The following is a 144,179-nucleotide window of genomic DNA, read 5'->3' on the forward strand; positions in this document are numbered from 1 at the left end:
TTGCTTTATTTTAAAAACCCAGCAGGCCTGCACACACAAAGGACTGAATTTCCACTTTTATTAAAACCCTCTTACCAAGAAATACAAAGAAGCACTGACAATGCACCTTTGTCCAGTTATTATTTTTGTAAATTAACAACATTTGGGGTGTTTACTTGTATGCCACTAAAGTAAACCGATCACTCATAACATAACAAATGTTAGCATTCGTTTTGATTGTTTGTGGGTGATATTGACACTTTTATGAAACAGTATTAAACCATTTAGTTGTTTAAGGACTATTTATTATTCTTTCAAAACGCTAGAACAAAAATCTATTTAGATAGATTTTTGTTCTAGCGTTAGATTTTTGTTACGTTACTTTTGAATTTTGACAATTATCAAAATTGTTTCATTTTTTTTTACATTCCTTTAAACTGCATCCATTCTAGCATTCTGCTATTAAAAACCTGTAGATTCGGATTAGTAGTTACATTGAGAACAAAAATGTGCTTAACGTAGCTTTATCTTGGTGTGACCTATTACATTTTCATATACAGAGGAGTAGTTTTGCTGTAATAAAAACTGAAGCCGTTATTTTATTTTAGCATCTGTAGGGTAGCTTTTCCTGGCTCGTGGTAGCTTTTACGGTGTAGCAACATCTTTGTTGTAATTGCTGATTCATCAGCTCTTTCCGCCACTGTTTCAGAAACTATTTTACTGAAAATATTTTTTTGAATATTATTGAAATATTATTTTAAATTGAACATTAGCTGCAAGTCTGGGAAAACAAGCCTTGTTAACATAACAAAAAAATTATTACATTTAGCTAAGAAGCTATTTAGCGTGTATTAGCTTTCGCTCACTCATTCCAACTGTTTTAGGCAGCGACATCTTTGATGCTGTCACAGGCTGTGCTAAATATAAATCCAGTGTTGTGCTTTCCTCGTTAAGCTCTTGTAATTGTTTTATCAGTGTGTTTTTTTTTTGTAAATAAGCCATGTTAGCAAATAAAACGACATTGCCACTGAAGTTAGCTGCATGGGCTAAAAAGCCGCTCAGAGAGTCAGAAGCATAACCCAACCGTAACATATGAGGGGGGGCACCATTGTTTCAATTTCATTAAAAAAATACTTTTTTAATCCAAAGGGTGAATTTAATGTTGCAACTCATATTATATAAGTGTCTTCAAATGTTGTAGATGGTGATGGTTGCGGACAGGAAGGCTCTCCTGTAGTGATCATCATTACAGCAGATCTGACAAAAGTCTGTCAAAAAAAAAAATATTGTATGGAGGTGTATCAGCCACGTGAAAATTGGTTGCCGATAATGTTAGTAAAAGCCATTTATCCATAGACAAAATGATGAATTTACAAATCTGAGGTGATAAAGATAACTAGATAGATTATTGGCCTTAAAAACATGGGTTGGGATGTAAAACAGGGAGAGTAGAAATGGAAAAAGCAGGGAGGCGGAGAAAGGGACTGTACCTGTATGAGTGGGAATGTAATGCAGACATTTACATTCCCTCCCTGCAGCTGTTTGCAAGTCGTCAGCCGCTGCCAGAAGCTTCTCTCAGATCAGCCATCAGACAGCTCAGGGTCTCCGGTAGCAACATTTCCCCCCCGAGCAAATTTCTCAATCCTGGAATAAACGGCTTCAGCTAGAACAAAAGAAAAGAAAAAAAAATCAAATGTCTTTTTTTTGACCTGTCGGCTTGTAATTTATGAGAAATAGAGAATGAAATTTGAAAATAATTTATGTTGTGAGCTAAAAAGCTCCAACTGCTTTAATAGTGAATTATCTTAGAGTCCTCCATCAGTGTGAGGATTTTATTTCCCTAAACGCTTAAGGTGGCAATGCGTTTTACTCTCACCTGACCCAGGGACACTTAAACAACATTATCATTTTAGTTCTGTCAAAGCAAACTACAGGGGGCAGATGTTTTGTAATGAGAGATGTCTGAAGTTTCAGCTCTTGAACATTGGTTGACAGTTACAAGTTGAGGCTTGAATTAACTTCCAGTAACACCGTACTTCCCCTTTCTGTCTCCTCTAAATACCTCTGTACCTCTACTCTTTACTCCCACTTTTTTTTTTTTTTAACCTCCTCCCTCCGCTATCTGTCTACCTTCGTTATCCGTCCGGATTTTTTTTTATAGGGAAGAGTCGGGTCAGAAGCCCAGCTCCTCAGGAACGGCTAAAGGACACACAGATCTGGATGGACCTCTTTTCCACAGAAATGGCACCAAGGGAGACGGTGAGCGGATTTTTTGTGCTCGGAGATGATATCACAACAATTTTTCCCTCTGGTTTTTACCGGTAAGAGATTCATGGTTTTAACCCCTCCTCCCTTCCTTCTTCCAAGCAGACTCTGACTCAGACAGTGAGTTGTCCGCCGATGAACACAGCTCCTCCTACGCCTCTTCCCACTCCTCTGACAGCGAGGACGATGATTTGGACGTCAAGCCGAAATGGAACAACGAGAGACCCCTTCACAGCACCCCGAAAGGTACTCGTCAGTCCAGTTGAACTTCCGTGCAACCGGTGAAACTGAAGGGTATTTAAAGTACCACACGAGGCCAAGTGAAAATGGATTTTCGAAGCAGAAGCTTTATGGACGTATTAAGAGTGCCAGGCACATTGACGGAAAGTTGAGTGGAAGGACGAGCTGCGGTAGAAAATAGGAGGAAAACCAACCAGGATTATTTCAATAGAAATGTTCTGTTTCTCGTGTTGGGAGAAATTGAATTTTGGAGTTCCGTTAGCTGTAAACCATATCCGTCAAAATAAAATAGAATGAAATCAGGAATTTTATCAATGTGTTTGTAATGAATCTAAATGCATTGCGTTTTTAAATTTTTTAGTTTTATTTGGATTGGCGCAATAATTGTCTTCATGACGATAGAAGAGATTTGCCTACATTTTAATTATTTGGACATAAAAAAGTAATATGCAAAATGCTAAAGCGTCTTTAAGTTTTTTTATTTTACTTTTTTATGTATTTTGCTTCCACTCAGACTTTCTGAAATATATATTTTTTAACGATTAGTTGCTTTTCACCTCTACTCAGTATGATCATCTAACTTTTTTTTTTCCAACATTTATTTATGCTTTAACTTGCGGTACAATGTAAAGACAAAGCAACAGTTATACAGCTAACAATGTACCTTTAGTATATCAACATAATTGGGCTAGAAAAGACCCAAATAAACCCACATATATACACCTACACAAAATAATAAATAAATAAATAAATAAATAAAAATAAATAGATAAATAAAAAAATATATATAAAAAGTAAATTAAAAATAAATTATAAATTATAACGTAATCATCTAACGTTTGACTGTTTAGCCCATGCGATTTAACATTGCTTCCTTGTCTGTTTACTGTTATGCCTCGACACAAGGCCGGCTTATCCGCTGCGTTTAAGGGGTATGCTGTTCTCCACCGATACACACAGTCCCCTCCAAAAATGTCAGCACCCCTGGTAAAGAGACATGAAAAGCCCAATAATTCCCATAAATCTGCTCTGGGTCTCTATCAAACAAAAAAAAAACTCAAAGAAAGGGTAAAACTCAATAGCCTCGTGAGACCATCCTGATCTCGCGAGCTTTCAAGGTTTCACTCGCAGATCAGTCTGGCTACCCTCCGTTAAAGAAAATTTGGAGCCGTTCACCAAACGAACGTCCAATCAGCGTTGGCTTTGAGGCGGGTTGAGGTGTGACGCAACGGGAAGCGCGACAGTTCAGTCTAAAGAACATGGCGGCTTCAGCCGATGAAACTAGCGTTAGCGCGGCTATCGAGCAAGTTTTATCGGAATTACAGAGTATTTCTTTGCTGAGCTAACGAGCCTTTACCTGCAGCAGCAAGAGTAGCTTGGCTTGTGGTTGTGTTTTTGTCGTCGCTCGTAACAGAGTGACGACGAATCTGATTGGTTTATTTGGCCCGTCTATCACCAACATAGGCCAATCAGCTAACCAGTATTTTCGCCCCTTCCCAAAATTACTTCAACGGAAGGTTTCCAGATGGATATGCGGAGCAAATCTATCTGGCGGAGTCAGGTAAAAAACTCAAGGCTTAACTCACTTTTTGTTGGTGTTGTAATACTTGTATACACCCAGAAAGACTTTTTTTTAACAGTGACTGCCTATTTTCCATCGGATTGGTGTTTTTCCTACTTTCCAAGGATGTTCACATTTAAGGAGAGACTCTTTATTGCTTGCTTCGCCCCCGATCTATGCCAAAAAGCAGCTGAAACACTAGCCATTCAAGTACAAATGCTTCATTTATTAGGCTAAAGAGCAACTTTTTCAATAAGTTTTGTCCACACACGAATATGTATGACGACATCAAAGTGTCCTATGAGCTGAACCGTCAAAACGTCATGTCGGTACAGAGAGGAAACGACACTTATGCAAAACTGTAGGTAGATTTTTATTCCCGTTAAACTTCAACTTGGCCTTTTCCTGCACGTCTGCTTTCTCCTAGGCGACTCTGTCCCCAACCATGCGAGACCTTACTGGCCAACAGAGGGCACCACAGCTAGTGACAGCGAGGACCCGGGCGGGACAGACAGGCTGAGGGTGGAGACCAAGGTGAACGTGGAGCTCCACCCAGAACATAAACTGAACCACGTCGGGGAAAGAGAGAGGGAAGCTCTCTCGGAGGGGGACAAGCAGACGGCGGGTAACGCCAAAGATGTTGCGCCGCCTAGCCAACCCAACAGCAACCACCAACCGGAGCAGAGAAAAGGTGAGGTGACGGAAAAAGGAAAAAATGTAGACGACTTAACCTGAAACGCTCTAACGCGATCATTCATCCTGCTCAGGTATATTAAAGAACAAGATCAGCTACCCTCCCCCGCTGACCGACAAGAACATGACGAACCGTCTGAGGGAGAAGCTGAGAGACTGCTCCCCCACCATCACTTCCCCTCCGCCCATCAACAACAACAACACCTCCCCCCTGCCTCCCTCCACCGTCAACATCATGGCCCCTTCGTCCCGGCCGCCGTCCCAGACCTCCACCGACGGGGGGGTCCGCCTCGGCAACCACGACCGCGGCTCCCTGGTGAAGCCGCCCGTCGCTCCCCGCCCTCAGCTCTCCAACGGGCCGCCGCCGGGGGGCATCTACCGGGAGACCAACGGGGGCGTGGCCATGCACTTAAAGTCGGGGACGGTGAACGGAGGGAACGATTCCGACTCAGAGTAAGCGAAGAACGCCAGCATGTGGTGCGAGATGAGCCTCTTGTGCATGACGTAGAAAGCATCGGTAGTAGTGACCGTTCGGTCGACTCATGCGTTAAGGCGGGGAATGAATGATGCCGTACAAGGCTCGTAATGCAAGGGCCCGTTATAGGCGTGAAAGTCATTTGCCGTTTTTTTTTTTTTTTTATCAAAAGAGGAAACTATACTTTGCATTGCTAGAGTTTTAAGAGCCCTGGAACTTTTTCATGTTTGATTACATGACGACCACAAACTTGGATGTATTTCACTAGAATTTTATGGGATAGACCAACACCAAGTAGCACGAAAACCACGACGAGGAAGGAAAAACGACAGCTGGTTTTAATTGTTAAGAAAGAATTAAAGTCATACTATGCAACATTTTTCAGTTAATTAATGTGTTCCATACCGTTTTGGATGATTAAATGAGTCATTTCAGGTCGAACAAAGGTTTTCTCGGCCGTCCTGGTGGTCTGTGGGGGAAATACCGTACTTGCAATTGCAAGAGCTCTCGGCCTGCACCCACTGGCTCACTCAGTCTGTGCAAGACCGCGAGAGTCGGTCTTGCTTTACGGCGAGAACTCCATGTGTTTTTGCCCTGCCATTCACTATATGCACGCGCGAAAGCAACAACAAAAAAACGCGTGTTAACGTCAAATAAACATGCAAGCATATCGAGTTTTATTTTTATTATTATTATTTATTTATTTTTTTTTTTTATGTTGGCGAGGCGGTAGCATGAGTTTGGCGCTGCGAGAAACCCTGATGTTCATACTTTCACTGTGTTAGTCATTGTTTGTACTGCCGTTTTTTTTACTTTTCGTTGCGTTCGCCTGTCTGCTAAGCTCAAAACAACCGCGCCTGGCTTGACGGAGGAACCAGAACAGCTGAGCATCTTTACGACAGTGCACTTTTACTTTCGGCCTCTGGGGGGAGCCTCGCTGGAAAATCAACCCTGGTTGCATAGTATACCTTTAAATGTAGTTTGAACAAATGGCATCATGAAAACGAAGAAAACTGTCGACAAAACAACCTTCTGGTGGCTGAATGGAGTCGAGAAGAGAGCCTGCCGCTTAGGGGACACGGCAAACGTGGATAGAGTAGAGAGCGACACTGAACTTACTGGTGCATAAAGCTGAGTCCAATCTGACTCAGCTTTTTGAGATTTTAAATCCATCTTATATGTGCCTTCCACTTCACAATCACGCGTTAACCTACCGGTCTATCAACATGAAATCCCAGTAGAATACATTGAAGCCTGTGGTCGTGCCCTGACAAAAGGTAAAAGGGTTTGAGCACATTTGCCAGGCAGCGTTTAGCATGAACAGATGCACCCATCCTGCTCAGCCGCTGCACCTGCTGCATCCCTGCACCCGTTTTCACCTCGCATGTTCTCTCCCCTCCTCTCTCCCTGCGTACTTCCTCCCTGCACCCCCCACCCCCCCTCCTCCTCCTCCTCCTCTCCTGTCCCCCGGCAACCTTTTTCCTCCTTTACCAGTGGCAGTAACGAGACTTCAATCTGACCCCGTCAGGCAATTCCAGACCAGCCCGCCGTTGTGAGGGGAGGAGCCTGCTGACAGGAAGTGAGCCGAGAAGAGAAGAGAAGAGCAGATAAAAGAAAAAAAAAACTGAGAGATGAAGGTGGAAGGAGGCGGAACTTTGGGTAAACCTCTGAACCAACCCATGCCCCCCCTCCCACTTTCATGTTTTAGCGAGCAGTATTAATGGCGGACTTTAGGATGACCGGGACAGCAAGGATGCGAGAGAATAAAGGGAATTCCTTAACGGGGCATAAGTCTGGAGACGCGTGTGCCAAAACCACTAAAAAGAGCGCCTCCTTCTGACGAGCTGAAGATTCTCGAGGACAGCTTCTATCTGCCAGAGAAAGTCGAAAAAATGATCTCCAGCTGGTACACGTGTAGTCCAAGAGGATGTCAGGGGCTACAGTCTCTCCTGGCGTCACACACACACACGCCGTCATCAGCAAACGCTTCTGAGTCCAGCGGCGGGAGGACACGTGCACCGACTTTTTTTTGTTTTTTTTTTGTTTTTTTCAGCTCCGATGTTTCCACGAGCCGCTCAGTGCTTTGTATTTAGCCTGTAATTATTGTGTAGATATTTTTTTTTTTCAAGTGAAGAAGAAATAATCTATTTTGTATTTCAGCTGAATCCGAGGTCAAGTTTGTAAACTTTGGAGAAAAAAAACAAATATGACGCGCCTGAAAAGATGTTGGAAAGACAACAAGATTGTGCCTTTATTTATAACTGCGGCCTTGTTCAGTCACACCTCACGGGCTCTCGTGGTGCAGAAATAAATATCCAGCCTGGGTACACGAGCGGAAACTGCCTTATCTATGTTACACACGCCCAGGTACCGCTGTTACGAGGAAAAATCACAGAGGCTGCCGTGACTTCGGTTTTTGTCCCTTTCATTCCAAACGTGAAAAATCAAATTTATGTATTCGTCACTTCTAAATAGGCCTTTTTTTTGTTTTTTTTGTTTATCATTGTCAAAATAAAGTGACTCAAATTTCAACCCGATTTGCAGCTAAGGACGGGAATGTGTACCGCCGTTTTTTTTACCGCTCGCCTTTTTTGCCGCGCACACTCCCACTGTTTTACACTGTTGTTGATAAATGTCTTTTTTTTGCTTTTGTATGATCTTTAAACACTGGAAAATGTTTTGTAAAATTATGTATATTTATTTTTTCATGTTTTTAAACACTGGGGGGGGGGGAGGGGACACGATTGTGATTGTAAAATTAAAAACGTCCTTATGAATTTGTAACTTTCTTGTTTCTAATTGGTTCTTGCTGGGTAAAATGAAGCACAACTGCTGGGAAGAAAAACAAAAAAACAATCAAACTGGTGAGCATGACCGAAGTTTGGTGTGGAATAAATGGACGGCCCTGAACCAATCAGAGCAGAGACGCTGATCTAGGCCAACATCAGTGTCTGACCTCACTGATGTACGTCGGTAAAAGGTTCTAATAAACATGCTCCTAAATCTTGTGGAAACCCATCGCAGAACAGTTGAAGCTTCAATGGCTGCATTGGGTGTGTTAAGCCCAATGGATTAACAATGTGATGTCACTCATTTTTCTATGAAAGTGTGAAAGCAGACTAATTTTATGCAGCATGGGCATCCCTCGTTTTGCGTTGGCATGCTCAAGCTGGTCACTTTAGCTTTTATGTTCCAATTGGTTTGCTGACTGTATTTGTTGCGACTTCTAGATTGGAGTTGTTTTCGAGATTGAAATAGGGATTTATAAAAGGTATGCAAGAAAGTGTGCGCGTTTTATTCCAAAATGGATTCAGTTAATCTCCCCCCCAAAAAATCTATACACAATAAACCATAATAACGAAGTCAAATTTTAGCAATTTATAAAAATTTGTAACAACATAAGCATACATAAATAACCCATACGTACAGACTGTATGTGAAGCTGCTAGCTTTGCACACATTTTTTGTTTTTGTTTGTTGGAATTTACTCCCTTCTTTGCAGAATATCTGAAGCTCTCAGGTTGCATAGGCAGTGTCAGTGCACAGCCACTTTCAGATCTCTCCGGAGATCCAGTTTGAGTTGCCGAACGACGTACCGCACATCATGATGCCGCCGCCACCAAGAGCATTGAGGCCAAGGAGTTCAAGCTCTTTTTCATCAGACCAGAAAATGTGATTTTTGTTTTCTCTTGGAAACAAGATGCTGCTGAGCTCAACTTTTAGAAAACAATTGTCAGAATACTCATTTGTTTAGATGTTTTTTTAAATACAAAATCCAAATAAGGCATGAAACGTGAATTCTATCGAGATACACCATTTAAGAAAATGTACACTTTTTTTGCTTATAATCCTTGGGAGCCTAGCTTTTTGATCGGCTGCAAGAAATGACTCATGTAATTACTCAAGTAAGAAAGGATTCAGTGAGAAGACTACTAATGTACTGTGTAACTAATCATAACAGCTAACGATTTAATATTTTTAATAAAATTTGTAATCAGATAGAAAAAAATAAGGTTATGTGCAAATTCTGGTATTTTACAGAAGAAAATAAAAAAAAATCAAAGAATAACATGATTGCAAAAATAACAAGCACCATAATTCAAGCAAAAGAAACTTTTCTAAGTAATTTTTTTCAACATTAAATTTGAAAGCAATACATATATACAGTATGTTGGAATAGTGCAAAGCACTTTAATGGCAATGTCTACTGTATGCTGTACGTTTTTACCTCCAATTGACTCAATGATCTCAGCAGATAGAAAAGAACATTAAAATAAGAAAGCTTGTGTACAAATAAGAATTATTGTTTTAAAATAAGCTGTAGCTCTCTCTGGTGCATTTTTGGTTAAAACTACTATGTGCTTTATTCATTAAATCACTCGCAGCAGGTAGAGTATCCATCCAGAAGGTTTACTCAAGTAAAAGTAGCTGTAATTGAGTAATGATATGACTCAAGTAAAGGTCAAAAGTACAGTGGAGTAAAACTACTCCTAAAAGTACATTTTGATCAAAAAGTTACTCAAGTAAATGTAACTGAGTAAATGTAAAAAGTAGTTACTACCCAACTCTGCCCACATCATAAAAAGTCTCATTTTCCTAAAGAAGATTAATTAGGAGGAGCTCATTAAAACCAAGAACGCTCAAAGTCTGCAGAACTTGTCCACAGTATTTTTAGATGAGCAGGCTGTAACACTGCTGTTCAGAGAAAATCATTTTTAAATATGGACAAATGTAGCAGGCGGGATCAATTCTCCTGTCTTTGTTGCTTTTGCACTCATCTTTGTTCATGTTTTTCAGTTGTTCAAAGACATTTACTGCAGCTTCAGTTAGTGAATAGCTGCCTGTGAAATGATGCTTTGCCATGTGTTTTGTCATCCAACAGTAAAAAAAAAAACAAAAAACAACTCAATTTATCATATCTGTATCCCTCCCTGTCCCTGCTCTGAGTGCAGAGACAGGAGACGGGACAGAGTTGTTTCAGTAGTGACTAACTGCGTATGTAATGATCATTAATCCTTTTCTTGTGTCTACAACAGTGAAAACCTCCAAACGTTTTTTCCATTTTGCTCCCTGTCAGGCGTACAACAGCCATCTAGAGTTTCAATCCTCCACAACAGGTGCTATTGCTTAAAAGCCTGTATTTGAAATCCTGACATATTATGTATATATTTGAATCCGTCCCAACATTTATTGAAAGTAGGTTTGCAGATTAAGTGTTTTTTTTTTTTAAAGCTTCTCAGTTCAAGGAAATAAGCGAAACATGTAGGCAACCCATTCTTTGCTCTAGCTCTGTACTAAACTTCCATCAGAATGTGGATTTGCTGGTGTGTTTTGGATCTCTGTCCTGCTCCATAGCCAAAGGGGGCTCAAGCTTCCAGTCGGGAACCGATGGCCGAGCATTTTCCGTCAGGATTTTCTGCGTCAGAGCAAGACGAACGGTTCCATCCACCACAGCCAGTCATCCTCGTCCAGAAATACCAAATCATCACACCACCACCGTGTTTGACTGTTGATACAGATGCCGGTTTAGTCCAGTCTCTTTCCTATAGTTGAATCATGAACACTGAACTGACGATAGGTCAGGGACTTGGAGTTTTTTTTTCTGTTTTGTGATGAGTCGACTGATGCACTCTTGGAGTGATTTTGGTGCGGCGGCCACTCCTGGGATGGTTCAGTGTTTTTCTCCATTTATGGATAGTTGCTCTCACTGGTTCTCTGGAGCCCTAAACCCTTAGCAATGGCTTTGTAACCCTTTCTGGATGTGAAGAAGTTTGTCTCTCACCTGTTCTTGAATTTGTTCAAATTGGAGCACGATGTGTTGCCTTTTTGAGATCTTTTAGCATACTTCTCGTGATCCTTTTTTTGAAAACAAGATCCTCTTTCAGACGATACATACAGAAACCCTGACCAGTTGCACCAAGAAACTTGGCCATCTTATTTATGCTAAGCTAAGAAACCTCGCAAAATACCCTGATCTAACCTCTTGTTCTCTCGATATCACCATCAAGGGGCCTATTCGACGGGAAACTGTTAAACATGATCATAAAATATCAGGTTGGGCCTCTCGAAACTAAGGGCGCACGCTTCCCACGTCCCAGCAAGAATTAAACAGATGTAGAAAACTGATGGATAGATTTGCTTTCAACAGTTTGTAATATATAAACCAGAAACATCTCATTGGTGGTCGATACACAAGAGTAGAACCCAAAGAATCTGTACGTTATTACCATAAGCTGTCTAATATAGAGTCATAATAGTTTCTTTCATGGCCTGGGACGGCAAAGTTTGCCACATGAACTCCTTGAGGGCTCACCCATCATGGGTACTGCTTGCTAAATAATTGTGAGCAACTTGAGGGAAACATGAGATGGCGGCATCAAATTTCCCCGGCCGGTTAGGAGGTTATGGTTGTGCCAGCTGAAGTCCGTCCTCATCAGCGGCGTCAAAGGCAGCAACAAGTCTGAGCAGAGGTACCTCGTAAAAATATGTGGTTGGATTAGTTGTCACAGTCTCCAAACCTGTTGGTGGTTTGCAGATTGTTGGGTATGGATGTCGTTCTGTGTCCCCTATTATATTTCTTAAACTTCCCTGATACCTGAGACACTGCTCTCAGAGGGCTGTCCGGCTGACGTTGTGGCTTTCTTTATCTCTGTCCCATCACCGTCAGACAAACTGAATTATTCACCTGCACCAGAGCCACGGTTGGCAACCTGGGTGGAGTACTGTGCAGAGCAGGGTTGCACATGTGGCTGACAGGTGCAAACCTGCCATCTACTGGCAAATCTCACAACTGCAATAGGAAGGACTCTTGTTACAAGACCAGGGGTGTCTCTTCTAGGATTTATGGGGTACCAGTGGTCTTTATGGCGGGCCTCTTTTATCCACACTCCACACTGAAAGAAGATCCAATAATTTACTATTCTATTCTTTTATTAATCATCCTTTTGACTGTTGGTGACGTACGGGATGCTATGTGTTCGGGGAAGAACAGATCAATGGACTGGGGCTTCCTCGCAGTTCTGTAAGACAACGCTGCAAAAACACGAAGAGTGGTTCGAAACGTCAACTTCAGGCCCGGGTTGGTGTTACAGGCTAACAGTGACGCAAAGTCTGTTACAGACCAGCGGCTGGGACGCTTCGCAGATCTTAATCAGTTCTCAAATGGAAGTCCGTGAAAAGGGGCTTACAAACTTTTAAGTGTTGAACAGGCAAGAATGAGTGGCGTGATGGAGTTGTCTTCCCCAAGCCGTTGGCCGTTTTCCAGATGTCTTCCTCTTCTCTCTCCACCCTCTTTCCTGTCCAAGTGCTGATCATGAAGGCCACTAGAACCAGAAAAAAAACATAGCTGTACAGGATTTGCCCAGATACTTGCACTGCAAAAAGGGAACTAAAAGTAAGTGAAATTTTCTTGAAATCAATGTAGTTTTCCTTAATTATAGCAGGTAAATAAGACTATTTGCCAATGGAATGAGATTTTTGCACTTAAAACAGGAACAATTCATCTCCATCATCTTATTTCAGGTGTAGGATATCTAATTATCTTATTTTAGGGGTAAAAATACTCATTCCATTGGCAAATAGTTTTATTTAGCTCCTCGCATTAAGGAAAAATACACTAATTTCAAGAAACTTTTACTTACTTTTAGTTCCCTTTTTGCAGTGTGTATCCAGTATGTTGGAGATAGCAGTCAGAAGTTCTGCAACTAATTGTGATCTTACATCATCTGGGAGGCTTTTAATTGTTCTTCAGAATACCATATAGAGACATTAAAGAAGTCTAAAAAAAAGTTAAAGCCACTAACACAACCTTTGGGTCACTGGCGAAACTTCGCGCCATGCCAGGAGAAGGTTCGTCTGAGCAAAATCCGCAATCCATCCCAGACAGGGTTAGAGAAACTGACTATAACTCTGAACCAGGCTTAAACATGTGGCTTCTTCAGTTACCGTCAACTTAAAAGCATCCTTTCTGGATGGGGTTTTGTTTTGAAGCACCTCACAGAGGGTTGAAGCAATTCCTCGCTTGTTGTATTTCCACTGGGCGATCTTTTCAAAGCAGTCCCCTGGACTGGAGATCATGGCTGTCCAGCTGAGGTTTGGACCTCAGTAGATATCTTCAACCAAAATATGAGCTAATTAACTGTAAACCAAGAACTGACTGGGATGGCTACTTTCAATTAGTTCTGAATTCAGAATTAGGTCACAAGAATAAAACCTAACTTGGTCAACGCTCTTCAAAAAGTAGTTTATTCAAGTGCACTACTATTATATTTTTTCACACTTAAAATGAGGCGGTGTAGTTGAAGTTTACTTTTTATTAACTATATTTCTTGTACTTAATAGTATAGTGAAGTATACTTGACTTATACTGAAAAGTATAGACAGAAGCCTAGTACTAAGTACATTAATGAGCCGACTCATTAATGTAATGATGTAATATAAGCTGGTGAAGATTCTCAGTCATCCAGGTCATGATCATTCCAAAAAAAGTTAAAAAAACAAAACAACTGGACTTTTTTCCGAAGTTTGAACACGTTTTCACTTCACATCAAGAAAGCTTTCTCAATTCAAATGTCTGGAGTAGTGTGAAGTTTCAAGCTTTATATTATTGCCCAGAAAGGTTTTGTTATGGCTTAGATAACTCAGGTTTAAACTTTCAGAAACGTACAACACAGCAATGGGTTTGATTCCTTCCAATTTGGTGATCACAACATCTCCCCTGTAAGCCAGGCCAACAATGACCCTAACGACTCCCCATTGCAAAGGGGTGGACCAGTGTAGGTTTAATTTGCATGTTATCTAAGCCATAACAAGGCCTTTGGAACTCCACACCACTCCAGACATTTAGAATTGAGAAAGCTTTCTGGATGGGAAGCGAAACATCTTCAAACTTCAGAAAAAAGTCCATTTTTTTTTTTACTTTTTTTGGAATATAATATAAGCTTACTTAATAAAATTAACTTAAATTATACTACTTTTTACCAAGGGAATGATTACTAGCTGACACTGTTACTTAATCCTAAGTAACAGTGTCTCTGCATTTTTGCATTTGCATTTTTTGCACATTTTGCATCATTGCAGCTCATATAGCATTACAAATGCTATCGGACTCCTAGTCTTAAATTGCACAAATAAATGCAAATGCAAATGCCCTTGCACAATCCAATTCTGTAAATAAAAATGTCTCTTTTTTGTTACATTTCAATTGTTTGTATACTGTATATTTAAAATCTACTGTTCACGTCTAAATCTCTGCCGCACCTAAAACTGTAATTTAACTTCTACTGCAATTTACAAAAGCTGTATGAAACGAAATTTCATTCTGTACGCACTCTGTGCATACCGAATGACAAATAAAGTTGTCTAAGTCTAAGTCTAAGTCTCTGATCCTTCTATAGATGCGAGCATTGTAGCAACATTTTCAATAAAAGGTGTTTGTATAGCTCTAGACCAGAGTTGTCAGGGAGCAAACAAACGTTGGATTCTGAGGTAAGATCCTGGTGAGGAACGTCTGACGGTCCTTTGGGAAATTGCGACTTTCGTTCGTCTTCTTGTTTGTTTTTCGAACTTCAAACAGAAATTTTTCAACTTTTCAGCAAATGCAACCAACTGTGGGAGTGCTGCTGGTTAAAACAGGTTACTTTTGAGGGGAGATTGTATAGAATAACCGCCCAGAAGAACTGAGAGAAATTCAAATGTGATTTTTTTTTTTTTCAAAATGAATATCAACCTGACATTCTTTTTAAAACTTTGCATTTAATGAGATAATGCTTGTTATAAAAAGCATAAGAACCACGGCTCGAGAACATCTGTTATTGCTCCTTTAAAGAGTCACTGTTTTTAACCAAACGGCGAACGCCAAATCCTGATTACCTTCTCCATTTGAATATTTTAATAAAACCAGTTTTTACCCTGTTCCAAGACAAGACAAGATCGCCTTCATCCAAAATGTTTATTGGAGTGTCTCGCAGCTCTGCAATCCAGGAATGGCTGTACATCAACAAGTTGGCGAGACAAGACATGATTATTTTGGACGCATCCCAACTCAAAGTCAATGCGGAAATCACTTTCTGTCCCGCTGCTGCAGATCATCTGACACACTGCTTCATGGTAAACCAGATTTGTTTTGTTTTTTCACGCTCAGCTAATCGTGTGTTTCCTGTTGCCTTTAAAGCAACAGCTCAGATTTGCGTATGTCCAGACTTATGCGTGTGCTGTTGCCAAGGCCTTCACACGTTATAAAGGCTCCAAAGCTGAATTTATTGCATATCACTGTGTGTCTTGTGTTTATGGAAGAAGGATTTCTGCCCCATTCTTGCACTTTATTACATGTTTGGCTATGCAGTGTATGAACACTACAAACAGAATTGTGTTGTTATATTTATTATGACAGTGACAATCAAAGATTGAATTGAATTAAAGAGAAATTAAGCCCTACAGTGTTACTCTCTGCAACATACCTTGGATTGCTCTTGCAGTATAGCCGTTTTATACCTTATTTATGCTTTTGAAGCTTTTTAACCCAAAGCTAAAACACGACATGTTCACATTCTGCCAACCATCATATCAATGCGGGATTCGCATCAGCAGCCTCGTCATCCATCCTCCCCTTCCTCTTCCTCCCAACTGTTCTATAATTGACTCTGGAGGCTCGGGCAGGCAGTTGCATAAGACATGCGTGGTTGTGCAACCTGCCAGAAAATGCTGGTTTGGGATTAAGAGGTTTATTACGGAGATTGTAAATGAGCACGGAGGGAGGATTTGGGGAAACCTCAACAGCGGCAGTAGTTTCTGTGTGTGGGTTCTTGTACTTGAAGCTGAGCAAGAACATTTTTTTTATCATTTTACTGGTAAAGTGAGGACCTTTTTTTTGGTCCTCACTACTCAAGTCCTCAGGTTTTTTTTTCTGGGCTACAGATTAGGTTTAGGCTAGGGTTAGGTATATACTGAAAAAGGTTAGGGTCAGGGTAAGGCCATAGAAAGGGGTTGAAAATTAATGGAAGTCAATAGAAGTCAAGGTACGGTCCTCCCTATGTACATTAAGGGTGTGTGTGTGTGTTAATCCAATCTAAAAGCATTAGCCCCCCTTGTTTGGTGTCCAGTCTTGTTGGGTGTATTTACAGAGCATGTTTTGGATCATGACTGTTAATGAGCTCCTGAAAAGCACATAGACCAGGCAACGGACGGTCAGATTGGCTTATGTTTAGAGAACACACACACACACGTCGAAGCGTGGGAATTAGCATGTTCGCTGAAAAACAAGGGTGGTTTGGATGCTCATTTTGGCTTTTAACAAGATTGCATGGCAATAATTCATAAGGGATTTAATATGACAGCTTGCACAGGGAGGGAAATAATTAGGAGATGCTGGGTTATATATGAAAACTGAATCCCAAATAATCTCAGCTGTGCATGGGGATTATATTAGTGTTTACCGTGAAGGCCAACTAGATTGCATTCTACATTATTTTCCAAACAAAGTTAGCAGAGTTAATAGATGTAATGAAAGAAAAAAACCTAAGGTTGTGGTCAGCTGTTCTTTAGAATGTGGCTAATGGGATTTTTTTTTCTGTGTCCAAGTCTCTGTAATGGTCCCATCCCAGCATTTTGTGCAGCTTCAGCTCTGGCCTTTTTACAACACCTAGATTCTTTACCTGTTCAGATATCTTGTAGATTTGCTGCTGTATTCGGGACCATTGTCCTTTAGCATTGCCAGTGTTAATTAACCTCTAGTTGTGGAATAGACCCATTTGACTCTGGTAAACCTTGGTGCAATGAGACGTTTATGTTCAGTTCAACAAGTGGAAGGGTTCCCACGGACGATGGCTGCAAAACAAGCCCAAACCGTTACTCCTCTCCCTACTGGTTTGGCAGTAGGAACGAGCTTTTTGTTCTGTTATGGTGGGTTTTTGTTTATGAAAACACAGTATAGTGCATTTCTTTCAACCAGGCCTTTTAATTATTGTGGTTTAAGAACATCGAAACAAAGAACCGCGCAATGCACAGATCCCAGATGCCAGGGTATGTGGAGTTTGAACCCGAATTCAGCCGCACAGAGAGCTTCGTTTTAAAGAGTTTGTTGAAGGTTGGATGAGTAGTGGAAGATGAAAAGCAACAGTCTGTACCGGACAGGAGCAGGTGGATGGTGATGGTTGGAGCAGGTGGACGGGACAGGGCTGGAGGATGGCGGGTGCTGCGTTGTGGAGCCAGGAGGCCTTCAGAGAGCGCTGAGGTTGAGGAAGAGCTGGCAGCACAGCAGAGAGCATTACCGGCAGGCAAGCAGGCAGGCAGATGTAAGAAGCACAGGCAGGCAGACGTAGCGAACACAGGCAGGGAGACATAAGAAGCACAGGCAGGCAGACGTAGTGAACACAGGCAGGCAGGCAGATGTAAAGCCGGGCGTACACTGTACGAGTTTTCCCCCTTTTCGGGCCGATTCTTCAGTCGTGCGAGCATTTTTTGAATCGGCCGAATTTCAGCTTGATCGTAGAGGGGGGGAGGAGGGGGGACTGGCTTCTCACGACTACCTCCAGATCAGGAATCGGACGATCGGTGAAAATCAAACATGTTTGAAATTCAGTCGGCTGTCGTGAGGTTTTCGTGAGCGCATCCTGCTGTTCAAGCAGAGCTACGAGGGGGCGCCCTCCCCTCCTCTCCGTCCCCGCCAGCGGAGGGAGGGAAGCGGGCGTCCCTGAAGCAACCTCCGGCCGGTGTTGGGGAGGGCGAGCCGTCCGGTCCGCGCAACGCGCTGGCCGCCTGTTTCGGCACTCCTCCGCGGTCCGCAACGCGCTTGCTGCCTGTTTCGGCATTCCTCCGCGGTCCGCAACGCGCTGGCCGCCTGTTTCGGCACTCCTCCGCGGTCCGCAACGCGCTTGCTGCCTGTTTCGGCACTCCTCCGCGGTCCGCAACGCGCTTGCTGCCTGTTTCGGCACTCCTCCGCTTGTTGGGGGGGCGGGCCGGGCGACCTGCCGTGCCGCGCGGCCGCCGGTGCGTCTCATCCCTCCTCTCTCCCCTCCGTTCCCCTGACGCCCGGTGCCTCCTGCGGGCTTCGCCAGAGCTGGGCTCGAACCCCTGCTCTGGGTCCCTGTCACCTACCGTCGCTCGCCTGCCTCTGTCCCTACAGTGAGCGGTCCCAGAGGGGACACGACGTACAGTGTGAGCAGTCCGGTCTCGTCCGAGCGTCGCGCCACACAGATCGTGAGCGGTGAACTTTTAAACCCCGCGGTTCCCTCGCACAGTTTGAGATGTATATAAGTACCACGACTGAAAAACTCGTACAGTGTACGCCCGGCTTAAGAAGCACAGGCAGGCAGACGTAGCGAACACAGGCAGGCAGACGTAAGAAGCACAGGCAGGCAGACGTAGCGAACACAGGCAGGCAGACGTAAGAAGCACAGGCAGGCAGACGTAGCGAACACAGGCAGGCAGACGTAGCGAACACAGGCAGGCAGACGTAAGAAGCACAGGCAGGCAGACGTAGCGAACACAGGCAGGTCAAGGTATGAATGAAGACGATCCGGCGGGGAAGAGCTGACTAAGGAGAGCTTTTATAGTAGTGTTGGCAGGTGGATTGAGTCTTCCCAAATTAATGACGGCAGGTGGCAGGAATAAGCAGTGATGGAGATGAGGCTGTATGGGGGAGATGGAAAGCGCTGGAACTGTCCAGGGTGAGACGGGTAAAAACTGAACCCTGATACCGGACATAAAGGGATCATTTGATAGCTTGAAACCCTCTTCCCACCCAGGATACCAGATATCAAATAAAATACCTTCTCTCAAAAGCACACAAAATAGATAAGAACAAGAAATAACAAGAATTGTGAGTATTAAAGCAGTCTGGACAACCACACAGTAATGCCGGTGGTTTGGGTTGGTAGCAAAACATACCATGGTTGCCAAGTGGAGAATAATTTCACCACACCGTGGAATATGAGCAGACAACTCTTCTGTGGTCCTATCGTTCAAAACATATTGCTTGTTATGGACTGTAGATTCTGAGACGGAGCTCTTGGGCTTTTTTCAGTTCATAGAAAGTTGCCTGGGTTGGCCTTGGAGTGAATTTATTGGCGCGTCCACTCTTGGGAAGACTAGCAAGCACCTTAAATGTTTTCCATGAGGGTAAATAATGTTTGCAACTGCAAAATATGGGCTTTACTTTAATTACAAATGGCTGTTTAACCCTTCCGAAGTAGATCGGTTTGCGATAATGGCCTCTCTTGGCGCATTGCTGACGTCTCTACTAGCAATTGTGTTAACTTAACACACACCCACAAGTGTTAGTATAGAGATGTGAGTGTGTTGTGTCCTTTGGAGTCAGGCTTGACTACTTTTAGAACCTGATGACCACCAGATCATTTATTTATATCCTGACGCACTAAACCCAAGCATTTCAACGAGGGGTTCACTTTCTTTTTTACTACAACTGTCCTAAAACACCAGGCCCGCTCAAAGTCAGTGTATGTAAAAGCCTCTATCGGGTTGCCTCTAAAAGTTGTCTATACACAAATGTGGAGCTAATGTCGGCGTACAAAAGGCCAAGGTATTTAATTGGATTTTTAGCTCTTTATGTGTTATTTAAAGGTTGAGTAGGAAGGAAGCAGCACTGCAGGGCAGCCAGGCGAAACTCTCGATAGCTCAGGACTCTGATGATCCTTTTCAGAGCTCATTGGTAGTCTTACAGCACGCGCAGAAAGTTCTTGCGCTTACCTTCTCCTAATCTATGGTCTCATCTCAGGGGTCAGGAGTCAGCTGACTCCCGTTTCTCCTTCTCGGACTCTTCCCTCTTTCAAACCGCCACATCACGCCTGCTCCACTTGCCTCAAAACACCAGCTAAAGCCCGGTTCAAGCGTCTTCTTTTTTTTTTTATGAACCGTGTAATGACTTAGCATTGCAGGGCAGGTCATCTAACCTGGATTCTGTTGCTTGAAGAAAACCCAGAAGATCAACACGCAAAGGTTTGTGAACACGTGCTGAAAAGTTAACAATCTGGCTTTCTACGCTTTGGGTATTTATAACCTGTATGTTGATCTGGTTTGGATTTGGTTGTATAAAATGAGGTAAATGTCAGTGAAAATAAGTAGTGAAGTAAAAGGCCGGCTACGGTCACCGCTGTGAGTGAATATAATTAATCTCGGGCGATTTAATAAGAAGTTCTAAGAGAATAACTGGTTAGGATATAATGTCGTAAAAAAAGCCATTGTTTTAATATTTCAGGTTACGTTTTTTTTCATGTGCTGATTTGAATTTTGGACCAATACGAGAGAATAATACGGTTATATAATTGGAAAAACTGCTATAACACTGTGTTCTCCCAGCACATGTAACGGCCAATTTGCAAACAAAAGGGGTCGAGGTTCTTGCGGATGCTACACACACCTTGATAAATACAGTCAGCAAACATCTGCAGCAGCCATGGGACTCATGCCGGGGTGTTATTTGTTGATTTTAGTTCAGTTCGGCTTTTAAGTGTATGCAAATGGTCAGTTTGTTCAAAAGGCTCTGCAGTATTAACATTAAAAGCAGCGTCATTTCCTGGATAAAGGAAGTGTTGACCGATTGACCACGGAGAGTACAATGCGCTGACACCACCTCTGTTTTTGGTCGTTTTAAATACAGGAGCACCTCAGGGAAGTGTGATTTCTCCACTTTTGTTCTCCCTTAACACAAATAAGATGCAATTACTAATTCAAATTGCAGTCTGTATAGGTATCCCGAAGACATGGTGCTCATTGGTTATTATGCAGTCAAATGACTGTGGAGCATTCTGCTTATTTTAATAATTTTGACAAACTTAGTGAATAGTGTGAGACCAGTGATTTGTTTATTAATGAAAGCAAGACTAACAGGAATGGTAAGTCAACACAATGTATGTTAGCTTTTCTCATCTGTTTTTATTGACGATCACCCTATTAAAATTGTGAATAAAGTCAAATATCTCAGAACCTTTATTGATAGCACTTTATCACTTTCAGTCGATGCAGATCACATATTTAGAAAAGCGATGTGTACACTTTTTTTTTTTAGAAATTTAAATATGAACAATCTAAGCAAAATGATTTAAGACAGGGTTTATAATAATCTTGGCGAAAGTGTTTAAACTTTTAACACGTGGACCTGATGAAGACAAAAAAAAAAAAACAGACTGTCCTGAACTGATTTGTTAAAATAATCATTTGGTGTAATGTATCTATGATCAGTGCAGGGCAACACAAGGCAAGTTTATTGATAGAGCACTTTTCAGTAACAAGACGATTCAAAGTGCTGAATGTGTAGAATAATCCAATTCGGATTTGACCAGCCTGGGGAACGTTGTAGTATATTTGTGTAATTGTAACAAAAACAACAATAACGTGAAAGGATTTTCAACACTGGTTTCTGATAAAAAAACATCCAATTACCAATAGATGCATAGCCCCCTATGCTGGGTTAACTTTGGGTGGGGAGGGGTCATTTTTGGTGGTGACCCGCATTTTCTGGATAGTTGAGGCCCCACTTGTACCCTTAAATCAGAATCAGAATCAAGTTTAATCGCCAAGTAGGTTTGTACTTACAAGGAATATGACTTGGTGTTGATGGTGCAGACAAAAAATAAGAATACAGTAAAATAAGACGTAAAAAGATATATACACAGAAGCTGTATACACTCAGTAGACTGTGCGTCAATGTAACGCAGAATGATGACACACTGAACACACTTTAAGTGGATTCCAGGAAGGTTTAAAGGGACCTTTCCCCAATTAATTACCCTGGGATAATGATGGTAATAAATCAGTTTTTAGTCTGTTAGAGAGTGTTTCAACGCTATTTGTAAAGCCCTTTGCTTATACACCTGTTTTATAATTAATCGCAAACCCGGTAGCGGCCACCAGGGGACGGCAAGGAGCGCTGACGACGCTCACATCCTGCCGTCTCCGGCGCGCCAGTAAAACCGGCCGCGGTCCCTTTAAGAAAACGGCACTGACGATATTTCCTCGGCCCATCATCGTCTCCCCCGCTTGTTTCTGCGATATCAACCAGAAAGCGTTAGAGAGCAGGGCACGGCTCCTGTCTGTACGTAGCGGCTCTCAGCGGTGCTCTCCGATTGGAGGAGAAAGACGCAACTGGTATTTTTTTTTTTTTTTTTTTTAAAAAACAATTAGCATTTCGTCCGTCTTAATGCTCATTCTGCCCGTCTAACCGCAAACAACCTCAGGGGGAAACAGTCGCTTGGACGGCGCCGAGCGGAGAGAGCGGCGGACATTGCAGGGATGGAGGGACCGAGAGCAGCAGTCGTCGTCGTGAGGCAGACGGTCGGGCGCTAATTTGGACCTCCTGAGCAGCAGCAGGTGTACGGAAGGATAAAAGGCAGCACCGGAGGGGACCTCAGTGTTCATGAAACTTTGCTACGATTTACGTGCTGGGTAAGAATATATATATTTTACATCTCTGCGACACTACAGCACCGCCCGTTTGCTTTAAAAAAAAAAAAAAAAAAAAAAGTACAAAGGGTATTTTACGATTATATCCGCCTCTTCGGCCTGTTGCCTCCTCTTCTTCCACATTTGTGATTTTTATTTCATTTATTTATTTATTTAACCCGGGGCCTTAGTTCAAACTGGCGTTTAGCTTATTTGCCGCCCGAAAGGCTAAAAATAACAACGAGGCACTGAATGCCCAACAGCGCAGGTGAACCGGACTAGCTAAGCGCCGTTAGCCGGAGCCCTTCAGGGACGGCTTAACGGTTCCACCAGGCTCCGGTCCAGGCGGCTATGGCGCCTCCATTCGACAATAACATTGCCTTAGAGGGAAAAAAAAGAAAAAAGTATTCATACTCATTGACCTGAATATTTGTCACCTTACAGCCGCAGCATTTCAGTATAACGTGAGGCTCTTCTGTGAAAGCCACAAAGGTCCAGGGGCAGGTGGTAGGTGACACAACGACTCACCCTGAACGCACCACCGCCCACTGTTAAGCATGGCGGTGGCAGCGTCATGCCCAGGAGGTCAGAGGGATTAAAATCATTTAAATCTTTTTGGCGGAGACTCGAAACTCGCTGTTGAGATAACGTATCCGATCTGCTTTAGTTCAAGCGTTTTTTTTTTGTTTTGTTTTTTTTTTTTTGGAGGAGGAAACAAAAGGCAGATACTTTTGATCAAGACCCGCAAAAGCCGCCAGAGACTTTACCCTAAGTAGAAGTTGGAGCCTTTGCCGTCTCAAAAACGAGGTTGGCGAAGAGACGTTGCAAAATGGGAACTGGGCCCAAAGCGTCTGCACCCTTCTGCAAACTGTGGTTCCATATAGAGAGGGTTTCTTCCAGACTCTGAAGGCTGACCTGTGAAACGCAGCAAGGTGCTAAAACCTTATGTTTTTGTTGTTGTTGTTGTCGTTCACTTGTGTTCTTGCTTTTACGTAACGCCTACCCTTTTCTTGTAAACCGGATCCAGTCTAGCGTTACGTTCGGGCCCGACCCGCACGATTATCCTCGCGATCAGACACCGCCTGCCACCTAATCTGGGGCGGACCTTTCAGGAAACGCATGCGAACGGGGCCTGTCAGTTTACACAGCCAAAAGTGGGTTACATTTAGAAAAAGATGGATGAGAATCAACAGGTTCCTAATAAGTGTGATATTTTCTCGTAATAGCAAAGCAGCAATTTAGCGACGCAGTTTCTTATTGTCGGCAGGCGCGAAGGTGTTGGGACTTTACAGCAAACTTGTTCTTTTTATATGAAGAGAGAATGGGAGTGAAACTGACGTCCACATGAATGTTAATTGACCAAAATTATGTTCTTTTATATGAACTGCAGTGCTGCTTCGATTTCGTTTGTCACATCTCGTTTAAAGATGCGTAAAAAATCCTTAAAATAAATTAGGCTTTCATTACAGTAGGATAATTTGACTCAAGGTGGGGAAAAAAATAGATTATTAACCTTTTTTTTTTATTTGAGTGGATTTATTGAGTGGGAGGGAAAAAGTCATGTTAAGAAATGAATGGTTTTAGCAAATTTACTGGTTTCACAATTCTTGGCACCTCAAATAATCCCTTTAGATGTAATTGAAACACAGTTTGTAAGAACTTTTATTTGGTATTACATCACTTCCTGTTGCTAGGGAACCAGGAAGTGATGTATCAGTTCCGGCATCAATGGCTACATTTACATACCCAAAAGTAATCGGAATGAAGGGCCGATCGGAGTAAAAATGCGTCTTGTAAACAGGCCAGTCGGAATATTGTGATCGGATCAAGATCAATAGGAATGAAATTGTAATCCGAATAAAAGGGGTGGTTTATACCGATTGATAATCTGATCAACATGCATGTGAACGCTTGTCAGGATCAAGTTACTCCAAATGTGGCAAACTGACCCCAGTGAGCATGTGCGCCCGACGTAAACATGACGTATTTCCATGTTGGTGAGTGGTAGAAATATGTCTGGACTCACAAGTCCATTCTGGGTGCTCAAAAGACAAACTAACTCATATAATACTGCTTTGTTTGCTATTTATTTATTTTTTGTTGCTATGCAAAGACGGAAGTACTCCATCTGTTTTTTATTTTTTTGTTATTTATATTTTTTGGATGGAAATTTGATAACTGTGCATGTCAGAGAGGCTCTATTCTGAATAAAGCCAGGTGCGTATGCACATTTTGATCGTGTGCCCACGATAGACGTAGCTATCAAATAATTTTTTTTCGCGTCTAATCCGAATTTCAATCCGATCGAGAACTTTTGTGCATGTAAACATAGCTACTGTGACGCGACACGGAATCTCATTGTTTTAGCCGCTGTGCACCAGGCTGGATAGGGACCCGTATTTATCCTGCCATCAGTCACAGTGAAGCAGAATGGTGAGGGAGGACATCTCCACAGCTGCAAAGATGGGGGCGTCTTTTGGGTTCGCCAGTTTCAATGACCATAAAATACCATCTACATGCTCACCGGGTGTTTGGAAATGTTTCTCTGCCATCGTTACAGGCAAAACACAGCAAACCCAGCGGCTTTTTGTTGACTTTAACTGAGTATACTGCCTCCTATTGGGGTGGCAGGGAAAACGCACCATTGTTAATGTTTCTACTAGGGTCAGAGATCATCATTAAGACGTTCTCATGTAGATGTGTCAAAAAAACAATCCCGTTTTCAGTGGATCGCTGTTGTGTGCTCAGGGCCTAAGAAGATCTGAGGGACTGCATACATATACAAAACCTATGCAAAACTGGAGCGAGTACACCAGAGCGTGCAATCATATTTATGTGCTTACCTCTGCTTAACACGGTTTAAGGCCGTGTTACATTACTATTTATTTCCTGGGTTATGAGCTATATCGGCCAAACCAAAAATCATAGTTTACGTTTCCATGCAGCAAAAACAAGCAGAAAAAACCCAACAAAACATGAGAACTTGATCTGAACTCTCCCTGCTGTGGAGTGTTGTCCTTTGACGAGTTCACTCCAGTGTCAAAAACACAAAGCTACGTTTCTCATCAGTAAGGTCAAAAGAAAACGACATCCCCATTACTTTATTTAGCCTTTTGTGCCGGAGTCGCCTGGCAAAACAGTTCAAATCTGATTACTTTTTGATTTAAGTCAATCAGCGATTTTATGAGGCGGCAGACGGGCGGATCGGTGGGGATCTATTGATTGTTTATGTAACAGCACAGTGAGATAATAGCAGCAGAGTGAAGCTATCGGGGCAGAGCAAGGACGGGGCCGGACGGTAACAATCGGAGCTCTGTTGTCCTTCCGTCTCCACAAAACAGAAAATATCACGTTCCGCTGAGGCGATAATCGTGACCATGTGGGAGTCGCTCCCGCTCCAGCAGCTCTGGTCTGACTGTCTGCGCACCAAGGCAGCGATCTACTGAAGCCATGTCACTCTTACTGCGTGAGCTTTCACAGAACGGATGCACAGCAACCTGTAACACTGGGAAAAAAACACCCTAAGAAGATAAAGACAAGCCCCGATATGCGTTTAGCTTCGACTGAATTTGCTGTTTGAGCAGCCATCCGCACACGTTCCCCGGAGGTTAACGTCAGTGGGAGTATTCATTCGTGCTCGTGCCATTAATAGTAATTTGTTTTTTCTATGTCTCGGTTAACCTCTAACTGCAAATGGAGTTGTCTAAAAAAAATGCTTTTTTGCTGCTCCAGGTCTACAGTTTCATACATAAATGTAGAAAAGTGAAATGGATGAACAGTATTTTGTAGTTCCAGACTATTCATCCATCCATCGTCACTTATCCACTCAGGGTACGCAGCCATTGGCTGAGAGGCAGGGGACACCCTGGACCTGTCGTCGGTTCAGACCTGATTCCCCAACCCGTTTTCAGAAAGTTCTCCGACTGTCCGTTCATCAATCTCATCGATCCACCAATCAATGCGTTCACCTCTCTGCCCAACCCGCCCTCAGTTAGTTTCTGCATCGTTTTGTCCACCTGGTCATCCTTTCTTCTGTCCATCCATCCTTTTACTAACTTGTCTGTTCATCATGCCTCCTCTCTGACAGTCTATTCATTAAGCCATCCAGTTGTGTGTTGATGAGCCACCTGTCCATCAGTGGATCAGTTTAGTCATTCATCTGTCCTAAAGTCACATGGAACGTGTTTTATTTAAAAAAAACAACAACTTAAGTTCAGAAAACTTGGTATAATATGGGCATTTACTGGGAAAATGTGTAGAAACCTTAAAGAATTGGGATGATTCTGGTTTAATGTGACACAATAACACGTGATCAGGACATGCAGTGCACTTTATCTCTGTTATTAATGCGGTGTGGCAGCAGCATCTTATTTATTACTCCCTCCAGCCATCTGTTACAGCTTTCTCTCTCTCTCCTTTTTTTTTTTTAAATAAGCGAAGTAAACATCGTCGCAGCTACCCGTCAGAATATTTTAGTCTGTGCTCTCAGCTGGTGTATTTAAAGGTCATGTTAATCCCTCTGTCTCTCTAAGTGTCTTATGAAACTGGGCAAAAGTTGAGGGCGTCTCGCCCGCCGCTACACTGCCTGCTCTGTTCAGGGAAGCCGGCACCATGGCTGAAGAATGCCTAAGTCGGTGCGGCGCGTTTTGAATAGAAGCACCTGTAAGTGGAAGCCGGCCTGTTTTCCAGCTAGCGGAGCAGAGACGCCGCTGCGTGGCATTTTCTTCAACAGGCGGTCGTTATATTCGAGTGCCCTAATGTCCCGCAAAACATCCGCTTTCACAGAAAGTCCGTAAATGCTGCTGGTTTAGTGGTTTCCATTGAACTTTCCCCCCCTAAGCACAGAGTCGACTGAGAAGAGAGAGACCAGAGATGGAGACCTGCAGGGTTTTAATGTCGGGGTCCGCAAATACCGATCTCAAGATTGTGAATCGGGTTTAGATCTAGATCAGGCATGTCCAAAGTGCCCCCCCTCAGCTGCATTTCAAGAAAGATTTGGTCCACCAGCACAGCTGGCTGATGCAGATGGAAGATTTTAGTTTTTATTTAGGGCAAAACTATTACACAAGAGTTAAAATCCTACAATTGAGAATGTTAAGTACAACACAAAGTATTCATCTTTTAATAAGCAAGCTTTTGACATTCTCTTTAATTTCATAGTAACTTCTATCCAGTGACATTAAATTACTCAAATGCAGACTTTGGTGCATTAAAATCTGCTTTGAATTAAATTTATTAAAAATGGCTAATTACAGCAAGTGTTTTCAAAGAACTGATCCAAAAACTGTTCTTATATTGCTAGAAGAAAGGTTATTGTCTGATAATAAAATAATTTTAAAATTTTTTTATCAGCCGTATTTTTGCTTTTTAATTTAAGTTAATAAGTAAATAAGACCACAAACGTTTTACCAAAAAGCAGAATTGGGTGCACACCCATTTGTTTCACTCTGTAAACTAACATTAGAGTGAATCTTAATTAATCCTGTTCATGTTGCTGAAAAGCCAAAAAAAAAAACACCCAGAAAAAGACGATCAACCCAAATAGTTGGACATTTTTTGCCGAGCGAACCTGCAGTAGTTTTTTTGTTTTAAATCTAAAATTATTTAGATTCCTTTTCTATAGAAATCTGATTAATTTGCTTTTTTCATGAAAGTATTTGTGTATTTAGTTTGTTGTTGAGCAGGTTAAAAAAAATAAATTTCTACGCGACGTTATTGGCTTCCATGGTAAAAAGTTTGGACACCCCTGGTCTAAGACAAAGCCTGCATAGAGTAGATTAAAGTTTGGGGTCGTAATGTGTTCCAAGTTTAAAAGAATTCAATATATGATGCAACGTAACCAGCTGTGGTCTGAGCAGAAGGCACATCTTTGTAGAACGACAGTAATTAGAAACTGTAAGCCAAACACAGAGTGCTTCAGTTCGCTTTTACCGCGACGCAGAATAAGGGGCTGAACATAATGGCTCATAAAAAATGTATCCGTGTGGTTACAGAGATGGATGTGAGGCTGAAAAGGTAATCTTGCCGTCAGGTTAGGAGCTGCACAACATGGCAGGATCATTTTGGATGAAAATTAAATTTTCTCCTCACTTGATAAATGCGGTTTCTTTCCACGGCGGAAGTGAGTTTATCGACTCTTCAGGAGCAACAATGTCTCCGTTTGGAGCGATCGCAGCAAACTGCAATCTTTTTAATGGTCCAGAACGACTATTTAGCATTTCTTCCTTTTTTTTTATCGCCTGCCAAAAAAAATGTTCTCTTGCACAAACATTATTCAGTGGGTGTGTTATTAGATAAAAAGTTTGCGGTTGTGCCTGAGAAACGTGTTTTCTTTGGATTTATCTTGATTTCCAATACAGAGAGCTTTCACAGTCGGAACATTTTTTCATCCAAGGGAGGAATGTTCCTACCCATGTTCTCTATCTGATGGTGATATTTAATATTTTGGACACGGACCAAATAGTTGTAGCCAGTCTCCAGTCTCTGGTTTTGTTAAAACTTTACCCGACCCTGATTGACGGGAATAACTTATCGATGCTTCTTGCTGTCTGCTGTCATCAGAACCAGACAGGTCTTCATATGAAACAAAAAAAAAAACAGTTTTCTTTATATGGAGCACCTTAAATCTCGGTGTCTTTCCTTTTAAATTTGATCACCTCAACTCAGCTGAAATGGCTAACTCTGCGTCTTCTTGTGTTGTTTTTGTGGTGCTGTCTGTTAAATTTTAGATAAGGTGTGGTTAATAACCAGAAAAGGGGCTGGACTTTTGAGTTTCTGACAGACTAAACTCTAGTAGAGCTAATCAAGCTAAAAAATATTGACCGATTCCTGTCGCCTGCTAAAATCTCAGTGCATATTAAGCAAATGTAGGGGGAAAAAGCTTTAAAATGTTTTAAAGCAACGTAGGGTTCATTTAAATTAAAGCTGTTGCTGTCGTCCATACTGTAGAAGTTATAGGCACACACAGTTCTTGGCAACTAATTTTGACGTTTTTAATCAGGCTCCTACTGCCTCGACTGTCAATACTGTGCCGTAACTGCAGTCGAAGCTTTATTTTAGGTCGCTGGGCCTGGGCTCAGCGACTGCCTGTGATTGGCCGTAGTAGTGAATGTGACCCAGAGTAACCTCCAGCTCCGGGGGTTTATTAGCAGCAGATTACTCAGAGACGGGGCCGAGTGGCCGCTCTGATAGGCGACATTAGGCCTGGTGCAGAGGGAGCCGGTATACAACCCGTTCAGCCCCGACTAACCGTCACAGACACAAACGAGCGCTTCCAGCTCACACGTGGGTCTACAGAGTCCCTATGTTTTTGTTTTTTAACGTGGCCGTTTGTCGGCACTTTGAATATTTCACCAGCCCGCCGTCGTTCCTGCAAACGTGTCGGCGCTGACTTACGACGAGGCGACGGCGTTCGGAGACGTCTTTGTTTGAACCCGGTGAGGGAAATGACTCATGAGGGCTGTTTATTGGCATTCAGAGTGATCAGGCCTTGAGCTGAAGCCCACTCCACCACCTCCTCCTCCTCCTCCTCCTCCTCCTCGCGTCTATTCACGCTGCTATTTGGGATCTGGTTAGAACCTGGCTCTGCAGCAGAGAACAAATGTCTAAAAAGTAAATAAATGAACAGGAGGCTGCCTCAAGAAGCCCGCGGTGAAAGGAGGCAAACGGAAACATGAGAACGTGTTATGTGCTCTAAAGCAAGAAAGAAAAGACGCTGTAGGGAGGTTTCTTAACGCGGATTTTGGCTTTATTTGACATTCTGGAAAGCCTTCGTTTAGGTGAGCTGATCAGTGACGGCGACAGACGCAAGCTATCGTGGGAGCAGATTGGATTTTGACAGGTGTCCTGACAACTGTGGGAAAGCGTTTCTTAACCCGACGCTCGCTCTTTCCACTCCTCTCCCCCCCCGTGAGGAAGGAAACACGAACCCGCCAGTCGCATCCGTGGGTTCAGGCACGCGTGGGCGGTGGACGGAAACGTAATATTTGTGAAGAAATCGTCGCATCTCCCCTACTCTTTACCTCCTTCACCGTCACACAGCGTCTCCGCCTCTCTCCACGAGCTTCAGCGTCAGTTGCCGTCTCTCTAAATAATGCTGCTTATACACAGACCTGGAACACCCAGCCCTTTAAAATATCACGTCCTGCTAAATGTTCCATGCAGGCATCCCTTTACCCCCCCTGGTATCACACGCTGATAAAAGACAGGAGCACTAACTCCCAGACTCTGGTCCCAGTATGAGAACACGGTGAAGTGAAACGTTGGACACATGGTCCCCAGAGTGATCCACCAATCTCACAGGTGTGGCGTCCTTCTATTATACTAATACACCAAAATAAAATGCTCCATCTGCGTTTAATTTACTGTAACTAATAGTGCGCATCACTGAGCATAATCCCCAGGGTGAAACATGGTGGCGCAGAGGAGGTTGCGCTGGTTTAAGGCCCTTATATGTTTGATCACTGCTATGCAAATAGTCAGAGGGATGATTCCGGTGTAGAAATGCACCATATCCTGTTTCATCTTTTTGTATTAATCGAATGAATTCTGTAGTTTAGACTTTAATGTTTTTAAAATGATCTAAATATCTGATTTGGCTAAATCCAGAATCCAAAACGGGGACGTCTCGGTGGATTAATCGTTGTAGTACTACTTTTGGTCAGAAGGGCTATAAGTGGCGCTGGACCAGGGTTGTAGAAGTGGGAGATTAATCAGAGTGGGAGTTAAAAAACGATGGAAAGAAGCAGTGATGGAGGCGATGGCCGTTGGCGCACATCCAGTTCCTGTTGATTCCTTTGGCACAGCTGCCTTAGCGTGTTCGTGGAAACGCGTGTACACGCAAAGAATGCTAAAAGTGCTGCAGTGTCATCACTTCCTGTTTTCCTTCTCGTCTTAACACTACGTGTTTCACTGCCATAGTTGGTAAAAATAAAAGCTTTATTCTAGGAATGCACCGATAGGAAAATTTGGGCCGATATCGATATTATCTACAGTCTAGACTTACTGTTTTTCTTTTTAAATCATCATCTTCATTTAAAAACTCCACAATCCTGGCTGTGAGGCATCACTGCCACATGACCCCCCCTCCTTCCTGAAACACAGCCACAAAGGGCAACGAGATGAAAATAGACACCGGCTTTATAACATCGGCCCAGTTCTACTTATCGGACTGATACCGATGTTAACGACGATATATCGTGCATCCCTACCTTATTCAAAAATTGCTCGTCTGAATGAGTCCTTGACTCCTTTTGAGCATCGTTTCAGTAGAAAAAGGTTTGTGTCTTTTTAACAGGATTATCCTCATTTGGCAACAAAAAAGCCAGGTTGTGATCCCGGGCCTCTGTTTTTGGAGGTAGTGCGTTCTCACTCTAGAACTTACGTTCTCACTGCAAAAACCGATCTAAAAATAAGTAAAGTGTTCTTAAAGTTAGTGTATTTGTGCTTGATTTGAGCAGGTAAAGATTATCTGCCAATGGAATGAGTATTTTTTTTTTACCCCTATTAGATATTTAGATAATGTTTAGATATCCTGCACCTGAAATAAGATGATAGAGATGAGTTGTTCCTATTTTAAGTGAAATGATCACATTCCATTGGCGTATCATCTTATTTTTCCTGTTCAAATGAAGGACAAATACACTAATTTTAAGAAAATATTACTTATTTTTAGTTCTGTTTTTGCAGCGCTGATTTTGCAGAGCCAGTCCTGACCCTTCACCAATTGACAGGTCCCAGCAGGAAGCTCAGGACGGCCCTGCTTATATCTGGGAAAGCGTCATATGTCGGCTAATTTGGGAACGACCTCCTCTAGAAGACACCTTGGGATGCTCTCTCTGAGCTCCGCGACGTTTTCCCCTACTTCTCTTTTCAGCTCGACTTTTAAATGAAGACGGTGAGGGAACAGCTGTGGATTCCGCTGTGCTTCTGTCGATTTTAATCAGACGTGCGTCATTACATTGCCCCATTTACCAAACCAAAGCACACTTGTGTTACGGACGGCGTCCCGCTCTGAACTGTCTTGGGGAAAAGTACGCTGCACCCAGTCCCGGTGTGACGACTGAAACAGGCCTCTGTCATCACCCGGAGGATTCACGGACACCGACGCAGCTTTAGTTTTGGTAACTAAATCAATACGAGGTCAGAAGAGAGCCGAGCCGTAATCGCCTTATCTTTCCGTCTGGGCTGAAGTGGGATGCCAGCCCCGCAGGGACGAGGTTAAAACCCAAAGGGCACGAAAGGCCGCAGCATTCACTACGTCACCCTGTTGGACCTTTGTAGGAAATGTGGAAGGCTTTAAAGGGCTTCTGGTGGTTGGCGAGTCACGCTGCGTGAACTGATGCCATCAGCAGGACTGCAAGCAATAATTGAAGTGCCCTGCAAGGGTGTTAATATCCAACTTTAAAATGTGTTTTATTTGTTTTATTTTGTTTTTCTCACTCTCTGAGCTGCGGCACACCCCTGGTTCAGAGTGCTGTGGCACCGTGGTTTTCCACCAGTTAAGATGACTTTTACTTATTACATGTTGATTTAGACATGCTGGATTTTATTTGGGCCCATCAGAGTGAGGGGTGTAGAGTACATGCGCATGTCAAACCATGTATCTTTACTTTCCACGTATGAATGATGCACTGCTGTTCCCATCCATCAGATAAAATCCCAATAAAACACAATTGTCTGTGTCCGTGATGTCAGGGGTGTCAAACTCATTTTGGTTTAGGGGCCGCATGCAGCTTAATCTGATCTCAAGAGGGCCACACGAGTTAACTCATTGCAAGATTAAATAGAACTAATAAATGTGGACTTGTTGATTTTTATATTAAGTTAATTTCACTTTTATACAATATATTGTGAATAACCTCAGCGTTTTTAAGAAAAGTATGTGCAGTTTCAACAATACCTTTACTCAGTTAAACATTTACTTGTGCATTATGCATAAGAACTGATCACGGTGAATATACAATGTTGAAAAACATTTATTCACATTTTTTGGAACTTAAAAACACTGTCCTGCATGACAAAATACATCAAACAAATAAAAATTAAGAAATTATATATATATATATATATATATATATATATATATATATATATATATATATATATATATATATATATATATATATATATATATATATATATATATATATATATATATATATATAATTTTTTTTTTTTTTTTATAATGATAATGCATTTAGCCACAGGGCCGGACTAAATTGTTCGGTGGGCCGGATCCGGCCCACGGGCCGTATGTTTGACACCCCTGGTGTAAATAAAAAGTTCGAAAGTTGCATTTTAGCCTATCATGTAAGGTCTAGGCCCCAGTCACCACATCCTCCCAGCCAATCACAGTCCGTCACCGAGCTCCGCCCCCTTCAGAGTTCAGGGAGTTTTTTTTTAAACCTTGCAGTTTGGTAAAAAGTTGGTTAAATAAAGGGTTGAGTTTAAATTCAATGCTTGTGTTCTTTATATAAAAATAGGTAATTAAGCAACAGCATAAAATGGCCAGGGCTGCGCTTTTTTTTCTTTTCTTTTTGTTTGGTAATTGATCAATATGCTGTTTTTTTTTTTTTTTTTTTTTTTTTTTTTTTTTTTGCTTCTATACCATTCAATGGTAATGCAGTAAATACATTTCAAATGGTGTTGCCTAAAAACGGAAGCACCAAAACTGTCACAGTAGAGTCAGAGAATTGCTGAATGAAATAATTCTAACACTGCATATAGACCCAGCAGTGCCTTATCAGCTGATTGACTCAGTCGCTCCTAGCTGTTCATGGGGGTAGAGTGTTGATCGGTTCGGTGTCCCCAGCAATAACAGATGTGATGTTTTTGTGTTTTTTTTTTGTGCGCGCTACAGGGTTGCCGTCCGCCATGTTAAGGTAAAGCCCAGGTGCGCGGTGTTGACCATGCTAAAGCGCCTGGACAAGATCCGCTTCCGAGGCCCCAGGACGAGAGACGACTTCCCGGATCTCGGCGAGTCGCCGCCGCCGTCCGACAACGAATGTAACGACGAGGTGCAGCCGAAGCCCCGGGCGGCCCCGCGAGACACCGAGGACGCCCCGCGGGACCCTGTGAGTGCTCGCCCCCGTTCTGAGCTGCGTGACTGCCGTGTTCCTGTCCTCCTTTATCCTCAGTCCCTTTTCCTCATCTGTACGCGACACACTGTTGGTCACGTTTCTGTGTTTAACTGGCAGCAGGGAAAGTAAACGCAGCTTTTATTTTTATTTGAACCCGTGGGAGAAAAGCTCTCATCCTGCATTATGAAGCATTTCCTCCCCGCTCAAATCAAAGGAACAAAATAAACGTGCTCTTTCGACCCCACTGATGTTGTTTTTGAGATAAAGGACCAACAGGGGAAGCAAACAAGGATGATAGAGAGGTCTTCTCATGGTTCAAGTGGAAAAAAAAAAGGGAGATGATTGCGGTCAGGACTGATGGTGGACATGACGCCGAGATGGCAATCTGCTGGTGATGGGCGCAGGAAATAGGAGCGGCAGAGAGATGAGGAGATATTAGAGAGCAGGAAAGCTGAAAAAGGATGGAGGAGGCAAGGAGAGTTGAATTTGACGTCAGCGGATTAAACTCCCGGGTGTCCTCTCTCCTGGCCTCTAGGTGGGAGGAAGAAATTGTCCCCGCCGGCGACTAAAATTACCACCGTTGTCGTCATTGTGCCCTTGCACAGATGGAAAGATGTCAAAATTGAAAGTCCTCCGTCGGCCACTTGCTTTTAATCACTTCCTGACTGGAGGCCAAGCTTTATCTGCATCATCCTTTCATTTTCCTTTTCAATCAGGCTTGGGAAGGCGCAGTGGCCAGGGAGTCTTCGTTAACCGAGGCTTTTTCTGCATCGCGTCTGGAGACAGCTTCAGGATTAACTGAAGGGGGTCCCCCCTAAATCTGAGACCCTGAGGCGCGTCTGTCCGCACTGCTTGTGCATACAGTGCCTTGCAAAAGTGTTCACACCCCGTTTTTTTTTTCTATTCGCCTAGCTCATAGCAGAAACTTCCGTTGATTCTTGTGTGATATGATGTAGTGCAACATTAATAAAAGCTACAAATATGCGAGTCTGACCTGAATTTAAATGAAGCCCCCCTGAGTCACTATGTTGTAGAACAGGGGTGTGTAAGTCCAGTCCTTCAGTGCATTTAGATTTGATTTTATTCCATTTCCCTTTTTGTTTAAGCACACCTGCAGTTATATAGATTTAAAAATATGTGCAAAATTCATTTTTTATTTTTTTATTTTGCATAGTTAAGATGAACTCTTAACTTTTATGACCCTTTGTGGTTCTGCCATCCCCGCAGCATGATGCTGCCATCACCATTCTTTCACGTTGGTAACGTGCTCAGGGGGCTGCGTGGTGTTACCTTTGATGAAGTTACAGACGGGTGTACTCGGTTTAATAATTAGGTGACCTTTTAAGGCAGTTGGCGTACTAAAGGAGGATAAATACAGACGAGTCACGGTTTTCAAATTGGTAATTTGTTAAAAACTTGGGAGAAATTGTCTCATTTTCCTTCCACTTTGCTCTATATTTCCATACTCCCTCCTGAGTGTGTCAGCCAGCGCTTGCATGTCTACATGTGCAGAAATATTTGCCTTTGTGAGCACCAGCCCACCAGGAAGACGTTGGCCACATCAGAGCGGCGATGAGTCACGCGCCAAACCCCCAAAATAGACGAGGCCAGCTCTCAACTCTGCTGGGAGACGCACACTTGCACACATGTGGCGTGCGTGGCGCTGTGTGAAAAGATGCTGCCTATGGTACGGCGAAGCAGCATCTAACAGGCAACTCCCGTAGGTTTCCTCTGGAGCCCATGGGGTTTCTCCAGCCTTGCAGGATCAAATCTTTGTCACCTCGTGTGGTGGAAAGAGCAAAGCTCGTAACTCCGGCTGCAGAATGCACCTCCTGATATTTTCTGACAAACTTGCTTGTGTCATCCATATTAAATAGGCAGATGTTCACTCAGGGCATGCAAGCTCACCTGCTTCTTCTGATGGATAAACTGCTGTGGCTTTAATCATCTTAAAACCAACACATTAGGCCTGATTAGAGGAATTATACTGGCTAATTAAGGAACAAAACAGTCAAACTTGTTGCTTTTTTGAGGTTACAGTGTGCTATATAGTTGGGAAGTGGAAGAAAAATGCTTTCAGATGTTACCTAAGCACTAAATAACCAACACAGACGATACCAGTAGCCTAAACTGACTGACAGGGTTAGGGCCACATTAGAGCGCTGACTCCGGAGGAGCTACAGAGATCCATAGCTCAGGTGGGAGAAATCTGTCACGACGCTTTACAGATGTAAACAGAAGTCAGAAATGTGTAGTAATTTAAGCAGCAAACATGTTTAGGTGCTCAGTTCAGATGGCACCTGCAGGCCATATGGTGGATTTTCTTTGGCAGATAACCCACCCTGGGAAGATGGATGGAGCTAATATGGAAGGGTGTGGAAAAAGCATGCAAGGTCCGAGAGGGCATTCTCCCGGGTAACAGAATATGGGTTCTTATTCTTTAAGGCTGCCACAGGATCAAGTAGCACGTTCCTCTATTTGGACGTTTTGGGGTATGTGATCATCTTGGTTGATATCTGTGAATGAGTGTGTGGAAGATCTGCTGGCCAACATGTGTAGCAGTCTGTGGATGCTGGGAGAGCTGTTCTCAGCGTAAACAGGACTCTCCCTGAAGACCCGGCTAGCTCGGCGATGACCTGAAGTGGATTAAACCTGGTTCTCGACGCATCTCACTCCCACTCTCATCCTGTCAGAGACGGGACCAAGAGGAAACGAGAGAAACCTCAGAATGTCCTGAATTCCTGGCTGCTTCTTCCGCTTCCACAGCAAATGTTTGTTAGAATGATCTGGACCGCTGAACATTTTTTAAAAGATTTTTCTGGCTTTAAAAGTAGCAACGGTGACTACATTTTGTTATCCCATGATTTAGAGCCCAGGCCTCCATTGGTGGTTATTTTAATGACTACATAGTCATGAGAAATGGATGAATGTTATTTAGCGTGCATGCACTTTAGTTTATGGATGCACATAGTGAACAAAATAATTAAGACGAATAATAAAAAATACACAATAAGACATGGCTAGATTTAGTTATTCCTACTATATAATAAAGTTGGAACTATTTCATATTTTAGTTACATTCTAAGCAGAAACTCTGATTTTCTGTAAGGAGCTTTCAAGCACCTTAAGGTCCGCCAGACTGGATGGACAGAATCTCCGAACGTCTTTTTGAGATTAAATCCAAAATTTGATTAAATGTTGGATTAAAGTGGGCTGGGAAAAAAAATACATGCTATCATTTTGGATTATTATTTGGGAAAAAGTTTTAAAACCATACATGCTACGCCTTGCAGTCTTTGAATGTACTTTCTGTATGCCAAAAAAACAGCACAAAGGACCTTCAGTTTTGTCCCAGTTAATTTTCATGTTTTTAAGTAGTAGTCCCAAGAGGACTAGAAGTCTTCATATTTATCTGTGAATAGATCCCGTCTGCATACATGTATAGATGTGCCGTAATGTCACAGCGTGGAGCAGATGACGGTCTTGTGTCGGGGCGCAGCCTCTGTAGCTAATTCCAGCCTCTCATTAAAGAGGAAGAGCAGATTGAGGTCAATTCAAGCCAGTAATGGTTGGGGGGGGGGGGGGCGTTAGCGTGCGCCCTGCTGTGCGACCCAGGGCGTGCTGATGGCATCTAACATCCTGCAGGTGTGTTGTTTACCACCTGTGGACGTCGTCGTCATGACACAGAGGCCGGCTACAACCCAGCCGCAGAAAGCCGTAGCTGAATACTGATAATGCAGCAAAGCATCACTCCCACTCCCCTCTGCTGCCTCCACCTCTTCCTCCTCCATGTTTCCCCCCTCATTCTCCCCCAGCCTCTTGCCAAAGACGTTACCGTTTGATTTCGCCCAAACGCTCCCTTATTCAAGGGCACCCCACCCCCCCCCTTAAGCTCACGTCCCACGAGCCGTCTTTCTTGTTGGCTTCCTGGCACGTTTTATTTTCAGGTCGCTGTCAGTTTTCCTTTGCTGCCTCTCGCCTTCTGTGTCTAATTTTATTTCTATTTTTTTTTGGAGAGGGCGCTTCAGCTTGAGACATTGCGGCGTGTCTAAGCGGGAAAAGGCACAAGCGGCACCGGCTGCAGTCGGCAGTAAGCTGCTGCTGCAGCACGAGCGTGCGTTTGTGTGCGCGCGCATGTGTGTGTGTGTTTGGCAGAAGTCTTAAAGGACCCTCGCTGTATTCGAGCAGCGATGCTGAACCTGCAGTGCTCATCCCGCACTAGCACAGTCATCCCTCTGCTCCCCGCATCACGTCGCCTCCCGTTTCTCTGCCGTCGGCCGCTTCCGCCTCGCTGCTAGTTTGCTCGTTAGCCCGGGTTGAGAGCGGTCTGTGGCGTTTGAGTCATCGGCGCCGTCGTCAGGGAAAGGGGGGGGGGGGTTTCTCCTCGTCCTCTCGGTCGCTCCTGCTGGTCCTGAACCTGGAGAGGAAACACTGGTGTGAGTCATGGCTCCTGCTGATCTGATCCCTGCGTGTGTGTGTGTGTGTGTGTGTGTCAGCTCATGTAGGCTTTCCCTGAATGGCTCATTTGGAACTTAGTGGACCTATTGGGAGGATTTAAACGTGTATTTTTTTAGGTTTTATTAACCCATTTGTGCTCTGTGTGTGTGTAGGCTGGTTCGGGGTCTCCCACGATGGCAGCCGTCGTTCAGGATTTCCAGAGGTCGGAGTCAGAGCGCCTCAGCGAAGTCAAAGGTCACTTGGAAATCGCCTTATTGGAAAAACATTTCCTACGTGAGTATACGCAACCGCGCGGCACGCTTCTCTGTGATTTTTGGCTTTGTGCGCGCGAACCTGTGGTTTCTGCTGCTCGAAACGCAGGACTGCACAGGTGCCTTATGCAAACCGTAGCAGGAAGCCAGCTCCATTTGCATGAGAATCTCTGCTCCAGAGGTCCGATTCCTCAATTTCTCAAAAGGCGAAGCCGTGTTGCAGCGTGACAGCGAACACGCGCTTAAGCCGTTTGTCAGCGTCAGCCAGACGAGCGTTTTCTGTCAGCTTTAAAGTGGAAACATCTTGTGAAATCATTGTTCGCTGCGGTTCGACAGTCACATTGTTCACACTTCTTGTTTGAAAAAGTTAAACAAGCAGGACTTGATGTCACAGCTTTCTGTAGCGGTTGCTATCAGTCCCAGCTTTCTAGTCAGACCTGCGATGTGCTAAATGAGCTCAAGATGTTAAATGAGCTTCCGTAGCGGTGTAATCTGATGTTGGACTCTGACATCCTGTTCTGGTGGGTATGTGGCAGCAACCTTGAAATGACAGCAACCTGGAGGCAGGCAGCCGCTGAGCTGATGCTAGCTCACCAGGCTACATCCCATTGTCCAAGCAGAAACGCACTGTGTGACTCCCACACGTTTAATTTGTACATTTTTCTGTCTTGTAACTAAAAGCATACAAAAAGGATGTTGATGAAGTGTCTACAGGGTTAGGTTTTGGTTTGTTTACCTGAACAAAATATTTGTTTTGTTTGAGATATGACTCCCATCGATGGGCCAAAAAAAATGCATCCCAGCTTAGAACTGCTACCGTTTTGGGTTCTTGGATGCAGATGTGCTCTTTTATTGACTTTAATAAACATCAGCTAATGTGTAGGGTGCTATGCTTTGTTGAATAAGTAGGGATACTTTTGTAATAGCATCTTTTACTGTTTGATTATGGTCCTCAGTGGGGCAGCACTTTATATTGCATATCTCCCATTATGAGTCAAAATTGAAATGGGCAAATCAGGACTGGAATGATTTCGAGGTTCACAGCTGCCTTAAAAATGTCCATGTTGACGGGTCCACAGTGTGACTTTCCTACGTGGATGAGCCGTCTCCCTTTCCAGGGAAAACCTTCAGTTTCTAGCCCAACATGTTGAAAGTCCTTGTTCCGCTCCAAAGTTTTATTTGTTAAAGAAATGGTCAGCTTTATGTGGCCTGAGATGCTGCCTGCCATGATGCCATTAACGATACATTTTAAAGGCTTCAAGTTCTCTGTGGTAGCTGTTCAGTTTTCTGTCTAGTCACACCCTAAAAACACCCTAAAAGCATTATGAATTATGGCATGATCAGATTTTCTGATGCGATTCAGAATTCAGCTTGTAGATTTTTGTATTGTCCTACATTTCAAACCATATTTAAGCGGTCCGATAATTTTTTATTTTTTTTTTCCATTCAGAATTTTTAGTTTGGGGTTGACTTTGCATAATTACTGTGTTGCTGCCAGGCTATTTTTAGTTTCACTTTGACTGCAGAAGATTTGCATCCAGGACAGCAGCTGACAACAGACCAGCTCTGTGACGTCGGCAAAAATGTCCTCCTGTTATAAAGCCAGTGAAACGGGACTGTTCTAAAGTCAAGTAATCAGAGCTAACGGTGCTTATTTCATCTTTGCAATTGAAATCAGATTTCCAGCTTGTGTAGCTAACATTCAGCGAGGACCTTTTGACCAGAATAACGAAGGGAATCGGCGTTACATCATTCCTCCGTTCAGAACAAGTCTGCACGATGCTTACTGTGTTACAGTTCTGTTGTCCAGTAAGGGGTACGGGTTGTTCTGTGGTGTGTAATGGACTGTGAACTGTCCCCGCCCACATACACACTCTTTCCCTTTGTATCTGTACATCTAATAGAGAGAGGGGGAGATGCAGAGGGAGTGTGTGTGTGTGTGTGTGTGACGGGGAGTACCTCAGGCCATGTCCTCTCTCATAAAGCCTCTTATGAAGCTAAAAGGTCCAACTTCATTGTTGCACTGTCAGGATGCTGGCTATATGAGCTCTCTTCACGCTTCCTGATTTTTAATTCTTTTTTTTTTTTCTCCCTTGAACTCTCTCTTCCATTAAATAAAACCTTCAACCTCCCCTTGCCTTTTATCTTCATTCATCCAGACGCTCTTTCAGTTCCACAATGCTTTCATTTCCGTCTCATCAGACATTTGAAAGAAACAGCATGACCGGAACCAAAACACTACTCTGCGATCTGTTTTTCACTCAGAAAATGATTCGAGCTGGATTAAAAGAAAGCTACATAAACTTGAGCAGAGGTGGGGTTGCCTATCTGGACTCCATCTTCTCCATCCCTCTCTTATTTTCTTGTTTCTCTCACGCCTCTCCTCCTCCTATTCTATCACTGGATGATGTAATCGGCCTTACCACCTAATGGAGTCCAATCCTTTCAGCCCTGTGGCCTTGTTCTCTATTTCATGTCTATTTCTACTTTTGTCTGCTCTGTTATGAAGTTGAAGTGAAAGAATAAACAGTGGCGTAGTGCTCGGTGCGTGTGGTTGCAACCACAGCTAAGCTTTGCTCCATAGACGACGTACGTCAGCAAATCAACACAGACCTATGTACTTCTATACGATTTGTCATTAGTGTCAGCTAAAGAGATTAAGTTGGTGGAACAAAACCTTCCTTTTAGCAAATACTAATGTTTGTTTATAGCTTTTGTGGAGCACGTGTAAAGGCTGATTCACATGGCAGCATTTTAAAATAGTCGGACGATTTCCAAAGCCTGAGAGACAGCACACGTAACGATAAGAAATCCCCAGGGAATCCCTCACCTTGCTTTTAATTGGCTTCATGCCACATTCATCAGGCTCTGTGCTCGTTTGTCTTTGGAAAACACCACACGGTAGGATATCGGGGCAAGACAATATTCAACATGTTGACTATCCCCAAAATATTCTCTTAAGATTATTTAAGATTATTTTAAGAGACGCAGCAATAATCTGCGCCTCTTGCAAAGGAGATGTCGGGGCTAAAATCGGGCTAAAAACGAGATGTTGTACTGTGTGGAGTCAAAATATAATTGTCACTTTATTGTGCTATTCAGTTTGGTAAGTTCCTCAGTTTTATTGAGTTCTGGATGTCCAGAAATGTTCTATAAACTCATAAAACAAGCCCTTTTACTTTTTGAAATGAATTTTCGATTTCAAATGATGCTCCTGATGTACCTGGTCGTTTGTGTCAGACTGAACCTAAATGCATGCTGTTGTATCTAACTTGGCAAAGGACAGCTCCACCACAACTGAAATTCATTGTTTTCTGACTCGTGACACCAACTTAAGGTTGCTAAATCCTTTTGTGATGCAGCACTGTGCAGCTCAAAGGGGGAGCTGAGACCAACAGTACCCGGTCACTTGGTTGTCAGTGTGTGCCAAGCTAATGACGGCTAGCTTAGCTTATGTTGTCCGTGAGGTTTGATATGACACTGTTGCAGATACAGGAGCTTTACTGACCGAGTAAAGCCTGGCAGCCTGTCAGGCCTATGATGCAGCGGGAAACCTGACATAAATACTTGTTGTCTGTCAGTAGTACTTGGGGCCCACCATCACGTCACAGAAAGCTTCCTGTAAGGAACACTTGATCTGGATGATTTTATGTTTGTACATATTTTCCCCCATTTTCCCCCATATTTACAAACCCCTTTAGAGTTCTGTTCATCAATATGTTGCTGGTTTATCTCCATAATGGCCCTTAACACTTGTAATTGGTTAATTTAATTTAATTTATGGCAATTTTGAAAAATCTTATTAGTGGATGTTTTTTTTTTTCATCTTTTGAATTCTTTTTCAGATTCTGTTGAAACAGAGGTTACCTTAGAATTGGTTGTTAGTTTGAAAACGAGTAATTATCGAAGTCCTCAGGGTTCTCACCAGCACATTTCAGCGTAATTGACCGTTGCGCTGAAAGTTGTCGAAGTGGTGATAAAATTGGACCCTCCACCGTTACGCTGAAAAAAATACTGGTGAGGACCCTGATCCTTGAGTACAGAAAAACATTTTTTCTTTTTTACCTGATCAGCAGCTCTAGTTCATATTGTTCCTTTTTGAAAAAGGAACAATATGGAAAATGTAGAAATTAATTTTTTTTAAGAAACATTTGCGCCATCCTTTAATTCTTAAGTCTTCCCATTTTAAGAGTGAGCTGAATGTGGGTGTATTCTTTTACACAGATGTTTGTGTTGCCTAAAATAAAAATGTAACTCTGTAGCAAAACAAATAATTATATTGTCTCTTGTCTTCACAAGAAGGACTTTCCTTCTCAGCCTGTGGAGCTGTACTTGAATGTCTGCTTTTAGTTCAATGACACTAAACTAGTTGATTTGTGAATATTATTTAAAGAAACGCTGCCTGAACACGTCACATGACTTCTGACAGCTTTCGTTGTTACAGTTGCTTCTTTTTTTTTTTTTTTTCAATCTTCCTCTCTTATGTTTCAGTTTCATATTTAATCTTCTTTTCACCAGTACTTTCTGATCTAAATGTTAAAAGCTGGTCCATTCAAACGCCCTCTGCTCGTTTGATGTATCTCAGCAAAGACAGCATCTAAACACTCACTCACTATTTATTCTGCCACATTTAAGTGACAATGTTTACCACAAATAATTTGCAAGTAGGTCTTTAATAAATTCTTATTTTATAGTGCAGTTCTTTCATTTAACAAAAATAGAATAGTTGATTAATATATTATTCGTCCCCTGATCCCTTTAACTGATGGAGGAAATGGTGCTAGCTATAGCCTGCATTTAGCTTCTACCGTAACGACTTGCCATCTGTTACAGTAATCCAGTTTCGTCATGTGATCAACATGAATTAATAAATTAATGGAAAGTCCATGGCTGTAGATATGAGTGCATGTAGAGGCTTTGGCCTCGATGCCTCTGCAGAGTACTGCAGGGTAACAAAGATCTGAACCAGTGTAGCTGCAGGAAGTCAGTTTGCTTTAGTTAAGATGGTGCTAAAGCATGTTTTCATCAGCTGGTATTCAAAACTGCTGTTAATGGCCAGCATTTAAAGGAATATAGCCACTTTATATGCTATACGCATACCAAAAACCGTTTGATCATCAGAAAATAAGGTTATATACACCAAGCGTCCATCCTGTTTTGATGGTTCTTTTTGAGGCCAAATAGAACCCAGGACCGGGTGCAATGAGTAGATATAAACAGACGTGGCTCCATCTAGCGGCAGTATCGCAGAACTATCATAATGCCGGTTTGCTTAATTAATAAATCAGTTGTAAATAATGTCGGACCGAGCCTGACCCTCTGCAATGCCTCCCAGCAAAGCGGCAGCTCAGCATGATCAAAAACCAACCCTTATTAATTGAATAAAACGATCTAACAGCAACTTCAACAGCCTCCTATCAGAACATTTCCTCACGTCAATCAAGTCTGCGGTCACATCTGAGCCTCAGCAGGTTTAGCGTCCGCTTCAGTGAACACCAGTGTTCATACTGTATTCCCAGTGAAATTCCAGTGTTTTCCCTCTTGGAATCAAATTTTTTTTTATGCATTCCCCCCCGAACAGGGTCTTGGACCATTCTGCATTGTTTCACTGGGAGATGCTAATAGCCGTTAGCCACTTCCTTGTTTTAACCCCTGCTGCGCATGTGCAATGTTGTACTTCCGTTTTTATTTTAAATAAACAGGCTTTATTTACTAACAAATTGAGCAAAAGCAAAGCATAAAATGGAAAAATAATAACTTATACACCACCAGGATGTAATAATCTTTCATAAAAACTTTGTGTGCAACCAGAGTGACTTACTGATGTATGGATAAAAAAAAAAAAAAGTCAACTAACATGGCTATGCACCTTTTTAAATGGTTTAAATGTTTTAGCACTCAATACCAACTTCAATTAAAGGGTGTTGTTAGGATGTAGAGCGTATTTTTCCAACAGTGTTTGGACATCATCCAGAAAACAAATCATTTGATTCTGACTCCAACTTTTAAGCCCTGTTACTAATTGTGAGTGTCTTCATTAAGAATAAAAGGTGTCAAGCTTGATCTCTGCTGATAATTAGTGAGTTGCCTCCACGTTAGTTGCAGAAAAAAACAAAAACCTATTGGATTACTGTTGCATTTTAGCGTTAAATTAATTCAGCAGGTTAGATATGGATTCCCTGTGAGCAAATGTCTCCATGTTATAGAGTAGAAATGAACTGATCCTCCTGCTGGTGGTGGGATGTCAGAGGGTGGTGCCAGTGGAGATCACCTTATGTCATTATATTAGCAGGCTTAATGTGCTCTGCTTTTATAGCTTCCCTCGGTGCCCTGTTTTAACAGCGGTTCCTCTCTTTCCTCTTCTTAGACGTCTCTTTGCCTGTGCATTTTAATCAAGGCTGGAACTGCTGTTTTCTAAATTTAATAAAGCTTAGCTGATGGATGCATAAATCTTGCATGCATTTAGTCATATTTGACTTTACAGTAGACGGGTCCTCTCCGTTAGTTAGTTTTTTGTACCTTTTTTTTGATGTCTGAAAACGATGCACGCGTTTCCCGGGTTTGGTCATGTATTGAAGGTCAGCGCGAGGCAGCAGGCGAGGCTTTAAACTCGGCAGCGTCTAGCTGATCGATACGGTGTCCTAGCCGCTGCCCTACTTGAAACTGGCCAGGGGAACACACTCCGACATGATGCACACCAAACAGGAGCTGCTCTGCAGCAGCACAAGCGGGGGCTAATGGAAGCGGAGATGAATTAGCTCTGTAATGCAGTGCTTTCTCTCTGGTGCTATTTAGTACTAAACCACACCAGCTGTAAGGATGTATCGTGTCCGTACATCAAGTAGCGTTATTCTAGATTAACTTCCAACCGTGGTGGGGGATTTCTAGACCTTTACTACAGAAGGAGGCCTCTAAAGAGTGGTTGATCTGCATAAGCAACATTTTGTAAAGGGCCTCTGTGTTATCTCAGATTTCATAGTTCTGTTTATACAGCTAAGTCACAGTAGAGGAATATATGCCATTTTTATGTAGACACGATGTTAAAAGTACAGTAGCTCTTACCGCTCCTTTCTTTGGCTTGTATTTCAAAAGGATGCTTGTTTAAAATCCGGTAAGCATGTAAACACGACACACTGAATATCGGCCAGCTACTGTGGGACCAGGGAGCCTTCCACATTACAAATTTATAGAAGTGTTGCGGAAGAAATCGATACCGCTCCGAGTAAATTATGTGTTTGAAGTTGAGTGAAGGCCTGGCAACTAATGAGGAAAATGCACTGTTCTTCAATACTGCTTGTTATTTTTCTGCTGTGGTCTGGAGCCTTACAAAGAAATGCTCAGGAATATGTAGACCCTTGTTGATGCAACAGTGCCCGCCTATATTTATCTACAATAAGCCTTCTGAGTCAGAAGGTGGTTTACGATAAGTTGTTGCATATTGTTTAAGCTGTAACATGCAGCTGTGTAGCTGAACTTTGAAGCGGAAAGAAAGGAATACTTTTCAGCATGACTCTTAGATCCAAATCTGGAAAGTTTGCGTAGTCATCCTCCTAAAACCAATCTCTAAAGCCTGACACCCTGCGATTTCAAACGTCATGCAGGACTTGGATTACGTCACACTGTCCAAGCAGATAACAAAAGTGTAGAATAGTGATCCATTCTTTCATTTAGAAAGAGTTTTTGTCCTGTGAAAGTGCCTGTTAACGCTGAATTATGCATGAATGTACGTAGCGTTGGTTGAAAAACAGAATGCAAATCACTCGTTTCCTCTTTACTGTTGGTTCCCATTTCCGCAGAGGAAGCTGCAGCCTCTACCAGACACCTGTTTATGAAATGTGTGATTTGATTATTGTCCGCAAACAAGCCGATTATATCCTGCCTGCTGACACCGCATTAGGTTTTTGTTTATCTAGATTATTTATAATATCCTCCTGTTTCTGCTCTGGCACTGATGGGGAATCTTGGCCATACCAACTGTACATCCTGACCTTCCCAACTCAGCGGGTGGAGGAGTTTTTCTGCTCTTTCCGAGACAGTGGGGCAAACGAGAAGTTGATGGAGAAGCTGTCGTAAACTGGAGGGAAAGATTGTGAAAGCCAGCGAAATCTAGGTCATTCAGGGATAGCTGTGACTGAGTGGGAGGAAGCCAGTGAGAGGCAGAGGAGTTTTAGATGCGATTAAAGAACAGAAGATATTCATTTTTATTATTATTATTATTATTTAGCCCGAGCTCAAACTAGGTTACTGAAAATAAATTGGAAATACTTGGAAGAGCATTAAAGGTGCATCTGTCAGGGTTTTTGAGGTTCAACAACAATTGCTGAAGAAATGCTCTATTAGAATTCACAGGGTCTTTTTGAAGCATTTCATTTATGTTTAAACAGTGTTCACTATTTGCGTTTTTTTTCTCACACCATTATGTCACCAAGTGTTGTTCGCTGACCAGGTGTCCACCTGTCATTTTTGTGATCAGTTACCACCTTTTGTAAAAAATAGCTCCAGTAATGATTCTGCTTCTGGCCTGCATAGGACAAATAGGCCTGAGGAATACTAGTGAGTTGACTTTAAGTATATAACAGCATAGAAACGGCTTCCTCTGCATGCATTAGGCTATAAAAGTAAAATTTGATCTGTCGCCCAAGGAAGGAAATAAGCATGGTGCCTGTGGGTACCTGGTAGCCCCCAAGGACCACATGTGGTGCCCTCAAGCCTGTTTAAAACTTTCATAACTCTCCAGTGAGCTGCATCTGAAATTGTATTTTGTTTAGTTGCTCTTGCTTTTTAATCATACTTGTATGTACATAGATTTAAAATGATAAATGCATTAAAAACTTGTTTATATTAAAGTTACAGTAAGCTTGGACTCTTCTAGTTCAAAGGTCAGTACAGGTAGCCTTTCGTGTGACACAGTACCAAGGAAGTAGGTCTCGACTTGTAAAGGTTGGTAATCCCTGGTCTAGATGGGCCCAGATTTTATTTCCTCTGGCTGATTCATTACTCGTGAGAAACAAAGCATTGGATATCATTCTGTTACCAATATGAAACCTTTAAATTTCTATGTTTAAAATGTTGAGTGAGTTTAACATCTACCTATACAGCAGGGAAACATTTACCATGAGCATTTTAAAGACTCGGGGTCACAAGGGTGCAATGTTGCCTCGCAGCAACAAAATCCTGGGTTGGAAACCTGACGTGGGGTTTCTCCAAAAGTTCAAAAACATAAGTGGTCTTTCCTTCACCCTCAGCTATGAGTGTTTGTGTATTGTTGTCTCTCCTGTGTCTGCGTTACCCTGTGATGGACTGGCAGCCTCTCGTCAAACGACTGCTGGAGGTGGGCACCAGACACTATTTGAAACATTGGGGCAGAGCAAACGAACGGAGCGCTTTTCGCCTCGTCTCTGTTAACTAACCAGTGTTTTGTTTGCGACACCCTCTGTTCCGTCCCCCTCCTCGCTTTTTCATTGGTCAGTCTGGTGATCTCCAGATTGGCTGGAGGCCGTGAACCCAACCTTGTTCTGTCCAAGTCAACTAGTGATTTGGCAAACATTGTTGTGAATGTGAACAATGAGAGTCCAGTGTGAAGCAGCTGATCCCCCCCCCCCTCACCCCCCCTCTCCAATCCTTTACTGAAAGGAGCCATTGTCTCTGGACCGGTTTGGAAAATGTGGTGCTGTACTTTTCCTTTCAGGTCTTAAAAGGTTTGTGCACTTAGATAAGAGGCAGTATCTTATCTTGTACAGTATTTATACTATGAGGGAACATTGTAATAAACAACTGTGCTTTGCTAGAATAATAAATTCTATCTTTACAAAGTTGTGGTGAAAGATTCACATGTATAAATGATCGTGTTGGGAAATCTCTCAATCCGAGCCCTCTTAGTGTGCCGGACACAGCAAAGCCCCACCCCTCGCTACCTCCACTGCTCTCTTCTGTTTCCACCAGCAAACCACCTCCAGCCACCGACCATCGTCCTGTGTGCAGGCCTGCTGTGTTGTGACTGATAAATCTGCCTACAGGACCCTGGCCTCAGCTGCTGCCTCCTTTTTTATAGGTGCAACGTGTATACACTGCACAATACCGTAGCTTGGAGTTTGGAGGGACCTTTAGGTGTTTTTGTAGCAGAGCGTTCCAAAACACGTGACGCGGTGGCTGGATTTCAGGACAGAGCGAAGGCAGCCACCCTGCCGTCGCGTTCCTGCGGAAGCGTCCCAGGAAGTGGTCAGCTACAGAGACGTAAGGGCATGTGCAAGTTGGAGGACTGCACCTTTGACAGCTTTGAGCTGCTCTACAGTGGAGCTGTGGACAGGATCAAAAGCCATAAAAGTAACCTCAACCTCAGTAAGTTTGACAGCTTTAGACTCTAGAATTTGTAGGCACATGCTTAACGGTTCTCTAAGCTACTTTCTATTTATCCACCTGAGATATAAATGAGCAGAAATGAGATGAGGATTGGGCTGACTGTTTGCCAGCTTTAAACTCTTGTCCTTGGGATATCTTGTTACTATCTAGTCTTGTTAGAGATGGGAACCTGGATTTTGATCAATGGGGGTTCCAGTAGTTTTTGCAGCAGGCTTAATATGGCGTTAAATTTCTTCCATGTGTTGTGTTGGTTTTGGTAATCGTTTAATCTAGCTTGGAATTTTACCCAGCTTTACTCGACGTAATCATGGCAGTTTAGGGGCAAGGGTCGCATCCGTTTTCAGACGTGTGGGAACTGTTTAATCTTCAAAACAAAACATTGTTTAGGCTATAATGATAAATAAGACGGAAACATTTTTCTCATTCGTTCTGTGCAGACCAGTACCTAAAAGAACAGGTGGTGCACTCACAGAAAGTACAGATGGGAAAGTAACAACTGACTAGTCGACCAGCCAGGAAAAATATCGATATGCTAGTCAGCTAACAAAATAAGCAGCTGCAATAGCCTTCTTTCAGTCGGCTGACCAGCAGTGCACAGCAACAGGTTGGGAAGGGTCAGTCCTCCAGAGCCCAAGTCACTGCAGAGCTTTGTCTGGCATCAAGTTAAAGACTTTAAACTGTAGGACAAGAAACAGAAGTGTTTTGGAAACTTTAAAAGACCTTTTCTCCCATTAAAATCAATGTTTCTGATTTTTAAAGGTAGTTACATTTTTTATTTTTTTTTGAACAGACCATTTTGGAGAAGGTCAGAGTAATTTAAAGTGACATCTCTTGGGTTTGACATTTAGCTAATCCTCCTTATTCTGTGCTGTAAGATAACTGGTTTAGTTGCTGGCCTTCATTTAGCCAAAGCTATCGTGTGATACTGAGGACTTTACGTGGTAGTAGGCAGCCCTGTTTTAGAAGCAGAGCAGGCAGGCATATTGACAGAATTATTAATATGCTTTCTAATGCAGAGAGCCACTCTGGAATAGGGACATGACGGTACTCTAGCTCTTTTTGTCTGACACACATAGCATATTGTATTGTGCTGGGTTGTATCACACACTGGATGCCCCATTTCCACAGTGGTGTCCTGGATGGACTTCTGTATGGCCTCAGCAGCAGCAGCAGAAGTGAAAGTTAAGCCAGACTTCACTGAGCTGGCTAAAGACGTTGGGGATATAATGTTGCAAACAAGGCGGTGGGCACACGGGGTCCTTGACGGTTTTATATTGCAGCTTGAACCCAGGTGAACTTTTTCATGTGTTTTTTGTATACAGTATCTCTGTTTTGCTTGGTTTCTTAGCAGAAAATACCCACACCTACTACAATGATTTTTCAGCTTCTGTTTAAAGGTTATTTACCAGGTTTATATTCAGCTGTGGAGCCGACAGGCAAGCATTAAGCTGCTTACCCCCCCCTTTTTCAACCTTTGACCAGCCGCTTTCTTCTACAGTAAAGGTCGCACACACATTCCTGAGCAAGATGACTGTTAAATGTTAGAGGGAGGATTAGAGTTACGTTACATAAATAAGGTGAACGGGAAAGAGATACTCTAGATCAGGGCTATACAACTACTTTTACTTAGGGAGCCACTGTTACTGAAGGCCAGCAGCTCCGGGGGCTGGACATTCAGCAACTTCAAAATGTTTTCATCTTTTATGTGAATCTGAAAAAGAAACCTGAGTTCAATATTTTTCAGTTTAACCCGTTGTTCCTTTTCTGTCTGTTTCTTAGTGTAGCGGTGCTGTAGGGGCGGGGTTAGATGGAGACGGTTCTGCAACAAGAGTTAACTGTCTGGTCTGTTTAACCAGAACGTGTTTGTTCTGCTGTCAGCTTAATGATGCTTAAGGCCGACCCTGTGCCAGCTGTAAAACGATCCTGACTCTATGGACTACTATAGAGAAAAAGGAAACCTGACTTATAAGTGACCACTAGGGGGTAGTACATAAAAAACATAACAGCACTTGCTTAGCCATGCAGCTGGCCTGGAGTATTTTGGATGGATTTCTGTTTTTTTTTTTTTTTTTTTTTTTTTTTTTAATTAATTTTCACAAAGAAATCATTCCTGGGCCGAATTCGACCAGTTGCTCTAGATCAGGGGTGTCCAAACTGTTTGCCATGGGGGCCAATAATGGCCCGTAGAGAGTACTCAGGGGCCACTAAAATAAAACCTTTTTTATCAAAATGCCAAAAAACATTCCTTTTTACCTGCTCAACAATAAACTAAACATACTAAATCAAACAAGCAAATTAGTGGGATTTCTGTTGAAAAGAAACCTGTAAATCATTTTAGATTTGAAACATAAAAAGACTCTTGGAGGTTCGCCCAGAACACGGTATCCTAAATCATTTGGGTCGATCATCTTTTTATATATATTTTTTTGTGTGTTTTCACCAATAAGAGCAGGACTGGGCTCACTCTGGCTTTATTTTGTCGAGTAATAATAAATGTAATAATAAATGGGTGCACCCAAGTCTGGTTTCTGGTAAAAAGTTTGTGGTCTTATTTGCTATTAACTTAAATTAAAAGCAAAAATATGGCTGATAAAAGATAAAACAAACAATGTTGTGCCATTTTCCCTTTTAAGAAGATTTTAATATGTGTCTTTATTTGAAAGGCCTCATATTAGTGAAAAATACCCAACTTTTTAAAAGTGTATCCCCTCAACCATCTTAGCTTGCAAAACCAAATTTAGGCCATTCTTGAGCTGTGATTGAGGGCCACCCAAAATCATTCAGCGGGCCACAAATGGCCCCTGGGCTGCACTTTGGACACCACTGCTCTAGATGGACCTGCAGTCCTGTTGCTGTTGAATTACATTTTTCAGCTTGAGCAAATTTTATTTTTAGACAAGGGTAACCAGAGTAAATAAAAAGGCTTCAAATATTTTCACCTATAATGGTAACGCTGAAACTTTTCAACGATGAAAAATATTCCTGAAATATATCCTGTCACCATAATAACATAAGCTACACACATTTGTAAGTTCCATTAAAAAACTTTTATTAAAAACACTGAGGAATTAATTAACAAGACATAAACATTGGAATTCTGAGTTGTAAGGAGTCCCATCACTAATGTGCCGATTAAATGATCCAGTGAGTACGAACAAAGTAACCAAATTTCAAGCTAGAGGTTTAAACTTCCTGTTGACTGGATTGGGCTCGAATCCTGGCTGGTCAGATTAGCATCATTGCGTCAGTCTCTTCTACTCTTCCATCTCTCCTTCATTTCGTGGCACACTTCTGACTCCGCTCTCAGAAACACGCACATGCCGTGTATTTGAAGCCATTAGATGGCCTTTAGGGAACAAGTTTTTTTTTTTTTTTCTGAGAGCGAGACGGGCTTCCAAATAACATTTACATAACAATTGTCCGGGTGTGGAGCAGCTTATTCCTTCAGGGTCATTTTAAACTAGGAAGGAGAGTTAATTCAAAGATTTAGCTAAATGTCATTACATGGTGGCTAATTTCAGCAGCACCGTGTGGAATTAAAGTATGATTCAAGATTAGTTAACATGAAAGTATTTTCACTATTGGTTAGAATATTGCCCTGTTTAAAATCAATTTGTGTGTTTCTTACGTTCAACAATGGTGGTAATGTTGTCCTCTCCCAGGGTTCAGGCTGAGGCCTTAGCTGCGGGAGGCGCAGACAGTAAATGTTTTATTAGCATTAAAGGGATTTGGTGAGGAACAAAAGGAAGACGTGAGATTGGCTGAGAAAAAGAGAGGAGCTGCCAAATTCCTGTAAATTCAAACCTTGTAATGCGCGTGTGGTGAATGTGGCGCACAGGCTTCTAGAAAGCACTCTCCTCTCCACCATGGCTCTGTTCATAACTTGTTCAGGTTCCACGCTTAATAAAGCGCTAGAAAAGGGGGATTATTCTTGTGCGAGGGATTTAACGTGTGTGTTTTTTGCTCATATGTGGCTGCAAGCCGTGACGCTTGGGCCCACAAGCACGCTTTTATTGGCCTCTTCCCTCCTCCAATATTCATGCGTCCCTTTGGCCAGGGACAATGGTGTGAGAGGAAACTCTGCTGATGCTGCAGCCGAGGCTCAGAAAGCCCGGACACCTGAAACCAAGCCCACTTCGGCCAGGAAGTTGTGTATGTAAGACAGGTGGAGGATATAGGGTGACTCTAAGTTAACTCTACTTTCAAGGCAAAAGCGCTTTTTTTTTTTTTGCTTTTTTTTTCTCCTTCCTTTTTTTTTTTTTTAAATGATGTGAAACTAAATGAGGAAACGAAAATGTTCCACATCGACAAGCTGAACGTCAGTTTACACTTTGACTCCGATTGTGTCTAAGCCTCTTTGGGGGGCCGGTTTCTTGTCTTTTGGAGCTAATCTCCAGAATTTCTATCCTTTTTGATCTTTTTTTGTTGTTGTTGTTTTTTAGAGGAGGAGCTGAGAAAGTTACGAGAAGAGACCAATGTGGACTCCCTGCGGCAGGAGCTGGAAAGAGAGCGGAGTAAAAGGCTGGATCTGGAGCAGAAGATGAACGAGGTCCTCAGAACGAGGTGAGCCAGCGGGAAGAGCGCGGCGCGTGAAATGGTAACGAGTTAAAGACGGGGAACGGGTCCAGTGCACTTTGAGCGTTTCAGCTCAGCAGAGTTCACCGTAGGTCAAGCGTGCGTGTGTTTATTAGTGCCGAGGTCTCCTCTTATAAATAGAAGCATCAGCAGCTCGGTGGGCGGGGAATTCCTCAAGGAGGTGTGCTCGTGCTTTGAAGGAGATGGAAAAACAGGAGCGAGTCAGCCGCCAATGGCTCCGTGTGACCCCGCCGCTATGCCGCCGTCAGCTGCTCCGTACGGTCCTGCCCGTCCGAGCCTTGCGCAATCAGACGATTCCCCCCGACTGACCGCCAGTGAGAAATTCCACTGGAAATCTCCGAGTGATTATCAGCACAGCAGCGCGGCCTCAGGAATGTGTGAGCCACCACAGGAGTTTGGAAGAAGCTGTTATCGTGTCCTGAACCTAAAACTGTTTTTTTTTTTTCTCGTCAGTAGCTTCCTGCTGCCAGGAATCTGCTGGAGAAGTAAAGCAAAAGAAAAAAAAGAATGATTTTAAGATTCATCCTAAATGGGAATTATAATACAGCACTTTAATGGTCTTCTTAGTGAGATGGGCTATACTAATAATCTTGGTTAATGTGTCAGTGGTCGGCCAGTGTTATAAAACGCTTCCTGTGAGGCTCACTGGGAACGTTTTACTGTTAAAATACTCTTCTGGCTTCCTGAAATTGTCCTTTATAGTTTGTATTTTTAGTGACTATAACAGTGTAGCTCTGTTGTAGCAGCCTGACTGGGCAGCTAACGTGACTTTATAGGAAATCCAGTTTCATTTCATTGTGCTTCCTCTGAATTCAACTTTAAACACCTCACTGATTGTAAAAATGGCTAATCTTTAGTCCCAATCAGACGTTATTTTTATCCTCTTAGTGCATCTTAAGCTGGTAATGCTTGTATAGTTTTACTGATCAAAGCAATTATCTGTTTTTTTTTTTTTTAAGGTTTCCGATGGGCTAAACTGAGAATGTCTGATTCCTGCCATCCACCAACTTCTCATTCTTTCTCATTTTTTTTAATTCAATTTACAATGTCTGGTGTTTGAGCTGATGCTCTCATTCGTGCCATATTTTTAGTCTGCTTTGCATAATGTCGCTATGACGCTTGAATCAATACATGTGAGTCACAGGAGAATGCATTTGTTGATTTTTTGAAGAGGCTTTCCTCTTTTCTTTTACGGCATTGATCATTTTGTCACCTGCTGTCAGACTGTCGTCCTAACAGGGACAGAGCGTGGCTAAAATTGCTTCCAATCAATCTGCCCGTATCCATCTCTCTATCTGTCATGGCAGGTGTTGTTTATGGAGCCAAGCACTTCCTGTGACAGTTCTCATGCCGCAAAGCTTGCGATTAAAAACAAGACGTTGCAAGTAATCCGTGGTGTCTGTCTCTTTCTCCAACTTCAGATTGGAGGACTCTCCACCACAGCCTCCCCGGAAACAGCAGTCACCCTCCAACAACGGCACAGGTAAGTCCCTGATGGAGAGAGTGGGCTGGGTGGGGGGGCAGACAGGAAGTGGGTGGGTGATGTGTGCTTTGATACATTTAATAAAAGAGGTATTTTCTGAGTGCAGAGGAGCTGGGGCTTTAGGAGCATGCAACTGAAACCGAGTGGGCCAGGAAGTGTCTGTGGGGCTTTTGTAGGGCATAAAGCGATGTGCGTGACAACCGCAGCACAAACTGACAGGATGATTCTCTCCACGGTGTCTGTAAATGTGTTTATTTTCTGTTGTTTGAAATGTGCAACGCGACCGGCCACGTTTGTTTGCTCTAGAGGAAGAAGGAGCTCTGTAGTGCAGCGATAATCTGCGTGTTGTGTGCATCTTGGGCCCCAAGAGTCGGTGACGATGACAGGGGGACGTCTGCGTACGTGTGGACCTGCCTGTGAGGACGTGGGTGGCTTCTAGAGAAAAGAGGGGGGGGGGGAGCTAATTTAGGAAAATAGGTTATGATTGTGGATCACTTCATGTAGGTCAGATGAGTCCAAGTCTTACCTTGAATCAGGCGTGAGGAGTGTTTGCAGAAAAAGGAATGATTTAACCATTATTTGTTACTTTGAATTATTAAAATCATGAGTTAGAATTGTAATTTTTTTTTTTAATTATGCTATCATTCTTTTTATTAATAATGGAGATATTATCTGTTAAATATTTTAATAACGCTTTAAAGAATCTAAATTAAAAAAATATATTTTTCAGTAATGATTAGTGGCTGCTCTAAGAAATCTTGTTAAAGGTGCAGCTATGGTCAAACATTTCACTTTTAAAACTACTCATGTCCAGTTATGATGTGGATCCTGGATGACTTTTTAAAATCCTTTTCTGCTGTTTGGTGCAGTTAAGATGAATTAGTCTTGCTCTGAATTAGTATGTTTTCTACAGGCACACAACACTTTAAGTGATGTATTGGGATTTTATGTTTACAGCACTTTGAATCGTCTTGCTACTGAAAAGTGCTATAGAAATATACTTGCCTTCCCTTGAGTTATGTGATGGACCAATGCGTAGTAGTACATAACGGTGAAGTGGAGGAAGGTTTTCAAACTTAAACAAATGAAAGTTGGGAAAGTGGTGTGCATTTGTGTTCCGCTCCCTGTATTCAGGTACCTCTAAAAAAAAAACTTTGATCAGCTTTCCTGTTTGCTGCAGAAAAGCTGCCTTTAGTCATCAGGCTCTCACAATCTAATGCTGTCTGACATGTTATATGTTTAAGATATTTTATTTTAGACCCCTATTCACAACTTCCTCTCTGACCCGCCTACTGCGTCTCCTGCTCTTCATGATGCCGTTTCTTCTCTAACGTCTGAGGCCTCCTGGACAGTAGACTGATTAGACGGCACTTTATTCAATCAGCTGACGCGATCCATCTGTTGTCTTTAGCAGAGAAACAGCAGAAAGAGGTGTGGAGTTCACGGCTGCAGAAGTGGCTCCACGAGCGCTTCGGGGTTTACATCGAGGACTTCCGCTTCCAGCCAGAGGAGAGCACTGTGGAGACAGAGGAGCCGCTAAGTGCTAAACGGTGGGTTGGTGTCCTAAACGGCCTGCTCTCTGCTATCCATTCTGCTTAATATGGAGGGGGCCGGCGGGGAGACCCCAGCGTCATTAAGCTGCAGCTCCTGTAGGTTCAGCGGTCAATGCTTGTTGAATTGGCCTGTCCTTGTTGCTGGGTGCTGTCTTTAAGTCAACTTTATTTTGTACAGAAGATGTTACACTTTCTCCTCCTCCATAAAGGAGTATGACTCATAGCAGATATTTGAAGGCCACAGTGTTGCCTCCTTTGAACAGAAAAGGAAAATTGAGCTTTTTTTGTTAGAATTTCCTAACCTTCAGTTTTTTTTTTTTTCTCATTCCAGGTTGACAGAAAACATGAGGCGTCTCAGTGAGTATTTACACACTCCAAACTATCACCCATATAAACTAAAAACAAAGATGCTGATTATCGTCTTTTGAATCTATCAATTGGATTTGGAGTCTATTTCAAACAGCAGACCATATAAACCTCTACGAATTAGTTTCTGTATTAAATAATTCCAACATATCTTCTAACTTTTTGTTTCAGAACGAGGAGCCAGACCTGTCACTAACTTCTTAAGGAACCTCTCCGCCTTATCCAACTGGCACTCTGTCTACACCTCAGCTATTGCCTTCATTGTGAGTGTAAATTTACGCAAGAGCCTCCACATGTTAATTTGCGTTTGCTGAGAAAATGGGTTTATTATTTTTTTTTTAGGTTTAAAAAGATAAAAAAATGTTTACGCTGATGCCGTGTGGTGTCTGGTCATGAGGAGGAAACAAAATAAGTGGAAGTAACTTCGGCTTATGGGTTTTATGGACTCCGCCAAAAGCCAGCGGAGGTCTAATTAGATCTTCATTAATGTCCTGAGTTGTGCCAACTGGTCTTAAGCCAATTGATCTGTGGCCATGTACAGTGCCTTGCTCAAGTTTTTTTTTTTTTTTTCTCATTTTGTCACGTAATAAGCCCCAATTTCAATGCTTTAGGTTTTATTTTTTATTTTTTATTTTTAGAGAGCAGAACCAAAAGTAGCTGTTTAGTTGCTGAACGCCACCCAATAGTAAATGTTTCCCTTTCTCCCCAGATTTACATGAATGCTGCTTGGCACGGCTGGGCCATACCCATGTTCCTCTTCCTGGCCATCCTTCGCTTGTCTTTAAATTACCTCATTGCCAGGTAAAAAACAAACAAAAAATTGTACTTTAAAGCAGTTTAAATGTCCACAGCAGACAATGCAGGCATTTGGTAGCGTTACTCACAGCTGCAACGGGTTGACGAAAATAGGAGATTTAGTTAGTTGGTTAAAACTGGACCAGATCTTAAATTAAAGGACCTAAATCGATTTTTCTGTTTCTGCCAGAGGGTGGAGGATCCAGTGGAGCATTGTGCCTGAAGTTTCAGAACCGATGGTAGGGAAAACGTCCAGGATTTCTCTATTTTCCTTCAGGGATCAGAGCGTAGTTTAATTTACTCATTTAACTTTATATTTTGCAGGACCCCCCAAAGGAAGACTTGACTGTATCTGAGAAGTTTCAGCTCGTGCTCGATGTTGCACAAAAGGCTCAGGTACGAGGTTCTGTCTCACGGCTAACCAAAACAGTTTTTTTTTAAAAAAAGATAGAAAATAATGATGGTTTTATTTCTCTCCACAGAACATTTTTGGTAAAATGGCAGATGTTCTGGAGAAGATAAAGAAGTAGGTTTTGTCACCTAAGAACCACAAGCAGCTCTGCATAAAGTGGAACCCTGACTGACCTTATTTTTTTTTGTCTTGCCTGTGCGTTGCAGTCTGTTTATGTGGGTGCAGCCTGACAGCACCCGGAAACTTTACATCTGCCTGTGGGTTGCTTTCATCACCTCCTGCGTCCTGCCGTACAAGCTGATGGGTTTCATGATGGGTGAGAGACACACACACACATTTACTATCCAGCTGACATTCTCTAAATATTGCCTAAGGACCTTGAATAAATGCAGCTCTGCTTCATTCATTGCACACAAACAAACGAAACGCATTCATTCAGTAGTTGTGTAACCTACCTCTACAGCTGGTGCCGATCTGATTTCTTTTGTTCCCGTTTGAAAATTGTGGAAACGTTCAAAGTAAAAATGGAAAAGATAGGAATGGATAAAGCTGCCTTGCTGGTTAAAAGTCTAAAATTTGTCTGTCAGGTGACAGGTGTGAACACATTTTTCAGCTTCTAGCACTGAGGCACTGAATTCTCAAATACCACATGAGGTATCAAGAACGTGTGTTATTTGTTTAGGTTTTAAAAACAGTAAAAGAAAATGATTAATGGCCAATATAAAACAAGGCTTTCCAATACAAGATAATTTGCTAACTAGCTCTGATGGCCTATCTGGGATCAGGAAACAAACCCAACAGAAGTTGCTCTTCATGCAGAAAACAGTCGGGCATCACTCCCTACTAGACAAGGGCCAGCAGGAGATTCTTAAAGGAAGCGTATCATGCAAAGTCCACTTGTTTTAGCCCTTAAATATATTTTGTGATGTGCTTAGAGTCTCTAGTAGTGCAGAATAGGCATGGGCCAGTATGAAATTCTGACCTTAAAGATAATATCACAGTATTATGACTACAACACAAAATTTAGTTATTTCAACATGTCTTAATTAAGAAAAAGTGTTTTTTTTTTTTTTAAACAGTACCTTAAACATGGAACACAAGAAATCTGTATTTAAATAAATAGAATATTTGAAATAGACATAAATAAATGCTGCCCTTAATGCAATCCTTAAACAAACAAACTTGTTAAAAAAAAAACAGCAGCTTTATCTTGAACATGGAGCATAAGAAATGTGCGTTACGCTCTCCTTCAGTGTGAGCATTCATGCTTTTAATTTTTGCTGTCTAACACAGCAAAGCTAGTTAAGTTAATTAGGAGTTTTATTGCTTTTTAGATTCCAATCACTGTATTCACTGCAGAACTGCTAAACAAAGTCGTGGACGGCTGGCTCGCCAATATCCCGAATCCTCCATTTTTATTTCTGTGCGATTTTTGTAGTCCAAGCTGAAGGATGCTAAAGCTACAAATGGATACGTGAAAATGTTTTAATTGTTGGGTGTGTTAACCCAGACATTTCATTACTCCACCCCTGAATACTACAAAAATGGCCGAACGCTCTGCGACATGGAGGGGGGTGCGGTGTGCAAAGTGCCTCCTTTGCAGTTAAAGAGACGGCACCAAAATGAGCTGCTCTGTCAAACCTCAGAACGGGCAAAAGAGTGGAAACGTGGGAGAAGATTAACAAGGAATTCAGACCTCAACACAGAATTAGATGTGAAAAGGAAGGATTAAAAAGCATGATATGTCCCCTTTAAGTTGATCTCACTAAAGAAGACAGAAGTACGTGTCTATTACCCACATGCATTCAGTTCCCAAATGACATTAGACTTCATATTTTAATTAAAAAGCATCATAACCTGACAATGAGTCAAAAGTTTTTCTCTGGGCAACCACGGGCAGCGAGGGACGGCCTGCCTCATTCATTACTCGATCAGAGAAACGGTGGAGGGACACGGTATGTTTCAGAGCAGCTGCAGAGGGGAGCCTGGCGTGTGTGGCGCACAAACAGGTGGAAGCAGCGTACCCAGGCTGGCGTTGGCAGTAAAATCTGAATGTTTACTCAGAATGAGCTGGTTGTAAGTTACGGCTAATCACTTATTCACCCAACAAGGCGTGACATGGAGGTTTACGCTAATCAGCGTCGGCAGAAGGACTTTCACCTGAGCTACAGCAACTTAAAGGCTCTGGCTGTGATAGGAAACAGTAGAAACTGCATGATGATAAAAAAATATATCTGGTCCTTTAGTTCATTGAAAAGTCAAGCATTTCTTCCTAAAGTAGCTAAACACTAAAAGGTCCTTCAGATAACCACGCTGCTTCTATTGGTGTCAGTAGGTCATGGTAGCAAGAGCAAAAGTGAGCCTCCCTCTTCTCTTCACATTCAGATTTTTACTTTGTCTTTTTAATAATCTCAGTTTTGCAGTATTTTATTACTAGGAATGGATTACATAGTTTTACCATGAGTTACAGTACTTTAACCATTTTATTTATTCAGTGCCTAATAAGTGAAATATTAATACTGATAGCAGGGCAAAAGATTAGGGTCTAACAAACATCTGTTATATTTTATTCTCCAAGTTAAAACCTTTTCCTCTACAGAAAGTGCTTAATAATATAGACTAATGGCTCATTTCATTTAATTCAATTAAATTTTATTTATATAGCGCAAATTCATGAAGCATGTCATCTCAAATTCAATCAGATTATACAGATTGGTCAAAAAATGTCTAAGGAAACCCAGTAGATTGCATGAATTCTTGACAAGCAGCATTCACTCCTCCTGAAAGAGCGTAGAGCCACAGGGAGAGTCGTCTGCATCGTCCATGACTTTGCAGCAATCCCTCATACTGTTGTAAAAGGTTTTGCTTATTGTTTTTGGCCGGCCAAATGAAAATAGTTTCTTCATAAGTGTAATGAGGGGCTGAACAGGTGTAGTAAAGTAGAACAGGTTCATGAAAGGCCGACCATATTTACAGGATAAATGTTAATCAAAAGTGTGGAAAGCTTCCATCATGATTAAAATAAATGAATGTCTGTTTAGGGTCTTACATTTCACTAAGATTTAAGCTAATGTTTCTAAACTCTCTCTTCATCCTTTACTTACTACTTAAAAAAAAAAAAATCAGACCCTAGCAAAAATGGCTGTAAACATTTTTACAGTCCTCAGCAACCTTTTAATTTTCATCCCCCCCTCACCCTTTGCGTGTTCTGCTCTCCACAGGCGTGTACGCCGGCATCAAGTTCTTCATCATAGACTTCCTGTTTAAGAGCTGTCCCAAGCTTCGGGACAAGTATGACACGCCCTACATAGTGTGGAACAGCCTCCCCACGGACCCTCAGCTCAAAGAGAGGACCAACGCCACTGTGTCCCGGCGGGTAAGTGGGCTCAAGCTCCCCCTTCCTCTCCCTCCGACCTTTCCCAAACAAATTGAACTTAAAAGCTGCAGCTCATGTGACAGCGTAGCTTCGGTCCAACCTCTGAACGACTCCCACGCCTCCACCCCCCTCCTCCCTCCATACGTAGAGCAGAAACGCAGATCAAAAAGCACCCAAATGTCACGGCGGCTCCTCTCAATAAGTCATCACAGCCCACTCTCACTCTGTTCTGTTTGTGTGGTTACGTAACAGTGCGTGAGCATGCGTGGCTTCAGTCTCAGGTATGTTCTGTTGTTTCTCTCTCTCAGCTCTCCTGCATTGAGAAGGTAGGGGCTCTGGTGTGTCCCCCCCACCCTTTGGTCCCCCCCCCCCTGCCCCCGCCCCTTTCTGTGCCTGTGGGTGTGCCACGAGCTCACCTCAAAGCGTGTGTGTGTGTGTGTGTGTGTGTGTGTGTGTGATGCGTGACTCCTCAGGATCTTCCTCCCCCGACAGTGACTGTGAATGGAAGGGATCAAAAATGTCAGAAAGTCTGCAGGAAAATTCTCATATTTCAGTGTTTGCCTTTGGCTTTCTTTTTAATTTCCAGTGAAACCTGGTTCTCCATGAGCCACCAACGCTTCTGACATTTCTGATCCACTGGCAAGATGCTCAGTGAGAAGTAGTAGTCTATTGAGTAGACAAGATGCACTTAGACCTGTTTACCATGTACTCCATAAAACCCCGTTTACCTTAACAAGCACTAATAACCCCTGAATTATAAATGCTGCTAGTTTCACGAGGCGGTTTAGTGTAGTAAAGCTGGAGCTATAAAGCCATCAGGATTCATTTTTTAGTGTGAAGGGTGGCATTTATTTTTTTTTTTTTTTTTATATACATTGCCTTTCAAAAGTATGCATACAGCTTGAACTTTTTTGCATTTGCTCACTTTACAACCTCAAAAACATGGTGAATTGAAAATAATACATAGTCGTTTACAAGGATCTGACAAGTTAGATGTGCTTTTGGCTTCTTTACTCTGACTCCCCTGAATGAAATGCACTGCAGCCAGTTTACTAATGAAATCAAGTCATTAGTAAACAGAGCTCATTTATTAAAGCAGGTTTTAGGCTAGAAAACGATGCCTTGAGGGTTGAATCCTCTGAAAAATGGCAAGAACATGACAGCTGCTGGTTGTGTACTCAACAAATCTGGCCTTCCTCGAACTGCCAAAAAGAAAAAAAAACAGGGATTGGGAAGGTGGATGGAGATAAATCCAGGCCACACCTAGAAGAAGCCCTGTAAGAGGCCGGAAAAGACTTGAGACTGGGGTGGGAGGTTTACTGTTTTCATACATGTAGTACAACCACCGCTCCGATGGAGAGATATCTTCAAGTCTGAATAACTAAGCCCAGACCTAAATCCAGTTTAAAATCTATAATTTGACTTGAAGATTGCATTTCTCCATCCACTCTGAGAGTTTTAAGTATTTAGCAAAGAGGGATGGGAAGGAAAGGACTCACAGCTCTAACAAGATTCAGTGGAGGAGTTAAAAATAAATAAATATGGGAACCAATTTTCATCTTTTTGTCAAATTTTTGGGAAGCCATGTATCATTTTCCTTCAGCTTTCCAACCCTGCACTGCGTCGTGTTGGACACGACGTTAAAACCCGACAGCCCAATAAAAAGCATTGGGCTTTGGGGCCGTGACGAAAAGTGAAAAAGTTTGAGGCATGTGAATACTGCAGCAAAAGGCTCCGTTGACTAACACGTGTCATTTTGGTCTGTGCTCATAAAGAGGCGAAGTGAATGACGGCCTCCCTCTCAGCTTTGCACGTTCCACCTGAGCCCGACGCGCTGAAGCGAATGAACACGCAGAGACGCACATTGTTCAGTACTAACAGCTGATGGAGGACTTTGGAGAGTTTTCCAGTCATGTGACCTGTTTCTCCCTCTTTTCTCCCCTCTTCATCCTTTTCCTCCCTTTGTTTTCCCCTCATTCCCTTTTCTGTGGACTATCAATTTTTTTGTCATCCTGTTTGTTTTTCTTCCTCCTGTTTCTTCTCCTCTTTCCATCTTTCCCATTTTCACCCTCAAGGTTCAGCCCGTGGTTTCTCGGAGCAGCCTAGCCACCATCCCCAGCGGCATGAGCAGAGAGGACGACGCAGGCCGCTCTCACAGCACCAAGAAGGGACCCTTCCATGAGATCTTCAACCTGCCAGAATCAGAGCGCCCTCTGGCGGGTGAGGAGACTCATTACAACCAGGGGGGAAAAATGACCGGAAGTTACCAAAGGCTGCAGATGGAAATCATGAGCTGATGGTTCTAAAGCTGCGGCCCATTATTTCGCTCCTTTCTGTCCTTCCAGTGTGCGAGAACGGCTGGAGGTGCTGTCTGATAAACAGAGATCGGAAGATGCCCACGGACTACATCAGGAACGGAATGCTTTACGTCACAGAGAAGTGAGTTCAAGTGTTTCTGCTGCCGTGGAGGGTCTCATCCGAAGTCTGAAAGTGTAGTTTGTGTGGGTCAGTCCCCATGAAGCCGCTGTAATTCCTGTGTTTTTTTTGTTTTTTTTTACCTGGCAGTTATCTTTGCTTCGAGAGCTCCAGCTCCAAATCCAGCGCCTCCAAGAAGAATAAAGTGATTAAACTGGAGGACATCACAGACGTACAGAAGGTAATCCCACTTTCCTACCTAGCTGTCGACTTGCTCCACCTGTTTTCTAAGATGTCTGACTTTAAATCTGGCTGTTTGTGTATTTTAATGAGCATGTGAAACTAACAGCTTTTCATTTCCTCCTGTTTAGTACAAAGTGCTGTCGGTCCTGCCGGGAAGCGGCATGGGCATCTCTATAGCTACTCCATCCACTCAGAAGGTGAGCATACAAGACGCTTTAAGATGCTTCATAAATGTGGATTACGTTGAAGCTGCACCATAAATGTGTTTCCAGCTTTATTGTAAAACCGTCCTGTGGATGGGATTGTCCTGATTCTCCCGGGTTCTTTAACCATTCCTCTTTGCCCAGTACCTCACCTCTCTGTAGCTCACCTCTCTGGTTTATGTTGGGTTTAGGTGTGCACTCTGAGATGGCCGAGGAGGGAAGTCGGTCTTTGTCTGGGGAAACATTTTCTTGTCGATTTGGACCGTCATTCAGATGACTTGAATTAAGAGTGATGATCCACATTCAGTTCACTCGCACAGGCCACCACATTTTATTTTTTATTATTTAACCTGAATTTTTCAATGGCTTAATGCCATGTACTCAGCCAGGTTTAAATGACCTTTGGAAGATCCACCATACTTATAGGACTCTCTTACCTGTTGTAGAAAAGGTTTAGTTTTTCTTTGGGGGGGGGGTACAGTTTTCCTTGGAGTGGTAGAAGCTAACAAGTCAGTATCGATCCGCCTCAGCAGCCGATCGGCCCATTTGGACTTTTTCCAGGGTGCTAAGAGACCTGGGAAGCATTCAGCGCTGCTGCACAACAGGAAGTCTGACACAAAATATGAAGCTCACTAAAGCGGGCTGACCAGGAGTTGCCACTTTGGTAGAACAATGGAGCCGGCCAGCTCAGCAAACCAGAACCAAACTTGACAAAACACAGTTGTGAAGTTGCATTCACTTCAATAATATTTTTCTTTTTCTTTTATTAGTGTTTTTTAAACTGCTTAACTCAGCTAAAGCACACAATGAAGTGCCACACAGCTCTAAGGATCAACTCTCACTGCTGCACCTTTCCTAAGCTGCACTAAACCCCGAAAGGCCTCCGTGTCTGAGTTGCAACACATAAACCACTGCTGATCTGAGAGCACAGAACGTTCCTTTTTGCTCACAGACACATAATTCAAACGGCGTTTAGGCTTCTGTTACGTGGACCGACTCAGAACCGGGCAGTGTGAGCCATGCTGGGTCATAGCAGCAGGGTTCGAACAATTTGAGCCTGCAGGGGTCATTACTTTGGCATTTTGCGTTGAATTCAGAGAAGCATTCAACATTCGCTGTTAGATATTAAATTAGCTGTTAAGTAATATAGCTTTTTTTTTCTCTCTCTCTCTCTCTCTCGATCCACTGTATATACCTCATGCACCGTTTCCTCCTTTTGGCACCTTCTTTTGATTATTGAACCGATGACAAGTGAATTTCTCCACTGAGATCAATAAAGTCTATCTTATCTTGTGTTGAGCAATTTAAGCTATTATTTGATTATTGCAGACAGATGCTATTTGTTTCAAATATTCAGCCAATAAAGCAACTTTCCAGCTGATTTGTGGGTGTCTCTTGCAGCCGCTGGTGTTTGGTGCCATGATCCACAGAGACGAGGCGTTCGAGACCATCTACACGCAGTACATGAAGATCTTGACCACCTCCAAACCACCGGCCAGTGCCGAGAATTAGGCCGCCCGTTCCTCAGTTCCCCTCCTCCTTTTTCGCGGGGTGGGGGGGCTGAAAACCGAAGCGGACACGCTTCTGGCCTGGAAGTTTCCCTCAAACTCCTCCCGCTCCCTGGACGAGCGTCAGCTTCTTTCCGAAGGCTCCTGGTCCTGCTTCAGCAGGCGGACACTGTTCCTCCTGAGGGGCGACGCGAACAGAGGAGCGAGGATCAGTAGTTTTTAATCGAATCAGCAGAGGGCTGGCGAGGAGCTGGATCTCCTCGTTCCACCTCGCAGAACTCCGGACCTTTTTTCTGGCTTTCCCGTTTCCAGTGTTGCATGTGTGAGTGTGTGTGCTTGTCGTCAGTCAGCGAGGTGCCGTCTGCTACGATAGGAAGCTTTCTCTAGCAGATCTAGAGCCTCCTTTTTAAAACTGCCAGATACGCTTAGGAACCCGTGCAGAAGTTCTTGCTGTATATCAAAGTATTCATGTCAAACCGGTGCCTCTTGGCTAACCCCAACAAAACCGTAGGTGTGGACATGTCCGAGTGTTTTTTTTTTTTTTTTTTTCTTCTTCTTCTGTGTTTATTAGCTGTGAAAGTGTCAGCCCACGACTGACACAGGGCCTTTCTGTTTGTTTACATGGCTGTTCTTTGTTTCAACCACATTTCAGCAGCGATGGAGCTGCAGCTCTCCAGCTTCCACACTGAAAAACATTCAGCCTCTGCTCCTGTGTTTGTAAGTGTGCAGACGTGAAATGTGACGTGAACTTTTCTTTTTTTTTTTTTTTTTTTCTCGCCTTCTCATTGTTTGAAAGTCTTTTGTAACAAACGGCCTTTTCGGACGCGAAACTGGTAGACGAGAGCACAACACTGACCGTTGCTAAGATACGGGGCTCTGCTAAAGAGCACAGCCTCCCGAGCCGCCCGTGTACGAGCTGGGGTCTCCCTGCTCCTCAGCAGAACTCCTAGCTGAACTTGTTGGGATGCGTTGCGTCCCGTGGCGATGACGTGCAATTGAGGTGAACGTTTTTATCCTCACATTACCTATCAGTTGGAAATCTAGGCCTACTTGATCAGAGAAATGTAAGAAAACGCCTCTGATTTATTGCACTGGAGCCGTTTTGGGCTTGTTTGGAGCAGTGAAAGTTTACTGGAAATAGTTAAAATCAGGATTATTTTGAAACTACATGGACACAGTGCCTCGCAAAAGTATCCATAAGCTTTAAACCTTTTTTTATTATTAAAGTCCAGCCGTAGACTTCAGTATACCGTATTTCTGGGACTATAAGGCGCACCATGAATTTATGTGTCTGTGTGTCTTTGTCCACATATAAGACGCACCGGATTATAAGGCGCATCAGATATTCTTCCCAAGTGTTTAATATCACCCGCCCCTCCGGTAGGGTGACCAGATGTCCCTGATTTTCAGGGACAGTCCCCGTTTTGGACCCACGTAGTAGAGCTTTGCCGAATGCACCTTCCCCTGTTCAGACAAAACAAACCAACCCCCAGGCAGAGATTCTGTGCTTAACAAATTTAGAGACATCCCCAGTTTTCATTAGAGGAATCAAATCTGGTCACCTTAAGGAGGAAATACGCTGGCCGCGCAACGTAAGCGGCGCGGCTTACGGGCGTGTTTTTAAAAGCTTAAATTTACACCAGATGCTGTAAAGTACACAGTTCTGTGGCGAGAAGAACTTTAGTCATGGGTAGTAATTAAGTAATTAAAGAGACAAATTATCAGTAATATATGGGTAAGGTGTTAAATTATCAGTAATATATCCTGACCTAAAAGTCCATGTCTTGACCACATCTGATTAGAAATTGCATATTTTAGCTTGTTAGCGCGTCACAGCTACATCGTCCATGGTGCTCTACTTTCGACCACTGTTATTTTGGGATACTTCCGGAAGTGAACTTTGACACAGGATGTTGTTTTCCTGTTTATTCCCTGTCAAACAGGAGCGTATGCGTGTCTGAAATTAAAACTTAAATCTAATTTAGGCGTCGCGTAACGTAAATCCGCGTGTTGTACGGACACTCCGTATCTCCTGAGAGGGAGAGCTATCCATCTCTGTCGGGAGGACAGAGTAGTTGAAAAACACTGCCATGTCTAACATAAAGCCAAAATAAACTTAACTTCTATATTGAATTAACTTACTAGGATTATTGTTGCTAGTAGATACTCCGGACGCAGGCTGCCTTATATGGATGCACTTCTATTTTAGACATTACAGTCAGGCAGTTTTGTAGACAGCTCAGGGGTCCGATCACGTAATGACACAGTGTACCATAATGCTCTGAATATCCATTGAGCGGAGCGGCTTCGTTGCTAACCAATCGTACTTGCACATTTTACCAGATTTCTGAGCACATTGTACCACAAATGTTCTCAGAAATTTATGGTGCGCCTTATATATGATTACCGTCGTGCTTACTGACCGATTTTAAGTGCGCCTTATAGTGCAAAGAATACGGTAATTGAAATTTTAGCACACAAAATAGCGTTTTATTGTAAGGTGGAAGAAAAGCGATCTAGTGTTTTCTATTCCTTTTACAGTTTGATAGTCTGAGGTGCAGCAAGTACTTAACAAAGCCCTCACTAGTGAATATTGCACTTCTTCCCAGCGTTGCTCAACCAGAGGCTAGAGTTTCTACCCGTGTATCTTCACCAAGTAGCTAAAGCTCAGTCAGACTGGACGGAGAGCATCTGTGAACTTTTTTTTTTTTTTTCCTTTAGTTTTTTCATGGATGCTTGACAGGATTTTTGGTCTGGACTTTGACTGGGCCATTCTAACCCAGGAACATGCATTGATTGAAGTAATTTCCTTGTGGCCCTGGCTGGAAGTCCCCCCCCCCCCCTGCCATGGCCGGTCAGTTTAGCTGGGATACTTCTGTAAGGCACTGCACCGGCTTACTTCTTGTGCTCCAGATCATCGGCGTTTTCAAGCGGTGGCCTAAGGCCTCGGCCGAAACGACATTTTCAGTGTCACTTTATTTTGAAATTCACAAGACTAAAGCTGGCCTTTGCTCTTTGCTCTTAAACTTATACAGCTTAATAAGTTTAATGAATTTAATGCCAAACCACGTGAGACACTTTATGGTGTTTTTGGTGAGAAGAATGCTAGGCAGGACTGGAGGATTATCCTTGGATCTTCAGTGCGACTGACGTCTAGAGAGATATAGTAGCTCCATTACACTCTCCAGCAGCACAGCATTTAATGTTCTGTATGTCCTAAACACTGTTAAAGGGGAAGCCTTGACATTTACTCTGTTGCTGATCTTTTCTTTAAAAAACGTTCCAGCCTGATTCTGGTCTGCTCTCAGCAGACCGTCTCAGATCCTCCAGGGAAGCGGAGGATCTGGGTGAACTGCCCTTTCAGAACTGCCCTCACACTGGAAATGTCAAGGTTTCTCTGAAACCCTAACTCCTCCTCTTCCTTAACCGCAATCAACTAAACTGGATATGAAGCTGCTTGAAAAGCAGCCGACCAGTTCAGTCCGTGTTAGCGTATGAAGATTGTTTATCGTTTTTAAAGCTTTTTGATTTAGCTTTTGGAATCTGTTCACTCTGACTGCTGGATCAAAACAAGGCAGTGCTCATATATAGCAAAGAATGTACCATATAGTAAAGCCTTCACTTTCCTAGAACCTACAGGTTAATGTCCCAGAACTCAGGCTCTTTCCCTCCGGTTTATTAATAAAAGCAATCTCTACTAGGTAGAGCTTTCAGGAACTTACCAGGAAGCTTCTCTGGGCTAATTCTGCCAGCAGACATTTTCCTGGAATATCCTGGGTATTTTGTCCGAACATGGAGATTACTCCTGGAAAATAACCACCAAACTCCAGAAAAGTAGTTGGAACGTCAACATAAGAACCTGGTAGACTCCTAGAAATGTCCAGGAAAGCTCCTTGAAAGTTTGATTAAAATCCCAGGAAAGTAGGTTTCCATAAATGTTCCAAGTGAAGAAACTAAGTTCAGTAAAAAATTTTTCTACATGGCCCCAGTTTACAGCAAATGTCATCTCAAGGCACTATACTATACACACAGATCCAGATCAGGGAAACTGAACCTATTACCTAAGGTCACTGGCTGCAGCAATCCCTCCGCCTGTATGTCGCTACAGATGACGGATGGCTTTGGGTCGTTTGCTTTCCAGCAATCCCCAATTTTCTGCTCGTTTCTGGGAAAGTAACCTGAAAGTTCTGGGAAAGTCCAGACTGTCCCATGTAGTATTACCGTGTTTTAAAGGTGGAATGTTATCTTTTTTTTGTTTTTGTTTTTGCCAAAACTTTCTTTTCTGTCTGCCATGCTCTGCCTACGCTCATGTTTACAATGACAATGTTTTTACTTCAGTTAAACCCAGTTTGAATTCTTTCTACGTTGGAGTTATGAAGACTGGACTGCTGTTCTAAAATCTTTTGATTTGATTTTTTTTATTTTTTTTGTCTCCTCTCACATGGGCTCATCGCCTCTCTCGTTGAGCCTCCGCTCACCAGTAGAAGCAACAACAATCAGTATTTCAAGCAGCTAGTCGCAGTTAATGTTCTGGTGGAGTAAAAGTCGCCAGAAAGGCCACAGTCACACGTTTAGCAAAGGGGCGGACACGCTCCTGTTGGACTGCCGTGGCAACATCACTGATTTGCACTACGAGAAGTCAGATTTTCCAAAGCGGAGATGTTGTCTCTCCCCATTCATCTCTCACGGAGTACGTCGTTAACTGTGTTAGTGTTAATGAAGTGTTTCATCGTCCAAGCGATGCTCTCAGAGCACACACCATGTTACATCTCCAGGGCTCCTGCATCCTTTTTGCTTAAATCAAAAGTAATTCTCTCCAAACACCTCACACGTGACTTTGCGACTGATTCGAAGACTCGATTAGGACACGATCGCAATATCCAGTGAGTCAGTTGGGAAAGGAACTGTAGTCTTTAGAGTCGTTTGTTTTTATTTTTGTTTTTTTTCTTGCTCAAAGAGGAATTTGTATACAAAATAATTGAAATGTAAAGAAAAGATACCACAGAGTTTTTAAAAGACATGTCTATCGTAAAAGATAAAGTGATGTACATTTTTTTTTTATTTAAGTAAAAGAATTTAAGGTACCATCATGCCTCTGTCTTTATCAGTAAAAACGTAAAAAGGTACCTGCATTCAGCCACCAGAGGTCAGTGTAGCACTAAGAGTTCTCATTTTGCTTCTTCCACATGAAGAGCTGAGGTCAGGATTAGCTTCCTCATTTTGCTGCTTCATGGGTATTTTTGTATCTTTCTCTGAAAAAAATAAAATAAATGTTCAAAAGGAATCCACGAGTCTGTAAGTCTGTGTTTGCATTTTATCCGGATCGCGAACTTGAATGGGGTTTGTTTACAATGTGATGAACTTTGCTGTAATCTTACACTTTAAATCCGGAGCACATACAAAGTTAACCCTATAACTTCAGATGTATCATTTTTGATACAAATATTTCTTTTATCTCTACCTCTTTGTCTGAACATACAATTTACAACATACAAAAGAACATATTTTACACACCCTATATAAAAATGCAGAAAACATGAGGAAAATTATTATATATATATATATATATATATATATATATATATATATATATATATATATATATATATATATATATATATATATATATATATATATATAGATATAGATATAGATATAGATATATATATATATATATATATATATATATATATATATATATAGATATATATAGATATATATATATATATATAGATATATAGATATAGATATATATAGATGTTTTTGTTTTTTTGGTCTAACATATCAATTACGATACAAAGAAAATTTGAAAGCCTGAAGTTTTATTTTATAAAGCAACCAAAAAAGATTAAAAAAAGTAAAAGTAAAGGGTTAAATTAGAATATTTTTTGTAGTCCAAGTATTCAGCCAAGAAAATGGCGAGGGATTTTCATTCTTTAAATAAAGTGAAGGCAGAATTTTTAATTTTTTTTCTTTTTTTTTTCTCTCTCTCTTTTTGTATTGCTGGCTTACAGATGACTTATAAAAGCAACAGAAGTTGAGCTCTTGCTCCTGAACATGAGCTGATGCCTCTGAAAGCTCTCCTAGAGCTGATCTGCGAGTCTTTTCCTGCTCACACTGGGCCTCCCACTGTGTCCCTCAGCAAGTCGCCCTATTTTGAGACAATGCGAGGCGAACAGTACCACCAAGACAAAAAAAAACCAAAAACATTCATGCAGTTTAAATGTAGTTTGAGGCGACACTGTAAACCGACACTATGGTGACTCCTATCTTCCCCGCTGCTTAAATTGACGGATGTGGCATATTTGCAGTCTGTTCGACCGAGACACAATTTAATATTTGTCTTGGTGACAAGGCGGTGACACTTTGTGACAGCTCGGATCTCTCCTCATCCGAGTATTTGAACACCCCAGAGCCTGAAACTCCTCCTTTAAGTTTAAATGCCCTGACAGTACAATCCACTATGTCGCTCAGCTGTTCCGGTTAAACTGGGACTCTGGTAGCTTTTAAAAACCAGTTTAAGAGTAATGTTGGTAAAAAAACAACTAAATATTTAAACAAAATAATGACTTTTATTAAATGATCCCGCATAGCTTCTGCTTTACCACTCTGCTTTCTTCATGACTGTCTTGGAGTGCTTTGTGAAACATTAGTACCTTTTTTTTAAACACTTTAAAGGGAAAACCACAAAGTTTGCAGTGTTTTATTGGCATTTTAAATGGAAGCAATACAAAATAGCAGAACAATAAGTGGAAGGAAAATTATGCATAGCCTTATTTTATTTAAATAAATATTTGTGTTATGCAAGTGTGACTGGCAATTTCAACTGATGCCTATACTACTTTTTTTCCAGTCTTCTTTACTTTTTGGTCCAAACCCTTTCAGATCAGAATAAAAAGCATCTGATTCCACATATTTTCAAGACTTGCACCAGATTATCAGTTAGATTTAAGTCTGAACATACAGCCTTACATACTGTATGTCTCTGTATGTCTGGGTTTATCATCCCTCTGGAAGAAGAACCTCTGTCTTCTACCAGGACAAAGCATTTTCTAATAAAGTCTGACCCAGGTCTTATTCTTATTGCTGAGAATATCCATCCATCCGTTTTCTGACCCGCTTAATCCCTCATGGGGTCGCGGGGGTTGCTGGTGCCCATCATTGCTGAGAATATTCACTTTTAAAAGAAATAATCAAATTCTTCAATTGAGCCCTAAAGTATTTGCAAACTGGATGGCCGTCTTTTACTCAGGCAAATGTGCAAAATCCCTTTTCGGGTTTTAGATCTACAATGATTTACAGAAGTCTGTTCTACAGAAAATCTGACTAAACTTGTTTAATTAAAATATTGCATGCTCATGTTTTTGGAGTTTTTAAAAAGTCACAATATAATAATTTTAGTAATTTTCTTTTATTTTGTTATATTCTTTGGCCCTCGAGTACTTTTGACTTGACAATTTTGCCCCACACAACAAAACATTTGCACCCTGCTTTAGATGATGCAAAAAAAAAAAAAAAAAAAAAATCTAATGCTAAACGAGACTAAGTTGTCGTAAGAACAGAAATGCTCAAATCAGTGAGAAAAAAAAAAAAGAGATCTTTAATGGTACAGATTTATGTGTAACGTAAAGGCCCATCAAGTTCACTCTCCTAATGCTTTTCCTTGAAACAGCAACACTAACATTAGCCTGTGAGAATCAGCCTCTATTGAATACAAATGGCCACAATATTCTAAAAATATGAAACAAATATCCCATGCGACAGCGAGACGTCTCATCTATTATTGAAATCTGCTATATATAAAGTAAATCGGGGGTGAGGCCGTAACAAACGAGAGGCACTTGAGCTGGTCCCCCCCCCCCCCCCCCCCCAATATCTCTGTGATTTATGAAACACAAGCAGTTATGCTAATGAGGTCATTATTTAAGCTAATTCCCTTTCATTAGCAAATAATTCCACGTCGGCGGACGTTTCTTCCCATTACGGCCGCTATTGATGGCAGCTCTGCGTCTTCGCTTATTAAGGAGTCATAGTAGTTGCTCTCCTCGTTAATATTTACGTTTATCCAATCAGACCGCTGGCCAGGAGCAAGGATGGCGCTTTGGTGTTTTTGTTGCGCCTGAGTGAAATATATATATATATATATATATATATTTTTTTTTTTTTTAAATGTGGCGGCCGGAAATAACCAAATTCCCGTTTCCGGCGGCCATTTTTTAAGGGTTTGCACAAATCAGCGTGTGTATTAGAACATTTTTTTTTTTTTTTTTTTTGGAGGGAAACAGTTTTTGAAGAACGGGCGTGCCTGCTTGCTTCACAGGAACATTTTACATGATGCTGCCAATTAGGTCCAAATCGTCCCCTCCGAGGACTTTTACACACACACACACACACACGCACACACGACCTTCCCCGAGGCCTCCAGCTGTTTTCTGCGTAATGAACAGTGAAGGTGCAGGGAGGGAACGGCCTCCCTGACGGAGCAGCGGGACGCAGCGCAGTGCAGCAGCAGCAGCCCTTCGTCTCGGTCCAGGCCGGTCCAAACGAGCCAGCTCATCCTTCACGTCTCCGAAGAAGAACACAATAACTGCAAAAGGTTACGGCAAGATTTGTTTGCACCTCGGAGCTCTTGCTGCAACCCCCGCTCTGAATTAGTTTTAATGAGCTCTGCTCAGCTGTGATGTTAGTAGCTGTTTTTTTTTTCTTCTTTTTCTTCTTCTTCTACAGCCTCTTTCCACAGGAATTCAACCCCAGCATGATCCAGCCTTCCTGTTACTGACGGGGTTCTCGTTTAAGGTAACGTGTTATACCTGTAAAGGCGTTGTTTGCAGATTATCCCTTGGTGATTCTTTCTGTAGTTTTCTTAGTGGGTTTAGCACACTCAGGTGTGTGTGTGTGTGTGGCTCCCATAACTTCCTCTTTACTTTATTCTTATTTGTTTTCCAGCGTCTTACAGCTTTTCACTCAGGTTGCCCTTCCTTTATCGCCCGGCCCGTTTTCCCCGTCAACTCTGGTTTTCCACCACACGCGGTGGGTTTTGCATGTGGGTCAAAAGGTCCAACATGTCTGCTGTATCCCCTACATAAGCTTTTAGTAAATTTTAAATGGGATTTGTCGAGACTTTCTTTTTGACATATTTAATAATAATAATTTAGTGTCGTTCCAACATACAATGCGATGAAATTGGTCCTCTGCGTTTAACACCTCCCTCAGTGAGCTGCGACCGAGCGGCCCAGAGTGGCAGTCTGCGGGTTTAAAGCTGGATTTTAACTTAGCAAAGCTGCAGCTGAGCAAATTACGAAACTTCAAACTTACTTTTTGCCTAAATGTTTGGCCAATATGCATAGCTCTAAACTCCACAAACAAAACCCAGCCTACATGCAAACGGCTTATACCCGCTGTCAGGCATGGCGGTGGAAGAACAGTGATTTGGGCTTGTTTGCGGTTTAATGCCGTCAGCGAGTTCACTAAACTCTTCTGTATACCCAGCCCCACAAGTCAAACTGGACGTCAATAGCTCCAGATGTCCATATTAGTCCTGCAAACTTAGCGTTAGCTTTGGAAAATATATTTATTTTCAGTCATGGCTTCTGCACTTTTGTCCATGCATGTTTATTTAAAAAAAAACACAAGCTTTATGTCCTTGTGTACCACATATTTAAAAAAAAACAAAAAAAAAAACTCAACAATTATTATTTCCACTTTCTTAGCCGCTGACCCCAGCTAACCGGCAGTCTCCGGAGCTTCTGCTCCTATTTTAACTCCCCCCCGCTGTTTAAATGAGCTTGACCCAGCTCCACCTGCTGCATCCCGCCGAGGAGCTCGCTCATGAATATTTTAACAGAAGTTTGCTTATTGCAGAATGAACTGTGCACCCCCCCCTAACCCCCTTCTCCCCCTGCTTGGAGCCACACTCACACATGAGGCCAAGCGAGGATACAACATGCAGCACCACGCTCCTGCCTCCCCTATAGGTACGCTCACCCTCCCCCCCCCCCGCGGCAGCTTGATGACTCGGGATGTTAATGAGCTCGTATGGAGTTTACCCGACACGCCTGGTGGGTGTCACGTAGCTGCAGCCCTGCGAGCTTTTAATGATGTTTATGAGCGCCGAGCGAATGGAGGATGAGGGATCTGCGCGTGTTTTCACGACCAACGGGCAGATGTTTAAGGCGAGGGAGAGGACTCGTCCAGCAGATATCTCACGGCGCCAGCTGAGAATGTCACGACCCCGGTGTTGGAACCAAGGAACGCGGTCCCTCGCTTTGTGTCCGTGCTGTTTGATGCTCCGCACGGCATGTTCTAATTGTCTTCCTCTTTGTTTTTTTTATTTTTTTTCCCAGACTTTTAAAGCTGGATTGCGTTGTTGATCGAACGCGGGTCGTCCAAAGGCCAGGCTGCAACTCTCAGCGCGGTTTCTGCATATAACAGAGAAACTTCTGCCAGATTGTACCAATAGCAGATTTTATATAGCGACTAAAGTTGCTTTGCATGTATGATATGCAGCTGGAAGTTGAATGCAGAAAACTTGATCAGGTTTTGCAAAAAGAAGACTAGATGCATGCCGCTGTACTTTCTGATATAAAGGAATCAGAAAGTGTGCCGGAGATTCTCCTTCAGGATCTTCTGGTAGAGAGCAAAATTCTTCAGTTATGGAAAAGTTGTCCAGGTGCTGAAGCAGCAGGGAAACCACAGACGATCACGCGGCCATTTCTGTGTTTTCTGAAAAGCGGTTTTCGAGACCAAATGCCTTCCAAAAATGACTTCAACACACCGCAGGGCCAAGGCGGAACACGGTGGTGGCGGTATCATGCTGTGGCTAAGCTGTTTTCCAGCTCTTCAGCGGCGACTGGGAAGCCAATCAGAGTTGAAGGACAGATGGAGATGCAGCTAACTGATTTAAACCCTTTAAATCAGAGGTCTTCAACCCTGGTTTACTCATTTTCCTGCCTCCACACACCTGACTTAACCTCTCAAAACCCTGAATATTTGAGTCCAAACATAGGTTTTTGTAAACCTCAATTACAGATCTATCAGATGAAAGAAAAATGTTTGAAGAGAAACGGATCATTTCTGGTATCAAAAAGCCAATGTTTAGACTACAATTCTTGGGTCATAAGAGGTTAAACAAATGGGTGATTAGCAGGCCTCTACTGCTGAGGGGGTAATGCAATCATTTGATTCATGTGTGCTGGAGCAGAGACGCATCTAAAGCATGCAGGACAGTGAGTTTTGAGGACCAGGGTGGAAAACCTCTCCTCTAAATACTCTCTCCTGGCTGAAAACCTACCAGAAGCTTCCACACACTTTAGATGCTCACCTTCCAGCAACACTATGAACCTAAACGTACAGCCAGAGCCACAATGTAATAGCTCTGATCAATACATGGTCATACCTAAGAATGTCCTAGTCAAAGTTCAATCGTGAATCCAACTGAGAATCTGTAGGAAAAATACTTGTTTGTCTCTCAGTTCGTGTTCACAGATGCCGTCCCTAAAGTCTGAATGAGCCCGAGAATACAAACTTTAATTTGTCTCCAGATGTGCGAAGGCTCCCAGCTGAAACTGTGGAGGCGTTTTTGTCCCATAGGGGCAGGAATATAAATAAGCTACTATCCGGTCTTGCAACCTTGTCATTCCACCATCCAAAAACATTCTTCAGTGTCGACAAGGTAACATGATTTATTAGCGCGAACTGTGCCGTTCCTTTTGCACCATGCTTCGTCTTGCATGTAATGACTTAGACGACGACAGTTGACTGCGATCACACCCTGTGGAAAACTCGTCTTTAGTGTGTCCTCGGACTCCATATGCACATGAAGGTGGGGGACTTCCTGGACAAGGACGTCCTTGGAAGGCAGAAAGGAAGGTGAGGAGTACGGGTGTCGGCAAAGTTGCAATGAATCTCTTCTTTTTTTCCTCTTGCGCAGTGGAACGGTTAATCCTCTCAGGTCTTATCGACTGAATGCTTATGAACACTTCTGTGTGCGTGGGTCTTCAGGCATTCTGCTACAACACTGAATGTCAGCGTCTGTTGCATTTTGTTTAACGCTCGAAACGACGATAAGTGTCAGCAAACAAACTCGAGTCCTACTGTGGTACGTTCGGCTGATTGGATGTACCACAGCAGGACAAGGCGATTTGTAAAGGAACACACACAACCACACTAAGTCAAGGAATTATCTGTAGATCTCCCAGACGGGATCAAATCACAGCACAAATCTGAGGTAGGATGCAAAGAAAAAAAAATACTCTGAAAAAGGAGGAGGCCTAAACATCCCAAGATCTGGCTGTCTGACCGAACTCCAATCAGAGAAGAGAGGCCTTGGTCAGAGAGGTGACCAAAGATAAAATGGCCTATGGCCTTTCCGTACTGGCATCGCGCAATAAGGATGTCCAGTCCATGAGAGCTCCTACTCTGTAACTTTACAATGCTGTTTGTGATGCATTCTGGTACTAAAATACACAGATGAGGGAATTCAGCCATTTGATACATGTGTCAATTAGTGCCAACTCTCTAAATAAACCTGACCTCTATCATAGGATAGCCAGATGGGCGTGGCAGTTGATTCCTAAACCAGTTTTGACAGGTTTGTGATCCTAGTCATGTTGGAGCCCCTTCCCTTTGCTCCAGTTTCCACTGCCTGACTGTTGATTGAAGGGTAATTGAAGGAATCTGGACGTAGTCCTTCTTAATTAATCCCTCCAGTGATGGTAAAGCAGCTTCATACCCCCGCGTCGGACAGTTGGTGGTGTTGGGGTTGAGCGCCTAGCCTCGACTCCTCCAAATGTTTTTCTCCAGAAGGCGTTTTACCCGTCCATCTGGGCAGCTGCAAATTTCAGTCCCGTTTGGTCCTGCAAGCCTCTCTCTGTCTTGGCTGGAGCCGTCTAAATCCACTGTGTCCTTTCCTGCAAAGTGGGAAACGTCTACATTTCTATGTACGTAATGTTACCAGCCGACCGGCACAGGCTGTAAATACACGGCCGCATTTTCTTATTATATCATCAGCCTCCCAACAGAAGCTCTTTGTATCCTGTTCCAGCGTCGGCCTCGCCCGTCTAACTTTCTTTTATCCTGACACTGAGCAATTTCCCAAACTTTTAGCTGTCTTACTTTAACTACACAAGTCTTGTGAGCAGCAGGGTCTTGGTGCAGAGCTAGGGGGGGTAATCATAAGGCCGTTATTCATGTCACATCCAACGGACGAAAGAAGGAAAGTGGAGGTAATTGAGTCCGGAGCAGACTCCTCCGCTCCTGCTCCTGCCAGGGGGTAATGAGCTGTGCTCTGGAGTGTCTTTTCTCCCCTTCTTCTTCGTCTTCTTCTTCTTTGCGGACGTTTCCAAGTCTGTCAATCCATATGCTTCTGTGTTGACTTGTCTGTCAGTGCAATTGGAGAAACAACGGAGGGGGTGGGGTGGGCAAAGAGGCTTTCGAAGGGCTCGTGATGCGTTCAAAAAAGGACGGTGAACGAAATATTGACAAGATGGGAAGCTGAAATGAACAGCGGTGCCGTTTCTGGCGTCGAATGATCTAAGTGCAAACTTATTGACAGGGCTATTTTCTTCCACATTTAGGCATTTATACCAGGAAACATTATTTAATGTTATTGTTTTTTTTCTTCTTCTTTGATAGACCAGCACAAAGTAGTGCCTAATTCCTACGGTGAAGCATGGTGGTAGAGTCATCATAGCGTGGCGAAGCTTTTCTTCAACAGGGACAGTACCAGAATTCATAATAATGGCACCAGATTAAGGAGAGGAAAACGGACCTGAACATAAAGAATGAAAACAAAATGGTTTGGATCAAAGCATATGTCTTACAATGGCCTAGTCAAAGTCCAGATGGTAATGAAAGACTATCTGTGTCAAGACTTGGAAAAATTCTCTTCAGACACTGTTTACTGCCTGACCGAGCTTAAGCCATTTGGTAAAGAACGAGCCAAATGTCTTGTCTCTAGCAGTGCATAGCCGGTGGAGGCCTCCCCTGAATGACTCGCAGCTTTAATCGGGGTGAAAACGATTTAGTTTGTAAAATTACATCTTTGAAAACCCTGTTTCGTTTTCCTTCCACTTCACATCATAGTACTATTTTGTGTCCATCTCATGAAATAGCAATAAATGACATACGTTTGCGGCTTGTACAATTATAAAAAAAAAAACACCCAAGGGCTGTGAGAAGATTTTGCAACGTACTGTAGAAATGGTTTTTAATCTGTTGTTTCTGAAGAAAGATATGTTCAAAGTAGATTTAGGGTCACACAATTCATCTTCCAGCAAGTATTCTGATGATGTTGGAGATGTAATCATTCCACATCTACACTCACTCAGCAGGCAGAAACTCCAAATTGTTGCCTTACAAATTCATTGTCAATGTCATCTCAAAGGTTTTCCATGAACCACAAAGCTCTCAGTAAAATGATGCCATCTGGGCAACCAAAGTTTTCAGTCCAGCTCAATTTTATTTCCTTGTTTTGCTTCCTTCTATAGTTGGCTGTCCAAGTTTCTATTGTAATCTACCTGGTTAGGATCAGGAAAAACCCCAATGAGGGCTAACAAGGCGTTTCTCAACCGTGGTCCTTGTTGCTGAACGTCCTGCATGAAACGACACGTCTTTTCACTGACGATACTGTGATGTTCTTTGATTCATCCCCAGCTCATCAGATGGTTTATAAGATCCATTTTTTGCAGAGCCTGGAATAAAAATCTTTGTATTTAGATACTAACTCACTCTTTAATAAAAATGCAGAGAGCTACAATTCCTGCAGGACATGGTCTTGTATGTCTATATTGGGTCAAAAACACTAATCTTGACCATAGAGATGTAATTTATTTGAATACCACTCTGCTTCAGTCTTGATCCCTTTTTTAAAGCAAAGCCCTGAGTTTCATCACAACCTTTAAATCTCATGATTGTCATTTATAAAGCCATTCTTTTTTTTTTTTTTTTTTACTTTGCTTTTAAAATGCTAGATCCTAAAAAATAGTCCATCAACTTTACTTACCTAACCCGTTTCTGTCGTTCATGCTGAGTTGGCGAAATAAACTTGATATTTTCCGTGACCTGTTTTTTTTAATGTGTAGTAGTTAAAAGCTGTTTTGAGCTTCATCTTGGCCAGGTCACCCCTGGAAATGATGCTTAAGATCTCAGTGGTTCTGGTAAGGTAAACTCTAAAGAAGAATCTCCAAGCGGTCGTGTTACATGAACGGGTTACTGCAGCAGCTTGTCATCAACCTCTGCAAAGGCCACATATTTACCCATCAGCCCAAGTCGAATCTGGGCAATCTCAAAAATGTATAGGACCGGGGGTTCCTCAACAACCGATGGAAGGGAACAACTTGGCGAATACATTTTTCAACCTCTGCCGTAAATGTTTAACGCCGACGGACCCATTTCTCCTACGAGAATGTGGGTCTCTGAGAACAGGAGGATGTTGCAATACTCCTGCAACAAAACCGTCTGGCTCAGGGAACACACCTCCGTGTTGCGTTCACGTTGTCACGACTTGACAGTTTTGCTAAGATAGCTTGTGTTAACAAGGAGAAGCGGAGTTGGGTTTCCTTCCTGGGAATAGGACGGACATGGCTGATTTGGCACAGACTTTCTGTTAGACAGCAAAGAAGCTGGAAAAAGTCCAAGGTGAGCTGAAGAAACAACGGAGTCTCATTCATTGTGGATACTGGGGGGGGGGGATTCTTTCTGCAGTCCTGAAACAATGTGAAGCATCTCTCTGCAAACTATTCTGAAGCCTTGGCTACAGTCGTACGCATATTTTAGTGGATGTTTTGGCGTTAGGGGTTCAATCAAAAAGTCTAATACCTATTCTTTGCTAGTAGGTGGCCAGACTTTTGAGTCTTTAGTCCGAGACTATAGACTCAAAAGTCAGCAGCATATGTCCACAGTCTGAAGGTCGTAACAGTTCATGCAATGGTCCATGCATGAAGCAAATGAAACATATATGACTGTGGATAAGGTAAAACTATATTGGATGATGATTTAGTGACCTTTGTATGTAGGGAATGGGGTCAGGACTAAGTTTAGGTGTTAAAGTTCTGATTAGCGCAGCTTTCTGATGAGTTTTATTGGTATTTCATCTAAAAGGCAACACTGTCTTCTATCAACAAATGAAGCTGATTGAAAAATGAAAAGTTAATGTCCATTTAGAGAAAGACATGTAGTTCAAATCTTTTGTGGCTGATCAAATGGACTAATAATACTCATGTTAATTTTGGATAAATTTAGACATGGCAAAAAAAAAAAAAGACACACTTTTTAAATACATCTTTCTAGGTAAATAATCTACAGGAAAAAAAAACAACCTCTCTCAGCCGCTCCCGCTGCTCGCTGTCCCCAGATGTTTTAAAACGCTGTCTTCAAGCCTCTCAGCAAAAGAGAAATAGGTATTGATCCTTCCTTTCTTTAAAAAACGCATTCCCATTTTGAAATAACCCGAGGATCCTTGTCTTAAAGCTCCCTTTAAAAGTTTGCTGGGGAATCCACTTTCAGAAGTTAACTCATCTCTCCGGCCCCCCTTAAGCAAACGGCGAACCGAATCCAGAGCCCGACCTGAGAAATCCTTCCTCCGAGTCACATAATTACTCGACGTTTCGACGGCTGTGCACGCCGGAAACCTTTTGGAAGAGCTTCCGTTCAGTTCCGCTTGATATGTCTGTGCTGCGTATACAAGTCTCGCAAAAGTACTAATGCCCCTTGAACTTTTTCCCTTTTTTATTGTTACAATAACCTGCCAACAAGAAACCAAAACAGTACACCAACACAAAGTGGTCCATGGCTATGAAGGGATTAGGAATTCAGAAGAAGCTTTAATTATCTTCCTTTGTCCCTAGAGTAGAAAAAGGTCCCCACAGTATGATGCTGCCACCACCGTGTGGGAACGGGGGTATATGGGGGGTGATGGGCAGCGTTATTTTTCTGTCACACATGGCATTTTGCATGTAGTCTCATCAGACCAAAGCCATTTTATTTTTTTTTTTGCTCTGTCCATTACACGGCTTGTAATAGACAATAACCATGAGTTTCGATCACCAGCTCTCTCACAAATGTGTTGATATCTCTTTCCCAGCTGCAGTTCTTTACACCTTTTGTATTAAAATGTATTAAGCGCTCTATTAATAGTTGCATTCTAATCCAAAATGATGTTTTTACATGGATGTTATCCCGCAGTCTTTGACCCGATTCAGGCTTCTTTTCAGATTTTGACTGTTAGCTTTTTGGGAGCCTTCAGCTCTTCAAAGGAGTCTGAAATAATAGTAACCCAGGTGCTTATGCATACTTTTTTTTTTTTTTTTTTTGCTTTGTTGTGTTTCTTCTAAAGCCTTAGTCTGGGTAAAAGAAAAGTACCTTCCCTGAGCATTTTGTTTTCTGTCAGCATGCTCTGTGATGCACACTGCTCTAAAATCAATGAGAACCAACATTTCAGCTCTCCCTCTGTGCAGCAGATCAGACCCTCGCTTCGTTTTTGCTAAGTGAGTTGGGACGTGATGAAATGTACGCCGTTTCGGACTTGCCTTTGTCATCACAGATGTCCTTTGAAGAACAGTGAATCTCGAATGGATTCAAAGCTGCATCACCCGTTATGTTGCCGCTTTGCTCTTTTTCTATTCTATTTTTTTTCTGTTCTCCCTATTCAATGTATGGAGAAAATTGAGTCAAAAAGCATTTTCTATTCTATTTTGTAGCGTCTCAAATTATTGTGCAACATCAGCTAAAGCACCTGGATGGTTTGGAATCACTGCACAGCCAAGAACAGCCACAGTGTTCCCTCATTCTTCCACTTGATGGCAGTATTTGAACGCAGCACGGTGTGGTTAGGCTCGCTCAGGATAGTTGCTGCACAGTAAAGGTGCTCTGCTTCTAATAAGTGTTGATACTGGTAGTAGACCTGCAGATCCATTCACTGGTTAATGCATAAATAGAGCAGATGTGTCGATAACTCAGCTGCAGGTCTCTTAAACTCCATGCATATATCTCAGCGTATGCACCCCAGCGCACATTTAAATCTTAATTTTGTTCATCTTTACCCCCCCTCTCCCACCCGGCTGAAAACAAAAGTAAAAGTTTGGGATATAGAACAACTTCTCCTTGGCCTGACCTCGCTGTGAAAATTGTACTCATCCACAAATTGATTTCTCCGAGAACATGGCTGAGAAATATTGAAATACTGACAGACGTGGTGCCAATTTATGTCTGAACGCTGAGGGAATTTTAAGGACCGAAAGGAGGATGAATTAGTCATGTACACTGCTATATTGGCAAACCATGCAGCAAGATAATTTTGTAAGACACTTTAGGAATTAAGACAAAATGGAAACAGATAGGAAGATTGGGGCAGATTTCTCCATAGCCGTGGCTGTCATGTTTTTTTTTTTTTTTATTTATTTTTTAGGAGAAAGTGTAATGTAAAGCAGAAACGCCTCCATATGTTTGCCTCGGAAAGCCACAACAGTGCAAATATATATTTTTTCCCCCAGTGCAGGGAAAAATTGAGAGCAGAGTTGCCTCTGTACATCCAAGTAAAGCCGGCCGATGGCATAAAGTAAATTAAACAACCTCTTGGGGTCCCAAATTCAACAAGAGAGCCCCCGGAAATTAAAGTTATTTTTCAAAGTTCTCTTCGAGCAGTTTCTAAGTTGCAAGACATTTGTATTTGAATTTAGAATGACATTTTTTTGCCTTGAGATATATATATATAAAATGTACTAGTTATAGGCACTGAAGTTGTAAACAGGCATAAATGAATGCTGTAAGTTTAGTAATTTCTGCTGCGCAGAGGTTGGGGAGTTTGTCCTGCAATTGGCGGGTTGCCGGTTCAATCCCCCGTTCTGACTGTCCCCGCCGTTGTGTCCTTGGGCAAGACACTTCACCCGCATTGCCTGCTGACGGTGGTCAGATGGTCCGGTGGTGCCGGTGCATGTCGGTCTGCCCCAGGGCAGCTGTAGGTACTAACGTAGCTCACCACCGTCAGGGTGTGAATGACTGAACTGTAGAGTGAAGCGCTTTGGAGGTCGTCAAGACTAGTTAAATACGCTATACAAGTACAAGCCATTTACCCTTTTTGGATTTTCACCGAGAAATGTTTTACAACTCAGCCACTGTGTTTTAATTAATTGCTTTTATTCTGTTTTATTTTGCTATATTTTAATCATGTAAAGCACTTTGCATTGTCTTTGTACTGAATTGTACTATATAAATAAATTTGCCTTGCCTTGCCTTAATGAATCTGATATCTGTGTACAATATTCTAAGTCAGGTTTGACTTTTCTAACGCCTTCATTCTGCTCATCTACTTCTACTTCTGAGGCGCGCCTATTGGCGAAAAACACTTGAAATGCCTATTTTTGTAAGAAATTAAATAAATGTTGAAATTATGCAGCTCCAGTTTGGCCATTCGACGTATTTTAGACTTTTAACCATAGAGGAGCAAATGCAGTCCAGACTAATTAATTAATAAAAAAATGGAAAATGGCCCAACAGGGAGCTCTGGAGCACACGCTAACCCCGGTGCCGTTAGCAGCTAAGGGTTAGCCTGTCACATTGCTTGTTGGGCAAAAACATGTTTCTTTGCAGTGTCAGTGTAAGTTATTTATTGTTTGTTCACTTCACCATAGAACCAGTTGTGTGTAATGCACAAATTATATGGTAGGCTATAAATAGTTCAATAACGATGCTAGTGTTGTTACAGTGGTGACTGGTGGGTTGTGGGCTTTGCTAGGAGCGAGCCGCTTTAATACAATAGTTAGCTATTTTTTTTAAGTGATGTTTGTTGGGAGCTCACTGTTTTAGCTGATTTTAGTCATTTAAAATGACTTAATCCATATGAATAGCTATATCAGTGGGTAATGGATGATCTAGTTAAAAACCCTTGTTAGTTGTTACATTTTTTGGAGGCTGCTGGCTGAATCTCTTCACCTGCTAAACCGCAACAACCCATGGGAGTTTTTTTGTAAAAAAGAAAAAGGCTTTCTTTGCTTACTTGTATATTTCTTCGATACAGTAGATGCACCCCAGGTGGTCTTCCAGTGGAGGGTAACGACACTGACGTTGGCATCCAGGTCTATAAAATAACTAAACTGGGCTAATCTGCATGACAGTTTGAGATTCACAAAACCTTTATTGTATGCAAAACATGGCAAAAAAAAATTCTGTCTTCAAAGTAATTTTTTTTTCAAGTCCTACCCTTGCACTAGGTCTTTCTGCATGGAGTTTGCATGTTCTCCCTGTGCATGCGTGGGTTCTCTCCGGGTACTCCGGCTTCCTCCCACAGTCCAAAAAACATGACTGTTAGGTTAATTGGTCTCTCTAAATTCTCCTTAGGTGTGAGTGAGTGTGTGTGTGAATGGTTGTTTGTCCTGTTTGTGTCTCTCTGTTCATCAAACAAGACTCAAATGGTTTGCAATGTCAGTGGAAGTTTGGGCCCTGAGAAGAGTTGGCTTGTAGCTTGTGAAAGTAGAGAAAAGTCCAACGTACACATGTGAGGTAAAAAAAAAAAAAAACTGCCTGCGCTTGATAGCCTTCAGCATGCCAACTGATCGTCTTCGAAGGGAGACAACTATTAGTTCAGATGGACAACTGCTTGTCTGTTAGAACCGGTTCATGGATCAAATTTGTGACACTCCTCTGCAGAGAGTAATTCCCTTCTGTCTCGGTCTCATCATCCCCCTCAATCTGTTTTTAATTCCTCCCCCTGGCATAGATGGACACCTCGTCTCCCCGCCTGCTCTTCGACCGTCGGGTCGTCACTCCGGACTCCCGGCTTTCTCGCCGGCTTTCATTTCACCGATGGCGACGACGCAGCGAGTCGAAGGAACGTGCGAAGCGGCGAGTGTTGGGAGATGAAGATGAAAAGAGGTAGAAGGCTGTAATCAGGTTGTCTCCTTCGGTCGCACCCGGGATCCATCTTTCCTGCCTCCACCGGCCCACGCCCGCGTAGGAGAACCCTGCAGCACATAAATCACAATCGGCCACCAGTCACCTCTCATTGCTGCGCCCAACCGTGGATCCACAAAGGCACAGAGGGATGGGAGGGGAGGGGAGGGCGGGTGCCTTTAGCCTTGACCATGGCCCAGGCTGAGGGGTGTGTGTGTGTGGGGGACGGTGTTTAGCGGTGCCAGTCCTCGCTCCGTCCCATTTACACAGTCAACTTCTTGAGGCTCCACAGCTGTTCTGCTGGTATAGTTTCTTCCAGCGGGCTCAAATGAAGACGGATCGGAGGTTAATGGTTTAATGATTTCGCTTTACAGGTAGCTGGCTTGCACTTTTCTCGGTGGACAGCCTTTACTGTGTAGAATGCACCCGAGGGACGGCCAGCGTCTCTCTTTACTTCTTTCTCTTCCCTCAATGGCAAAATGCTTCCAACTCTTTATGTCATGAAGAGGAAAAAGTTTTTCCAAGCGGCTGAGACAAATGCCGCCGCGGCGTTCCTTAATTAGAAGAAGGCAGATGATTGCGGCGGGTAGCAGCGGCCTGTTGACGCGCTCCCCGCTGCCGCCCCCCCGTGGGCCCGGCGGCCCGCTGTGACGTCTGCATGTCGGCTTCCCTCGGAGAGGTCAGGCTCAAGCTGAGAGGCCTATCAAATCTAGCTGGGTGCTGTGTCAAAATACTATTTATTCACGATGGAGGAAACGAGACATGTGCATTTCATGCTAGAAACAAACTCTTACGCCTCACGTTCTATAAGAACGCTGTAGTGTGTTCTTGAAGAACATCTGAGCTGAGAATGTCCCGTTCTAAAGAAAAATACCCTCTACATAATAAAGTAAGGATTTATTTTTCATGGCCTTTTTTAGTAGACCCAATTTTACAGCTATTTCAGTTGATATTTTGCCAACTTAATTTTATACAAATTTTGTTACTATTGGGTTGTCAAGAAAACTTAATTTAGATCAAGAGACACAAAAGTTCATATAAATTGTTCTCAGTTTTGTTTAGCTACAACAACTTGTGTTACTCAAGTTAGACTAAATCCTATTAATCTGAGTTTACATTTTGCAGTTTTTAATCACTTTTTTTTTGTTGAAGGATTTCCATTCCCTTTAGCAGGATTCTGATGCAGAGGTTTCCCTGGAAATCTTCATCACTTCTTTATTAGAATTTGCTTTTTTCTACAAAAATGATTATTTGAAAAGCATACAGTAACACAGTACAGTTATTTAAAATTAAAATGTGTCTTTTAACCTTTTGGAGTCCACTTTTTTCCCAAAAGAATGCTCAAAATTTTTCAACTATATAAGGCAAAAATGGGACAGAAGAGCTAACAGGCACCAGCTAATTCGTAAGTGTTCATTCAAAGTGTTCGTTAGCTACATGCCCGTGCAAATTTTCAGTTTTCCGGCTTATGTTCAGTTGTTCTGAAAACGTTTTGACACCTATCCAGGAGTCTTTGTCAATTCTGGTGGCTCACACTTACCTGTAGTTGGAGTGCTGATATTTCTTCAAAACAGCAGCGCCTCCGATATAAGCCTGCTTGCTGTTCTTTAGCTACTTTAGAAATATTACGTGCAACTCTGTTTTTGTCGGGTTTTATTCTTAAAGGGTAACTTGCCCCAAAGTCAAATTTTCTTTCCCAAATAAACTATATAGTGCTACTTTAATGTTTTTGTGCATTTTTATTCATGTTAATGTGAACTTCTTTAGTTTTAAACGGTGGAGTTATGCTTTTAAAGAGGTTTGAGTTACACTTTAAAGATTAACTGTTCCCCCTGACTCCTTTATACATGATCAAATTTAAACAAAATGGTGAAAAAGGACTCCCACCACTATTTGATGCCACAAATGAAACTCTTTAGTTCACACCTACTTACTTTTCTACTTATTTTAAAAATGATATTTATTTTGAACTAAATCAACTAACCCATCTGAATTGTTTTTAGAGTGTTTGTAGGGAACTGAAGTGTTGGGTCTGACGACATTTGCATTTTCATTATTCTTATTATACTGGAAATTAAGCAAGTGGTCAAGTTTGGCTTAACCCCATTGAAATCAAATATTAAAAAATATTACCAAAACGCAAGCATTTGTGAACCCAGTATCATGCATTGTTACATCTCAAGGCTTTGTATCTAAACACCCCAGAGATAAAGCTTTTCAAAAATTAACACTTTTTTCCTCCCCTCTGGTAGAACTTGAGGGAACAAGGGGTAAAAATGGGAATTCAACCTTTGGCTTCATTGCCATTTTTGTCAGCTGTAAAAAGTTTGGCAGCTACTGCTGTAGCTGTTTTTGGAGGTCTGGCTGTCGATCTCCACGTTGGACCCCAGCTACGCTGGAGAAATTCCACATTTGTGAACTCTACCCCCTGACACGACCGCCAGAGGGAGCATATTTTGGATTTTATTTTGTTGACTGATCACCAAGCGCTGACTGCTGTGGCCTGCCAACCAGCTACTTAGACATAAGGATGAAAGCTGGAGCCTCTCTCTCTCTGTGTCTCGCCTCAGCTCTCCGTTCTCTTCTCGCTTCCGCCTTTCCCACCGGCCTCCCCCACCTGCCCCCAGAATCCCTCCTTGCCGTAGCGCTCCTGCTGACTCGCCCGTTCTTTTTTAATGAATTGCCGGGTTCACCAGCACCGGAGTGGAAATTCCACCCTCGTCATCCCCCATGTGTCACGCTGAGTTTTATTTCCTGCTCCTGGTCGGAGATTTAGAGGGACAGGCAGGGACTATGATGCATGGAAATTATAAGATGAGATGAGATTTTAATCACTCCCCTGCCTAAACGCGGCTGTTGCATTAACAATGGCTAATGTAGGGAGAAAATTGAGTTTAAAGCATTTTCCGAAGCTGTCGGGTAGTTTGACAGAGGCTGCACCTTTTATTCCTTTTTATAACCGCCATAAATGGCAACTTGGTCAGCTCTTTAAAAAAATATTGATTTTTTTTTTAAAGAATCTGTAAACAAACAGATTTTTCAATCTGCCCAGTCTTCTTGCATTGTAAAATTTTTTTTATTTATAATATCTAGAGAGCTTGGTGGGACCAGCGACTGTCTGGACTGTCTAGCAGAGATATGAGGGGGTGAACAGGAAGGTGAAATTGTAAAAGGTGGCATGAAAAATGGTCTTTAGACATGTCCAACTCTCATGAATGTGGTTTATTTGTTCTGCTGCAGTTGTGTTCAGTGGCCTTGCTTCTTATGTCCGGTAGTTAGGAATGACTTTTTCTCATAAGCAGCCATATCAAGTCAACATTTTGTGGACTGAAATTGTCTCACTAAGTTTTAAAAAATAATTCCTTGTGGGTCTTCTTTTGTGTTCACGACCGTATACAGTTGTCTTTCATCTGTGTGGAAGAAATCAGGCTCAAAGCTAATTGTGTAGCTTCAAGAGGCCAGGAAAGCTGTTGTTTTGTTCGTAGTACCTCATTTGAAGCTGTACTTTCCACGTGCAAACACCACTTTTAATAAACTACAGCATATTTCATCAATTATTTTTTTGGTTGATGACACAATTTCTTTTTGGTAGTATGTGCTTTAAAAAATATCTATATTTCAATAATCTGCTCATATCAGTACTGGTTTTGTTTAGAGATGCACGATATATATCGGACCGATAAAATATCGTCCGATATGGTGGAATTTTATATCGCACCGATAAGTAAATTCTTCCGATAAAAATAGCCGATAAATTAATTAAATGTGGTGGAATTTTATTCAGGCAGAGTAGCCCCAAAGCGGGACATGACCACTGAGCTATATAATACACTGGAGTGCTGATTTTGCCGAAAAACTGAAGTCACTGGTCGCCATCTTGCTACTCTCTACTCTCACAGAATCCCATAGGATTTGGTTGCAACAACAAGCAGTTTTCTGGCTGTGTGAAAACGTTTCACAGGTAATTCTACAGTCAGTGGATGTACTAACACTATCAACTACTAGGAAATTAGGTGCTGAAATATTTTACATGTTATTCATATTAAATATATATATATATGTATATATAAGTATGTGTATATGTATATATGTATGTATATGTATACACATATGTAAATATATTTTTTGTACATTGTTATTTATATATTTATAAATGTTAAACATATTATTTAAATGAATAAAATGCAAAATATTTCAGCACATGACTTTCTCAGTACTTGATATTTTTAGAACATAACATAAAAGTATATGGCATTTGAAATTTTAAAAGTTTTAAGCTCCCCCTAAACATGAGAAAATCCTCGTTATTCGATGCTGTAGCGCACATATTCCCTAGTTACTGGGGGGAAATAGGGAGTACCAATATGGCGGCTGGTGGCTTCAAAGCGACTCGTTCAAACAGACGGTGATTAGCACTCCAGTGTATTATATAGCTCAGTGGACATGACCTATGGATTTTGCGTTCCTTACTATCAGGACCAAAGCTTGGCTCCATTATTGCCTGACTATAAATAGACAAACTGGGTATTAGAAGATGACAACAGTATTGCAGTTTGCAAAACCTGTTCTGCAAGAATTTCGAGAGGAGGAAAGAAGGATTTGAGTTTTAACACAACAAACCTAATAGCTCACCTGAAAAATCATCATCATAGCACCTCATTTTTGACAATGCACTTTTATTGACTTTATTAAATTTTTTTGAATTTTTATATGCATATGTTGGTACAGATAATTTCATGTTCGAAAATTATTTGACTTGACTCCAGAAATACCTTTGCTGATAGCCTTCTGAGTTTTTAAGAAGTTTCACTTTTTTCTTTGACCTTTGCTGGGGTTATTATTTTTTGACTTCACAAATGCCTTTGCAGTTAAGCTATAGATTTGTTCAGTAATTTTTAAGGGATGCTCTTTGTATTCTAAATTGATTTGTGTCTTTTGTTATTAAAAGCAAATAACAACTTTTTTGTGTGATGGTATAAAAAAAAAAAATAAACATTTGAAGAGCCAAAACCTTTTGTTTGCTGTTATAAATAAGCCACAGCTGCTAAATAATTTGTTTTTCATAGCACAAGCTGCAGATTATGCAAAAACTATATTGAATATGAACTTATCGGAATCGGTATCGGCCATGAAAAGCAGAAAAATATCGGTTATCGATATCGGTTTAAATTTTTAATATCGTGCATCACTAGTTTTGTTTTATTGTTGCTGGTAAATTGTATGCATGGTTCTGGGTTTGATTGGTTTTGTCTAGCTCCCTGCTCTCACCTCACACCAGATCCTAGTAGGCTGCATCCAAAAACATCTAGTTTGTAACTTGGACTCTTTAGCCAAAGTGGAAGTGCGTCAGCGTTCGCCGTGATGACTGCTGTCTTGAATTATGCAGTTACAGACGGAGGTAGGAAAAAGAGCCAGTATGCTTCCTATCATAGCTTCTCTAGCACGGGGAGCTTGCGACGTCCCTTACCAGTGCTAAAGAGTTAAAATGAATCCCGCAATCCTTTGCTTGAGATGACGTGCAGGCACAGCCCACCTAACGGAAATTAACAAAGATGTCCAGCTTTTTCCAGCCTACAGCCTTTTTACGAAGGGTGCAGGCCCTGATTTGACTACAATCATCCATGTGCGTTTCTGTCACATAATAAAAAGTATGAGTTAAAGGCTGTCTGAAATCTGCACAGCAGGGCGAAGCTCCTTTCCTTCCCAAGATGGAGTTCTTACTGTTGACCCCATGAAAGGTGAAGGAACAGGAGCTATATGAGCTATAATTGGAGCATTTTGGATGCAGCCCTAGTTTTCTCATCACCACACCTGCAAGGAGCCAGCTTGTCCCGCGTTTCTGTTGCTCTCTTCTGATCTTTGCCTTTGAACAGCTGTCTTAGACCCCTTTTTAAACAGTTTTTCTCCCAACATTTTTTCTCTCCATCTGTATCATGTTGAGCCTCTTCTGTATTTTGCATCGTCCCGCAAAAACGTTACTTTCCCACTTTAAACAAAGAGGTGAACTGATATCGGTTAACTACAAAGCTAGCGTGCTTTGAGAGCCCGACGTTTGCTGCCGCAGTGTCACGGCCACCCGAGCTGAAAGTAAAACGCCGGTGACCCACAGCTGGGATAACTTTGAAGCCTTGGGCTGAGTCTGCGCTTGCTTGTTTCTTTTGTGCCGGCGCATATTTTCAACACAGCACACGCTGATAGAAGGAAGCTGTGTCACAAAAAAGACATTTTTTCAGGACAGATATTTTTGCTCGAACCGGAGTTTCTACAGGACGGCCTTCGTCTGCTGCTCCGACGCAGGTCGGCGGAAACGACGGCGTCCTGACAAGAAGTATCAACCTTATGTGTTTTCTGCCATATTCTTTCTTCATTCACTTTTATGAAAAACTCACCCCCATTAGAAATGGCCGCATCCAATTTTTTTCCCCTTCCTGTTATTCAGACCCTTTCTTCTCATCTTCCTGCACCTTTTATGGTCTGACATTGAAGATGCTACCTGCTCAACCCTCCTCCCAGTGATTTGGCCGCCCCTCTTTATGACAAAAGCAACAATTAGTGTGAATCCCTGGGCAGCGGCGCTGGCTTCGTACTCTATCACACCACCCCTGAAACCTATTCCCAGGCTGCACACAGACTGCTTTGGCACAATGCTATTACCGAGGCCAGCCCATAGGAAATAGACTGAGAAGAGAGCTTATTGATTGTCTCTGTGTGAGAGCCGGTTGATTTTTCTCTCTCTCACCTGTATCACCTCTCCCTCCGCTGCCTCTGCTCCTCGCGTCGGCCGCATTCTCTGCGCTGTCTCTCTCTCTGCTGCATTTTGGTCCAAGGTGAAGAACAAAGGCTCAGAAGATCTCCTTGTCAACCTGTTTTTTTTTTTTTTAATGCTTGCCGGACTCTTGGATGCACACATGCGAGTTTAACATGCATTTCGTCTTTTTCAACCTGCCTTGTGCTGGTGCGCGATGTAGAACAGCTCTTGTCATCATTAGCCCTTTCTGAAACTCTGTGTATGCATAAAGAAATGAGAGTGAAAGGAAAACAGAAAGAAATCGAAGCCATTAGGCCCCTCCAACATTTCCTTGACTTTTTTTTCTATTTTTTTTTTTGCTTCAGCTGTTTAAATAGTCAATTTATTAGCTGCCCTTTTCCTAACTAATTCTGTTTCAGTGCTCGCTAACACACAACTGTTTGATTTACAAGAGGCCGTTTAATATTCCTGCGTGCCTGGGAGGAATATCAGACAAACTCTCAGGAGGCCCGGCCGGAGATTTCCTGGCGTTGCGCGCTCCTCCTGGTTCCGGTGGTCTGGTTGGAGACTGGACGCGTGTAAACTGGCCCCGCTGCTCGCCGTCGCCTTTTCCGCCGCCTCTCCGTGTCATGCCCGGGTCTTTCCCTGCCGTGTTTTCCTCCTGTGTGGATTTCCGAGCTTCGGCAGCAATAAATACAGTACGCCGCTGCTGATAAGGACCGTTTTTTTTCTCCCCCTACACCTCCTGCCGACTCTGCACCGTACGCGCCGACTTTTAATGGCCTTGCCCATGCCTACAGGGGGAAAACGCTGAAGAAGAGATTAGGGGCCTCGGAACATCCAATATTTTCTGAATGTCAACGGCACTAAATAACAAAGTCCTTGAAAAGCCCCCAAAAGGAATGGATGTCAACAGCAGCTCATGGGGGTGTGAACGCGAGAATGTGGACGGAAGGGGGAGAAATGGCATCTTAATCTACATGTTTCTTTGCCGTTAGTGTCTGTGTATGGGCCCAAGGTGTGAGAGGTACTGTATTAGCTAGGGGGTGGGGGGGGGGGGGGTTGCAGGATTGGTAACCTTTTTGACGACCTGCTGAAGACTCTAAAGGCCCATTCATACCCTACGTTTGGCCTACACGTCCGTATTTCTGTCCGTACGTTCTATCCGTTGACTCCTTCATACCTCCGTCCGTTGAGGTGCGCAATAACCAATATTTCCTCTAGGTGGCAGCGCTGGTCGCCAATGATTCGTCACTGATCAAACACGGCGACGGTCCAAGATGTGATTTTGTTGTATTTGCTCCGTAAGTAAACTTTTTGTTTGTCCCTGTGCCCCGGACACGACACATCATATGTGTGGGTAGTTTCGGAAAAAAGCTTCGCAAGTCGTTCCTCGAATCCCGCCATTGTTTAAAGCCCAGAATTCTAACCTTCTTCGTGATTTTGTTGACATTTTGTACTACAAACTCAATAGCGCCCCCACCGTTTCCGGTAGTATTGCTCCGTATTGATCCGTTTCGTCTGTAATCGTAAGCTCCCGATTTTCGTGTCAAAATACGGACGAAATGGACGGTTAGAACGTATGAAACACTCCACACGTATCCGTCTTTTACGTGAGGTATGAATGGGCCTATAGTCAACCACTGGATGTGAATACCAAGAGCTTAAGATGAAGGGAGCTAGACTGCTCCTCTTGTTTCCTGAAGATGTTTCACCTCTCATCTTTAGGACCTCCTCAGCTCTGAGCACGGCTCATAAATACAGGATAGAATTGGAATTTGGACTTTTACCCAGACGCACTAATCCGTCTGGTAAAGCCACTAATGGGGCCACTGAGGTCAAATGGACGCCTCGCCCCTGCCGTCGTTGTCAGCTGACGATTCCAACAGGTCGCCCGGCAATGCCAACGTGTGAGTTTGTTTTGGTCACAGGGTGTGAATCAGCCTGACCCCTGACCTTACAGTGCAGTCTTGAATTGTCTCCAGCAGCTTTGAACCCACCTGGAAGGTAGGGCCCGTGACTCATGTGACCTTAGCAGCCTTATTAGTGTAATGGTTCAGGCTACGATGTTCTTCCGACCCCATGCCCGGAGACCAAAAAGCGTGGTTTACAGAGGACAAATGAGTTCCCTTGTGCCTGACAGTTATCATATAAAGATTTTCATTCATCTGCACTTTGTTTAAAAGGGTTCACACAAGTGAAAATGTGGCTCTGAATGTCTTCTGCGTCAACCACCAGCGCCGGTGAGCCAGATTTGTACCATTCTTGAATTGTAGGGGTGGGCCACACTAAATTATTGAGAGGGTCGTAAACAGCCAACAGAATTTGAATCATTTTTTTTTTTTGGTCATCCTTGGTTTAGATCAAAGCTTACTTGTGTTGGAATGGCCTATTCAAAGCCCATACCTAAGTAGCACAATAGAGAATTTCGTCCACGAGGTGAAAATCGATGTTCTTAGATGCACCCCAGCCACTCTGACAGGGCAGGATCTGTCGTGCAGAGCTATACGTACGATCCGAATAGACCCCCCCGTGGTTACTGCCAGGAAATGTGGCTCTACAAAGTCCTGGCTCAGTGGGAGTAAATGCAAATTCTTACAATTCACAACTATGCACTAAAAAAAATCCCTGAAAATCTTGTGATGTCACCCGCTTCAGATGTTATCATCCCATAGAATGGCGATTATCAGTGGTTATCAGCCCCATTGAATAGCCTCAGTTGGTCCCTGCTCTGCCTGCTATCAGGCTGTTATTAACCATTCTATCGGTGATAACAGCCGCTTGTCGCGAATAGAACCTTTTTTTTTTTTTTTTACCTTTTTTTAAAAACCTTTATTTATAATGTATCTGCGAATTTGAACAGGATATTAAGAATTTACTAAAAATTCAAAAGCCAAACGTATCATAAGATTTTAATTAGGTATTGTAATAATCGTTACAGTATTTAAAAACAACTCACTAAAATCTAAAACCGGAGTTTTTTTTTCCCTGTTTTGTTTATTTTTGTTCGCTTTTTTAAAGACTTATATTTCCAATATGCCTTTTATTTCTTTGGATTTTTTCCAATAATTCACTCAAAATAAATGCCAAAATTTAACATACTTGGTTAATTTTATTGGATCGTGTTCTCTCAATACATGCCGTGTTTTTTCTTCCGGTCGTGCAATTTCATATATATATATATATATATATATATATATATATATATATATATATATATATAATGAAATGAAAAGGTATATTCTAGAGTTATGGAGTTATGTAGTGTTATGAGTTGTCCAACCCCATAGCCTTCCACTAGGTGGCTGTATGTACATCCGAAGTTGCTTGCAATCCATTAATAATGATAAGAAGAAGTTAGGGTTGGCCCTAATCTTATTTTTAATTAAAAAAAATAAAAATACGGATGGATTTGCTCATATGATTATATGAAAATCTGTGTTTGTACCATATGAAAATGTTTAATATTTGTATTAGTAGTAATAATAATAAATTACGGATTGCAACCGACAAAAGATTAGAGAAGAAGAAGAAGCTTACGTCATTCGACGCGACACTTTCCACGGTCGGAGCTGGTGAGTAGACCCTGAATCTGTCAAATAAAAATGTAGTAAAAAACCTCAAAAGACCGAAGGTCTACATTTATAAATCTGCTGATGGTAGTTCTATGAGTTAATGTTAGCGAGTATGTGGCACAGCATGTGTTTGTACAGATTTAGACACGTTTTTACCACTATTTGGTAGAAAAAAGGCTACTAAAAGCCAGTCAGGTTCAAATGTAGCTGTCCTTCATACCTTTAATAACAATGTGCTAAAATTTTGTTTCATATATCTTAAAAAACGTATACTTTTCAGTATACTAGTTTATATCAGTATATTGATTTAATGTTAGGATTCTATCATACAGTTCATTACATTTCATCGTTTCCCACAGTGTATTATAAGCCCTGAGGCCATCATTCTTTATTTGTTGCCCCACCAGGCTAAGCGTTGTTTATTTATTTAAGTCTTTGTAAAACGTTTGCATTTTCTATGACTTTATAGTTATTGTTCATGTATTAATCTTCCAATCTTTCAATAACACATAATTCTCAAAATGTAATTTCAAATTTCCCGTCAACTTTTAACATTTTTTATCTCAGAAACATGACCAGCTACAGGATGACTGACTGTCATAAAACTCAACCACCGGGCTTACCAATGTTTTCTGGGGGATACCCTGCAAGCACAATGCATGCTAATATTTATTTATCACATACCAGAAAAAACAGCTACCTTCTGTTTATTCATAGTCATGGTTGTATTTTCTGTCTTTGTTTTAGGTTCAATGTCAAGAAGAGGTATGTGTAGCATCTCTTAAACATTGAGCTATACAGCAAGATCTAAGAAAATATGTGTTTGTCCTGAATATTATTTTTTTTATATGCTCTGCTTTTTTTTCATTTCATGATAAGAGAGAACACATATCCCGGAGGAAGCGAAGGTCTTCCTCCAGAAAGCCTATAAAGAAGGGATGACCAGGGTGGGATCTCCACTGGTTGGAGCGGCATCCCAGGCCACTGGCTTGCCACCGTTTGTCATTGATGTATGTTTACCAAAGTTCTTTCTAGCCGTTCAATTTCAGAATTCAGAAGGCAAGATGCAATTTTACATAAAAATAAATTCAAGCTTCCTGTTTTGTAACAAGACTTTTATGTTTTTTAGAACTGGATTGGAAACTATAGAAGAAAAAAACCATCTTCTTCTCAACCTAAAAACAAGAAGTTATACACCAAGGACCTGTCTGGTTACAACCTGTTCTGCAGGGATCAGTTAAAGAACAAGGGTGAGAGAGGATTTACTGTAGCTGTTATGTTGACAAGCATTGTTGTGTGTATAGCTAGCCTGATCATTGCAATTCTCACTTACAGCACAGCCTTTGCTTTCTCCCCTTGACTCGGATTATCTCCCGCAGAAGTTGATAAGACTGCCAATTTTCTGTGCTGTTTTAGAATTGCAGTCCGCCTGTAGTTGTAGCAAAGTAAAGGAAGCCATTCAGTCTTTGTTGTCCTTCCAAATATGGAATTAACATGGACAGCTGCCTCGATGAGCTCAGGTCTTTTGTCTTTGTAGTGACAGATTTTATGTATTTATTTATTTTATTTATTTTTTTGCAGCGAATGCAATTTCAAGTAGAATTTTTGGCATTGAACTGGCACATGACATACGTCACAGACAAACATTAGCGATTGGGTAAAATTTAACACCTCTACAGAGGTGTTAAATGAGTGTCTCAATAGCCATAGCCCAGACCCTCTGGATGCTTCAATGTGTAGTACAATGGGTCATTTTTTTACCAGGCTATTCATAAACTTAATTTTTGGAAAAAGTATCTTGCCTTAGTTATTTTGTAGTTGTTTTTATAAGCCATCCTTACGAAACAAATCTGACTTGTATTGTCTAGTTTATCTTGTCAAATTACCTTTGTGAGATCTTGAGTACTTGATGAAACTTTTCCTATTTGCCATGTAATGTTAGAGAGTTTCCTTAACGTTATCAAAATCTACACCCATTGAGTCGGGGTGAGCCATACGAGATCTGTACAATGTCAATGGATTGCTTGCTGTTTTTCTTTGTTTTGTTTTTCCTGCTAGGAAGCCTGAAAGATATTACGCAGAAATGGTCCACTTTGGCAGAAGAGCAGAAGAGGCAATATGCGGAGGAGGCAGCAGCTCTAAAAGTTCAGCGCACTTCAGATGACATGAGCCCAGATATGCGATGCCTGAAATTGAAGAAGCACCTAAAGCAGATAAAAATAGAGGTTTTCCATATATGCTAAGACCTTAAGAATGTTTTCAAGCCATTTAACTGTATATTGGAAATAGTGTTAGAAGTTAACCCTGTAATCATTGGGTTTCCAGTTTGAATGCCTATTACGTCTGTCTTAGTTGACATGCTTTGGCTGCTAGTGGTGCCAGTGCATGACAGCCTCACTTCTGTCAGACTGCCTGAAACCAGCTGTGGCTATAACCCTATTGGGTGGTGAGCTAATGCCCACCACCATCAGTGTGTAAATTACTTAATGTAGTGTAAAGTCCTTTCAGTTCCTCTAGACTGAGTGAAGCACTATACATTGCTCCACATGCCATTTATTATTTATCTGTGATAACATACTTGCGCATGACATATTTAGTCTGTGCTTGCAGTTTACCCCACTTAACTGTTTCACATCATAAAAAAGTGTTTAATCATATAAGGTAATGGTAATAAAAAGAAAATACATTTTCATATAAAGATTTAATTTGATAACCAAAAAAAAAGGTGACACAATAATTTTCACTGTTAAAAATGGAATTAGTATTGCTAAGTTTTTGTATTATTTTGCTTATAAATTTATAAGGGCCACATAATTTTTAGGGAAACCATAGTGTTCTAATTGAAAATAAAAATTAAAAGACTACCTTGGATGTATTAATGTCATCTACCTTTTGTTAACATGTGTTATAGAAATATTGAATGTTTATATTACATGCCATATTTCTATGTTTTATTTTTTACTGTTTTGTGTTTTATTTCTTACTGACTTAAAATAATGAAAATTTTCTAGCTCAATAACTTTATTCCTATCCTTTGTAAAGTTATGTATATCTGCTGTTTTGAATGACTCTTCTTTTGATCTTTGTTGAAGGTTGCCAGTCTTGAGAAGCTTGGTGTAGAGTCTGGTGTAATGATGTATGACCATCAAAAGCCTTTCTTAGAAGTCCTAGAAGTGAGCAGCAAAGGTGCTTCTTCGTTCTTCGACAGTACCGACGTACTGGACAACTTTGCACTGCATTTCAAAGGTTTTCACAAACTGACAGGGATACCTCAAACTTAAATAACAGCTTAGTGGACTTAATATTTACATGATATTTTCGCTCTTGTTTGCACTGTGTTTTAAGGAAAATCATCATCTACTTCTGCTGCAAAAGAACCGGTTGATCAAATGGTTAAGAAAGTGCAGGGGCTCTTCAACAGGAAATACAGTAAGAATACATTATCATACTCTAGTAATTTTCTAGTCATGGTCAATGTAATGGATTCATAATTTAACTTCATTGCAGTAATAAAGTTGGTATCTGCGTATATGTCGACATAATGGTCTGCAACACCTTGTCAATTAACCACGGGCCACATGTATGATTGTGCGTACTCACCAAAAAAGTTATATGCCATATTTGATGCACAAGTTGATATGTATAAAAATGAGCTTTGTGTGACAGTTTTTGTAAGCTTCACACTAATTTCAATATGTATTAATGGGTGGCAACAGAACGGATCAGCAGCTGCATTATCTTTTCCAGTAATTGGGATTTATAAAGGCAAGGTGCACAGGTCTTTGCATGTGCACGGCTGTATAAATTAGAATTTTTTGGTGCGTTTCACTTTTCTAAATAGTCAATTTGGAGCTCTGTATTACTAATCCACTTTTTTATCTTCAGCTTGACTGCAAATATGTACAACTTTTAAATTTTTTTTTTTTTTTTTTTTTTTAGATGAAGCGGGAGGCAGAGGAAGGCTCCCGTACATCTCCATTCAAAATGAAAGCATAATTATCAACGCTTTTGGTCTACCTGATGGCATCACTCTCAAAAAACCATGCCACTATGGACGTAAACAGTTAGAAGTCATTTTAAATAATGCGGCGAACATTTCCTTTAAAATTAGTAAGTGTTTGAGCATAAATGTTGATAGATTATATTTAAATGGAAGTGATCCGGTAAAAACGTACTTTGTAATCATGCAATGGGGTGGTCTGTTGTTGAGAGGTTATTTTCATAATTTTATGTTCTTATATTTAGTCATTCCTTTTGCACTGCTAGACTTTAATTTGAAGTATTTAAAGAGCAGAATCCAAAAGTAGCATATGTTTTGGGAAAAGCATTTGGTAAAGGATCCAAGGATCAGAGTCAAAGTCTGGAAGGCCGCATGAGTTCTGTAGTCTGTCTTTATACACTCGCTCAAACTGCTGCGCCCCATGAATTGTGCTATTCACTTAAGTTTATTGTTTAGCACTACTGTCATAATCACCTTAACATTTTGTCATACTCATCTAGTATAATGTAGTCAAACTTCTAAATAACTATACTTGCGTACTATAATGGCGTGTCTGCAATAGCTTCTGACAGACACACTTTTTGTCCTTTTAGAAATAAACGGACAAAAAAGTCTTTCTTTATTTGTAGTTGCTCCATTGTTTTGTACAAGACAATGTTTATTGTTTTTAACGTTGCATCTCCTCGGCTAGTATGGTCACATGAGTTGAAGGATAACAGACAAACGTTTACGAATACTTTCTATGGCAGGTAAAGTGGAAAACAAACAAAAACCATTTCTGTCTCAAATGTTTGCTGAAAGAACACGGATGATGGAAAGTAATACTTTAGCAGAAAGATCATCCATCCTCGTTTTTTTTTGTTTTTTCTTTTTGCTTTCAAACTTCTGAGCTGACGAAGGCATTATTGTGTTCCTCTGACAACAAAGAACATGTATTATAATTAATGTATTGACAGTGCAATAATTATTTTTATACAAACAAAATGCATGCAGCATTCACACTACTAATTTCAATTTTCTCTTCAGATGAAAAGACTGTTGAAGAATCAGTTGTAACATCTGACACTGGAGTGGTGATAACTGCAAATGGTATGTCTTCAGATTGAACTTTATAAACACAGTGTTTTTTTTCTCATAGTGAAGGTGGTTTGTATTCCTTATTACATTCTACTGGTGTTAAGTAGAAGATTATACCTATGACTTTCAAATACACTTATTGGAAGGACTGCATTCAGTATCCCTTTCCATGTAATAGGTTTTTTTTTGGACTTGTTTTAATCATACAATTCCATTTGAAATTGTATATATGGTTTTTATATCAGATTTATATTAGAAATAAATCTCTTTCCCTGTGACAATTCTATTCAGTGTATCACAACATATACCTGCTTAGTTATTTGCAATTATGGTCTGTGATGGATTAGTTACTGTAAAAACTTTGCAGATGCCAACTTACAACGAGAAACGAAACAAATATACCCTGGAGTATGGGAAATTGTCCTTTCGTTCATTAAAATTAATAAAGTACAATGTTGTGTTGATTAATATTAGCCTTAAGAAAACCTTTAATCATTTACACTTCAAAATGTGTACTTGAGAAATACTGTTTAAGCCATGTCCTGGATACTTGTACTTCAAGTTTTGATATTGCATTTTATTGTACTCATATTGAAGATATGTTGGAAAAAATTTTTCAATAATTATATTTTATTCTTTGTATCAGACCCCGGGAGGACAATTAGGACACCAACTGTGGAAGACATTTTGAATGGAATGTGTGCAAATGGTAAGTTCGTTGCATGTCTATCCTGAATGTCCTCCATTACAATGTTGTTATGTATGTTATGTGGATATATTACAAAGTGCACTCCACCCTCGGTAACAAAATATGTCTGGTCTTCCTTAGGAAAATATGTATTCCGGATGATTTATAGGTTTTCAGATACAAAAAGTGTGGGGAGTCCAGCTTTGTCTTTAGGTCACTCTGACGTACAACCAGATATGTTTAAGAAATTATAAATATTCCAAACTTAGATAAATCACATACGCTTTGGGGTACGTGTATTGGGTGATCTTATTAGTGAGGATGTAACACCTTTCAAAATGTTCTATATGGCTATTATGTATAGTCGGATTATAGCTGTACTGTCAATGTCTGCAAGATTCATCTCGGCATTGATATTGTGGTTGTACAAAAATTTATGTGTAATATAGTGCATGTGATGCGTTTCTCATGCTAAGACTGTTGAACAAATGTAGTTGTGACAATTAGCAAGTTGGCAAGTCTCACAACAGCTGATGTTCCCTCTGAACAATAGTCACATTCACAAATGCGGAATACAGAAATATTGTGAGCTTTTAAAAGTAATAGTTGCCGCTGGTCTCACAGCTGACATATTTCCGAATACTTTGCAACACTATGTTTGGTTATGTTTTATTGCTTATTCAAACCACTTGAGGTGGAGACCATCAGTCACACAACAAAACACAGAAAACTCTCATTCCCTATGTACATGAACCACATTTCCAGCTTTAATTACACATGCAAACATTAAAGAAATTATTAAATTAGATGTACCACAAAATACAGTAGTACAGAACTAAAGCATAGATGCTTATCTTGCATCACTTGTTTAACTTTAAGGAAGTAGAAGACATCTCAAATTACGGAACTAATGAATGAGCAGGCAATAATTTGTTTTCAACATAAAAAAAATTGCAGAAATAATTACATACAAATCACATTAACCAATAGCTTAAACTAGGGGTTCCCAAAATTGTTCCTCAATGGCCAGCACCTTGCATTTCTTAGTTCTGTTCCTGGTTTAATGCAAGGCCTATGAATAGGTTGACATGATGAAAAGTTTGTAACTTCCACCGGTGAGAGAACTAAAACATGCAGGATGCCCATCCTCAGGGCCCTAATTTTGACGACAATGAATAAAAATAAAAAGTATTAATAACAAAACTGTTTCAATATGTTTAAATATGCTGTTTACACAGAACTGATAGTAACGCTTGAGTTCAACATATTCCCGTATAAAGTATAATATGTTAAACATTACTTGAAGGTGTGACCTACCTTGAGATCACATTGCAACTAAACTGTTAATTCTTCTTTAGATGAGCGGAGCGTAACAGAGCCTATGGGTTTGACGGAAGTGCTGTCAAGAGAACCGACTACACATGGTATGCATTTAAATAAATTAAGGCATTATGCTTCTTTTATGTTTTTTAAACTACATTTGTCAATAAATGACTTATTTTTCTTTATTTAGATACTACGGATGTTTGCAACATCTGCCACTGTCTGTTCAGTGATGATAAAAAAAATGCCAAGAAGAAGTGGCGTGAGTGGCGACGTTGCAACACATGTGAGCAGTGGTCACACCTGGCATGTGGATTCAAGAAAAACTTGTGTCGTCATTGTCAGACCCCCTAGAAGTTGAGCCTTGTTATGTCTTTCAATGTTAGCATTTCCTGTAGTTTGTCTTAAACAATTGATAAATGTGCAATGTTCAATAAAAGCTTTTGTATTGAAAAGATATTCTGTCAAATGTGAGTGCTTTAAATAGTAACAAACATTTGGGTATCAAACGAACACATCAGTGAGCATGTTAGCTGAACTCATTACTATTGCAATTCAAAAATTTTCACATGGTAGCACAGAGAATGAGTAAGATCTTTCCTTTTAAATAAACAAATTGACCAGGTTAGAAGACGACACGTTCAGGTAAAGGCACTTTCTCCCTTCGCGAAATCGTTAGGACAGGCATGTTGATAGGACACAGCTGGAGAAGATCCCAGTGTGGGATGCAGTAGTTCCACAACATCACATGTTACTATTGGTTATCAATGGGTGACACGCCACGTGACCAGTTACAAACTTTTTGCCGCTTAATGAAAACTATTAATATGATTTGACATTAGGATTTCATTCTGTCTGATAATTTCAATTTATGACTGGAAAATCTGATTTAATTACTTTAACAGAATTTGCTACCCACTCAGACTGGTGAGGTTAATCATGACATCGCCCCGTGTGTCAATGATGGGGCGCATTCCATTTCAAACATTGAACGTTTGCCGCAACAATAAGGCTCCGTTTGTCAATGATGGGGCGCATTCCATTTCAAACATTGAACGTGTGCCGCAACAATAAGGCTCCGTTTGTCAATGATGGGGCGCATTCCATTTCAAACATTGAACGTGTGCCGCAACAATAAGGCTCCGTTACAATGATGGGGCGCATTCCATTTCAAACATTGGACGTTTGCCGCAACAATAAGGCTCCGTTTGTCAATGGTGGGGCGCATTCCATTTCAAACATTGAACGTTTAATTGCGAGGCTGTTATAAAGTAATGTATATGGTCATTGAGAGTGTAATTGTAGTGTGTAGTGTATTAAACTATGATCAGGGCTTCACTTTTTTCCTCATATTTAGTTTAGCTGCACTATTACAGATAGTATGTGTTAACAAGGAGAAGCTGTATAGGAGTGATGCAAAAGAACCCTTTTCAGCAATGCCTCAAACAGAGCCGCTTGAGGTCTGCAAAAGCACATTTGGACGAGCCAGCTTCATTTTGGAATAAGGTCCTGTGGACTGAAGAAACAAAGATTGAGTTGTTTGGTCATAAAAAAGGCATTATGCATGGCGTGGAGAAAAAAAACAGCATTCCAAGAAAAACACTTGCTACCCACTGTAAAATTTGGTGGAGGTTCCATCATGCTTTGGGGCTGTGTGGCCAATGCTGGTACTGGGAATCTTGTTAAAGTTGAGGGTCACATGGATTAAACTCAATATCATTGAGATGACTCTTGTCATTTCAGCTTTTAACTTTTTGTTCTCTCTCTTTTTTCTTCATAGTAGGTACATCTGGTCTGACGTTCTGTTGACTGTGAAATCATCCAGGGAGGACAGATCACTGACTATTACCATCTAACGTAGAACAGATCACTGGATCAATGTGTGCTTCTGTGCTTTTTGTCTCTCTTGTTGTGTCTCTGCTCTGTCTTCTGTAACCCCAGTCGGTCGAGGCAGATGACCGTTCATACTGAGCCCGGTTCTGCTAGAGGTTTTTCCTTCCCGCTAACGGGTGTTTTTTCTTTCCACTGTCGCTTCATGCTTGCTCAGTATGAGGGATTGCAGCAAAGCGATGTACAATGCAGACGACTCTCCCTGTGGCTCTACGCTTCTCCAGGAGTGAATGCTGCTTGTCGGGACTTTGGTCAAAAATGTTCCTATTTAAGAAAACCAGTTGATTGCATCAATCTGTATAATCTGACCCAATCTGTATAATATGATTGAACTTAACTTTGTAAAGTGCCTTGAGATGACATGTTTCATGAATTGGCGCTATATAAATAAAATTGAATTGAAAAAATTGAATTGAATATCAACAGATTCTTGAGAATAATGTTCAAGAAGCTGATACGAAGTTGAAGTTATGCTGGGGATGGATATTTCAGCAAGACAATGATCCAAAACACCGCTCCAAATCTACTCAGGCATTCATGCAGAGGAACAATTGCAATGTTCTGGATGGCCATCCCAGTCCAGACCTGAATATCATTGAACATCTGGGATGATTTGAAGCGGGCTGTCCATGCTTGGCAACCATCACACTTAACTCAACTGGAATTGTTTTGTAAAGAGGAATGGTCAAAAATACCTTCATACAGGATCAAAGAACTCATTAAAAGCTACAGGAAGCAACTACAGGCTGTTATTTTTGCAAAAGGCAGATCTAATAAATATTAATGTCACTTTTCTGTTGAGGTGCCCATATTTTTGCACCGGTCAAATTTTCTGTCAATGCATACTGCACATTTTCTGTTAGTCCAATAAACCTCATTTCAATACTGAAATATTACTGTGTCCATTAGATATATCAAACTGAAGTAGCTTTTGCAAACACCCAAATATTTATATATAAAAATGATTAAGATTAATAGGGGTGCCCAAACTTTTTCATATGACTGTATGTTGCCGCTTTCTCAGGTAGGTTACAAACAGTTATGTCATACCTAGGTGGGCCCCATAAGGGAAAAAAGAGGGCAGACAGTATAGGTCCCAAAATGGTTTGTCACCATTTTCCATAGTGGCCCATATATTTTTTTTATGTAAGCAGAGACAAATCACATAAGACTACATGTCAGAATTTTCTGACATACAGTTGATGTTATTCAGACTCTGTCTTTATATTCCTGCCTGATCCGTCCCGCTGTGTGCTTAAATTTTAATGTAATATCTGGTGTGAAGGACGTCAATATGCGCGTTGCCCTCCTGAAAAACGCAAACATCAACACTAATATTAACTGCTCTACTTTTAAACAACCAGGAATGTACATGTCCTTACAGTTGCAAAACTAAATGCTAATCTAACAGTGAGATAATTCTCACTAGTCTGTGCAGCCATATGAGTGGTGGAGCAGTGGAAGGAGCGCTTAGACAGCAAACACTCAACCTGGATGCTGGTGTGAGGGGTCTCCTAAAAAAGTAGTAATCATCCAACTGCAGATGATACATTATGGTGCTGCTGGCATTCTTACTAAAATCAGGAAGGTAAATCAAATCAACCAGTTTGTAAGCCCCTACACAGGCTCCAAATAGTCCATATTGTAAGTTTTGAAATCTGTCTGAAATATCACAGAAACACTGACATAGCTCTTAATGAATTTTTAATACAGAGTAGTGCCCTTCAAAATAATGTTATTCTTGGATAACAGTCAAATATTTCTCAAATATGAACATCACAAAATTTTTGTCCACTACGTTTTAGTTATTTTGTTGTTGTGCTCAAATTTAAACATATTATGTAAAGCAGATTATCCAGCATCTCAAAATTAAGAGTTAAAATCAAACTGTAAATGAATTTTAGTCATTAACAATGTCATCCTGAACAAGAACATTAATAAATGTGAAAAAAGAGTACAAAGCTGTAATGAGTAAAACTAAAATGCCCTTGATTATATATAGCTTGACTTGAAAAACAGATATGTCTCAACAATATCAAAAGCAATAAACTGAGATGTTAGAAAAAAAAAGCTTATATGACAATCAACAAACAATGAACTTTTTATACTGGAATATGTGCTCTTCACATAGGACAGTAAGTGGCCATAAATCATAAAGATGATTCACAATCTATGCTGTTCTCTCCTTCCTCAACATTGTCGTCATCATCCCCTTCATCCTCTCCATCGTCAATGCTTTCATCATAGTCTATGTAATGTAGATCTGGAGACATAAGTGCTTGAGAATAAGAGTTAAACTCTGGTAGGTGATGATTTGGAGGAGGGGCACCAACTTCGATAAACCTCCTGAACATGTTCATTGCACTGTACATTTTCTTTTCTAACATGATAATGTTTTGATGAAGTACAGCTTTTGAACCAGGATCTGCAGTATCATTTATAGCTGAACTTAAATGTCCATGTTGTTGATGAAGGTGAAGAATGACAGTGTTCATCTCTCTCTTAAGTAGAAGCTTTTCTTCAGTTGCTCTAGTCTTCAAATGCAGGGCTTCTATTGCTCGACTTTTTAGGTTCTTTGGAACAACACCATGATCTTCAATCTTTAAAATAAGAGAACAATTGCAAGTGGAACCTTGTTAAAGCATAGTAGCAACATAAAGTGAATAACAGCATGTAGAAAGTTGAATAAAACCTTTAGATCAATTCTACTCACTTGTTCATCAAACAATGTGTACAGCTGGGAGGAGGCATCACATAATTCTAGAAATTCTAAATGTGATGGAAAGATGCCAGTTTGTGGAGGCCACTGCAGATTATTGTACTCTGTAACAATGTTCTTCAGTTTCCTGTTACAGGCATTCACTTGCTTGGACAGCCTTATAGCAACTCCCTGTCCATCTGTAAAGAAAGAAGAAATATAAATACTAGTAAAAATAATACAATCAACACAATATGAAAACATGATACAATAGTGATTTATTGAAGTATGTTAAACATAATAAAAAGTCAACATCTGAAATAGTGTTTATCTCAATTTGGATTTTGTGAACACAAGTAGTGGCAGCCAATTCTACACAAGATATTCAACATGACACTAAAGTTCGCATAAGGAAATCTCAGTTTGTAGGTCAAAATCTATTACTGCCAATAATTGAATGATATTTTAATTGTACTCTTAAAAAAGTTATCCTCAGAATATAAAGACTGATAGTTCTTACAGTGACTTAATATCTGCAGTAATGCATAAGATCATTGAATGTCCATTAGAAAATGGATGTATTACAATACTCACTTATCTGTGCCTATTTACAACGGGCATTAGGTGAAAAACAGGATACACCCAAGAAACATATTCATACACCAAAGATAAATAACCATACACATCAAAAGCACATACCCATGACAAAGGACAAGTTGGAATAAACCAGTCACTTCTTACACTGCATAAAGAAGCTTAAGTACCCAGAGTGAACATATGCATGATGCAGGGATAACATAAAGATTAAATTTAGGTTTACCACATGCTGGGATTCAACCACAAGACCTTTTAGCTTCAATTTTGCTAATGACCATACAGTCTAGAAAAGAAGTAGCGTTACCATTATATCTTCTTTTCAGGTTCAGAAGAGTGGCCCTCTCCCTTGCTTCATTTTGTGCTCGTTGTATCAGCTGACCTCTAAGTTCCTGGTCAACATCTCTCAGTGTTCTCTGGAAAATGTCATCCGAAGGGACCCATCTTCGTTTTACAGCATGGTGTCTCTCAATTATTCGAAGATCCCTGTCCAGTCTAACCACAAAAAAAAAAAACAAAAAAAAAAAAAACAACGCACAGTTTCTTTACTTGAGGCGAGAACTGTTGTTCAAATATAGAAGAGTACAAATTTCTGTCACTTACTGTGATTCATCTTCAATGAGTGAGTCCTGTTGATGTGATCCGGATCTAAAAATGAAAACAAAGACTTTATATTGGCATAGCTTGTATAATTAGCTGAACTTAATACTTTGTCATTAATGTGGCAACATTGTAACTCTTGTGTAAGTATTTCACAATGTTTATACATTATCTTATGCATGTCTGAGGTTAGTGCCTAGTAGTGAGGCTGCTTCCCATAGGTGAGGTTAGGAACATGGAACAACCACCAAATCGAGACATTTGACTAATTTTTTTTGTATTTACTACATGTCTTGAAAACTGCAGACCTTTGCAGCGCCCTCATCATTACAGACACACCACCAATCTGCCTACTGATTTGGTATTCAAAAAAGGATCATACCTGAGCTGGTTGATTTCGGTCAGCTTCATCACATAGTTCCTCTTCCATCTTGGAACAATCTCTGTAGATAAGTCAACAATGTATGTTATTGAACAATCCAATATCTCTGTGAATAATTGGAAATAATACGAATTACATCAAAATTTAATTTCCCTTTAGGATAAACATTCGTACATCTTTTTCCGCTTAGCAGCAGTCGGCCTATATGACTAAGGCACCCTGCATAGGAAACTGTTTTCGGCCGCTTGGGTGCATGGTTGAAAGCACGGCCAACAGACTAACTGAAATGTGCCACACCTCCAGCTCTGGCAACAAAACGGGAACCAGGTGAACGGCGTCCATGCAAGGGAAGACTGTCTCCAGTGGTAATGCATAAGGGGTGTTATGGCTGCGCTTTGTCTGGTTCCTCTCCTAGGATCTGTCTGCCTTGGGTGACCCTACCAGGGGCATAAAGGCTCCGACAGTATAGCTCCTAGGATCATTGGGACACTCAAACCCCTCCACCACGTTAATGTGGCAGCCCATGGAAGGGTGCTACACAAAGCATTTTTTAATTTCAATGTAATATAGTTCAATTAATTTAAGAACCATAAACAATCCAGTTCATTACAAGTGTCAAAGTCAAAAAAGATATTCAAACTCTGTTTAGATGTAGTCAAAGCAGCTTTGAAAGACACTCACAACATTGCCCCTTGACACAAATGAAAAAAACAAACAAAAAAACAAAAAAAACAAAAAAAAAACAAACAAATGAAATAAAACAGAAAAAAAACATACCTTTGTCTCTAGTTTTTAAATGTGCAGCTTGGGCTACATGTCTCTGTGTTTCCATCCATTGTTGTAGGTCATGTTCAGAAATGCTTACTTTGGACAAAGGAAAAATAAATAAATGAATACAAAACTTTTTTTGCAATCAAAAGGTTTCAATTAAGACAAGCTTACTCGGTGACTCTTTCAAAACTGCAGAAATCTCTTCCTCAGCAATACTCGCAATCTTCTCGGCTTTGTCCCACCTCTGAAGAAGCTGCACATCTGTAAATAACGGACAGTGTTTGAAGTTCAATTAAAAAAGTTTCAGTAAATTATTAAATAAACTATGGACATATACTGCACCTAGATCTGCAGATTTTCTTCTACCATAGTACAGGAGTGCGTCTGTGAGAAGGTCAAGGCGATGGGAGGGAGTCATCTCTTTAGTCACTCGAGAAAATCTTCTCAAAAACGACCATAACCTCTCCATGCATTCACCATCTGTTAGTCCAAATCCAGGAACTCGTCGCGTGCTGTACATGATCTGATTAACATAATTAGTCATTACTGTAAAGTGTGCAACACCCAATATGGAGCCTAATATATTGGACATCATGTAGACCTGTAACAATTACAAATGGACACAAAAGTTATTATCAATGGCAATGTTGTTTTTTGGAGGCCATATGAAATTTTAAAATATAATTAATAATGAAAATATAAGTAAATATTCTCAATATTAAATTTTTAATTATAAATATCACTTAACCCTGGAGCTGTAATACAATTAAAATATACAAAGTACATAAGCAAAAACACATAAGTGTCATGAAAATACTGCTGAGGCCAAAAAACCATACATAACACTGATGTTATCCAGTTTGTGTTGGAAACAGAACAAGAAAAGAGAAAAGGAATATACCATGGTATTTGAAACAATTAAGCTCATTTTCAATTGTCATGCTGCTTTATAGCAACAGGGTGAACAATATGTATATATGATGTTACAAGATGTTGAATTTGGTAGACTAACTTTAGAACAACCCAAAAAATACCTGACACTGCAGTTTATGCCCATACACATGAAATGCTGGTACCGCCAGGGAAAGTCCTTTTGGGATTCCTTCTCCAGTTTTCTGTTCAATGACAGACAGTGTGTCACTATTGTTGTTATATTATAAAGAACTCGGACATTAAGAATTATACTCACACGGAAATGTCTGGACAGGACACATGCAATGTCATAAAGGACATGCAGATTAATGTTTTTTTTTTTATATTTTTTCATCAGCTCTGTGATGACATATTTAGGATATGCAAGTCTGTTAAAAAATAGTTTGATAACAGCATAAGATAATGTATAAAAAATAATCCAAGAGTCTTTCAAATAATTGGATGATGTTATGTTAAAGTCATCCAAATACACTTTAAAAACTCACCTTTCTCCATGTGTCATGTTAAGAAATATCAGTGGAACCTCGTGGCGACATGATGCTCCAAATACACCAGTTATGTCTAATTTTTTTTGCTGGTTTTGGGAACGAAGTGCATTGCCAGCTTTAAACTTGCTACAGTTCTAAAAAATAAAGGAAAGAGGTTCTCAGTGAAACACATAAAACGTGAGGAATATACAAATTGTGTCAAAATAAATGAACGTGAAAATATTTTAAAATTAGAAAGATATATATTTGTCATAAAATTCCTTTTAAGGGTATTTTTTAAAAAGCATTGACTAAAAATAAATAAGAAAGTTACCAGAATAGAAAATGAGATATGATATTTACTCACCTCTGTTGGTTGACAGTTGTCAGGATTTGACCTGACATACTCTTCAACATCTTCATCCCTGACAAACATTCTGTTACCCTGCAATGGCTCAGTGATACTACTTCCAGAGCTCTTTTTTCGTACAAGGCCAAAGTTGGCATCCAAAGCCACAATTACAGTGCCATCAGTCTGAAAAATAAACAGCAAGAATAAGGATAAGTCTCAAAGCTCTCAAAATGACATTTGTCCATTGTACTAATGTCTTCTAAAAGTATATTACAAATTTAACTCAGTGTGTCCAACCTTTATGCATGCCGGGCACACTGTGCCATCATCAAATTGGTCACAAAGGCCAACTAGTGACCTTCGTCGGAAGTGATAATGGCGAAACTGGGAAATAGACTCTCCTACTAGGGCTCTGTACAGCATATTAACCTGTAGTAAAAAGAGTCACAGTACTTATGTTTAATCTATTAATTCCAAAGGTACATAAGTAAAATAAATAAATAAATACTGTAAAAAAAAAAATTCTAAATGAGAAAGCAGTAAATAATACATCTAGTCTACTGGAAATGCCATCAGTGACATTAATTTAAAGAAATATTTAATATATTAAACAGAATAAAAAAGTTGCAATATTGTTGACATATTTACTAGGACATCTTTTTCTCACTACCTCCATAACAGTAAGATTGTTTTTCCACCGTAAGGTGTTGATGAATCCCTCTACAGAGATCTGGCACTCCAAAGAAAGATGGACAAATAGCTCAAGAAGAGCCATTGAAAAAGCAGTCTGTGGCTTCTCCGGTGAAGCAGGCCAAAGGCCATACTTCAGAAGAGTGCAGACCTCAGGTTCGCATTTACAAAAAGAAACTGTGCAATTAATGAGATGACCTAAAAAGACAAAGAAAGAAAAAAGATTACTGAAGACTCATTCCATTTTCTATCTCACAGAGTGAATAAATACACTGTTTTATAGAACTCAGAATTAAATCAGTCCACAATATGTGTTATACTTATACTTCGATTTTATAAGTTGTATAACAAATACATGATATCTATATGAGGAGTTGATCTTTTTATTACTGCTCCCTTTAGGGACCACCGAGCCACATCTATGCTTCTAAGATGGAATAGGACAGGGGTGACCAAAATTCGTCCTCGAGCACCTTCATTCTGCATGTTTTAGTTCTCTCTGTGGTGGTGGTAACAACCTTTCCAGCAGGTCAATGTTCTTCTACTGAGCCATCACTGGATCCAAGTGCATTAAACCAGGGACAGAACTAAAATCTGCAAAATGCTGGCCTTCGAGGACCGACTTTGGGCACCACTGGTGTAGGATGTATTGGGATTACACCCGAGGAGCTGGCCCAATTGGCTGGGTAGAGGGAAGTCTGGGAATCCTTAATTATGCTGTTTACTTGGGTGACCTGACCCCAGATAAGCAGAAGGCAATGGATGGATGATATATCCCTTCTTTAAACATGTACAAACCAACGCAGACTTGCCACTTTAACTGTGTTTAACTTAACATGTGTTGTCTTTAACTGAGCTTCCCCTCCAATCTATGTATTTATGTAGTTTTCTATATTTGTGTATCCAAGTATAAATAACAACAAAGAAGAATAAAAAGTTATTCCACAATAAAAAGTCACATAAACATATATTCACATGGGACAAGATTAATACTCAAAGTGAAAACATAAATTTTACTAAATAAGATTTAGAATTTTGTAGAATATTATATATATATATATATATATATATATATATATATATATATATATATATATACATATATATATATATATATATATATATATATATACATATATATATATATACATATATATATATACATATATATATACATATATATATATATATATATATACATATATACATATATCTATATATATACATATATATATATATACATATATATATATACATATATATATATATATATATATATAATATATATATATATATAGATATATATATATATACACACACTGCTCAAAAAAATAAAAGGAACACTTAAACAACACAATATAACTCCAAGTAAATCAAACTTCTGTGAAATCAACTGTCCACATTAGGAAGCAACACTGATTGACAATCAATTTCACCTGCTGTTGTCCCACATTCAACTTGTACAGAACAAAGTATTCAATGAGAATATTTCATTCATTCAGATCTAGGATGTCTTATTTGAGTGTTCCCTTTATTTTTTTGAGCAGTATATATATATATATATATATATATATATATATATATATATATATATATATATATATATATACACACACACACACAAAATTAATTAATTAAAAAATTACAGTGTAAAAACATACCTGTGTTGACAAAAGTCTTTACATCTCTGGAGTAAACAACATGGGTACTGTGATCCCCACTTAAATGCAACACCAACTGCTGGAAAGCAGCCTCATAGCAGGTTTTCTAAAGAGACACAAAAAAGGACAGAGAAAAATCGAATTTTATGCAATTAAGAACTCATTCTCATTCTATACATATCAATTACAATATTTATTAGTACATTCAACAAAAGTGAACTTACATTCCACTTTTCAGGGAGGTGCAAAGAATTTATGTGTACTGTGTAGACACAATCCTTGCAAAAAACACTGCTTCTGCTGCATTCCAGACAGCGGTATACTCCAGGTTTCTTGCACACAGAGCACATGTCAGAGAAAGGAGCGGAGGACTTATAGGACTCTTCCAAGACCTGATCTTTTAGTGTATCCCATAGGCTCAGCTCCTTCCTTTTTGCCCTGGTATACGCAGTCCCTTCTTCCTCTGAGTTTTCAGTACAAATGTCATGTGATGAGGGAAAAACAGTGTTGGTGTCAGATGAGCCTGCATGTGAGGGAATGTAGGAAGATTTCGCCCGAGCACCGATGGTTTTCCGAGTTAGTTTTATTTTTTTGGTCTTACAACGGACACTGCTCTTATATTTAGGCATGGTTCTAAAGTGGGAGAAAACAGAAAGAAGACAGAAATACTGTAACACCGAGAAGCATAAAATCATAATAAAAAAAACAAAATTTTAGCACATTGTTATTAAAGGTATGAAGGACAGCTACATTTGAACCTGACTGGCTTTTAGTAGCCTTTTTTGTACCAAATAGTGGTAAAAACGTGTCTAAATCTGTACAAACACATGCTGTGCCACATACTCGCTAACATTAACTCATAGAACTACCATCAGCAGCAGTGTTTCCCGCAGTAATTTGCTTATGCGAGGCGGACCGACTTGCGGAGCGGGGGGGGGTGGACGACACGTTTTCCGCGTACCGGCTCGCGGAGCGGGGGGCGACACGTTTTCCGCGTACCGGCTCGCGGAGCGGGGGGGGTGGACGACACGTTTTCCGCGGACCGGCTTGCGGAGCGGGGGGGGGTATCCCTGGGTTTTTTCCCTGCCATTCACGCACGCGCGAAAGCAACAAAAAACCGCGTGTTAGCGTCACTTTTTTTTTTTTTTTTTTTTTTTTTTTTTTTTTTTTGGAATGTTGGCGAGGCGGTAGCGTGAGTTTGGCGAGGCGGCCGCCTCGCCAAGATAGCGCTGCGGGAAACCCTGAGCAGATTTATAAATGTAGACCTTCGGTCTTTTGAGGTTTTTTACTACATTTTTATTTGACAGATTCAGGGTCTACTCACCAGCTCCGACCGTGGAAAGTGTCGCGTCGAATGACGTAAGCTTCTTCTTCTTCTCTAATCTTTTGTCGGTTGCAATCCGTAATTTATTATTATTACTACTAATACAAATATTAAACATTTTCATATGGTACAAACACAGATTTTCATATAATCATATGAGCAAATCCATCCGTATTTTTATTTTTTTTAATTAAAAATAAGATTAGGGCCAACCCTAACTTCTTCTTATCATTATTAATGGATTGCAAGCAACTTCGGATGTACATACAGCCACCTAGTGGAAGGCTATGGGGTTGGACAACTCATAACACTACATAACTCCATAACTCTAGAATATACCTTTTCATTTCATTATATATATATATATATATATATATATATATATATATATATATATATATATATATATATATATATATATATGAAATTGCACGACCGGAAGAAAAAACACGGCATGTATTGAGAGAACACGATCCAATAAAATTAACCAAGTATGTTAAATTTTGGCATTTATTTTGAGTGAATTATTGGAAAAAATCCAAAGAAATAAAAGGCATATTGGAAATATAAGTCTTTAAAAAAGCGAACAAAAATAAACAAAACAGGGGAAAAAAAACTCCGGTTTTAGATTTTAGTGAGTTGTTTTTAAATACTGTAACGATTATTACAATACCTAATTAAAATCTTATGATACGTTTGGCTTTTGAATTTTTAGTAAATTCTTAATATCCTGTTCAAATTCGCAGATACATTATAAATAAAGGTTTTTAAAAAAAGGTAAAAAAAAAAAAAAAGGTTCTATTCGCGACAAGCGGCTGTTATCACCGATAGAATGGTTAATAACAGCCTGATAGCAGGCAGAGCAGGGACCAACTGAGGCTATTCAATGGGGCTGATAACCACTGATAATCGCCATTCTATGGGATGATAACATCCGAAGCGGGTGGTGATGTGACGTAACGGGGAGCGGTTTGAGGGGTATGAAGACTTCTGCAGTGCACTGTGGAAAGGGGACATGAATAAAGACGTTGGACTTGGAAAGAGAAACTAACTGTACTCCCCCCTCCCTCTTTTCTTTGCCCGAATATATTTCTGAATCTGTCTGCATGTGTGCGCGGACATTTGTCTTTTTAGATGCGGCGCATGTGTGTAAACGCTGTCTGACTGTGCAGAGGGGCCGAGGTGAGTGATTGCCTTGTTTCTGTGGGCGGCGAGCTGTATCGCTTTGCTCTCCCTGTAAATTTGGAAGATTTTTTTCTTTTCTTTTTTAAGGCGACTCCAGAGCTGTCAGACCTCCAATTGTTGTACCCCGCCGCCCTCGAAACAGTAGTGAGAGCATCTGGATCCTCCTTGGGCAACCTGCCTCTTGACTGAATGTTAATAGAAAGACATCGTCTGTGTCTAGAAACCTGCGATTTACCAGTCATACCCTCAGCAGTTTATTAGAACATGAAAAAAAAAAGTCTGACTTTTCTGCACTGTAGGAAAAAAACTTTTAGGAAGGAAGCCAATGTTTGTCCGTTAATCTACTTGAAGGAATAGAAAATGTCATCCTGTCTTTACCTCATCTTTAGAGGTGAGGGGGGGGGGGGGGGGAGCAATAGTAAAAAGAGCAGGAAGTTGATCTAAGACCGATTTACAGTCGGCATTAAGAGCGGCAGCGAAGATACCAGCAGAGTGGGTTTGATTTATAGCGCGAAGCCACTTTTGACAGCTGATAGCGCCACAGCAATGGGAGATGGATGTATTAAACAGGATCTGGCTATATTTTAAGGCATTATATCCGAGGAGAGTGACATTGAGATTAGGTACGATTTGAGAAGGAGCCGACTATACTGTCTGACTGTTTTCAGCTCTGCTGTGATTACTGGCAGCGGAGGAACTTGAAACAGGAATCTGCCCATCAGATAGTCTAACAATGCTGGTCTTTGCAATTGGAGCTGATTTTTGCCAACTAAGCTTTCCTGAACTTCAAATTATATATATATATATATATATATATATATATATATATAATTTTTTTTTTATTACGTAAAGACGCTGAAATTCAAAGAAGGGTCTTTGCTGCAGTCTGGAAAAAGAACGTGCGGGAAATGAACACACACTCTCCATTGTCGAAATTTTATATTTTCTCTGTCGGTCCGTGTGTAATTTCAGCAGATTTTTGTATTTAAGCCTGTTGTGCGTATATAGATGTATGCATATACGCAGTAAATGCACAAACTAGGTGCTTTTGGCCAAGAAATGGACTTGGAGCTCTGTTGCGCTCACTCTGGAGACATGTGAACATGAAACATTTAAAGGAACCTTGTGTTTGAAAATGTAAATGTCTTTTAAAATGCAATAATCAAGTGGAAACTTAAAGGCTACGACTGTAAAAGTGACTCAAGTTGTAGAAGGTTTTCTCTTGCGTTGCGATCAATCACTCAAAAATATCCATTACAGCAGCGGATCTGGGTCTTATTGCAAGTTTTGTTGACGTGGGTGCTCTGATACATCAGACTACACAACATTTCAACTGGCCCAGCCTGTTTAAAGAGCTAAACCATCATTTCAGCACCCGGTCCATTACGTTTTAATAAGAACTTAAGGTGTTAGGCTGATTGGGCAAATGAAGTCAGAGATGTGCATCGCCCATTGTAAAGTGCTATGCTAAAATATTAAACTTAGTACTATTAATATTGCAGATTTCTGCTGTTTCGCTTTATAGATTCCGGTGGGAATCCATATTTAGAGCTATTTTTGTTATGATAAAAAAAAACCTCTCCTCATTCCGCCGCTGTAGCTCGAGGAGCGCCCGCCGGGTCTCTTCCAACTGATTGAAGCCGTGCGAACGAATGAGCGAGTTCCAAAGTTTGCAAATGATAAATATTCCTGCGGTTTGGTGTAAATTAACAGATCCAATGAGCTGTAAGAGAAATTTAAGCATGGGGCAACTAGACAGGTGAAGATAAATGAATGCTAAAGGGTCAACTTCCAATCTTCAACTGCAAAGGATTGCAGTCGCACCTTGCCTTTAGTTGTATAAGGAATGGTTTAGAATCAGAATCAACTTTATTCACCAAGTTGGTGGGCACAAGCAAGAAATCTGACGTTGAGTTCCGACGTTCGCGTCACGATGAAACAGACAAGCAGAACACTGGAGCTTTTGATACGGTGGGACACGCTATTATTTTTTTTCATCTAGTCTTATTTTTTAAACCATTAAATCTTGGTCATTATTGTTTTTGACATCCCCCTCCATTGCCCTTATTTTACGCCACCTTCTGGTTCACTGTTTTTGCTCCCTCAGCTGGGATTTCAAAAAACAAGCTGCTACCATTGTACGAAAAGTGACATAACGTTTAGGTACACATTAAGCACAACTGCCAGGTATTTTACTTTGGGTGCCGTGGGGTGTAGTCTTTTTTTTTTAATTTTTTGTTTTTATTTTGTTTGTTTCTACCAAGATTAAGATGCAGCAGAACCTCTGTTTTGTCGTCCCCTCTAAAGGATGCTTGACATTAGCAACAGATGGCACAAAGTGTTGTCAGATTGGGCAGGTTCTCTCTCTTTTGGGCTTCTTTTGAGCCCGTTGTTCTTTGGGCGGATCTTTAAAGTTTGAGCTGCTTTTCACAACATTTGGTGGGTTTTTTTTTAGGACGTATTCATGGGTATTCTCATACTGTCATTGTGTGGCATGAAAGTAGAAAACGTCCAGATTCTTATAAAACAACGTTTTCTTGCACTCCTTTTATATGTTTGTGCATTTTGAGATATTGAGAGTATGTCAAACTTGACATTGTCCGTGATCATTAGTCATTGGCTAATCAAAATTTCCCTCTTGGTCAGTGTCAATTGTAAAAGTCCCAAATAGGGTGATAAGGAGACACGTGTGGGGCCCGTTCACCTAACGGCCCGTCTCGTTTCACCCGGTCGAGGATTTGGCACAAAGAGAAGAGGCAGTGAATTCAGAGGCAAAATAACAGTTAAACATATATTTATTACTATTTGGATTTCCAAAGTGGGAGACACTTACAAGTTTTATCACAGCATCGGATACCTTAAGTTCTCTCCCTGTGTCTTAAGCATGTCTCAAAACTTACACGTGGTTCCTTCCTTTTTAAACCTACATAGTCCAAGCGGGGGCTGGACCAACCTTCTTTTTTTCTAAGTTTCCTTGAGACATTGAGTCTGCTGAGAACATCTGTTTCCTAACCTTTGACCGTTAAATGTAATCTATTTTCCTAGCTTGGTTCCTGGGAGTTAACTAAAACAATAGTAAAACCTTAGGCGAGCATTTTTAACAGCGTTATCTGCTCACAAGACTGTCATATCTCCTCGGTGCATCCGTTCCTGGTACGTGCTTTACTGAAGTCTGAATGCACCCTTTGTTATTTAGGTTACTGGGTTAAAGTTAACATCTGTATGACTTTAAACTACACTATTATATATATATATATATGCCTATATTTCCATAACAGTGAAGACTTCAACTGATCCACCCGTTTCATGGCTGCCGCTGCGTGTGAAGGAGAAATGTTAGCCGGATCTATACTCTCTGTGGTGTTCAGGTTTGGTGTGAACACACCTCAAGGGGGAGAAAAAGAGAGAATTTTTATATTAAGTCCTCATGTTTCGTTTTTCATAGCCTGTTTGCACATTTCGTAGAGATCCTGCACGTCCGTGCAACTCTTTCTTTGCTTTAGTGCCGTTGTTTGCTAATGGCGTGTTCTTTATGATGCGTGTCCTGTAATCATTCTACACTTTTAACATGAGTTCAAGAGAGGTTGAGATCTGGGCTGTCTTCTTTTTTTTAAGAGTTATGCGGGTTTTACGTTGTGTTTGGGCTTCAAACTGTCAGATCTGGCAACCTTGACGGCACATCCTGCTGTGTTAAAAAGTCAAAGAAGTTGCTAGAGAGGCAGTCAAAAACATTAGCGCAGCCTCGTATTACCTACATGTGAGGTCAGGGGTGCCGCCAGGAATTTTGGGCCCCGTCATAAAAAATCTAAATCATCCCAAAAGCTCATATATATTCATATATTTTCTTTTTTTGGGCCCCTTGGAATTGTCTTAACTCTCCCTCCCTAACCCAAGCTCTGAGCCACACTACGCTACATTCTTGCACAGGGAGCTCGCAGCCTTTTCAGCATTTGCCCACGTGGCCCCACGTGTAGTTTTAAGGAATCGATGCGTGAGGGTAATGGGTCATTGTGAGCACTGAGATGAGGGTTCATTTATCAACTCTCCGCTAACCCACGTTGGGCGCCATCCTTATAAATTAAAAGAGTCTCCCACCTAAATCTTTAATTTGACCAGAAGCGAAATCAAACGCATCACCCCAAAGTTCTTCGCAAGCTTTTCAGGCCGGCTTGAAAAGTGCAGCGCGAGAAGGATGTTGGATTTTAATGCCCATAATTTCCACATCATTATGCCCTTCTCGGGGCACCCTTCTTTATGCCTCATGTGTGAGGGCATTTTTGAGTGTGAATGGGGTAATGATAAAGGAAGGACAGAACAGAAACAAGTCAGACGATAAAAAAAAAGAGTGCAGCAGATGAGTTTTTGATAGTGTGTGCGGAGCAGGAAGGCGACGGCCGAGATGGATATTTGATTGGCTAATGCGTTGAGGCAACAAAAGGGCAACCCCGTTCTGGCCCTGTTCTCTCCCTCTCGTTTTCTCTCGGCCTTGACGGAGCGAGACCACCCACCGGGGACGTCTCTGATCAATGCAGTCATTATCTTTGCCGTGCACACTCACACCAGATAGATTGGGGGGGGGGGGGGGGGGATAAATGAGGGAGAGATGTGCTATGACTAGGTCAGAGCGGAGGCAAATGTAAATGTGTCTGGTGAAATATGCCCGAGGATGTCGCACCATTAGCCAGGCGCTGGAGTGAGCAGTACTCTCTTGGCCTCAGGTACAAAAACAAGTGGAGGTTTCAGTTTCTCCCGCTCTCACGGCTGCCTTTTTTTTTCTCCCCTCCATCTCTCTGTGTCTTCCTCCCTTACGTCCCCATTTTCGCATGAAATGAACAAAGCAGCGGTAATACCCTCTGACAGATACTCGCCTCGTGCGTGTACCTGTAAGCATACATTTTTTTTTATTTATTTATTTATTTTTTTTTTTGTCACGTTCCAATTTCCGCGGCCTCTCCTCCCGGGGCCCGCGTGTGCGCAGCACGCGCAGACTCGGCCCCAGAGGATCAGCGGCGATCCTGAGTCGCGCGCGCGGGGCGCGGTGGGGTAATGATTCCTGTCTGTTAGCTCCGCGCCACCTGTACGCACAGCAGCATTTACAGACACATGTTTGTTTGCCGCTTGTAATGGCTTGGCCCCATGGCGGTTCACTGCGACGAGGCAGGAGTGTGGGAGAGTAGGGAGACGGGGGAAAAAAAATAAAAAATCTAGCTGTGTTTGGAGGACGAAGACGCAGATTAAAGAAATGAAAGGGCACGAGGAACGGCCGGTTGCAGCGGACGTCCTGATGGGGGCACTAGAGGCCCAGCTATGTCTTGACTCCGCTCAGAGCATTCGAGTTACTGGAAGAAAAGGACATATGGCGCTGGCTTAATGCTCGAAAGATCCTCTTTGTGGGTCTCGTTGGCTGAGTGAATTCGCAGGGAGACCAAAGTTAAATCTGAAACGTGTTTCCCTACGCTGGTGGTGGTGGTGGTGTGTGTGTGTGTGTGTGTGTGTGGTGACAGGTTGCTCTTTTATGACTACCCGAGGAGCACTTCAATGAAACTTGAAGAGCAAAAGTAATTCTCCGCTAAAACGGCTCTTCTGAGCGGCACTTTTTTTTTGCTGTCAGACATAATGAGCGCTTACAGGACAGAGATTCTCGATGGAAATAAACTCGGTAGATCAGAGTTTGCTCGTGCGCTTTCTAGGGTTGGAAGGCACCACGCAGAAACAAGTGGGCTGTGTGTATTTTACACGGACTTTATGTGATGTCCCCACACAAAACAGCCCAAGACTGAAGGGGATGGGGAAACATGAATGATTTGCAAATAAAAATCAATCAATCCGTCGTATGAAAACAGAGAAACCCCAATTGCTGAGTGACTTTTGGCGGGTTTGGAGGGGCTGCTAAGATAAACCGCTCATGTGGGAAAATGAAAGCTATTGGTGAAATCAAGCCTTAGGATTTCTCATTTTAGGTTTTAAGGGAGCACAGCAATCATGTGGAAGAAAGGGCTCAGGGAAGACTAAAACCGAACTTAGAAGTGCAAAAAGCCGCTTGGCAGAAAGCTAACCCTGTAGAACACCTAGAACACCACAGACTAAAAATGTATTAACTGAGTTAAATGCTCGACAAACTTCATGTTAAATTTGTAAAAATGATCGAAAAATGAATAATTTTCTTTTCACTCATTTATGTGCTACTTTGTATTTGGTCTGTCACCCAAAAAAATTAAATAAATCAAATAAATAGAATTTTAGGGTTTCAACGTGACGAATTTGGAGGGGAAAAAAAAAAAAGTTGGAAAGTTCAAGGGGGTTGGAATACTTTTGAAATTGCCCGTAACCTTTGTCTTCTCCAGCTCCGGCGTACACTTCTCGTTTCTCTCCCCACCTTCCCCACCTCTGTTCTTAACAGGATAGACTGTTGCGGTGGCAGGTCACGCACTAAGCCAACATAATACTGTTAGGGGGGGGGGCGAGGCCCTGCAATATTGCAGCCGGTGTTCCAGGAAAACAGATCGAGACATTGAACGCGTCAACCTGTTATTGCGCTCATGAAGTTGTCAGGGAGCCTCAAACGCTGCTCTCTCGCTGAATGACACCTCAATGAGCGCACACACTTCACAAGGCCGGCTTCCAGCTGTGCAAAGGCGAGGAGGTAAGCGGGGCTTTTTTTTCTTTATTTCATTTATTTTTTTTTGGCCCGTTTTCTGGCTGCTTTCATTCCATTATTTATACGTGATCAAATGTAGCCTTTCCACGACATATCACTAAGACGCTTTCCACCTCTTCCTTTCAACTTGCCCTCCGTGAACACTTACAAAACCTTTTTCTCATGCTTTTGATATGTTAGGTGACGCAAAGCGTATCCTTGTTTGCTGCAGGCGTACTTCTTAATAGGTTGATCTGAGTCAACATCTTTGTTTTTTTGTTTTTGTTCTGTTGAGTGTTCGGTTCTTTGTCATAGCTTGAGTTCTTGAGCACAGCCTCCTTTCGAATGTCGGGATTCACGCGCCCAAGCAGGAAATCGCCGGAGCCCCTTGACGCCTCTTCAGCAAGCCGGCGTTTAATCTGTTGTCTGTGCTCGGCCAGGATGAAACACCTGAACTAATTCTAGTCTCACCTGATCTCACTGCGGATTCAAAATTGGCCGTTTCGCAGCGAACCCCAGACGAATCCCGCCGACCCTTTGCCTCGTCCGCCCAAGAGCACCTGGTTTCGGATCAAATAACACTCTGTAATCGTTTCTTCAGCCGTCGCACGCAGGCAACAGGTGTGGGAAGCATCTATTGGTTGTTATGGAAACCTTGATTTCCACTTTTCCCCTTCCCCATATTTTTGTGTGTGGTTGGAAAAGACGAACGTGGGTCTTAATCTACGATTCTGCCATTTCATTTAGAGGACTTGTCTCCGCTTTGTTCATTCTTCTATCAATTGAACATTGAGGGATGATGGGCCAACGACCGGCAACCCTGCCTGCCATCTACAAGTGCACAGACCTGAGTAAAAAGCTTGTCAAACAAAAGGCAGATGGAAAACACAAGTATCCGCAGCTCAGGGGCGGTTCTAGACAGGGGCCAACAGGGGCCTATGCCCCTGTAGAAATGGCCCTGGCCCCTGTTATGGCCCCTGTACTAAAAGCATGATGTTACATAAACTTCTCATAATTATTTGCAATGGCAAAGAAACCATAACTGATTGGTCACTTTGACCAATATTATTTTTTTTACCTATACAGTTTTACTCTAAAAAGAATATTAAAACTTAAGATGTTTTAGTTTAGCTTTAGCCGTATTCAGCAGGGGGCAAAGTTTTCAACTGCTAGATCAGGTGTCTGAAACCTGCAGTTTCAGAGCCACAAGTGGCTCACTTAATAATATTACACAGTTAAATATTGCCATTTTACTTTATTTATTTATTTTTTTTGTTCTGTGCCCCTGTGAAAAAACACTGGCCCCACCTTGGCCCCCCTGGTAAATTTGGTCTAGAGCCGCCCCTGCCGCAGCTATAGTTGCACTGCCTTTTATCCGTTTATGACGTCTGTCTTTACCTGTCTACAAATATGTTGCAATCATTTTCAATCTTTGAAACCGGAAGCCCCACAAGCAGGGTTCTGATTTAAAAACGTTCGGCCCCTTAAGGGATCATTCTTAAGGGCCTGGTGTCTGCTGTCTACTTATTTACATTGTTGCGAAGGGTTTAAATTGACACCATAATCACGCAGCAGAGTGTGCTCCTTTCCCCTAAGTCCGTCATCCTGGCTGCCGCGTCTGCTGGAGCCGGATGGAGACGGCTGCTTGCGCAGTAAAGCGGGATGCCCTCCGGTCCTGTCACGGCGGGTAAATCCGGAGGTCTCACTATCTGTTCTCACCCGCGGCACATCTTTGCACCGACATATTGGCCTGTTTTTCCTCCCAGACGCCACCGAGATAAGATGTCTACCCCAAGGGAGACGGCTTCGCGCGCGCACTCGCTCCCAGAAAACACACACACCCAAACGCCAGTTGTCAGTTGAAGCCCTTTAAGAGGGTGATAGTTTTTTTTTTTTTTTTTCCTTCCCATGTCCTGCTGGGTTCTCCCGCCCGCAGCAGAGCCGACGCTGACGCAAAGCGCCTCAGTCATCCTCAGTCATAAATAGAAAATAAAGTCCGCGGCATCAAATGGATGAGAGGGGAGACGGGAAGGAGAGCCGCGGAGACAGGAGAAAATAACTTAAACAAAATGCCCCTCAGGGGGATTAGACGCTCGGGTCATGGGGGCGATTGGAGGCTGCGGAGAGAAGGAGTCGGGGAAGAAATTTCTGGAGGGCAGACTTCTCTGCAGCAGCAGTTGTTTCAGTCACACTGACTCAGTGCATTAATATTGGATTGTACGGGGTCCTTTTCTCGACACAGACTCAGACGTCTAGAGGGGGATAAGCGTATTTATCCTGACCTGCAAGAAGGGCAACGTATACAAACTGTTCCATGTTAAAGGAAGCCCGGCGGGTCGAACAAGGATGAGGGCATTAATGGAAACCCTGAATTCCTCTGCTGCTTTACTTAAGCTCCCCGCAAAACTCCACCCTTGATACTAAAGCCTACACGTCTTTTCACATGAAATGTGTTTTATTGGTGGCTATTTAGGGATAGCACCATGTATTAAACATGGAGGACAGTACATCTTTTTATTTTCTGCTGTCTGACTGTGTCTTTGCCTCTGTGTTTGTCTGTCTCTGTCGTCTGACTCTGGAAGAGCGACGTGAAATTAAAATGTATGCGTTGCTGTGATGGTAACTTTAAAAAAAAGCGCTTACCCTTGAACTTGAAGTTTTTAATCTTTAACGGAATTTAAATTTTGGGGGGATCGTATGTGACAGACCAATACAAAGCAGCCTTAGTTGTGGAGTGGAAGAAAAATAATGCACGAGTTCTTTAATATTTTCACCACTATACCTTAGAAACCAGAATTGTAATGTGTACAACTTATAGTTCTCCTGTGGACAGATTCTCCCGCCTGTAGCTCCTCTATAATTACCGGGTTCATCTTGGCTTCTGCTCTGATTAATGCTCTCCTTTCAAGCCCCATCCGTTAAGGAGGACAGCTCAGGCTTGGTATGCTGGGGACATTGCTTTAGAATCGGACTCTGCCTCAAACTTCTCCAGAACATTCTCCGTGATCTGTCTACTGTGATGCTAACCGGGAGCATTAGTGAGGCCTTCCCGGAACAGCTGCATTTATGCTGAGATTAAATTACACATCTTTGCTTGCTGGGTGACGTCTGACTGAGTTGACTCCATTTTATTTCTGTTTATTTATAGGTGGGTCACAGTAAAGGGAGGTTAAACACAAATGTATGCCACACTTTTCAGATTTTGTTGTGAAAACAAACTTGTTATGTATGTACTTATTTTTTCTATCGCGTAACATTCTTGTAAAATACACTGATAGTAGCCTAAACGTACAAGATATTATACATTTATCCCAATCTACTTTAAATAAACATAAATCTACCAAGCAGGTTATTCTTCCAATCAACATTAAATGTCTTTTGGGAACCAAGCAACATAAGATATCATCTACGCCTGCTGGTCCTACCAGGATGGGGGAGGACATTGGGTGTGAGGAGTGGTACACCCCGGGCAGGTCACCGCTCCGTCACAGGGCAACACAGAAGATACACGGGACATGCGACAATGCACACCCAATCATACCAGAGAGGGCAAATGAAGGACAAATTAACCAATGTTCAGAGAAAGCTGGAGTAAGCGTGCAAACTCCATGCAGAAAGACCCCGAGTCGGGACGCAAAACCAGGACCTTCTCGGTGCAAGGCATCAGTAGTTCTACTAACTTGCAGCCCAGCGTAGGATAAACAATAAGAAAAGACCTCATTAACGCTTTAATTGATCACTTCCTGGTTTCCTGTGAGCAGGGTCAGTTTGGACTCTAAATCCGTCCTGCAAATAAACCAGTTTCCAAATGATTTGGGTTATTTCCACACATGGGCAGCAATGTCTTGTATCAACAGCTTTGTCAAACATACATTTTTTTTTTTGGCTTACAGTGACCACTTGCATGCGGTCAATTAGGTCTGTGTCAGAGCACGCCTCATATTCTCGGAGCAGAAAAAAAGTGTTTGTGGAGACCTTCTGGCTAATGGAACCATTTAGGTGAGAGGGATGCATCGAGTTTGGCACTTCTGAGCCGCCATGCTGAGGAGTGCTGGAGAGGACAACCAACATTATAGGGTGTAATTACTTCAAGCACCATTAGGAACGCAATAACGTCCTGCGCTGTGCACAACAGCCCAGTCCAACACGCTCGCTCTGCGTGTGTGTGTGTGTGTGTGTGTGTGACTTGCTTTGTGTTTGCCTTTACAAACGGTCCCTATTCAAGTGATTAGCCAATAATGAGGAGATTGTGCCAACAACAGATTCCCTGTTTGCTAACAATGCGCCAGCGGAGGAAATGACTTGGAACTTTGAAGTGCTCCGTAGGAACCTGCTGGCAGAGGCCAGCGCGCCCCTGAGGACTCAGCGGGAGGCGTTCCCATTGCTTTCCAGATGACAGTTGGGGCTCAGAGGATGTTATTCGCATCTTACATATCGGGGTAAGATGTTGCTCTTCTAAATGGTTGTAGTTAAAAAAAAAAAAAAGTAGATTGTGAGTAAAACACGATCAGTTTTCATCTTTAAAATATTTGAATTATTCTCTGTGTCCGTTAGTCAGTCTGTGTTTGTTAGAAATCCTCTGATTATTTAGATGAGATGTTGGGGGGGGGGGAAACACAACACATTTTCTATTCTTACAAGTACAACGATGATGAGCTTGTGTACGGCAGGGGTCAAATAGTAACCTGACCCTTGCCAGACGCATGTCGCTCCGCCTAGCTTCACTCACATCCATCTGGGACCTCTCCCATAGAGAGTGATTTCTCCAACCAATTTTATTGTCTGGCCAATCAGGACGCAGGGCTGGAGTTTCATAGATGTGACGTAGTGGAGAAGCGACCGTGACGTGAGACTGTTTTGATAGCAATGGCGGCTCGCATCGAGGAAGCAAGCGTTAGCATTGATGCTGCTATTTCTTCCGTGTTGTCTAATCTACCTAATATTATTTCATTAAAAGAACATCAGAGAACGCCTCTGAAGGCTTTTGTTGGTGGAAACCATGTTTTCACCCTTCTCCCGACCGGATTTGGCAAGTTTTGTTTTCCGGGGCGCGCCCGCGTCCGCTGTGGACGGTTAGCGGTTAGCGGTTAGCGCGAACCATGTTAGGAGGCCTTTAGTCCTCAACACGGTCGGCCCGGATCGACTCTGACCCGCGGCGCTTTGCCGCTTGTCTTCCCCCCTCTTCCTGTCAGCTCACTGTCAATAAAACGCGTGCCACTAGAGCCGCAAACACATAAAAAAAAAGTTTTGTTTTTTCCTGCGTCGCTCTCACAGCGTCACGGGTTAGCTTCGGTGTGAGTGGTTGAAATAGCACGTCGATAAAGATGACAGACAAGTGGCTTATCCAATCATATGCAAGGATTTTTGATAAGGCCTAGCCTTCAAAAAAAGGCTATTCCTATGGAGAGGTCCCAGATGGATGTGAATGAAGCTAGGAGGAGCGACATACATCTGGCAAGGGTCAGGTTAGTCAAATAGCCCCCCGAAGACCAGATGTGGCGCCCACGTGCCTGTTCTAAAAACAGGACAACCCGCCAGTGAGCTGCATCTAAAACTTTATTTTATTCCTTCATTCTTCCTGTTTATTCACACCTGCATTTATATCGATTTTAAAACAACAATATCTATAACAAAGCATGAAAAATATGTTTATTTTGCATAAAGTTAAGTTAAACTCTTACTCTTGTCTAGTTCAAAAGTCGGTACAGGTACCCCTTCGTATGACACAACGACAATGAAGTCGCACTGTTTGAAAAAGGTAGGTGACCCCGGGTGTACGGGCACGATGTGCTTCTGAAGCAGCTGACTAAACCGCCCTCCCCCTGTCCTCTATGTTCTCCTCCACATGACAGAAGAAGAGTGTAGGGGACTGGGGGGTGCAACAGAGCCAGGGACGGATCCACGTGATACACAAACCAGAACCGTAAACACTCCTTTTCAGAGGACCTCTTCCTGAGGAATGAATGGGAACCCTCTTCAAGCGGCGGAGCTCCTTTGTGTTGGCATTGAGCTGCACATTTCTACTGCGTACATCTCTAAACATGTTCTAATTAGCTCTGTTGAAAACAGGTTTTTTTTTCCTTCCAGAATCCAAATGTTTTTTTTTTCTTCTTGAAATGAGAGGCAAGAGGCCTGTGTTCGCTAAGGATAAAAAAAAAACTTGTGAATGCTACAGTATAAAGGGGAATGTTTACTCATCAGTTGTTTGCACATACTGTATTTTTTAATGGCTTTTCTTGTTCAGCATTGATTCATTCAGGGTCCATGTGACTATAGGTCACATGGACCCTGTTGAACTTTAGTTTGTGTTATGTGAATTTATTGTTAGACGTTTGAAATGTTGCCAGCAAGCAACCTTGTTACTTAAAGAACAAAATTAAAGCTAAAGAATAAACAAAAAAGAAATAACATTCTTTATTGTTAGTATTCCCTCGTTCTAACTTCCCGAAGCAAATCTTTCCCTGTTACGTCATTTTCCTCAGTCATTTTAGTGATAAGGTAAGGGTTGTTTCTCTCCAGCTTTCTTTTCAGCAGAATGTACTTCTAGACCAGCACTTTGTTGGTTACCTGCATCTTTTTCCTAAACATAATCCTTGTCAGAGCTATTAGCGTCTTTCCAATGTAAAGTACCCCTGACACAATGCTTCTTGGTCTTTTTTTGTGGGTGGAGTCACTGTTAGAGCCACCGGTCCCTCTGGGTCGGTGCTTTGGTTAGGGTGCCTCTTTAAGCTGAAACACACTTTCCACTAGCTTCAGTTGGAAATAACATAATTCTTTCTTGCTAGGACATTCCAAACGTCACAAAAACTCTCATGTTTCAGTGGTTCACTCCTACTGAAGCCTCGGTACTTTTGAGACACAATGCAACTTATAACTTCTTCCCAGAAGCTTTGTCAAGGATTTTGATTTTAATTTTGAGCACATTTATCCTTCTCTTTTATTTCTGGAGATGATAAAAGAAAGTTTTATTTCTTTTATCATCTTCCCACTACAGATTTTGGTTGTATCTCTTTCTGGACAGGATCATTGATGGAGGGATTGCTGTCAGTAACCTGTGTACTTTCCTCGTTGCTTTTATCCTGTGGAAAGTACCTCTGGCTCAAGGCCTTTGTCATCTGTGTCTCTTTCCAGTACAGATTTATCACCAAAGCCTTTCCTACTATTTACTTTGCATACTTTCTATTGCTTGTCTCTCCAATATAGAATAGTTCTAAAGTGCTCTTTTGTGATTACGCTGCCAGTCAAAAGTTTGGAGTCTGTCACTGAACGGCTTTAGCTAAATTGATGCTTTAAAATGTGGCAAAAAAAAAAGAAAAACTTTGTGTGTTCTTTTTGTTTTGCTTTCCTGAAGAAATAATGTCTTGGCTCAGGGTTTCCAGGTTTAGTTGGGTGTCTTTCCAGGATGGAGTCACTGAGAGAGGTATTGATGACTTTTGCAGACTTCTTTTTTGGGTTTTTATGTCAGGACCTCACAAGGCATGCAGGCAACGTATCAATGTAGCTTCGCTGCAGTAATCCATGTTCTACAATATTTTCCTGTTTTTTCTTTTTCTTCCTCGTCTTGTGATCTTCAGCTTTCGCGTCGTGGTTGGTAGCGCACACCTTTGGTGCAACATGTGTTTAAATATTTTAGTGACACGAAGATATTTTTCCTGTCAGATTTTGAAACTGACTTTTCTGTGCTTTGGACTTCTTTTTCTTTTAATTTAGAAGGAATCCTGCTTGCTACGTACCAAACGGTTATTACTTCATTACAGCCCAAGCTGAAAGCTGCAATTATTCATCACTCAGAGGTGACCTTCTTACAGTATGTTCGGCTTTTCCATTTATACCGCTTGTCAGCAAAGCGATGAAATTCAAAGTGATTAAACACAAATTAGTTTAATTGCTTTCATTGTGGTTGATCTGGGGATTGCCTCCTTTTATAAATGCAAATTTCAGTAAATTACACTTGATCAGAGAAACCCTATAATTGTAAACACAATGGTATATATATTTTTTTAGTGTGATGTGAGTGAGCTATGAAATCGCTTTTGCATCAAGCCAAGGCAACATTGATCTGCCCTGCTTTTGTATCCAAGCATAATGTTAGCAGTTCTAATAAAGCATATATAATGCCCAGGAAACCGGTGATAAGTGGCAACTCAACTTATTGCACCGCAGGCAAAAGGTTTGCCCCCCTAGTGCATGTTTGGCTAAACCTCTTCTTCTGAAATGAAAGGATCGCAGGGTAAATTATATATCACAGCACTGCTTTGAGAGGATTATTACAGTTTGAAAGATTAAGAAGATGCTGGGTGTGTAGCCTCACTAATTGCTGTATTAATGCTGATTCAAGGGCCTCTCACTGAGAGTGTTGGCTTTTCCTCAAAATTAGCATGAGGGGGGAAAAGGGTTTGCTGTGACGGTGGAAAAAGGATGTCTTGATTAGTTTAGTTAGCTTCAGTTCAAAGCCATAGAAACGGCTAATAAGGAGTTCTTTTCATTAATTAATGTTATTAGTGATTCAACTCCAAAAATTGACAGCCTGCTGGTTGCATCTGTTCATCCGAGGTTTCAAGCAACAGTCGTTTTAAAGCCACATTAGCAGAATGAATTCATAAAACCCTCTTTATGTTCTGTAAGAACCAAATTAACCTGAGATTTATCTAGTTCATCGCAACAAAGAGCTGTGTCTGGAGTTTCTATGTGAAATTTACATTGAAGTGTAAACGGACATAAGCAAGCATAAAAAGGCTACAAATTAATCAAAGATAAATAGGAACTAAGATAAAACTGAAATAACTCAAATTATTTAAACCAGGCCAAAAACCTGTGGAGAGGATGGAGAATATCTCTGGTGCCAGCAGCTCAGTGTTCTGTTAGTATTTATGTTACCACAATTTGTTTTTTGTATTCTCAGATCAAATACATTTTACTATCACAATTATAACTTAGAAAAAAAAGCCATTTTAATACCTACTGTAATATATTAAGGGGATAAAACACTATTTATACCCACCTGCTCCTTCATGTAAAAAGTTATTTCTCCCTAATACCTAGTGATTGGTTGTGCCACTCTTGGTGTTGTTTCTGAAAACTAACAATGTGCCTTTTGCATCATCTGTTGAGGAATTCTGGTCCAGTTTTGAAAGAACTGCTTCAATTCACTCACACTTGAGGCCACATGGACCAAGTCTCCTGATAGATGTTGAAACGTTTCAGAATGTTTGAGAAAAACTTAGCGAATGTCCGGTTGCCTCCGATTTAAGCCTGTTTGCTGTTACAATTGAGGGTTTTCAAAGCAAGCATGGCTCGTTTAAAGTCATGCCACATCTGATTAGGATTTTAGTCCACTGTGGCTGTGCATGTGTAGACAGAAGTGAAAGTTGCATATTTTAATTATTTAATGGTTCTATTGATTATTTATATCTGGTTTAATCAACGGCACACATAGAGCTGTGAAATATATACATGGTAACTTATTCCATTAGTATTTGAACTCCTAAAGCAGAGATAATTATTTTATTATATGTACATATTGCACCAAATCAAATAGCAAAATCTGCTGTTTTCTTGCAGCTTGAGCTCCATTAACTCATGAATGACATCATTTACAGATCTGAACTCCAGCTTCTAAGACAAATTGAACAAGCCCAAGCATTTGGCATGACGAGGTAAGTGAATCTTCATTGGTGCAGACAGAGCAACTGAATAGGATAGAGTGAAGTTAAGTAACATTATTATCAAGTTAGATTTTGTTGTTTTAGTAGCATTTAAATTAATAAATGTGCATCTTCATCTCTAAATCGCTCCACTCACACAACAGGTTTTAGGCATGTCCAAAACATCCATGCCGGCCTGGCCTAGTTGGAGACCAGGTTTTGAAAGATGAATAAAAAGGAATAAACTTAAAGATAATTTACTTTAGCTGTGGTTCGTTGCACGTCATTGCAATTCAAGAAATATAATGGGAAAACATCATTACAGTGATCTATCGCCATTAAAGTGATCTACATTCAGCATATGAAAGTGCATTACAACACGTTAAAATATGTAAATAAATAAATAAATAAAACTGTGCTGGTAAAGCCACTCAGAGTGAGGGATAGCAGCCGGGCAGTGGCTTCAGACTGAGAAGATGGACTGTTATAAGCTCATTGATCCAAATCTCTCAGAGGGGAACTCAGTCTGATCAATATAGAGAGAAGTGGGCAATGGTACTCAACCATTTTTAAACCACTGCCCCCACTGGTATTTGCTCCATACGTACCCCCAACCCCCATCCCCCTCCAATCTCTGTTTCTCGCTTACACCTCCTTCAATCCGCCAACCTATAACAACCTCTCTTTCTCACACTAGTACATATTTCTGCTTCTTGTGAGACTTCCTGCGGTGAGGAAACTGTGATTTTTTTTTCCAGATTCGTCTGCTACATCTATTGGTGTTATACCACAACACCGTCTGTATTGGCATACTGACACTCCGGTACATTTTTCTTGATCTCACACTTGAAAGAAAAACGCGCGTCAGTGGTTCGGGAATTGCTCTGTTTTGTTTGCAATAGAAACTGAAAGAAGATGACAGTTCAACATGATTTGTGTATCGCTTGTGTTTCATTGGAAGGAGGGGTTTTAGAGCAAACCCTAATAACAGGAGTCGTCTGAAAAGAGGTCAACATAACCTCCGGCAGACTGGCAGTGTGGTCATGAGGGAAGGCAATACTTGCAAAGGTGTTTTTCTTTAACACTTTGTGTTGACCAAATAAGTGTGAATCTTTATGTAGGGAAAGAAAATAGACATGTTGATGTGAGCGTGTGAAGGTGAGAGTTGGACAAAGTGTGAATGAGAGTGTCCTGGGGACGCCGCCACACCGTCATCTCCTATTAGGGGGCCCCCTCTTCAGGTGAATACACTGCGTCGAGGACAGCCAACAGTCGTGTGCATGTGTGTTCGCAAATTGGGTGTGTTTGTGGCGGAGGGTGTTTTTTTTTTTTTTAACCGTCGTTTTGACTCACCTCGTGTCTCAGGTGGGATGTGGGAATGAGATAGAGGCTTGCAGCGAGCTGCCAACAAGCAGATGGAGAATAAATCAATAAGGAAGTAGCAAAGCAAGAAAATGAGGGGAGGGGGAGGCAGAAGGTAGGGAAAACAATTTGGTTACCTGCTGCAGAAAATCCCTCTCGTCTTTAAGTAAAGCTACACTTTTGTCGACTGTCAATCTCGCACTCGGATTACAGATCTCTTGATACGCGTTTAAAAGAGCGGGGAGAAGGGCAAGCAGGAAATACGTTTTAAACCTTCCCCCGAAAGAATGGAACATAAAGGGCACTGGCGACTTCTATTTTTCACATGCCAACAATGCACGACTCTTAGATACGTGTCCTTTAGTTCAGTTTGACAATGGCTGCTTTGCACATGCACAGGGACTCTATTGCTGTAGTTATGTTGGGAGGGCTTTTTTCAGTTTTTTTGGTTGTGATGAGGACGACCTCTTAGAGGAGAACCTGCATTTGGCAACCATTCAGGAAGCAGACAAATGAGGGAGCTGATCTACGGATTATGTACAAAATATGTGTTTGGATAAGCACGCTGTCTCGTTGTCACGACACTCTTGTAAAAGAGATCTTTGATCTCAAGCAGTCTTACCCCGGTTAAATAAAGGCTGATAGACACATGGTAGCAAGAGCTGATAGCTAGCTGATAGTTTGTGCCTTGGATAACTTGATGGATTGTTTAAAGCAGACAGTACATACATGCCGTCACACGCGCAGTAAAAAAGAGACTGCTGTGTTTCTGCTGTTGAGCATTTCCATAGACCATTTCTAACAAAACATCTATAGAACTACTAGAAATGCTGACAGCTAACATCCTTCCGTCCAGATGACAAAGCAGTGAGTCTGCTGCAAGATCCTGAGACTGATGATATCCCAACAGCCAATAAAACAATGGGTCACCATGGAGACTGAAGGAGGGCTAAAGGAAAGACATTGCTGAATAAGGAGTCAATTTGATTTCTCTATAAACTCCCTTTACTATGAGGCCCTGAACGTTAAAATTTAACAAAACCTTTTTCATATATATATATATATATATATATATATATATATATATATATATATATATATATATATATATATATATATATGCAGTCTGAGCAAAGGCTCGCCAGCATTTGTATTTGTTATTGGAAATTAAAAAGTTTTAATGTTGACTGCCTTTTTTGGGGAAATATTTTACTGCTGCGTTAGTGAGTCCATTTTATTGTTTTCCTTTATTTGTTGGTTTGAGTCCCTCACCCTGAAAAATATGCACAGACTAAAGAGCATTGTAAGTGCAGGAACATATGAGGATAGGTCTTGTAGAGCTCCCCCGACTCTACAGAACCAGAGTCACATAGAAGGCCATGTTGCTGACCCAAACCAACCCTCTTTACTGTAAATCCAGGTTGCTGCCATCGCCTCGCAGATGCATCGTCATAAAAATTCGTCCCTGTTAGCATCAACCTTATTTACTAAATGAACTGATAAGAACAGCTACAGACTTTGGTAGCCTATGTTTGTTTCCTGGTTGTATCATTAATGTTGGGTTATATTTGTATTTCTGGCAACTGTATTTCTATTTCTCTTTGCAACCGATCTCTGATGGTTAGAGAACCTAATTGCCTAGTTCCCCCCCCCATAACTTCAGTTGTAAAAAAATAAAATAAAAAATAATATATATATATATATATATATATATATATATATATATATAAACGGAATATTATAGTGATGGGCTGCTTGAGCATTCCAATGAAATCAAAATGTGAGTTTTTTATTGGAAGTTAGGATTTCCTAACTCAAAACTGGGGAGAAAAAGAAAGAAATTGACCAGAACATCCCTTAAAGTCAGATATTTCTCAACAACTTCAATCTGGCGGCCAGGCGTGTAAAACGTTGCTATAGGTGGCCATAATAAGATTTTTATTAGCATGAGTATTTTCTTTTGTAGCAATAAATTAATTAATTAGGTGACATAAACAGGAATGGAGCTGTTCTGAATTTCAATGGTCGTAGTGGATGAGATTTAAAATTGAGCAGAGAAGTTATTCCTAATACATTTTATTTAATTTACTTTAAAATTATTAAATTATGTTGGCTATTGTTGATTGTTTCTGATCAGTAAAAGTCTCACCTTATGCCATTCTCTTCTTGTCTTCTCTCTAATGAACTAAAAAAAAAGGCAAACCTGCCATTTTAAGATGAGATAGTAGTACATATGCCCACATTTCTCAACCACTCCTCAAAGTACCAGAAAGATCTAGACAGTGCGCTGACTGAGAGCATCTTAAAATACCCCCATGTTCTTTAATGAAACATCTCTTTCACACCAGAGCACCTATTAAACTCTTCTCATCCGGGCAGAAAGACAAACAGAGGAAGATGGAGGCAGAGAAAATCCGAGAAGGGCCGCATTGACCTTTGTATGCAAACTCTGGAGAGCGTGTGTCTCAGAAGAGAAGAGAAATGGAGTGAATAAAGCATCGCCGCCTCTGAGAGTGCAATAAAAATCAAGCTCGCAGCAGAACAGGAAACCCAATTCATGAGCACTTTATTTAGGATTCGAATAAAATGAAAAAGATATCTACATTCAACACATTTATGGTGAATAATGATTCAAAACGTTTGCTGTTTTAAGCTGTATCCCTGAAATGTTGCTAATGTTACCTTATGTTACCATTCACAACCAAAACCTAATAGATAGGTTTAATCCAGAAAAGGTTAAAAAGAGGAAAAACAAGCTCCGATTCACCTGGTTTCCACAGAAATGTGTGGATTAGAATGAAACCAGGTAGGTATCAAAATAATGTCTGGATATTTTTAGGCTGAATGCCGATTTACAATATTCATCTCGATATGTTTTTCTTTTCATAAAGTAATTATAAAAAGGCATCTCTGAATCAAAGCTTTATTCCAAATGTCTCACAGGCTTTTTTTAACAAGTAGCTGTAGATAAATATGTGAAAGAGCTGAAAAAATAACCTACTGGAATTCATAATAGAATTACAACACTACATAGACCATCCTGATATGAGCGACATAGTATCATTTTATCTCTTTTAAAATAATCTCTATATTGCCCAGCCCTAATGCAAAGTTATAAAATTGATACAGAGACATCTAATTAAGTTGCTGATTTTTTATTTTTATTTTCCCCCTTTATCAGATATTTCATTGCCGACAATAAATCCTCAAAAAGGCTGTAATCTGCATCTCTGTGTCTGCTGATATGAAGTGTATTGCAAGTCAAACACCAAAAGCATGATTTCCCAGTTTTTATATAACAAATTCAATATTCACAAGATGTATCCAGCACATGTTGGAATTTTTTTTTTTAAAAAGCAGAAAAAAAGACAAAAAATTATACTTTTGCAAGATGTGATCCAGCTCACTTCACAACAAATCTTTTTGTTTGCAACTTGCAAACTAGCAACCCGAGACATATTTTGCAAAGTAGATTCTCCAGTATTTCCTAGCACACAGCCAACATTATTAAAAAAGAAAACATATACATTGGACCATTGAACTTATGCATCTTTAAAAAAAAATAACCTAGTTCATCTGGAAAATACAGCAGAACTGCAGGCACAAAGTCCTGAAAGTGAAGAAAAAAACCTGCCTTGGGATTTTCTTCAACTTAAATACATGATTTCTGTTTCCTTTAATATAAGTATGGGTCCATTTATTTTAGTTTGACTTTTCTATCTCCTTGGACTCCTGTCCAATTTACGTTGTGATAGAACATCATGCAGCAAGCTGAAGGTCAACTACAGACATCCAGAATCAATATAAAAAAGGTCTAGAAGATTCAGGGGAGACAGATTTGAGAGGAGTGTGGGTGTGAATGGAAGCAGATATAAGGAAATAAAACAGCATTTGTGTGTGAGTGTTTGAGTGTGGCTGAACAGCTCTTGGCTTTAGCATCTGAAAATTGGCTGCGGTGGGTTTAAAGGTAGAGCCAGCAATTTTTTTCCAGGAAGTTTCCCCAAGTTCTTTTTGAATAACTGCGCATGGGATAGACCGACTTATCGCGCTCTTCCGCTTCTCAGGGGGGGATCGCGTGAAAGAAATCCCCCAAAATCCACTCTGGGCTTAATACTTTCTACCGAGGCCTTTCCTCTTCTTCTCATAAACCTGTACACGGTTTGCTTCTTGCGACTTTCAGCCATGTTCAAAGTATACGGTGTGAGCAAGCGGAGCTACAACGAACGGCTAACACCAAAAGCTAACCGCTAAGCTAACCGCTAAGCTAACCGGATACATAAACATTAGTAGTCCGCATTTGCAGCCAGCAAGCGGAAACTAACGGGGAACGTGTCCGCACGCTGCCGTTGCGTGATCATGTGGGCCAACCGATAGATAAGGCGAACTTGAGGGACAGAGGGGGGGTGTAAGAGGGGTGTAATAATGCATTTACTACTGTCAGGACGGAAGGACCATTTCACCCAGTAAAACAAAAAAGTGTTTCTGAACAGGATCACCAACTATAGCTTGAATTGGGAAAGAGCTAACTCATGACATCTGCAACTTTACACTCGTCGATAATTGCACATCCCTGCAGGGATGCTGGAAAACACATTTCACCATTGCACGCACACACACACACCCACACACGCACACACACATGCAGCCTGTGCGCACCGACCTAAATAAAGTCTCATTGCAACAGGAGCAGCAAAAATTGAGGCTGATGTGTTTATTCTCCGCTGACCCCCGCCGCTGTGGGTTCAAGACCGGCTTGACCCGCAACGTTAGGAGAGGTAAGTGAGGCTAATTTCGGATCAGAGGACTGGATTGTCCGTAATAACATTAACAATGCAGAAGTCTGGCTGATCCCAGGTGACAATTAAACGGCGAGCGGGCTCCTCGAGCCGGAGAGGAGCGAGGCTCAAAGAGCCACAGGTGCGGTGCCGAGACGCACGAGTCATTCAGCAGGCACTTTTCCTTATCACCCAGCAGCACCACCAGGGTCCTGTTAGTGCATGAGTTAGAGTATTCAATTCTTTTTATTAGTGCCTGTGGCTCATATCAGCTTTCACTTGGGTCACATGAAAAATCTCTCTTTATTCCCAAAAATGAAAAGTCTGATTGCTCGCATGAGTGTGTTTGACTTTTGCTGTGGTTTATCCCTTCACCAACCACTTTCTTCATTATTTTTTTTCACAAAGCTTTTCCACCCTCGCTGGGGTCTTCATGCGGTGGATGATGATATCCTTCCTTGTGCGCTCCTCGTTTTGCAGCTTGAGGCCAGCTCTGTTTCATATTGCAGCAAGAACTCCCAGTCTATTTGGGATGCTCTGAACTTTAAATTCTCCACCACCCCCCCTCCCTTTTTTTGTAAAAAGTACCACTGACAGGGTCCAGAAAATCCCATTTGACCCAACTTACTCCAGAAAGTAATGAATACACTATAGATTTATGAGGTCCTCGGTAGCTGGCAGTAATATGATACATTTGTTTGAATTCATAAAGTTTCAGTCATTTTCCAACCAATTCTGTAGAGACCCACTTTAACCAAACAAATGAAGTGAATAAAACATCAATATTGCATGAGCTTTTTCAAGAAATCTCCAATACTTCAAGTGTTTTTTTTTTTTCTTCCTTTACAGTTTTTGTCTTCTGGACATACGCTGGACAAACGTCTTCAAACAGCCGCCTCGGCGTCTTGCTGCTCCTCAATTCCCCGAGCAAACAGCCTAATCAGCTGGCACTGGACACTGTGGAGAGAAGACAGCACATGGATTCTGCATCATTTAGCCTGAATAACAAACCATAATCTTAATGGCTGTGATCATTTCACTGAGGCTTTACTGTCGGAGCGCCCCCAAAGTGCAGATTTAGGCTCAGATTTCAAAGTGGAAGTCTTTGTGGTCTCTTAGACACAAAGATCCGCCTTTTATAGATAAACCTGGAAGAAATATGTTAAATTGTTGACATTTTTTCCCCACGTTTTAGCAATAATGTTCAATGTATTTTAGTGGATTTAATTTTTTGATGTTGGATTAAAAGGCTGGTGTAACGGTGGTTTATGCTTGACACATCCTCGAGGCCCGCGCGGCAAAATGCTTCCACTCCGTGAACCTAGGAAAGTTCCTACACGTACAGTCCTGTGCGTAAAAACATGGCGGATGAGCAAGAGCTCCTTCTGGGCAGAGGTTCATGAATATAGACATATTTATGATTCGGCTCATCAAGATTTCCGAGATCGAAATTTTAAGAATTCAACACCAAAGAGAGCAGAGAGGAGAGCCTCTCCATTTCCACATTAAAAATGTATCCCGGCCTGAATTACAAAAACGGATAAAATGTGTTTTTAATATAGTCTTTTCTTCTCTGAAACTGTAGCACTAAAATAATTTCCTGAATTTGATCCACACACAGCCTCGGTCACTTTTGATTTGGTTTGATTGATCTATTTGAAAGGGGACAGTGCAATTTAGTAAAACACAAGACATGACAATTAATGAGTTAAAAAAGCCAGAATTAGCCAATGGCTATTTTACATCTGGAGTCCCCTGGCCATGATGTTAAAAAGCAATAAAATACAGGAATATAAGTACAACATCGACACCTATCATTCACCTTATTCACTCTGAGGGCCTCGTTTAGGTAAAAATTTGTTTTATGTGGTGTGGATTCAGCCAATGTATTAAAATCCATACATTATTTCATAAGGTTAATTTATAGAGCCAAACAAGTTTATGTAGTGAGAAATAAATATGTTAAATATTTATTATCAAACTAATATATTACCCCATAAACACTTAAAGGTACAGAAAATAGATAGCATTGAGTACCTGGACAGATTCCCAGGTACCAGGTATTTGTACCGTGTCAATTCAAATATAAAAGGTACCCATACCTTTTTGGCGCCGCACAAGAATTCAGCAAGACAGAAGTTTGGCCATGCAACACTAGATACTGTTGCAGTGAATTTCAGAATAAAATCAATCCACTAACTTGCGACAAAATAGAAGTACGAGGAAACAGAGGGGCTTCTGGAGGATGAAATAGGATATCTATGATACAGATAACGTGTTTTGCCCTAAAAAAGAAAAATCATAGTTTTTTTTTATAATTTATGATGGAGAGCAATAGAAAGGACCATGTGTACATGTGCTCTCACAGGCGCACTTTCCACAACTGGAGCCGCAGCTGGCCACTGTTTCCCTAGGAGTAATGTGAGTGGGGGTGCGCAGCAAACCAGAACTGGATCAGGACCGTAACCCACACCGTAGTCAGTATGAGCCCCATTGTGAGCGTATATGCGTCAGCCATAAACCAGCCTGAAGGGTTCTAAAGGAAGCTCAGAGATCTTCATAGAACAGCTGCTTTTTGTACTGAGTTCCAATGACACCCGTGACATCTTGAGGAAACTGGCTGTGCCAGACTTTATTTAGAGGCATCACAGTAAAGGGGGCTGAATACAACATGCATGCATCACTTGAAATTATTTTACTTGCACATGCACCAGTTTGTGTTGATCAAATTAAATCGCAATAGAACACGTGGACGTTTGTGGTTGCAATGTGACCAATCATGGAAAAGTTCATAAAGGAGGCAGGCTTTTGTAAGACAATGCATGGCATTGCTGCCTTTACTTCCAGCCTTGAGTCGCTCTGAATAAAGAGGCTTAATTCCAGACTATATATAAGCATATAAAGACTAGGGCAAAAGCGTTTGAGAGCTGTGTGTTGGGGTTTTAATGTTACTACGGGACTTGATTTAAAGTTTTGAATCATCACTGTGCCGCTTTAAGTTTCAGGTTTTTTTTTTTTTTTCCACAGGTGAAGCTCTTCCTTCCCCCCCTCCCCCCCTCCTCCTACTTTCCTGTTTCGCCTGGGCTATTACCATTGATTATCCGAAATGCACTCCGCTTGGCTCACCCCGGCAACGATTAGCGGCGTGGAAGGGGCAATAAATGGACAGACTTCTGCTTTAATTAAAGGGGAGTAGTCTTTTAACACGGGGAGGG

The 144,179-nt window shown here is 41.4% G+C and overlaps 5 protein-coding genes and 1 long non-coding RNA gene across 24 annotated transcripts in view; 4 read left to right on the plus strand and 2 right to left on the minus strand.

Moving 5' to 3' along the window:
* Positions 1-7,404, plus strand: part of celsr1a (cadherin EGF LAG seven-pass G-type receptor 1a) — a 96,145-nt gene extending 88,741 nt beyond the window's left edge. For 7 of the 9 annotated variants that reach the window (XM_036149391.1, XM_036149394.1, XM_021311861.2 and 4 more), the window contains 5 exons: positions 2,141-2,238; positions 2,350-2,490; positions 4,473-4,736; positions 4,813-5,191; positions 6,742-7,404. In XM_036149391.1, coding sequence (XP_036005284.1) covers positions 2,141-2,238; positions 2,350-2,490; positions 4,473-4,736; positions 4,813-5,191; positions 6,742-6,769 — 910 coding nt within the window. In that variant the 3' untranslated portion in view covers positions 6,770-7,404. Of the gene's footprint in view, positions 1-2,140; positions 2,239-2,349; positions 2,491-4,472; positions 4,737-4,812; positions 5,192-6,707 lie in introns of all 9 variants that reach the window. The other 2 variants (XM_036149392.1, XM_036149395.1) reach the window with 1 other exon arrangement.
* Positions 7,405-22,198: 14,794 nt separating this feature from the next.
* gramd4a (GRAM domain containing 4a) lies at positions 22,199-69,715 on the plus strand. Of its 7 annotated transcripts, XM_012854775.3 has the most exons (21): positions 22,202-22,313; positions 22,403-22,610; positions 34,468-34,681; positions 39,298-39,418; positions 54,198-54,318; positions 55,773-55,834; positions 57,246-57,384; positions 57,719-57,744; positions 57,925-58,016; positions 58,463-58,554; positions 58,739-58,787; positions 58,873-58,944; positions 59,031-59,074; positions 59,167-59,276; positions 62,182-62,336; positions 62,645-62,662; positions 64,412-64,556; positions 64,682-64,775; positions 64,902-64,992; positions 65,123-65,191; positions 66,599-69,715. In XM_012854775.3, exons 2-21 carry the CDS (start codon positions 22,582-22,584, stop codon positions 66,707-66,709), a joined length of 1,854 nt encoding a protein of 617 aa, XP_012710229.2. In that variant the 5' UTR covers positions 22,202-22,313; positions 22,403-22,581; the 3' UTR covers positions 66,710-69,715. The 7 variants fall into 7 exon arrangements, with proteins under 7 accessions (XP_036004791.1, XP_036004792.1, XP_036004794.1 ...); XM_036148898.1 differs by having other exon boundaries at positions 22,199-22,610; XM_036148899.1 differs by having other exon boundaries at positions 22,199-22,610; positions 57,249-57,384.
* Positions 69,716-97,628: 27,913 nt separating this feature from the next.
* On the plus strand, positions 97,629-105,454 carry LOC118566622. 2 transcript variants are annotated; one of them, XM_036149272.1, is made up of 12 exons: positions 97,629-97,911; positions 98,659-98,676; positions 98,791-98,921; positions 99,041-99,161; positions 99,970-100,136; positions 101,004-101,157; positions 101,257-101,340; positions 101,851-102,021; positions 102,938-103,000; positions 103,635-103,697; positions 105,035-105,100; positions 105,190-105,454. In XM_036149272.1, the coding sequence occupies exons 1-12, from the start codon at positions 97,788-97,790 to the stop codon at positions 105,351-105,353; spliced, it is 1,326 nt and encodes a 441-aa protein (XP_036005165.1). In that variant the 5' UTR covers positions 97,629-97,787; the 3' UTR covers positions 105,354-105,454. The 2 variants fall into 2 exon arrangements, with proteins under 2 accessions (XP_036005165.1, XP_036005166.1); XM_036149273.1 differs by lacking the exon at positions 101,851-102,021.
* A 2,979-nt stretch (positions 105,455-108,433) lies between these two features.
* On the minus strand, positions 108,434-117,644 carry LOC118566618. Of its 2 annotated transcripts, XM_036149261.1 has the most exons (17): positions 117,362-117,644; positions 116,262-116,670; positions 116,038-116,143; positions 114,357-114,574; positions 113,984-114,115; positions 113,702-113,869; positions 113,353-113,489; positions 113,124-113,235; positions 112,969-113,049; positions 112,277-112,457; positions 112,106-112,195; positions 111,941-112,027; positions 111,164-111,224; positions 110,785-110,829; positions 110,489-110,676; positions 109,603-109,787; positions 108,434-109,489 (listed from the first exon to the last, which is right to left on the minus strand). In XM_036149261.1, exons 2-17 carry the CDS (start codon positions 116,664-116,666, stop codon positions 109,040-109,042), a joined length of 2,646 nt encoding a protein of 881 aa, XP_036005154.1. In that variant the 5' UTR covers positions 116,667-116,670; positions 117,362-117,644; the 3' UTR covers positions 108,434-109,039. The 2 variants fall into 2 exon arrangements, with proteins under 2 accessions (XP_036005154.1, XP_036005155.1); XM_036149262.1 differs by lacking the exons at positions 114,357-114,574; positions 116,262-116,670; positions 117,362-117,644 and having other exon boundaries at positions 108,448-109,489; positions 116,038-116,123.
* A 7,376-nt stretch (positions 117,645-125,020) lies between these two features.
* On the plus strand, positions 125,021-141,934 carry LOC110367132. Of its 3 annotated transcripts, none has more exons than XR_002427247.2 (4): positions 125,021-125,189; positions 132,894-132,990; positions 134,783-134,839; positions 141,814-141,934. It is a non-coding gene; the product is annotated as an uncharacterized LOC110367132 (long non-coding RNA). The 3 variants fall into 3 exon arrangements; XR_002427246.2 differs by having other exon boundaries at positions 132,894-132,976; XR_002427245.2 differs by lacking the exon at positions 132,894-132,990.
* Positions 139,331-144,179, minus strand: part of cerk (ceramide kinase) — a 49,158-nt gene continuing 44,309 nt past the window's right edge. The window contains 1 exon segment of the mRNA XM_036149128.1: positions 139,331-141,921. Coding sequence (XP_036005021.1) covers positions 141,849-141,921 — 73 coding nt within the window. The 3' untranslated portion in view covers positions 139,331-141,848.

This window comes from Fundulus heteroclitus, chromosome 17 (genome assembly GCF_011125445.2).
Source record: "Fundulus heteroclitus isolate FHET01 chromosome 17, MU-UCD_Fhet_4.1, whole genome shotgun sequence".
Lineage (NCBI taxonomy): Eukaryota > Metazoa > Chordata > Actinopteri > Cyprinodontiformes > Fundulidae > Fundulus > Fundulus heteroclitus.

Coding starts and splice junctions, on each gene's coding strand:
- LOC118566622 (XM_036149272.1), top strand. CDS start 97,788: ATGAAAATGTTTAATATTTGTATTAGTAGTAATAATAATAAATTACGG. Junction 98,922..99,040: donor TGCCACCGTTTGTCATTGAT/GTATGTTTACCA, acceptor TATGTTTTTTAG/AACTGGATTGGAAACTATAG. Junction 100,137..101,003: donor TAAAGCAGATAAAAATAGAG/GTTTTCCATATA, acceptor TCTTTGTTGAAG/GTTGCCAGTCTTGAGAAGCT.
- LOC118566618 (XM_036149261.1), bottom strand. CDS start 116,666: ATGCCTAAATATAAGAGCAGTGTCCGTTGTAAGACCAAAAAAATAAAA. Junction 113,870..113,983: donor TGTGCCCGGCATGCATAAAG/GTTGGACACACT, acceptor TTTATTTTTCAG/ACTGATGGCACTGTAATTGT. Junction 112,458..112,968: donor GGCATAAACTGCAGTGTCAG/GTATTTTTTGGG, acceptor TATGTTAATCAG/ATCATGTACAGCACGCGACG.
- gramd4a (XM_036148898.1), top strand. CDS start 22,582: ATGAAACTTTGCTACGATTTACGTGCTGG. Junction 57,385..57,718: donor GAGCCGCTAAGTGCTAAACG/GTGGGTTGGTGT, acceptor TTCTCATTCCAG/GTTGACAGAAAACATGAGGC. Junction 64,557..64,681: donor ATCAGAGCGCCCTCTGGCGG/GTGAGGAGACTC, acceptor CTGTCCTTCCAG/TGTGCGAGAACGGCTGGAGG.